The sequence below is a fragment of the Mus musculus genome, chromosome 10 (genome assembly GCF_000001635.26).
Source record: "Mus musculus strain C57BL/6J chromosome 10, GRCm38.p6 C57BL/6J".
Lineage (NCBI taxonomy): Eukaryota > Metazoa > Chordata > Mammalia > Rodentia > Muridae > Mus > Mus musculus.
In genome coordinates, this window is record NC_000076.6 from 98,913,641 (window position 1) to 99,057,819 (window position 144,179).

The 144,179-nt window shown below is 42.3% G+C and overlaps 1 protein-coding gene across 8 annotated transcripts; it reads left to right on the top strand.

Moving 5' to 3' along the window:
• The first annotated feature begins 989 nt into the window (after window positions 1-989).
• On the top strand, window positions 990-112,503 carry Atp2b1 (ATPase, Ca++ transporting, plasma membrane 1). 8 transcript variants are annotated; one of them, NM_001359508.1, is made up of 22 exons: window positions 1,002-1,153; window positions 55,054-55,484; window positions 66,064-66,261; window positions 73,251-73,505; window positions 73,601-73,726; window positions 77,422-77,562; window positions 80,227-80,265; window positions 81,006-81,167; window positions 83,128-83,342; window positions 86,099-86,341; window positions 87,648-87,889; window positions 89,501-89,738; window positions 95,764-95,943; window positions 96,562-96,649; window positions 97,034-97,140; window positions 100,819-101,010; window positions 101,244-101,457; window positions 101,844-102,055; window positions 103,283-103,390; window positions 105,075-105,257; window positions 105,638-105,791; window positions 109,168-112,503. In NM_001359508.1, the coding sequence occupies exons 2-22, from the start codon at window positions 55,277-55,279 to the stop codon at window positions 109,191-109,193; spliced, it is 3,531 nt and encodes a 1,176-aa protein (NP_001346437.1). In that variant the 5' UTR covers window positions 1,002-1,153; window positions 55,054-55,276; the 3' UTR covers window positions 109,194-112,503. The 8 variants fall into 8 exon arrangements, with proteins under 8 accessions (XP_011241851.1, NP_001346437.1, NP_001346438.1 ...); NM_001359509.1 differs by having other exon boundaries at window positions 105,638-105,789; NM_001359506.1 differs by having other exon boundaries at window positions 105,638-105,724.
• The last annotated feature ends 31,676 nt before the right edge of the window (window positions 112,504-144,179 follow it).

Here is a 144,179-nt window from a genome sequence, read left to right on the forward strand (position 1 = left end):
TTTACCGTCTAAATACTGCACGGTACTCTGCATGATTTTTTTTTTTTTTCTTGTTCCTTTCTCCTCGGGAAAGATGAGGGCAGGATTTAAGTATTATGAATTAAAGACCCACTAGCTCGCCACAGGTAGGAAAAAAAAAAAAAAAAAAAAAAAAAAAAGCAGCAGCCGCAGCAGCAAACCCAAAAGAGAAACACGAGGACTTCAAGCGGACCTTGCGAGGCCTGCTTGCACCGGCTAGAGGACACGGTTTGGGCGCTGCAGCGGGGATCCCCGGTGTCGGTGGCCGGGCCAGCGCGCCTACAGGGCGAGTGGGCTCTCTTCCCAAAAGGGAAGGCACTTTGGCTGTCGGGCGAGTGCGTCACCGTCCGGGACAGGAGACAGGTCCGCTAGGGAGTGGGCGCCGAGCCGCTCTCCCGTCCCGTGACCCGGCATCGCCTCCACCCGGGGGCGACTCGAGCGGGACCCCAAGTGAAGGGCGTCCCACTGCGGCGGCACTCGTCGCTCTCCGGCTTCCTCACGTTGCAGGAGCCGCCGGGCCGCGCGCCCAGGCACCGGCGGTGACGGACGGAGTCACCGCCCCCTCCTCCCCCGCCGCCCCCTCCCGCGGCCCTCCCCGGCCCCGACACGTCATGGAAACACAGACGTCAGAGCCCCGACGGCCAATCGGAAGCCGCCGCAGGAGGGGAAGGGAGGGGGCGACAGCGCAGGAGGGGGCGGGGGCAGCCGGGAGCCCGGCGCGCAGGGAAGGAAGAGAGGGAGGGGCGCGCGGAGGCGCGAGTCGCCCGCCCCGCACTACAGGCCACCCTTTCCACACCGCGCGCTGCAAGTTCTGATCCCCGCCGCCTCACCCCACCCCGGGCGCGCGCTCGCCAGGCGGGGCCGCGCTCGCCGGATCCTCCCCTTAAACGCCCTCTCCGGGAAGCGCCAGTCCCGGTCCGAGCGGCGCTACCTCCGCTCGTGCGCGCGCGCGCGCCCGCCCGCCCGCCCTCAGGCTCCCCGCGGGCCGCGTCACGTGACCGCGCCCAGCCAAGGCGGCAGCGGCGGCCGCGCGAGCATCCGCAGCGGTGGCAGAGGCAGCGGGAGCAGCTGCGCTGCCAGCGTGGAGCGGGAGGCGTGGAGGTGTGGAGAAGAAGGGAGCGTCGGACCGGAACGGGTGAGCGCCCTCCTCCCCCCTTGCCTGCTCGGGCGGTCTCGCGGGTCACCCGGTGCACACCGGGCCCCTGCCCCGGAGCTGGCCGTTGCCCCTTGAGCTCCGCGTCTGCGGACCGGTGTCCCCGGACCCCGCCCCGGGTTGCACCCCGCCCGTTGCTGCTGCTGTTGCTGCTGCTGCGGACGCCGGCGCGGGGCCGGTTGAGCTGCTGTGCCGAGCGCGGCGCGCCCTGAGCGCGGCTTTGCGGAGCGGAGGAGGCGGGTCCTGCGGGGACGCGAGCGGCCACTCGGCGGCCGCCGGGCTCTGGGCGGGGGCCGGCCGGGCGCCGCCTCCTCCTCCTCCGCCGCCGCCTCCTCGCGGTGCAGCGTGAGTAGGGAGCCCCGGCTGGTGGACGCCGAGTCTCTGGGCTCCGCCGCCGCCGCCTCCTTCCCGAGGTGCAGCCGCACCTCCGCGTGGCGCCCCGAACCCAGCGAGCCGGCTGCGGGCACGTCCCGCGACCCCTCGCCGCCATCCCCCGGACCCACCCGCCTAGCTTTCCTTGATTCTTCCCCTCGGAAAAAATGGTTCCCGCTGCGGGCGAGGTGAGTGGCGGCCGGTGGCTGCCCGCGGCGGGGGCGGCCACCTGCGGGGGAGGCCGGGTGGGGCGCGCAGGGCGCGGCGGGGGTCCTGACAGCTGGGCGCGGGGTGGAGCGCGGCGGGTCCCCGCGAAGTTGGCGGCGCCGCCGGGGTTCGCTCCTGCTAGGAGACCGTAAAGGTGAGGAGGCTTCCTCTCCGCGCGCCTCGGCGCCGGGTCCAGCTCGGAGTCGCCGTCCCGGTGGCTTCTCGTCTACACCCGAGGGCTCTCGGACTTCGCGGGGCTGCCCCTGCTGCCGCCACAGCCCATCTGAACACCGGTCGCCCCTACCCCGGCATGTGGTGACCTTGAGGGCAGCGGTGCCCCGGCACTCCCTCTTCCTGCGACCCGGGAGGGTCACCCATTTAATCCCTGGCTTGGGCCCCCGGGAGGTACTGCCCGTGCAAGGTGAAGGTTTGTCGTCGGCCCCCCGGAGAGGATGGTGTGATAGATGCCTGTCAGACAGGACGGTGACTCCCGGGGAGTTGAAGAGCCGCCTGGACGCTCTCTTCAGGTCTTGAGTCTGGCCCCCCAGGATGTTCACGGGTGCTTCCGATTCATGTTTATGTACTTAGTTTAAAAGGGGGAAAATCTGCTCTGTCCTCGGAAAGGGTCAGTAAGAAAGGAGGGTGGCATTCCTATTGCGGGGGTGGGGGGGGCGGAGGTGGCGGGGGCTTCTTCTCTATTTCATCTTGCAGGAGAATTTTGTGTCTTAGCTAGTTAGCGACCCCTGGGTCTGCGCCTCGGTCTTTGCCCAGGTTGGTCTCTGCACATTTCAGTCACCAGTTTACTGCGGGACTCTAGCATTGGGAATGCTTTTGCTGTTGCGGTGATCGGACCCGCAAGGGGAAGCTGGGGCTGGTCTGCGTGGGTAAAAGGGTCTGCAGGACCTTGGTAAGGACGCGAACCTCCTCGGTAGGCTGTTTTTTTTACCCTTCCTAGGGGTTAGAGCGCTGCAGACAGCCACCTTTGGCTGCTATGCATGCTACTTTTCTGGGTTTATTAATAATCTAATGACTCCTGTCGGTATCGATTGCTGTTCCTGATAAATTAGTTATATGGATTTTTTTTTTCATACGAGTGGAGGTATATGCATGTCTGGACTGTCTGCCTTTCAACATGGAAGGCTTTGTTGTGCTTCACCTCCCCCACCTGAGGACAGTCTTACTTTAAAATAAGGTTCTTGATCCTCAGCGTAGGTGTATTTTATAATAATAAGTACTTGTAAGGACCTGGTTTGTACAAAGCGCGCATAGGGCATCCCTTTGGATAGTGGCCCATTTGAGTGAATGGAGAGCCTTCACTTGCCCTGCCACCAGCTTTCCCTAGGGAGACTCCCTGTCCTTGTGTGTGGCAGAGCCGGATTGGGGGAATTAAAAGAGGGATTGGAAGGGGGAGAATCTGCTTTTTGTACTTGTATGTTTCATTTAGCACCCATCCCTTTTTTTCCCCTTCCTGGTCAGTTCAAATTTGAAGTAAATAGAAATTTTTTTTTTTTTTTCTTGTTGAGAGCTTTTGAAAGCTGGTGTAGGAAATTGGGCCTTTTAAGCCATGTTTTCAGGGAGATGTTTTACTTTCTACCGTGCTTTGGATAAAACAGTTAAATGGCTGTCATAAAGGGTGGATCTCTGTCCCGATTTTGGCTTGGGTGTAACTGCAAAGATCTTCGAAAAGTAACTGTTATTTCCTACCATATACTCTGCAAAAGTGAGTCACATTCGGGTGAGCTGAGGACAGAGCGCCACCTTTGATCTAAAATTTTGTTATCCCCCCTCCCACCCCCGATCAAATGATGAAAATTAAGAGTACGCCTTCATAATGCTGTCGTCCTCAGCCGTGTGCCCCCTTAGAAGTAAGGGAGAATATGTCTTCATTTTTCTATAATTTCAAGACCTTGAGAGGAATTTCAGCCACTGTATGGGAAACTACGGTGTTTTGTTTTTTTAGTTGAAGCTTGAGACCTTACTTGCCATTCTGAGATGAGGGGAGGAACAAATTTTGACTCGTGTTGTTAATAAAATAAGAGGATATTGATGGTCTGGATCAACGGAGGGGTGGAAGGTAGTGCGGCAGTGTTGTCAACGTTGTTTAGCCATTCTAGCAAATTCCAGTGCCTACCAGCATGGTAGTACTTAGACTTTTTTTTTTTTTAACTGCTGAGCTATGAACAGGTTCCACAATAAACACTGAAAATTTAGTAAAATTATTTTTCTGGCCTGAATATGATATAGTAACTCATTTTTTTTTTCATTAGCTGTCTTCCATTTAACCTGCCTTTCATGGTCTCACTGAGGGCATATCATACCGTGCTTTAAGATCATCTCTAATGAGCACTTTGAGCAGGGATACCTAGACTCAAAGTTGAATGGAAACCATGTTGGAAAATGAGGCTTCTGCACACGGTTCCCCTCAGATGCATCTCATATTAAAAATAAATGGGATTTTTCAGGCTTGGGAGGGAGGGAGAGGGAGATGGAGATGCCGTAGTGGCAGCTAAGCAGGTGAGATTTCCCTGCTCTCTCTGCCTCACCGTCCTCCCTCTTCTCACATCCAAATTTTAGGTACACTATCTCTTTAGGCAGAGGATAATTTCTTATTATCATCTATAAAACACAAAAGAAAAAGATGTAGCTTTTAAGTAATGGGTAAATTAACATGGATGTTACCTAATACAGGTTTTAATTACAGACCACAAGCTGTTATTGCTGTTGTATCTGCATTTAAATTTTAATTCAACATTTGAGTTCTTCTGACTACTGTAAAGCATTAGATGTTGAGCTGTAGATAAGTAGTAAGCTATAATTAAACAAAAAATCCGTTTGAGATGATAGATTATTTATACTCTCACTGCTACAGAGCCTCCTTAAAGCCATGGAAATGGTCCTAGGTTAAAGGACATTTGAAGCCATTAAGTTGATGCATGCAGAATAATTAATATATTGTTAAACATATTTTGGTAAAATCCTCTATTTGGGGTTTCAGTTGACTGATTTCCTTGGGCAAACCTCTTAAGTTAGTTTTAAATGAAACAGTCTTTTATGTGAAACAAGTGTTAAAAGGATTTGTCACTTAGTAAGACTTTTTATAATATTGAAGATCAGAAAACATTTGACAATTTTCCTTGTAGTTTATACATATGTGGTTTCAGCTGATATTTTCATGAATTTTGTAATTAATATGGGAAACAGAATAAGGATCAGGAAGCAGAGGCTTAAAACTTGAGTTTTTGCATCTCATGTAAGAATATTTTCTTGATCAACTGGAATGGAAAATTATGTTCTGATAAATATCTTACAGAAAGATGGTATTAATAACTTATTTGGAGATATACAGACTCTGAGGTAACATTACAAGGAAAACTGTATACAAGGAGCATTTTCAAAAAGAAGTAACAATTTCTTAGCTTTTAGAGATGGTGCTTAGGCACACACACCAAACACACTGTTTTATTAAAATTTTTATTATAAAAATTACCAATGAAAATAGGACAAACTTAACTGATCATTTTAACAACTCACAGCCTATCTCTTGTTCATATCACCGTACTAGAAATAAGTCTTATAAATGGACACATTAGGTAAGTGAATGGAATCTTTTTTTTTTTAATTATTAATTTTTTAATGTTGGATTCTTACTATGTAGCCCTGGCTGGTCTGGAAGTCACTATGTTAGACCAGGCTAGCCCTGAACTCATAAAGACCCACCTGCTCCCTCCTTTTGAGTGTTAAATTGAATTCTTATGTTTAATATTTGTATCATAGGAGATACTCAGCCCTACCCAATATTTAACAGGATCTGAAAAATTTGACCCTGGTTGTGTATGTGGCATGGGATTTTTATTTTCCTCCTAATACTCTGTTGTATAGCAAATACCTAGTAATAGCTTTTCAGGTTGTACTCTTGTTAATACTTTATCACAGTGACTTAGAAATGCTCTCGATTCCTCAGTGTAGTTTTCAACATAACCATGTGGCTTGATTCTCATAACAAGTCGATTTTCAAAGTGAGTTCCGGTGACAGTTGTACCTTTCTCCTTCTGGTAGTCAAGGAGATCTATCTCAGTCCAGTGTCACATAGCTGGCAGATAAATCAGCCAGACCTGGACTCTAGGTTATCCAGAGGTCCCTTGCTTCTGCTCATCGGTGAGCTCACTCACTCTGTGTGTTTAAGTTTATGGACCTCAGTGCCAGGTCAGCTTCTGATCAGTGTAAATTTCATAATATAATAAAAGCAAGTTTGCTTAGGCTTTGCTTTGTAGTTTAATTATTGCTTATGCTCAGAGTAATATCAGCAATTCACAAATTCACACCTGCCCTGATTTGCTTCACAGCAAGGGAGCGACATAAACATTTGCAAAATACTAGTAAAAAACATAGTTAAAATTTATAATTTTTCAAATCTTGTTTTTAGTGAGGGTTTTTTTTTGCAATAATTTATTTAAAAATAAAATTAATGCTAGCGCAAAAAAAGTTCCTTCTTTCAACTCCTGTAATCAAGCGCTTGTTTAGCTGCCACAGGTATGTCATCTAAAATTTTCTCCAATGTTCATTTGTTAAGCAGTGGAATTTAGACATTTAAATAGTTCCCCAGTGAGGAGATTTTTAATTCATAAAATTCAAAACGTTGTTATAAATCTCTCACAAAAAAGGTGGTAATTCTCTACTGTTAGTGCAGTTACCTGGGGCAGTTGCTCTAAGCACAGGTCTCTTGGCCTTACCCCTGCAATTCTGATTCAACACATTTGGGGTGGGGCCGGCGAGTCTGCATTTGAAAAAGAATGCTACTGACTTTATAAACTGGATGAAATTGTAAACATTATTAAAAACCCTTTTTATGATCCAGGAGGAAATCATTGGGTTTATTTTGAACATAGTCGAATTTGTGTTCCTAAATGGTTTTGACTGGTGTAGAAAAGTTTGACTTGTTGGGTTGGATAGTCCTCTTTCTTCTGTGGGTGCTGAGTCGTCTCTCAGAAGCCTGTCTCTGGTAACTTGGTAAGCACTATAGATTCTCAGACATGTTCTTTCTTAGTTCTGTGTCTAAATGTCCACTGTCTTCAAAGGAATTGAACACTGGCTTCTTCTCCTAAGAGTAATTCATGTTATTTTGTTTTCTTTTTCTTTCTTTCTCTTTCTCTTCTCTTTCTCTCTCTCTCCTTTTTTTTTTTTTTTTTTTTTGGTTAGAGGGAAAGGTCTTTCTAATAAATGGCCATAAACTAGTAGGTAAATAGTGACCCTTTTAAATTTCATTTAGCAAACAGCTACTACAAAACAAACAGCATGTTAGTGCTGATGAATCTCAGAAGAATATTAATGATGCCATATTGATAACTTACCAGCTGCACACCAAAACAAGTCAGTGCTGCCTCCCTTGCCTGTTAATAATTTGTGTAGGTAGGTAATGTGCTGTAAGGTCCGTTTGATCTGACTGTTAGTGTAGTCTTAACTGTTGCGTACTACATATGAGCTAACTGCCTTGAATGCATTTCCTGTTTAAAATCAGCCTTATAATGCAGTTGTTTTGTTTCATATATATCAATGTCACAGTTTGTACATACATTAAAATGACAGTAGTTTCAAAGCCCATCTCAGGACTACTGAGCTTTTTTTTTTTTTTTTTACTTTGAAGACTCAGGCTTATTGGCTGAGCCTTAGGGAACAGTTAAGAATTGTGGGGTATAATTTACTAATGATCATGGAAATCTAATTTATTATTTTTGGCAAAGTGGGAAGACTTTTCCCTATATTCTCTTAAAGCTTTTGTCTTTTAATTTTCCAAAACAATGTTAACTAAATAATGTATGATGTTTTAAATTACTTCTTTGGTAAGAAAATTATTTGCTATTTGTAAGGATAGTAACTTGTAGCATTGTGGTTTCTAACAGTCGGGTTTTGTATTAATGTAACTGTCACCTGGGCCTCCAGAGACACAGAGCAGACTTCTGAATAGACCACTGCTTGCTCTGCTTGCTTACACTGTGAAATGTGAGATTATTCTCTTCACTGAAAATTGGTACGACCTGATAGATTGAAGAACGAAATGGATGTTTTCTGAAAAGTAGATCCTAGAAAGGATTTGATTCTTTACCTCAAAAGGAGCTTTTACAATAATTGTATTGTTAGCAGTCCAGATCTGCCCTGCTTATTAACCCAGAGTGTTCTCTTGTGAGAACTTTTAACATAATCACGTTCTTCAAATGCTCAGGCTCTGTGCGTCGATTTACCTTTCCTCTTTGTGCTGAGATTTATCAGGTTTTTGGGGGTTTGTTGTTAATGTTTGTTTTCTTCAACCTTACCTGATGTCATATTTTCCACTAAAACAGTTAGTGCTCCCCCCTTTTTTTTAATCCTATATATCTAGGTTCTGGAGGATTTGTATCAAATGCGTAACCCAGTGTTCTCTAAAGTGTGTTGGAAAACACTGGCTCTTAGGATCACTAAGGGTTTGATGTGAGGAAGAGGGCAGAACAGAAATCTAAGACGTACTGTTGAGGCAGTTTTTCCATTTGGGATTTCTTCACACCTGTAATGTGGGAATATGGATAGAATCTATTCAGATGTGTTCATTGTTTTGCCTTTATTTCAGACCACCTTAGTGGAGCATCTGTCTCATCTGCCAGCCCTAGTATGTTCCCCACCAGGGTCACTGCTTTGTACTTTTAGAGAAGGTGTTGTTCACACATACAGCCTCACACGAATGGTGTTTTCTGGAGCTGAGAGCCATGCTGTATAGAAAGCACTGTTGACCACCCACTGGAGACAGAGTATAGCCTGGCTGTTGCCCTGTTCCCTTTGTTGTGATTTCATACATGTATCCTCTAACCTGAGAAAACTCTAGGTCTCCTGGTCTAAGTATGCCTCTTATTCAAAGCTCAGCAACTGGACAACCTTTCTAGTCATTTTTTTATTTCATTACTTTGCCTGTCTGAATTCCTCTATGTCTCTATTCTTGCCTATACGCTTCTTGTATTTGTTTGCAAGATAGATTTATTTATTTATTCATTTATTTAAATGTGTATGTGTGTTCTTGCATAAGTTTGTGTGCTCAGGTGCCCATGGAGACCAGGGGTGGGGTTTGGGGGGTTGGGGGGACAGTTGGATCCCTTTGAACTGTAGTTTTAACAGGCATTGTGAGCCCCCTAATATGGGTACTGGGAACAGAACACAGGTCCTTTGGGAGAACAGCAAGCTCTCTTGACTACAGAGCCAGTCTCTGCAGCCCAAGTCACACACTTCTTAGGTTCTGTATCCCCTTTCTGTAGCAGACACAACGTGGAGACGTGTTCATGGAAGATGCTACATCAGGGCACTCTGCATATTGGTTTAAGAGTTAGGCATTGTATATCTTTCGTTAAGGTATTAATAACAGAGAAGCTTAGAACCTGGGAGAATTTCTAAAGCTTGTCTTGTCTGACTTCTTAACCCTGCGCCTGTTGCTTCACAGGCTAGTCTGTCTTACTAGTGGACCAGTGATTCCCTTTCATTGACTAAGACAGTCGAATTCAGCTTCTATATGGGGAGTATTTTCCACTTGCAAACAGTGTAGCATATTCATCCTTATTAGACTTTATTCTGATTCTAAAAATAATTGCTGTTTAACTTTATATTTTTAATGAAAATACGTATGAGACTCAACTCCCAAAGAATGAATAAAAAGTTTAAAAAGAGAAAGAACAAGTCATTGGGGGAAAGTATGTCTTTTTTTAAATAACTAATTTCATTTGGGACATATGCCATCTTAGCCTTTCATTTGAATTAATATTGAGATGTGCTTCCTGGGTCTCTATATAATTCATTGATAAATTGCATGGTGTACAAGGTCATAACTTGGAGGGAGTATTATGGGTTATAGTTTAATTGTCGTCTTGCCGTTCCTTGCGTTGGTGGGAATGCTTGTGGAGCTGGAATGGGAATAGGTCACAGGCCCTAATGTTTGGGGGCAGGGCGTTTGAGGGTGAACTCTCAGTCTGTGACCTATTGCTTAGTCACTGCAGGCATCAGGAAGAAGTACAAGGATGCAGTCTGTTAAAGGTGAAAAGTATGGTACTATGGTCATTCTTTTACCCGCCTTCAGGTCAAGAAAGACCACATTTCCCATGTCTACCGAATGCTCATTTCATACACACCATGTTCATTTCAAACTATATAAATTTACCATTGTAAAAATCATCACTCTCAAAATACCTGGCGGGGGGAACTTCTAGAAATGAACCCATTTTCCAGTAATTAGCATACGGTGCTATTGTTTTGTTTAGCTGTTTCAAATTTTATACGTATATTTTTGAACAGTTTTTAAGGGCTCATAATTTAAGTGTTTATTTTTTTAAATTTAAAACCTTTTCTTTTGGGACATTATTTTATGAGGATCCAATTTATCATAATTATATTTATGCCACTCCCCTCTTCCTCTCTGTTCCCCACTTCCTTTCCTTCTGATTCTCTTCTTAGTCTGCCAGTGGCTACACCATTAAAGCAAGCCTTTAGCAACTGTGAACAGCCAGTAGCTTCCCAGGAAGGAATGGTACCTCAGAGATACCTCTTTTGAAGGGCCAACCAAATCTTGTGCCCGTTTTCATGATTGTAGTGCTTTATGGAATTTGTTCCCACTCTGCAGCTCAAGTTGTTTCTTTCTGAAACGTACGTGCGTGCGAGTGGGTGTGCGCGTGCATGCGTGCTTACATCACAGACAGACACTTTTCTAGGGTTCAACACTAACAGCTGTTCATTCTCAGCATTTCACTAGATAGAAACTGCATTAGCCATCATGCTTTGCGACAAAGAGCCCCTCTGCTGCAGGCCGAGCACCACACTGGTTCACAGATAGAACAAACATTAAACATCTAGGGAACCAGCAGTAGCATATTCCCTTCATGGGCCTATCACTCCTCAGCCGGGCTTTGGGGGTTTTATAGTACCAGGTATGCCTTCATATGGGGCAGGTCTCCCTCCAGTTCCATCACACAACAGTTATCCCCAAAGAGTTCTGCCACTAGTGCACCAGCAGGCTTATCCTGCTTGGCTAGTCAGTATTGTAGCACACATTGTCTATAGCTAAGTGAGACTAGACCAATGATGTGTTTCCTGACCAGGGTATATAAATAGAATTTCATAAAGTCCTATAGAAAATACTGGGACTTGGTCCTGCTTTAACTTTGTATCATTGTAATTATAGTGCAACTGTTGGTCAGAGAGATGCACAGGCGTGGTTTTGCCAGTGGAAAATAAAAGGAATTTGAAGAGGAGGATTAGCAAAAGTAAAACGGATTAAAGCAGTAAGTCTTGATCTTCCTGTACCAGAATGCACACAGGTAGTAGGTGCACACATACATGATGCAGCCTGCCAATGCCTATAGATAGAAAATATAGATCTATAGAATTCTACCCTTCTCAGCACATATCCAAAGTCAATTGAGTCATGCTATATTTGCTTTTTTGATGTTGTTTTTCTGTTAAAAAGTGACTCATAGCCGGGCAGTGGTGGCGCATGCCTTTAATCCCAGCACTTGGGAGGCAGAGGCAGGCGGATCTCTTGAGTTCAAGGCCAGCCCGGTCTACAGAGTGAGTTCCAGGACAGCCAGAGCTACACAGAGTAACCCTGTCCGGTGTGTGTGTGTGTGTGTGTGTGTGTGTGTGTGTGTGTGTGTGTGTGTGTGTGTGTGTGTGTGAGAGAGAGAGACTCATGAGCATCGGGTACTTTGTATACTGAAAACAACTAAAGCCATGAGAGGGAAATCCCGAGGGGAAGGGTCCCAGTGTATACAGACAGGGCAGTAAACAAGGATGGTCAGTTAGACCACAAAGATGCTGGACATACTGAGGAGAAGGAGGCTTGCCAGCACCATGTTCAGGAGTTAGAAACAGAGCAGCCAGTCCCCTCTACACACTGGGGATATACACACATACAGCAACCTTTGGGCTGTGCTGCCTTGGAATTTGAACAGCAGTCTTTTATATGCCCGGAACACGTGGCCCTCCCTCCTGACTTCCCTGTCACTGTGGTCCTCTCATGCTGAAGCACTGAATTCTGTCAGTGATACTTAAGCTTAGCTTTCAGAAACCTTTATTAAATTTAGCATAACCCTTATTCTTTTCAACCTTTCATTTTTAAGTTTCACTAACTCTTGTCTTCTAACTTTGGTGTTTTGTTTTGTTTTGTTTAAATTTAATTTTTTCAATCGAGACAAGTGCTGTTTGGTTCCTCAAGATAGATATATTCATTGAAAACCTAAGTTGTCTTAAGTTTTTCATCGGAAGGAGTTTTGTGTAACCAGTGTTAACCCTGCTCCCTGTCAGGTGTACACTAAAATTGTAAATAGCAAATTCCTTACAAATTCAGAGAAAAGAAATCCATACCAAAATGTCGGGAAGAGCGGTGGTAGCCACACGGCAGAACCCAGGATTGTCACTTGTAGCATGATTCTTACTGCACAGTATTATACCGTAATAAAGCAGTAAGGAAACTTTTACATCGTGATTACAAAAATCCTACAAACAAGTTAATCAAAGGTGTGGACATCAGGGTGTGGCTTTCTAACTATGGATTTCACTGGTGCTGACAGATGAATGAGAGGTGGTCCCTCGGGCACTCAAAAAGCTGAATTCTAGCCAGTGATGGAGAAGCCTGGGAGCTGCTCAGTTATTGTTTCAGAGGTCCTCAAGGGCTCTGTGACCATCCTCCTCATCTCTCCAGGTTCCAGAAGCCTGTCTTTTGTCTTCTGGGGAATACATTGAGACCCACAGCAGCAAACCAAGATACCATAGTCCCAGTGCAGATCCCGGCCACCCCTTGTTAATCTGTGCTGGCCAGCAATGGAGAGTTCTCTGACTCAAGGAGAATGACTTGAGAATCCTGATTTGTGTGAAGAAAGAAAAAAAGAGAGAGGGAGGGAGGGAGGGAGGGAGGGAGGGAAGGAGAGAGAGAGAGAGAGAGAGAGACTTTGTCAGATCTTCTACAGTGAACTCTGTAGTTAGAAAACCACACATTGATGTCCATACCGTTGATTTTTCTCTATTTGTCTTACTTTTTTTAATCATAAGATTTTTTTCTTATTACTTTATTAAGGTATCATATGTACAATAAACATCATGTTATCTAAAGTGACAATCCTAGGTTCTGATTTATGGCTATCTCAGTAAAACCACAGTCTGTTATTAAGCATATTAAGCGTAGACACTCCCATTAGAGTGTCTTTTCGTCTCTATCCCACCACCCTTTCCAACAGCCCGCTGCTGCTCTCCTCGGTTAATCACTGACCTGTCCTGATTAACTTGACATGTCTCTAAGCATATGATCTTAAAAACGTACAATAGATGCTCTTTTGTAGTCTGGCGTTGGAGCTAAGTATCTTAAGATTCATCTGTGTCGTATCTATAAATAGTTGTTTTTGTTGCTGATGACAATGTCACTGTATAGCTGTGACACTGTTTGTTAATGGGAAATTGTGGACATTTTGGTTCATGTAAAGCACAGTTTGTTGTTTTTTGAGTTATATTAGCTCTTTATTGCTTAGATCAAAGAACTTTGGGAATCATTTGTGTTTGCACTGGGAGGTGGCGGCAAGTGTTGATGAAAGGAATCCATGAAACCTCAAACTGGCAAAGCAGGGAGGCTCACCCTGTCAGAAGTATCTGTGAAGATGAGTGTGGGTTCTGTGCCAGTCACCCCAGATAAGGCAACTTGAAGGAGGAAAAGCTGATCTGGGCCCATGATTTCAGATTTGAGTCCATTGGTTGCCTTGCCTCATTGTTCTGGGCCTGTGGTAAGGCACTGAGTGGCAGAAGCATGTGGTAGATAGGGGACTTGATAACCTCAGGGCAGCTCAGAAGCAGGGAATGGGCAGCCTCCAGTGTCTCCTTCAAGGGCACCCCTCAGTGACCTATTTCCTTCCAGGATGTTGTCCACTATCACATGCTAGCAGTCCAGGTTGGTAACCAGCCTTTAATACATGCAGTTTGGGGGACAGGGAAAGTGGAGGGCAGGGTACCTCAGATCGGAAAGCAAGTTCCAAAATGAATAGCTAGTAGATTAGAAAGTGTAGTTTTTAGGTCCCTCAGAGTAGGGAACAACAGAGGAAAACTAAGGGGATTATTGATATTCCAGAGGAAAAGTATCGTGGATCTTTGCCCTAAAGAAACTTAGGCATGTAGAATTTCATCAGATGGATATATTTCAATGTATTTACACCTCAGATATGTTACCTGTTTATTCTGTTTGCAATTTCTGGTGGCTTAGATACACACATCCTGCTACTTCTGGCAAAATAGCTTGCTTCTACGGAAGCACCAAGGAGAAAAGCAGATCTAACTAACGTGTCTTCTGTAGAGGTGTTCTGTTAACAGCGCATAGGTCTTTCTTCATCCTGAATTTCTCCTTCAAGCCCATGGTACTTCAAGTTCATAAGTCCTTTATGGCGAGGAACAGTGGTTTGTCATCCCCAACATTTGTAGCAGTGTTTTAGGGCTTTTGTTGTTGTTGTTGTTTTTTTTTTTTTTTATGACACCTGAGTAGTCCCAGTTACTTTGACCTTGTGAAGGAAAATACGGATTGACTAAAATGAATTGTCATATACCAGCTTTCTACCTGTAACATCCTGGTCTCAGACAGTGGCTTCTGTGGAGTTTGTGGGTCAGATAACTCTCTATCGAAAATGATGAGTAGGGTTTGCAGCTGTTCGCCAAGACTACTCTTAGGACTGGGCTGGGGAGATGGGTGAGTACAGTGGTAGGCACATAAGTGTAAGGACAGGAGTTCAGATCTGGAACATCCACTCAATGCCAGGCGAGCATGGAGGCTCACTTCCGGCCCCAACCTTGAGAGCTAGAGACAGGGAGCAAGCTGGCTAGCTAGCGGAGCCGAGTTAGGGAGCTGTGAGAGAGCCTGCCCACAATTAAAGTAGAGAGCACGAGGAGGGCACCTTGATGGCACCCCCTGGTCTCTACCAGCTCACTCATGCACACAGGTTTGTGTATGCCTCTACATATATGAAAATGCACACCCATCACAGGCAATTATCCGCAAATACAGTGACTTTTAAACCTTACATACCCAGAAATGTAAGAGCACTGATTATAAAATGCTTGGAAGACACAGAATGGTGTAACCGTTAAAGAGAATCAGGCTTGGGAGATGACAGCTCAGTGGTTAAGAGCACGGAGAGCCTGGCTTGATTCCCAGTGGCCACAGGGTGGTTCAGAACCCGCTGCAACTCCAGTTCTAGGGGATTTGACGCCCTCTTCTGCCCTCCACAGTCACCAGGCATGCACATGGTCCGCAGACTACATGCAAACAAAGTCATCCAGAAATATAAGACCAAATTTTGAATAAGAAAATCACGCGCTATATGTGATAGTTAGCTTTAACATTTAATTATTCTGATATTTGGATTGTGTATGCTTTAACATCCTTGAAGTAGTAAAGTGTGATTAAGAAACTGTATATGGTTTTCTAAATTTCCTTCTTAATGTGATCTAAATTAGTATGATCTGTTTATGACTAGCCCCACGTACGGAATGTTTTGGTTTTCCTCTTTGTTAAATAATCCCTCATTGTGCATCCTTATTTCTGAATGCTTATCTCTACTTATGACCGTGCACTTTTATAATTATTAAATTTAAAAGTAATGTGCTGGTTTGTGTGACCCGTTACAATTTCTTCCAGCTTCCTGGAGTCAGGTTTTTGGGATGGTCTTTTCTTCTTCTGTATAATAGTGTTTCCTGTCTATTTACATGTCTTTCCACTACTTTCTCAAACTCCCATAGCACCTTTAAAAATTGTATTCTTGTTTGACACTTTCAGGACCTGTTCAGCCTGAGAGTAGAGGATGCTAATTTTTCTGTCACTTGCCCTTGGCATGGTGCCTATTTATACCTGTGTGGTTCTTCATGATGTTAAGTGAGCATCTTGTCTCTAGCAATGAGCTTGTATCCATTGCCTTCTCATTCATGTAAAATCCTTGCTTGGGCCTGGAGAGATGGCTCTGCCCCACTGTGAAAAGCACTGGCTTCTCTTCCAGAGGACCTGGGTTTCAACCCAAGGATCTAGATGGTGTCTCACAAATACCAGTAACTCCAATTCGAGGGGTTTTCTCTTCTGGGCTTTTCAGATACCAGCCATACACGTGCTGCACAGACATACATGCAGGCACTCGTACACATAAAACAAAAATAAAATACTTGTTACATTCTTAGAAGCAAGAGTATGCTTGGAATGAGGATTTATCAGCCCCTCCTGTTTTCTCTTTTAAACTTCAAGAAGACTGATGTGCTAGCCGGACGGCACAGATGAAAAGTGCCTTGTTACAGCTGTTCTGTGCTTTATACATTTTATTCTTTCTGTAAGGAGAATTTACTACCTGTGCAAATAGAAAAATAATGCAGTGGAGACTAGGAAGGGAAGACTTACAGATGCCCAAGTAACCGAATTCGGAATGCCAGCCTTTTGACAAAATGCTCCAAAACAGAATGTGGCTTGCTTTTTGTTCTTTAGGACAGAAAACTACAGATGTTCTAGCATCTAAACTCTTATGGAAAAGTCGATGTGCAAATAATAATACAGACTCCATTGTAGGTCAAAATAAAATCGTGGAGGCTGGTCAAGGTATTTTAGTAAATTTTCATATGGTGTTTTCTGGAATTTTTTTTTAACTTCAGATTTTGAGTGGAAGACAGAATTATTTTAAATTAAATATCTGTATTTTGTTTTTTAATGGGGAGACAGATAGATCAGGAGTTCAAAACCAGACTGGGCTATATAACACAGCCATCTAAAAAAAAAAAAAAAGCAAAAGAAATGAAAGAGGGGGACAGATGGGGCAGAGGGAGAGGTGTGTGTGTGTGTGTTCCCGCGTGTGTGCGTGGGTGTGCTCAAGCCTGTTGTTTTGCTGGGAAGGCGGGGTGGGAAGAGACTGCACGCTTGCTGCTCCCCTCTCTTTCCTTTTCTGTGAGGGTGCTTATCAGATGCTGCCTGCTTGAGTACTGAGTACCGGTACCTGTGTGTGCAGCTGACCCCTTCCTTGATTGTTCTCTATGGGAAAGGGCTGTGGCATTTCTCACTGCTTCTTTTTCCCTACAAAGGAGAGCCCCCGCCCCCGCCCCCGCCCCCTCGTGCTCTCGAACCTCAGGACTTTTGCTGCCCTTGTTTTCGTTCTGCCCTTGTTACTGCTGAGGATTTTCCTGAGTGGCAGCCGTGTTTCCACATAGGACCTAGGGCCGGCGACTTAGGCTGTCCATTCAGCTGTCATCTTGGACTTTCTCCTGCCTTCCTTCTTGGTACATATTAAATCATGTAGCCATAGATTCAAATGTAGTCCCCAGGAGAGATGCTGTCTGGTGACGGTATTTGTCTTGCAATGAGGGAAAATGGTTGGTGAGATTCTTTGGCCGTGCTCCCACAGTATATTTGGTATCAGCTGCTGGCCTCAGGAAGTATATACCCCAGAGTTAAAGAAATTTAGATTGGTTTTAGGGTTCTTAAGAGATGTTTATTTAACTGAAAACTGCAAATAATATACAAGAAGCGGGAGGCCATCACTGAAAGCCACAGGTAATATTGGAATTGTGAGCCTTTGAGTTTAAATGACAGCTATAGAAGTACAATGTGCTGGATGTGTGCGTGTGCTTGGGAGTTCAGAACAAGCAGAGTACTTTCTTACTTGTTTTCTTTTGTTTTGTTTTTTTCTTTTTCTTTTCTTTCTTCTTTTTTTTTCTTTTTTCTTTTTCTTTTTTTTTTTTTTTTTCTGTTTTGATTTTTTTAGGACACGGTTTCTCTGTATAGCCCTGGCTGCCCTAGAACTCACTCTGTAGACCAGGCTGGCCTTGAACTTAGAAATTCGCCTGCCTCTGCCCCCCAAGTGCTGGGACTAAAGGCGTGGGCCCCCAGTCTGTTTGTTTTTTTATTTTTTCTATTGTAATCGAGGTCACTTTAAGAGAAAAATAGAGGTATAAAAGATGTGTAGAAAAGTGTGCTTTGTACGTTAAAGTCAATACATACCAGGCTTCGCTGAGTATGGTGTGACACTCTTTATGAGTTTGAGGCCAGCCTGGTCTACATAGCAAGTTGCAGGCCACCACTACTACACAGAGAACCCTTTCTCAACAGTCACAAGCCATTCTGTTAGTGGACTGGCTGCCTCCTGGAATGGGACAGAAAGGCTGCAAGGGGCTAAAGGAAAGGTTAAGGGCTGTTGGGTATCTTCTGGGCTAGCCTGGGGCTGTTGTTCATCCAACTTCCTGAACTGTGTAAAACAAAGAAGAGAACCAGGAAATTGGCAGAAAAGCATTTTAAGAAGCCAAAAGTTACTGTGTCAAACTCCCTTCAGTTTAGGTGTTTCCTTGGTGTGTTCACTTGTACTTTAGATTCAGTCCTGTACAACTTTTACAACTAGTTTTCTAATACATTGCCAATGACAGAACAGATATGAGAAGCAAAATTGTTTGGAGGCAAGCACAAGGATTGTGTTTTTTCAGAATCAGAAATTTGACATCTTTTTTTTTTTAAGATTTATATATTTATTATATGTAAGTACACTGTAGCTGTCTTCAGACACACCAGAAGAGGGAGTCAGATCTTGTTACGGATGGTTGTGAGCCATGTGGTTGCTGGGATTTGAACTCAGGACCTTCGGAAGAGCAGTCGGGTGCTCTTACCTGCTGAGCCATCTCACCAGCCCCAAAATTTGACATCTTGATGGTGGTGTAAGATGATGTTTTTTGAATTGATCAGATTTAACAGTCGTGGACAGTTGGTTGAAAAACATTGGCTCTTTGCCATTTTCCGTATCTGGAAAACCTTCATGTGGAATTAACGTCATCTAGGGCCCTGAAAGTCCTCCTTCACAAAACCCACACCCCTCAAAGAGTAGGTGCTTCTTGATAATTGGTGGTCATCCAGTTGGACCCTGCTGTGTGGTCCCAGCTCTGGTGGCAGTCACCACCTCGTCATACCTGAAGACCTTGCTGATTCCAGAGGTCCACAGCAGCTGCTCACTGTCCCCTGCCTTTGTATGTCACTCTCCTTGTCACTAAATCGTCATGTTCCAGAGTACTGCTCCTGTTCAAGGCCTGCTCTTAAAGACCAGGCTTTGCTTAGCCACCACTCCAGCCACCCTGCACAGAAACCTTCCTGTGGCTGTGTAGCAGTCATTTTCTATGGTTAGTTTCCTTGTCTCTGAACTATCAGGAAATAAAGGATTAGTTTAGTAGTAGCTGTAGGCGAGTGAGAAGTACGCGCACAGATGATCTCGGCCTGACTGCTACAGACAGTTCTTGTCTCATAAAAATTATAATTACTACTGGAATATCATCCTTTTTTTTTTTCTTTTTTATATAGTGAGAAATCCAAGTTCAAGCCCTTTTTCAGTTTGAAGTCCTGTGAGTCATTGCTGCTGGTCTTGGATTGAGAATGGCATCAGAACAGCATGTTACTTTGTATAACCTGTGCTCTGTGGTCTTAGCTTCCTCCACAGTGGGCATATAACTTTGCAGCTTGGCAGATTTGTTTGTAGTGTGTACTTCAATATTTACTTAATTTTTAATGTATTCAAGTGTATGAGAGAGTTCCTATGCATGCAAGGAGGTCAGAGGACAGCATGTTCTGGAAGTCGGTTCTCAACACCCCATTCCACCCCGTTGTTGAGGCTGTGTCTCTTGGGATACTCCAGGCGAGCTGGCCTGAGAGTCTGTTCTCCCGTCTCTCCCTCTCATCTTGTCTCAGGGAGGCTAGTGTTACTGATGTTGCACAGCATCTGCCTTTTGCTTGGGTCTTGGGGGTTGCCTACAGGTTGTCAGGCTGGCGCACCACACGCCAGTCATTCTCCTCAGCCCCAAACTTCATATTCTAAAACTGTGGTTTTCTTATTCTTATTTCTGTCGTTAATGTAATAACGATCCAGTGTGCTAATGTATAAAATGGAAACACACTGCCCTTCCTTAATTTGAAAATCCTTTTCTGAGAATAAGGCAAACCCCCTTCCCTATAATTGCCTGCCTGACGGGTGACAGGCAATCTGTGTGAACTAGATTTTTGGTTTCAGTGTTGTTTCTTAATTACAGACTTCTGAAAGATGCTTTAAGCAGAAATGAGGGATTCAAATTGCCATGGTCTCAACGATGACAAAAGGATGGAATTTCCTATTTGGGAAGCTAATAGTGCTGAGATCTGAAGGAATGACTCTGTCTCTCTACTTCTGTGTCTCTGTGGGGGGGGGGGATTGATTGATTGATTATGGAGGGGACCAGGTGCCTTCCTATATGACTCTACATTTATTAATGTTTTTCACTGAACCTCTGCCTGGCCAGCAAGCCCCAGGGCTCTGCCTATTCTCAGTGCTGGAAGTTCACCTGCCACACCTGGAGTTTCCAGTGTGCTGAATGTGTGGGGAGGATACAAACTCACACCCTCGTGCTTCCTCACCAAATGCCTCACCAGTCAGCCATCTCTTTAGTCTCGAGCATCTGTAACAGATCATTTCCTCTCTTAGAGTCATTTGCTGGTAAGTCGATTGCTTTTGGATAGAGTGGGAGTTCGCTAGGAGTTAGTTGGTGACAGTGTAACCCCTAGACCTAGCAGAATTCCTGGGGTACCGCAGGTCTGAAGCAGAATAGTAATCATGAGTTTCGCCTGCAGGCTTCCTTCTGCTGATCTTTTTTTTTTTTTTTAATTGTCCAAAGTAATTTGTGATATGTTGGCAAAAAATTTTTATGAAATTTATTTAGTTTCTATCTTTAAATTTTTATTTACGCCATGTCTTAGTTAGGGATTTACTGCTGTGAAGAGAAATAATGACCAAGGCAATTCTTATAAAGGACAACATTTAATTAGGGCTGACTTGCAGTTCAGAGGTTCAGTCCATTATTGTCAGAGTGAGAAACATACTGGCCGGCCAGCAGGCAGGCATGGTAGCTAAGAATTCTACATCTGGATTGGCAGGCAGCAGGAAGAGTGAATGAGACACTGGGCCTGGCTTGAGCATCTGAGACTTCAGAGCCCACTCCCAGTGACATACTTTCTCTAACAAAGCCACACCCACTCTCACAAGGCCACAAGGCCCTGTGGTGCCACTGCATGGGCCTATAAGAGCCATTTTCATTCAAACCATGACATGCCACATATGTCATGGATGTCACCCTTTGGCCTGAGTTTAGGAGAACAGGTTGGCTTGTTGACTTTAGTTTTTATAGTCATGAGGCTAGAGTCTGATTTTCTTACACAGTTAGGTGATTGTGAGAAGCACATTGCACCAACAGCTGGTGTGCCTTCATCTGTTTGGCAGCATTCCTGATAAGGTGATAAGCCCTTCAGTTCCTTCCTCTGTAGACAAGGACCTAAGGACAAGTGCCCAGGGGCCTGAAGGACTGACCAGTGGGACAGTTCTCTAGTCCTGGGCAGTTGCTCTTTCCATTGCCAATAACTGTGCCTTTGGTGTGTCATGAGCTAGATATGTTTGTTGGTTTCTCAGTTTTGTTTTTTTCTTTTCTCGAAATTAAAATGTTCTTGGATCGATCTTGAAATGCTAGCCTGTTCATCCAACTATTTCTGCAAAACTGTTTAGGATATTATGCATTTAATTAATCTTATTTACAAAATGCTGGTTTAAAAGGGACCTGTTTAGATCTAGTTCTCATTAGAGTGTGTCTCTCATTTGAAGTATCAGACAGCAGTGGATATTTGATACTGTCCTAATCCATTATTCTTTGTTTGAGATAGGATCTCATGCAGCTGGGCTTGCTCTGCAGACATCCTGCCTCCACCTCCCAAGTGCTGGGGCCTTCAGGTGTGTGCTGCCACGTTTGGTGGCATTACCCTGGCCTTAAAGGAGGAATTCATACTGTGAGAAACAGATGGGGATGAGGGAGGGCATAGTAATTATCCTGATGATCCTAGGGAGAGGGGAAAACAGAGAAAAGGGCATCTTGGTCAAAACCAACAGTTTGGGCATAGGAGTTTGATGATCTGATTGACCTAGGAAATTTCATGTCACAAAACGCTGATTTGTGTAGGGACTTGCCTCTGACAGTTTTGCCAGTAGCCCAAGAAAAGGGATGAGTCACAACTTTGCCACTATCCTTACAGAATGATGAGCTACCAACCTCATTAATGAGACTTATTTACAAAATTACTTCAAGTATATCTTCTTTAAAATGAAGATTTGCTATCTTTGAGACATTTTCTTTAAAAAAACCACCAAGAGTTGAAGTTATAGATGATTCAGGCAATGCGAGCCCATCCAGAAGGCTGAAGATAATTCTCCCTTGGTATAAAGCACGCATTACCAACCTGTATATATATTCTGGTGTATTAAAATTTTTTGTAGTAGCTTTATGCATGCATAATAGTAATGACATCTATTTAAAAAATCTAGAAATTGTATCCAATGCCTAGTGAAGTCTTACTCTGAAGAATCTACGTTTCCAAAAAGTAAGTAATGGGGTGTCCATACATTCCGTATTTAAACTAAAGAAAATTAAAACAGTCAATGTGGTTTTATTAAAGCAACAGCACCCTAGTCCCAGGGATCAGTACGACTCAGAAGCACAGCGCACCTTCTGTATACAGTGATCGACAGCCATTTGATATTTAGGAAACAGTGATTAGCAGGTCATGGTGATACACATCTGTGGTCCCATCGTTTTCGAGGCCAGTAGTTTCAGGTCAGCCCGGGACACATGAGATCTTGTCTCAAGATAAATAAATGAAGAGCAAATTAGCAGAAGCAAACCACTGTGTCTGTGTGATGTGCCCGCAGTGTGTACACGGGAAAGGTAAGACATAGATGTGAGGATAAGAGCTGTCTCCCAGGCTGACTTGGTGGTGTGTGAAAAACAATAATCAACAAGTGTAAATACTGATAGAGCAAGTGAGTGATAGAGTAAGGGTAAGAAGCCATGCTGAGCCTGGGCAGGATGTGGGTTCGAGCCCCCCACACCCCAACTGCCAACTGGGCATTTGAGGTCTTTCAGCTTTTTCTCTCATAAGCATAATGGTTATTAGGTAGGGCCAGAAACACAGGCCAGATGGACAGTCTATTACAATTCATTCCCAGTGTTTGTAAGTGTGCTGGGCTGTGAGACGAGACCAAGGTGATGCTTAGCTCCTGGGAGACCCAATTTCCTTCAGAATCAAAGAAAAACGAAATTACAGTTGATGTTTAATTTAGTTTTAAAATTGTTTCCTTGGAAACTGGGCTTCGTAATCAGAAAACAGGACCAGTTTGCCAATGAATATTTTTTTTTTTAATGTGTTCCAAATATTACCTGGGACATATGTAGGCTAAATGTTTTTTGTTGATTATCTGAAGTTTAAATTCTATTTAATAGCCGTTTTAGGGCCTGGCGAGACAGACAGGAACAGTGAATCTTTGCTCTGCTTTAGTATGTAGGAGCCTGAAATACAGACTGTATGCAAGTCTTCAAGAATGCACTAGTGTTTAGCCGCGGGGGGGGAGGGGGGGGGAGAGGGTGCTCCTCTTCAATCCTAACACTCAGGAGGCAGAATCAGGCAGATCTCTGAATCCCAGGACAGCCAGGACTACACAGAGAAACCCTACTTTGGTAACAACAGGAATAAAAGAATACCAGTATTCAGAACCAATTTTAAAGGTCGCCTGTTTTTATTAATGAGAACTAACAAGGCATTTTTTACATTTAGGAACTAAATTCAATTCAGTGAACCAGGCTTCTGAGCCATTAACAAACTCAGTAATGAATACATTTTGACCCTTGAGGAGAGCATCTTCCTATACATTCTCTGGTGGAGGAAAATGTATGCAGCAAGTGTAAGTGGGCCTGTGTCTACTACGTGGGCCTTAGATGTTTCAGCACTTGAAGATGTTTCGGATTTATATATATATATGTATATGTATATGTGTATGTATATATGTGTGTGTATATATATATGTATATATATATATATATATATAGAGAGAGAGAGAGAGAGAGAGAGCGCTGCGTTGTGTCTCCACTTAATCATAAATAGGTGGTAGCTACATGGATGCCACTGAATGATTTAAAGTGTGTCCTGCAAAGCTCTAGCTCTTACTCTTGACCCTTGGAGCTTAGTCCCCTATTCTACAATTTTAATAGCTGCACAACAATTTCATGCAAGTCTTCAGATATTTTGTCACTTCAGATGCTCATACACCTTATGGGCGTGACGGCTCCTTTATTTGTAGTTAGCGTCGTCACCCTCGGGAGTGATTAATAATATCAGTGAGACCTTATTGGTTATACAAAAGAAACTGTTATCAGGTTAGAGCATTGCCCGAGACCATGAACAAAGAAAACCCTGGCCTTAACTGAATGAACGCCTCATCTTCTTAAGTTAGGTTCTTGCCTGCAGCCTATAGGGAGCTTCTAAACTGTAAGAAAGCAAGAGGAGGACTTGGGTTAACAGGATAGTCCTGGGTTTCTTTTTACTTATCACAGCGTTCTTAACATGTTCTTGATTTTTTTCCTGCATCTGTTTAAGTAAGCATGGACTAAATCAATAAGAAAGATAATTTCACAATTATTGCACCAATCTGCTTCCCTTATTTTGGTAATCTAATAAATTCTCGGCAGTGGTTCCCAGTCAGGGGAAGTATGCTTGGTTTGCATTAACATTGAAAATGCAGATGTTCCTGTAACTCGTAAGACCTGGTTAATGGAATCGCCGTGTTAGTAACATTTGTTTTCATTCCACGTTGAATCTTATTACTTTCAAAAATATTAATGTTTTTCTTTCTTAGCAAATAAAGTATATGAAACAAAAAAAATGGTGTTCTTATTTGGGTACCATAGTTTTATGATTCTCAATATCAATTCTTCATTCTAACTCTCTCTCAACTAAACTATCAATTCTTTATTCTTTTCATGTTCATTAAGAAAAAGAATAGAGTGCTACAAAGGTGGCTCAGTGGTTAAATGCTTGCTGTGCCAGCAGGAACATTGGAGTCAGGATGCCCAGAAACTTCTGTAAATGCCAAAGTGGACAGGGTAGCCACCTGTAATTATAGTCCCAAAAGGCGGGGCCGGGGTTGGGGGTGGGGGATGAATACCCACAGCAAGCTGACCTGTAGATACCCGCTATTATGTGAGCTCTGGGGTTTTTTTGGTTGGTTGGTTGGTTTTGGGTTTTTTCAAGACAGGGTTTCACTGTGAAGCCCTGGCTGTCCTGGAACTCACTCTGTAGATCAGGCTGGCCTCGAACTCAGAAATCCGCCTGCCTCTGCCTCCCGAGTGCTGGGATTAAAGGCCTGCGCCACCACGCCTGGCGAGCTCTGGTTTTAATTGAAAAATTCAACCTCAATAAATGAAGGTGCACAGAAGATGGAGGATGATTTCAGACCTCCGCTCCAGGCTTCATGTGCACTTGCATGCCTGTGCAGCCGTGCACGCCTGTACACATATGTACACATGTGAATGCACACCACACGCATCCCCAAATAGAAAAAGGATTAAAAAAAAAACCCACTAAGCCAAATTACCACTTCTCTAAGAGTACTTGGAGTGAGGTTTTAAGTAATTTTAAACCATTATGCTGGGAAGGTGGTGGGGTAGACAGATGTGCCTGTTGCTGAGCCCGGTTACCTGAGTCCCATCCCCACCTAGCAGAAGGAGAGAACTAACTCCGACAAGCTGTCTTCTGACCTCCACATGTGCACTGTGGCACGAATGCTCCCCCATGCAAGTCCTTGAAAAGTAAATGTGATAAAATTTAAAATAACTTGTTTATACACTTGACTAACTCTTTACGTTAAGACACATTTTCTAATTAAATATTCCTCCTAAGTCCTAATTAAAGTTTCATATCACTTTAAAAGAGCATTTTGTGTTTTACTGTCTTTATGGGAAAATAATTTTATTGGTATTTGAATTAGAAAAGGACTGGGTGATTGGTGTGTTCATTTCTTTAACCTTACTGAATAATAAATTAAAAGATCCCAATCATTTGTTTTAAATAATTTGCATTTGTGGAAAATAGAAATATTCTCTAAAAGGGTATTGTATTAAATTCATTTAGTAGAATCCATCAGCTGTCTTTGCCTGGTAAATACAGCTCTCAGCCCTCATCAGAGAAGATTCTCTTTGCAATAGAAGGAGACCATTACAGAAACCGCAGCTAGTCAAATCCAGAGAGCAACTCTTCATGGAACGCCCTGATCCAGGAGATAGATTTACAGTATAACTCTTGCACCTAAAGTCAAGGAACATTGCAAAGGAGGGGACAGAAAGACTGAAGAACCAGAGGACCTAAAAGGCTGGTGTGACATTGTGTCTCATCCACAGTACTGCAACAGTATGGCTACCTACACAAGACCTAACAGTGACAACACTAATAGACATCCACACATGGAAGCTGGATGTCTAAGGAGCTTACCCTTACTTAGAACTACAGACAACTCAGGACTGCTGAGAGTGGAAGAGTTAGTATTATAGATCTCAATCTCTCTCTCTCTCTCTCTGGGTGGGTGTGGGTGTATAAAGCAATAATCAAAGAAAAAGAAGCCATGGATTTTAAAGGGAGTAACAGAGGAAATGGGAGGCTTTGGAGGGAGAAACGGGGAAGAGGGAGATGATTATATTTCATTAACATTTAAATTTTTAAAATAAAATTTACTATTTTAATAGAGGTAGGACTATATATTTTTTTTTCTAAATGACAGCGTTGTTTTCTTTTACCATATGTATACACCGCCACTGTAGAAGCACTCACTGGTCTCTTTGTGTAAAGTTAAGTGTATGTTTATATGCATACAACACATACATGAAGTTTGAAGCCCTCTCCAGGTCATACAGTTTCCTGTTGAGAATGTACAAAATGGTGCCATGTGTTGATGAAGCATGGTGGACACACAGAAGCCTCTGTAAGAGTGTTGTTAAGCCTATTCGTTTATATTTGCTTTGTGGTTTATATATTTGACTCGTAGGCTAGCATTCATAGTTTTATCAGTATTTTAATAAAGGGTGAACTCAGTATAGTGTTATTTTGCTATAACTTCCTTGTAGGGAATGATTTGCAAGGTTCAATGGTAGTTTGTTCCATTGTATTACACGAAGGAGGAAATAACATATATAATTTTAAATTTTAACCATGATGTAGAACACAAGTGTAGTCATGAACGTATTTGCTGCCTTGTATGTTTGTTGTAGGAGACAGGTGTTTGAGAAGTGGCATACGGTCTTCAAGAGGAATGAGTCAAAGGATAGATTGTGGATACCTTGGAGGCCACAGGTTTGTTACCGCTTTGCTGAGTTATATGGGTTTGTCTTCTCAAGGGGGTGAGGAACAGAAAACATCCTTTACCATCTGAACACTATGAAACCGATTAGATGAACAGACACTGGAGAGAATGTCAGATACTATTCTGAACAATGGTTGCTGGTGCCTTCAGTCTGTACAGCAAGAGCAGACCATAGAAACAAACTGATTTTCTTGAAGTTAAAGGAGTGTGTTAGTCTCCTGGTGCTGCTATAAGAGACCACCACAGCCTGGGTTATTCCTCACACTGGCAGCTCTGTTGGATGAAGGCCCCACCCTTTTACCTCACCTAAAACTTCATCACCAGAAAAGTCATATTGGAATATAAGGCTTGTGCATAGGAGTTTTAGAGGAGAAATAGCTAAGTCTATAACTGAGAAATTCAGGAAGTCCACACTGTCCTGGAAGGCTCGGCAAGGCCTGCAGAGTTCCTGATTTTTGTCTCATGTCTATCAAGCTCCAAGGTGGTGCTGATGCTGTTGCTCTGGGAACTGTACTTGGAGGATTGCTTTTAGATTGCGGGGGTGGGATGGGGGTGTTACCCTTGAGAGGTGTGAGACAGGGGTATGGCAGAAACAGAAGGCAGTGGGACGTTCTGGAGACTTTCTTGGTTCAGCTTACCAAGTTATGTTTAGTCCCGATTTGAGACATTCAAAGAGATTTGATTGAAGCTCCATCACTGACATTGTCTGGGAAATAAGTGCTAATTTTATTAACAGTCTTACTCCCTGGAATATTCAGAATTTTGGTCAACTTTTGTCCCCCTGCCTTTGCCACTTCCGATCTTAGTCTCCTGTCCCAGTCTGATGCGTGCTTCTGAGGCTCTGGCTCCTCTCAGTGCATACGTACACAGGGGATTCCCGATCCTCTCCTCTTCTGTTCTGTCATGTGCTTCTCTTTACAAGTAGCCTTTCTTCTGCTCGCTCTCTCTCTCTCTCTCTCTCTCTCTCTCTCTCTCCCTCCCTCCCTCCCTCCCTCCCTCCCTCCCTCCCTCCCTCCCCAGAATAAACAGACTTGCATAGCTGTCCTCTTTCTTGTATTCTTCACAAAAGGCTGACACGTTCCCTTGTACTTGGTATATTTTAGAAACTCCACCATATTGGCTGGTAGACAGCAGCTTCCCTGTCACAGGTGTGTTGTGTTCTGATCTGTGGGCCATTCTGTTTGCAACCACTGCCCTCCGTTTGGAGCTTAAAAGGAGGCTCCCAGTATTCTGAAGTTTAAGTGATGCCGCAGAGCATAACCCTGTGCCTATGTATTCCACATTACTAAGGTATATCTTCAGAGTACATTTCTAGTTCTTTTGGGTAGAGTGCTGTTGATGTCTGTCTCCACTCCCCAAATTCCTGCCATGCTCTTGTCTGTGGACTGGGTTCATGATGTAAGGATGCCTTATTAAAATAGTGAAGTTTAGAAACAATAGATAATGGTGGTAGTGAGGAGAACTCCAGGGGAATCTGTGTCCTTGGTTCGTTTCTTTGGTTTTTACAGCAGCCTTAATTTCCTTCCTGGTCGCGTCTGCTGCTTCTCCAGAAGCACTGTTTATGTGAGTGTGCCATTTGCCTTGCTGTTGCCTTGCAACCTTCTGTGTAATTGGGTGTTACCATGACCATCCGTATTTGAATATTCATCCTTTTGGCACTTGGTATTTGATTTTTTTTTTCCCCTCTGTGAGTGACTTCATCTCGTTTGTCTGTGTCATTTGGTCTCCTCCTTTTCACAAGATTTCTTAAGTCTCCTTTTACTCCCGTGATAGGTGCCATAGACTCGGGTGGGCTGTGATTAGTGCCCACAGACTCATGGACGGTGGAGGCCCTGTTGGTTTGTGGTGTTTATTATGCACAGTCATTCGAAGTCTCTCCTTAGAATATTGGAAGCCATGTGTGGCTTTGTTTGTACTTCCTGTGGTTTTAAGCTTTGAGAAAGGAGAGTTTGGGATTTAGGGTTTTGCAGTTATCCTCCTGGCTCAGAAGTTGTAAAGGAACCTTTCATAATCAAGGTTTTCGTATGCTAATCTAGGTCACATACTCTCCTCCTGTAGGGCTCTGTGTCTAAGTCTTTGCATTACATATACATGTACATGTACATATACAAGCATGCAGATGTAGATGTTCTTACAATGACCTAGTGCAGACCTAGTTTGCCAAGCTGTTTACCGTAGGCCACGGATAAGCAGACTCTTCTTTAAAAGGTCATTTTTTAAATTTTTGAAGTTACAGAAACCAAATAATCTTTGTGAAATTCTTGCTCCTCCCTATCCTTTTCCCCTCTTCTTTCCCCTCCCTTAAAAAAAGAAAAAAAAGAAAACTACAAATACGATGTGTGATTTGGACCAACTTCTGCCGTTTGCTATCTATGAAAATTTTGTTTATTTAGTTGGGCTTGATGTTACATTTACTTCTGGCGATTTAAAAATAATGTTTTTAATGTTTCTAATAGCCTTAGACCAACTCTGGCTACAAATCACTAAAAACAAGCCAAAAAACAACTGTAAAACGCAGGTGCGAGTTGCTTATTCAGCCAAGGAACTGTCCAGGATTCCTAGACAACAGCTTAGTTTACAAACGCTCAGTATAAAAGGACGCCTTGTACAGTGACCCACACAGTGCTGAGCATCTGCTGTCCTTGCAACGCAGACGTGACAATTCTTAAGAGAATATGTTGTGAGGATCCTTCCAGAGTTTTTTATTTGAAGTTTAAGACTCTATACGAAATGATTTTTACTTTTGTTTGGCAGAAATGGAACTTTCTGACAGTATGCATGTTCCATTGCTTCTTGCAGCAACTCTTTTTGTTTGTTTGTTTGTTTGTTTGTTTAAGATTTATTGATTTTATGTATATGAGTACACTCTTGCTCTCTTCAGACGCACCAGAAGAGGGCACCTGGTCCCATTCCAGATGGTTGCGAGCCACCGTGTGGCTTTTGGGAATTGAACTCAGGACCTTTTGAAGAGCAGTCAGTGCTCTTAACCTCTGAGCTATCTCTCCACCCCCTTATGGCAAGTCTTATATTGAGTTACCAGACAGACAGACAACACACAGTAGCCTCCTCTTTCCCATAGCCAAAAGGCATGAGTCTAAAAGCTCAACTAATGTGCTGACCAGGGATGGAAAGGGCAGTGTAGCACTTCCTTGGGGTCATTGCATGTAACAGATTGGGAGAGTAAACACCATGAATAACCATAAAGAGACAGGAACAAATAAGGCTCAGTTAACAGATTCACACCCAATCGTCCACCCACAAGTTCTTTCTCTACCCACTAGAAGAAAACAAAGCAGATGCCAACCCGTCACTCTTCAGGGCAGTTTAATCCTTCTGCATTTCACGAGGGGATTGATTTCCACGGTGGCATCACTATGGCTCAGATGTGCTTGGTTTTTCCCCCTTTGTGTTAGTCACCTCTATTTTTGGTCACTAGTCATCCTATTTTTCATGATTCACTGATGTCCACGTTTGAAAGTTTTTACACAGACCGGCTCGCACCGGGAGTGGGAAGGCAGCGGATTAGGCTTAGTAATGCTGGCTAATGCAGTCTCTTGGTAACTCTTTCCATTGTCTTAGATCACCTGCTAAGAGTGCTTACTGCTGAATCATGGTGACCATAGGACTGATCACAAAATTCACACAAGCCAGGTGTCCTGCAAAATACCTGTAACTCCAGCACTAAGGGACCAGACAGCCTGTTCCAGTCTCTACTTTTATATATACCTGCTCATATCAGTCATGCTCACCTGCACATACAAGAATAAATCAATCTTTTTTTTAAAGTTAAACTTCCAATTCTGCAGAATACTTCCACCATCCCTTACTTTAACAGTAGCCATAATAATCGCGCACCTCAATTTGAACTGTACATAGTAGAACAGCAATCAAATTCCTTGTGTTCTGCGAGCTCCTCAATGTCTGGGCCTTTCTAACTCATGAACTAACTGACAGGTGGCTTTTGCTTTTTTGCATTAGCAAATTGACCATTCTGTACTTTTGGACACTGTAGCCTTATTCTTACCTTTGAGGCCTTGTTTTAAGTTTTTCTGCTAAGAATGCATTACACCAGTCTTTTTGTTTGTTTGTTTGTTTTGCTTTTTTTTTTTTTTTCTTTTTTTGGCTTTTTTGAGACAGGGTTTCTCTGTATAGCCCTGGCTGTCCTGGAACTCACTTTGTAGACCAGGCTGGCCTCGAACTCAGAAATCCACCTGCCTCTGCCTCTCAAGTGTTTGATTAAAGGCGTGCGCCACCATGCCCGACCAGTTTTCTTAAGGTGACTTCCTTTTCTGAAGTTAAAAAGATTCACATTCTCATTGAGAGCTCCTGGCATGCTAGTATACTTCTTATACTCTTTGTAAGTATTTGTGTTCTATGAAATTATACAGGGGAGACAGACAAATTAGTAGAGTTTTAAGGCTTCTTATGCTGGGGGCATGACCACCATGTTGACCACTGTTCTGTGCCTCTGTATTTTTTAGCTTTAGTTATTTTATTTCCTATGGAAAAAACTTGAGTACTTATGAAGTTCCCTCCGAGTCATCCCATGGGTCTCCCTGGAAGTTAATGGGTAGTTGGTCTCAGTTTGGAGCCTTACCTGGCGATCTCTCTTAATGTGCTTCATCATTGATCTGTAGACTTAAGGGACAAGACTTTCTTAAGATTTTAGCCTTCTGGTGACCACATGGTTGTGTATTTATAGCAATTTATTATAACCAGGAAGATTGTAGTTAGTTACCATAAGAATAATTGATGTTCAGTTCTGTGACTTAGAGAACTACATAAACTTGAATTTGAATGGCAGGAAATTCAAGTGTTCCTTGTTTTTAAGCAGAATGATTTATCTGGTGTGGCCCCCCTATCCCTGTCCCTACCCCATGCACACAACACACACACACACACCACAGTCCTCTCCCTTTCAGTTTCTGTAGGAATGATTTCCTTTCCCCCTGGTTGTCTTAAGCATTGACCCATGCAGAAAGGGAGGGGTTTTGGTTGTTTGGTTGGTTTTGTCTTGTTGTTGGTTTGTTGTTGGTTTGTTTTGGGGTTTTTTTTTTTTTTGTGCTTTCAAGTATTGTACTGAACCTCCACTGTTGGCCAGATTTTTCGTGGTATCAGAGACATCTTGAAGCAGAGTGCCTTTCCTTAATTAGTCATGCCCCCCACCTCCCGCCCCCAACAGTTTGGTGTTCTTGCTGCCTTGCATACTTAATGTAGATTATTATATAGCCACGCTTAGATTTGACTTGTAGTGATCTACAAGCCCTTCATTTTATTGAGATGTCTCCGTTTCATACTTATATACTCCACCCTTATAAGGAGTCTAAATACAGAGATTAATATTTTACAATTTCCATCCCGGTCCCTTTTTTTTTTGGTCGAAGTCTTTGAACATATAATCTGCCATCTGATGTATAAACTCTCTCCTTGCAGTATTCTTGTTTTTTTTTTTTAAATATTAAAGAGGCTAGATATAGATGTAGGTATAGATATTACCATTGGTGGAATTCTGAAATTCTGAAACCTGAGGGTTTGATACTATAGAGAAGAAATGAGTACTCACTTACAGTTTGGAACCAGGAGAGGGAAGCACTGAAGGAGTTGGCCCATGCACTTAAGGGAGGAAGTGGCTTTACGCCACTACTATATTCTTTTGAAGAGAGTGTCAAGGGGGGTACATTGGTTCTGTGGCATTTTCAGTTTAAAATGAGGGAAGCGTAAGTTCCATTTTAAGCTTGGACTGTGTACTTCCATTTAAAATGTAGTGGATCAGTGATTGCCGTTGGAGAATTAAAAGGAGAATATTTGCTAGACAAATTAATCTCAGTTGGAGACTATTCCTTAAAATATTCATTAATGTACTGGAAAGATTTGGGGAAGGTATAATCACTGCCTCCCACTTGCCCACACACAATTGAAATTAAACTCCTGTGGATAAATCACTCAAAACAGCTGGGCTCTACACAGGAGCGTCTCAGAAGCTAGGCCCAAGATCCGTGTAAAATACTAGGTGTTTAATGTCCTACAGAGTCTGTGTTCAATATCGTTTGGCAGTGGTTAAGGAAGCTTCTCTCGGCCCTCGTTTACTTTCTTGGAACTACTGGATATGTAAGGCCGTTAGTATTTTAAAAACCTGAAATACCTTTTGGAGACTCACTATGATTTGGGAGAGGACTCCTCCTCCTCCTCCTCCTCCTCCTCCTCCTCCTCCTCCTCTTTTGCTAAGAGAATGACTTGGACTTATAAAATCCATATAGATAAGAATTCTACCGAATTCTATGGAGAGACTAGAATAACTTGCCTCTGTGTGGTAGGGGCTGGGGTGGTGCTTTTCTTTGGTTTTGTAATAATAACAGTTTTAAATTTTGCTTTTTAAATCTGGGAATTTGGGAATTAGAATTGTTTCAAAAATGGCAATTTAGGAGGGTAGTTATGTTGTATAAATGTAGGAATGTGGAAGTTTTGTTTTGTGTGAATGTGGCAGCAACTGTCAAATGAATAAGATGTTTCTAGTTGCAACTTTATGCCTTTGGTTAAGGAACCGTCCGTCTCAGGCAGGCAAGACTGAGTTACACAAGCTTTGCTCTGACTTCATCCTGTAACATGTGCATATGTGCCTATAATATGTGCATAGTAACCAAGGTCAGATCACTCTTGTTTAGAGTTTGAAATACAGTCTTCATATTTTAGACCTTATCCAGGAGGCTGTTGTCTTTAGGGAGTGCTGCAGGCATATGCAGCTGTAGCTGACACCACCACAGGACTACCATGGGACTATCACCACAGGAGTATCTATCACCAGGAGCTCTGCAGCCGTCAGTTGTGAAAGCGTGCCTCCATTTCCTGTGTAATAAATACCTTATGTGGTTCTGTACAGCCCAGATAGCTACAGCAATACATTATTGAAAATACACTGGAAACCATCATCTTTAAATGCATACATGGTATGATGCCCCTCCTCCCAGCCCCCACCACCTAGTGATTCTGATGTGTAAAATGTAAAACGAAATCTAAGCTCCTGGGTTTTGCGGCTCAGATAGCAAGTCGCCTCTTCCTTGTGAGGAAATATGTTATATGTAACAACATTAATCTCTGAGATTACTAAAAGACATTTTTCTGCTTAAATAGATTTCTATATTAATTATTCTTTAAAGAGCTATAACACCAAAACAAACAAACAAACAAAAAAAAAAAAACAAACAAACCAGGGTTTCATCTCAGCCAGACAGGCTGGGAGCTTGTTGTCTATACATGAATGTAGAGCAATCCTTCCTGAGCCTTAACGGCCTGCATGCAAATGAGCCAGCATATTCTTCAACGTTGTTTCCGAAACTTTCTGTCCTTTAATTTTTGGAAAATACTGACAGCTAAAATTTAACCCTGCCTTGTCATAACTCTCAGATAAAGCAGTGTTCTTTTCCATACTGAAATGACCGTGGTGACTAGGGCAGTAGAAAGGGCTCTTTTCTAACTAATTTATCTTGGTGTTTGAAGCAGGGGAAATGTTGTGATAGGCTTCAGTTGTAGAGGCCACTTCTCCAGAACGCAGTTACAAGAGAATCATTGCTTCAGCTCTAAATTATGTAATAGCCATACACTAGAGAGGTTGCAAAAGTCTATATTTGTGTATTTTCTCCAGCACTGGGGTTCTGTTGATTCATTTGGCATACGTATGTCCGTCTTGTGCCATCCTCCACTCTCCAGGGGTTGACTGCTAATGAAGCAATAGCAGCAATGTTCTTAGAGTTCAGAATCATAATTTATAAGACTAAGCAGTAGTGCTGCCTTCAGCATAGGCGAGTTAGCGTTGCATAGATGTTTCAACACTGGATGGCATAAATTGCTATTTGTATAATGAGTCCCTGCATACTGTTGCATACATGTTTTATGGAAAGCATGAGCATAGACATATTGCTAGAACAAATTGATGCTTCCTAATCCATTTTTAATGAAGGATTCTGTTCTTGGATTGTAAACTTAATAGGACTTTTACCCTCTGCCTCTTCTTGTTTCTATAATGTAACATGATGCCTTTTACCTAATGAGTTTCAGTGTAAATATTGATGATAATAAAAGTCCCTGATTTTTAAAATGGAGATACTTCAAGATTACAACCGTACAAATTTTAGTGTCTGCGTTTTAAATAAACATTACTCTCCCCCTCCCCCCCCCCCCCCGTGTCCCCGTGTAGCTAGGGTTTCTGTAATACCTGTAAAAGCATTGCAGATTTGGGGTTATTATAGCATTTGACCATTTTTTAAGTGCTCAGATATCTGATTCAAGTAAGTGTGCTTTCTGTAATAGCATTTCCAGTAATACAGGGCAATATTTCACATTAATGGTAGGCTATTTTTATTTTAGTGAATTGCTGTCTTTCCAAAGAGATGATCGTCTCAGAGAGGTCAGGTGTCCTTTTAAATACATGCAGAGAGCATAGAGATGTGGCGGGATATGTCGCAGGCACTGGGTGTGGATCCTAGCTCTGCCCTTAGTACCTGTGTGACCTTGGAGGATTAATTAGCCTTCCTATCTGTACTTTCCCCAAACGGAAGGAACGAGGTGCTGCTGATGGAGTCGCCTTTAGCTGGAATGCCTGGGGCCAAAACTGTTTCAGTTTTTGATGTCTTTTTATATTTTACAGTATTTGTGTGGGTATGCAGTGGACAGAACATCCCTAGCTTGAAAATGATAAATGCTGCAGAGTCCAACATGACCCTCAAAATGTTCAGACTTAAGAGCATTTCAGTTCTTTGCACTATATGTTCTTCCTATGGTACCAGCCGAATAAGGCAAATTAAACACCATGTGAGTGTTAGCGATTGTTAGTGTCAGTATTATAATCATCTGTTATATAATAAACTGAGAGGTTTTCCTTACCTCAGTCAGCCAAAGGAATATTAATACAACGTATCTTTGCTGTGGCAAGAACAGTTCTTAAGAATTCTCTTCTAATTCTGCCTTGTGCTCACAGTTTACCTATCCCTATATTCATTCAAATTCCTTGCATTTTTCTTGCCAGTCCTCAAAAGACTCTAATCTGAAAGCTGGAATTAACCATCACCACCACCCCTTTATTCCCTTTCAATTTTATGGAACTGTAAATAGCCATGAAGAGGAAGGAAGGAAGGGAGGGAGGGAGGGAGGGAGGGAGGGAGGGAGGGAGGGAGGGAGGGAAAAAAATCAACCACCATCAGGATATGTAGCTAGGCTGGGCTGAGACAGGAGGATCATAGGTCCTAGGCCCACCTGCCATGCTTAGTGAAATGCTATCTCAAATCAAACTCTGCAGACAATGACATCCTTACTGTGCCTGTTGTAGAAGTCACATGTTCTGTATAACTTCCTTTTGGGGGGGTTGGGGGGTGTCTTTATCTCTGCCCACAATACCTGGGACTAAAGAGATAATATTTAAAGATTCCTGTTCTTCTCGTGTTGATATGTGTTCATGGATTAAAACTAAACTGACATGACAGACTTGAAATATATACACTAGTTGAAAGATGCCCTATTTGGTAATAAAGTATTCAGCACTAAATATTTGATAAATGAAAAACTACCTGTAAGTTGTCATCTTCTGTGTATTTTCTTACTGCATTTTATCCACATTGCTTATTTACCTATTTAAAAGCCCCCAGTCTTAGCTAATATTTATAATGTCAGTGCTGGCTGCTTCAAGGAGCTAGAAACCCTTATGCTCTCTGAATGACATTTGCCACAACAAGAAGGATTTCCAACTGCATCACAGAGAAATGATATCACATTCAGTTCTAATCCTTATGGCAGCTCTGAAATGTTGGTAGCCACATTTGCATTTAATGGACAGGACCTATAACTCTTACATGGGACATAATATGAAGAGAATTTGATGGGCCAAGGAGATGGCTCAGCAAGTTCAGATTCTGACTACGTACATAAAAGGCTGAGTAGGGTAGCACACATCTGTAGACTCAGCACTGATGGCCAGTCAGGAGGATCTCTGGGGCTTGCTGGCCAGGCAGCCTCCAGCCAGGTGAAGAGTCCTGGGCTCTGCAAGATACTATGCTTCAAAAGTAAGGTGGAGAGTTAGAGGGCAGTGGTCCTCAACCTTCCTAATGCTGAGACCTTTTAATACAGTTCCTCATGTTGTGAACACCAGTCATAAAATTATTTCATTGCTACTTCAACTGTAATTTTGATATTGTTATGAATCATAATGTAAATATCTGATGTGATTGCCCTTCCCACCAAAGGGTTGTGACCCACAAGATGAGAGCCACTGTTATAGAGGGACTGACTTAGGAATATTGGGTAGATAGAGCAGATCAGAGTTGCTTTTACCAGTAAGTGATAGTAGAAACATTGACTGGAGGAGCGTTTCTGAAATAACCTATGAAACACTGGCTCCAGGGTGTATTAGTAGGTATTAATGGAGGGGGGGTGGGGAGGGAGGGAGGGGAAGAAAGTTAAAATTAAGCTCAGGAAATGCAACATATACCATTTCCCTCTTAGAGTCCCATGTGTGCAAGGCTGAGAAAAGGCTGAAGAGACATGTTTTACTGGGCTGGTAGAAACTCTGTTAGAGTTCCGTGAGTTAGTCCCTCTTTAGGACATCCAGACTCAGTTGCTAGAATGAATTTAGGCTTAGAGTTTGAAATTTTAGTGTCAAGCGAGTAAAATCAACAGACAGAACTTGGAGAGGAAAATCAGTGTGCAGGTGCAGTCTGAACTGAACACATACTCTTCTGTGTGGGCCTTCAGGTGTGCACTAGCCTCTAATGCCTTGTATGTGCAGAGATATACACGATTGGATTCCACCGTGCTGTATAGAGTAGGGTAGGAATCTAAAGTCCTAAGTGGGTACTGACCTTGGACTGTACTGAGGTAGGTATAGAGGAAGTGGTAGGGAGAGACAGAAAGTGGCTAGAAAAGCCAGTCACAGAGTACGAATTGCCTGTGGAATGCGGAGGGGCCTGTCCATGAGAAGAGTAGATAAGGAGGGGAAGGTGACTCGTCTTACTTGTGCACACATGAGAAAACTGAGGCCAGCAGATGTGACCTGCTAGGGATTAAGGGCCAGGATAGCCTAGCCGAAAATCTTGTTCCTCTGATGTTCATTCTTACACTCAGATTGGAAGAAGGAAGAGGTAACAGATGATGGTGGCCACGTGTCTCATCTTGGGAGGGAGAGGACGAGCTGTCCCTGAGAGGATCTCTCTCACAGGATGGGAATAATCATATCCTGTTGTAGATTTACCTCGTAATGAGTCACACTTGGAGTCGCCGAAGCTCAGTGTCCTGACAGCGATCATGAGCTGGATATAAAAATCAGAATGCCATTTAACTGATTTATGGTATTTAAAGTACATTTGTCTGTGTGTGTGGTAGATGAGTGTGACTGTACACACTTTTTTGACTGTATGGAGTGGAGGCCAGGTGTCAGCACTGGGTGTCTCCTCTGTCACTTTTCACGCATTGTTTGAGACAGGGTTGCTCACTGAACCAAGAGCTCGCTCCGTCAGCTGGACTGACTGGCCAGCAGACATCTGAGATCCTCCCAGCCCTGTCCTTCAGTGGTGGGCAATTTGAAAGGGAGGTTTACAGATGGGGCCTCCACTCCTCGCTTTCACATGGCGCAGAGAACCCAGGTCCTCTCAATTCCACTTGAGGGATTTTTTTTTTAAAGGTCAATGTCAGAAACTCTCCAATCCTGCCTATGCACAGACAGGTTACACAGACAAGAGTAAAAAGTTACTAAAGAGCATGTTGGATATATGTATATATATCATATCGGGATTTGTAGATCATGTTGTACCTTTGTCTTAGTCAGGGTTTCTATTCCTGCACAAACATCATGACCAAGAAGCAAGTTGGGGAGGAAAGGGTTTATTCAGCTTACAATTCCATTCTGCTGTTTATCACCAAGGAAGTCAGGACTGGAACTCAAGCAGGTCAGAAAGCAGAAGCCGATGCAGAGGCCATGGAGGGATGTTCTTTATTGGCTTGCCTCTCCTGGCTTGCTCAGCCTGCTCTCTTTTAAAACCCAAGACTACCAGCCCAGAGATGGTCCCACCCACAAGGGGCCTTTCACCCTTGATCACTAATTGAGAAAATGCCTTAGAGTTGGATCTCATGGAGGCATTTCCTCAACTGAAGCTCCTTTCTCTGTGATAACCCCAGCTGTGTCAAGTTGACACAAAACTAACCAGTACAATTGACCCCTTGTCAACTTGACACACAAAAACATCACTAGTAAGCCTCAACCCTTACAATCTTATTCATTCCCATTCTAAATAACTTTAAAAGTCCCACAGTCTTTACATATTCTTAAATTTTCAATCTCTTTAAAATATCCATCTCTTTTAAAATCTAAAGTCTTTTTTACAATTAAAAGTCTCTTAACTGTGGGCTCCACTAAAACAGTTTCTTCCTTCAAGAGGGAAAATATCAGGGCACAGTCACAATCAAAAGCAAAAGTCAATCTCCAACCATCCAATGTCTGGGATCCAACTCACGATCTTCTGGGTTCCTCCAAGGGCTTGGGTCACTTCTCCAGCCATGCCCTTTGTAGCACACGCATCATCCTCTAGGCTCCAGATGCCTGTACTCCACTACTGCTGCTGCTCTTGGTGGTCATCTCATGGTACTGGCATCTCCAAAACACTACATGACCCCTTCAGTCCTGGGCCATCAATTGCAACTGAGGCTGCACTTTCACCAATGGCCTTCCATGGCCTCTCACAGTGCCAAGCCTCAGCTGCTCTGCTCAACTCCTTCATGCCTTCAAAACCAGTACCACCTGGGTGACCCTTACACATTACCAAGTCCAGCCACAGCACAATGTACAACTTTGGCTATATCTGGAACACAGCCACTGTGCTCTCAGAAAACACTTCCCAGAAGATGTCACCTCAATGATGCTGGTCTCTTCTTAATCACCGCTAATTTCTTAGCTCCAGCTAACCAGCATCAATAGTCCCAGTAATGCAAAGTTTTTGCTTTAGTAGTTCTGGTATCTTGTTAATCACAGCTGATTCTTCAGCCCCAGCTAACCAGAACTACAGAATCTTCACAATCAAAACAGGAATGGCCCTGAAAAGAGTCTTTAATTTTCCCTCTGAAATTTCACAAACCAGACCTCCATCTTCTGCAGTGTTCTCAACATTATCTTCCAAGCTCCTACACAACATCCGACAGAGCTCTTAACAATGGATGGATCTTCAAGCCCAAAGTTCCAAAGTCCTTCCACAGTCCTCTCCAAAACATGGTCAGGTTGTCACAGGAATACCCCACTCTGCTGGTACCAATTTGTCTTAGTCAGGGTTTCTATTCCTGCACAAACATCATGACCAAGAAGCAAGTTGGGGAGGAAAGGGTTTATTCAGCTTACAATTCCATTCTGCTGTTTATCACCAAGGAAGTCAGGACTGGAACTCAAGCAGGTCAGAAAGCAGAAGCCGATGCAGAGGCCATGGAGGGATGTTCTTTATTGGCTTGCCTCTCCTGGCTTGCTCAGCCTGCTCTCTTTTAAAACCCAAGACTACCAGCCCAGAGATGGTCCCACCCACAAGGGGCCTTTCACCCTTGATCACTAATTGAGAAAATGCCTTAGAGTTGGATCTCATGGAGGCATTTCCTCAACTGAAGCTCCTTTCTCTGTGATAACCCCAGCTGTGTCAAGTTGACACAAAACTAACCAGTACAACCTTGTTCATGGGGATTGGGAGGATTAGCTAGCATGAGCCATACATTGTGTGTAACAGAAAACGACTTAGAACAGTACCTGCCCAGGTGTGCGCTTTAATTCTGGTAACTACTGCTAGTGACTCACTTCCTTCCATCTGTGACACACAGACTACTAAACCTCACAGTGTGCTTCTATCACTTTACGCTGAATGTGGTTTACACGAAGCCTGGGTTTTCCTCCTCAAGCCTACTCAGTCTTTGCTTGCTTTGCTCTGGATGACCAGCCTGTTTCTCCCTGTGGAATGCATCCCCCGTTGAGTTACCCTGATTTATTCAGTGTATCTAGTAATCATAGATCTGGAGACCCGGGCTCTATTTTATTCTTTTGAGGGCTTTTGCTCAAAGTGATCTTCCTGTTCCCCTCCATGTGCTGGGGAACTGTTGCTGTTTGACTGATTTTCGTCTATAGAAATGGCACTGGCATTCGGCTGACCTAATGCAAGGGTTCTGCTTTTTACTTCCTCCTAGATGTTTCCATCAAGACAAGGTCAGTGAAGTCTCAAGTTTTTTCCTCTCTTCCCTAGAAAGACCTGGACTTTGGGTTTTGGATACTTGGTTTTCTGTGTTCAGATTCTAAGACGGTTCTTCTGAAGGCCGGATGTCTCATTGTACTGTGCCGTTTCCCTTTCCTTGTTCAGACTGGCGTGAAGCATACACTCTTGGTTGGTTCGTAAGCGTATTGAAGATGTTACTCAGTGCTTACATTATTAAAGTGGCCAAAGGACATACGATCAGGACATTGATGTCATTGCACTTGGCATCTTTACATAAACTGTTGGTGGATTAAAAAAAAATCAGGGTCCCAAGCAGTTAATAAAAGCAGCATTTTGACTTTGTGTTGTGCACATTACATTTGGAACATTAGGGAAGTGTGCTTACTATTTAATTTTTAATATATTTATCTTTCATTTATTATTTAAAATATAACCTGGAAGCTAACTGCCCATTTCTTCCTAATTGCTGGTTTTTGTCTCTTTACAGTATTTGGTTATAATTGTTGGGTACATATGTTTCTGTGTTTTCCTCCCTAAATATTATGCAGCAAGGAGTTTTCCAGGTTTTGTCTTAGTTTTCTTTAATGTTTTTTTTCAAGAATCTTAAATATTTAATAATTTAAATATCTGATTTTAACCACAGGAAGAAAACTTTTCTCCCCTCTTTAGGTGACCATTTGATATTCTTTCAAATATGAGCCAACCTAGTTTGGGAATTAGCTGTTATAAAATTCTTCAGCTTTTTGAAAATTTTAAATTTCATCTGGAGTCACTGTATGAAAGGACATCAAATACCTTCAAATACCAAAATTAACACATTTGTCTGTTTAATAGATGTATACTATGCACCCTCCACGATACAGTGTTAATATTAAGTGTATAGTAGAATCTAGTTAAAATATTTTGTTGCTAGTCAAAATCATCACCATAGCTTGAGTTGTCTGAGTGCTCGTTCTGTATCAGTGCTGGCTCTAACAGCAAGCTAAGTCCAGAGAGTTAAAATGAACAACTTGCTCACGTTTTAAAAATTAGGATGGTGAGACAGTATTTGTCAAGGTCACTCTGCTAGTTCAAGAAAATGTGACATGGGCTATGTGATTCCTGTTCTGATTAACTGGTGGGTCACGTGGCCTTGGAAGTGATGAAGGAACCCTGGCTTCTGTGAAGCACAGTCTGCCTTGCTAGCCCCCAATGAGCCTTCCTTCCTAAAGGACCATGCTGTCTTTATTGGTGTGGCCACGTGTGCTCCAGTTCAGTTTAATTACCCTGTGTTGAGCAGTTTTTATGGACAAAGGGCTGTTGCTGGAGTAGTCACTAGGAGATGCAGAAATGAATGACTCTCCTGCCTTCAGGCATCCTTGGGGTTTAACAAGGAAGGATGCAGTCTGCATAGAACAGAGGCCTTGAAAGACCATGGGAACACATCAGTGGATTGTTCCCATGCTTTCAGGCCAGAGGAAAGGGGCAATGCAGAGAAGAAGCCCATTAGTGGAAAAGGAATAGGTCAGCTTTCACTAGGGCGCATGCACCAGTGTGGCAGTTGGGGCCCTCTGCTAGCGCGTGGGTCTGTTGGAGATCTCTGGGGGACTCATGAGCTAGATAAAGGCTTCCCAGTTTCCATCACTGTCCTCCAAGAACTCTTCATCTTCCTCATTCATGCATTTCACATTCTGTAATGCTAAGAAGGGAAATTAAACTTGTTTCTGGTCTTCTCAGAAGATGGCACAAATATCTTTAGTTTTATAAAGTGATTTCACTTGTCTTTATTAATAGCAGAAAGAAAGAGTCAACAAATTAGAAGATTACTTGTTTCCTCATTGGCTCTATATTGACCTTCAGTTTCAGTTATTTTCTTTATGTTAATGTAAATGTGTGTGGGGGCTGGGGAGGGGGGAGTGTGCACATGCTTGCAGACCAGAGGCTCTGAGATCCCTGGGACCAGAGTTGCAGGCAGTTTCAGGTGGCCTATGTGCATCCTAGGAACTGAGCGCTGGTCCCCCCTGGAACACCTGCTACAGCTCTTAACTATTGAGCTATCTCCCAGCCCTTCCCTTCTCCTTTATGTGACTGCTGCTGCTATTATTTTAGCATTCTGTCATGGAGGCGGAGGTTGTACTTTAGGAGAGAAGATTAGTTTCTGTAAAATTCTTTGGAGATAGAAATAATGCTTTTATCACGAGACCAGCTGTTTCTTGTGCCACCTCCTTGTTGCCATGCTCCCGATGGCATCAGAGTGTCATGACTTTTCATCTTAACCACCCTGTACTCCTGGTCCTGGTGAGGGCTATTCTAGACAGTGAAGCCGGAAATTGTTCTTAAAGCCCCATACTCGTTGATACTTAGTTGTTTGTTCGCCATTTCCTTTGTGAGTCCTTGGGTCGTGTTTGTTTGTCCTTGCTTGTACACTTGTCTTTTTCCTTTGTAGACTGTGAACAGCCCTTAAGTTGCATTGAGGACAGATGTTTCTAGTAGGTGTGGTAGAAGGAGATGAAACTGGATAAGCTTGTGGGTTAAGAATCCAGGAGATGGATGCTTCCTAAAGGAAGAGAAAGAAAGAAAGAGTCTTTCATAGGGTAGAATGTATGTGACTATTGGACAGAGCCGTGGACAAGTTTTTTTTTTTTTTGGTTTTTGGTTTTTTTTTTCAGATGTCTTTGGGACTGATAGAAACTTTAGGAAGAAATGGTTTAGATGAGACAGGGTTAAGTATAATAATGGTGATTTCACTTGAAGTACTGCAGAATATTTAAATGATAACGTGGGTCCGCAGCTGTAACCTGGAGCAAGAAAGCAAGGTAGCAGATGGAGGCCATGTTGTTCTATGAGTTGCCAAGAGAGTCCGGCAAATACATGCAGTGATGCCCTCATTGAGGATGCTGTAAAGATTTAAAAAGCCAGTGAATTTGGTTAGAGGTGTATGAGAACTAAGTGATACAGTGAATAGAAGAGAGGAATGCTGGGTAACAAGACAGCTGCATAGAGAATGGTGGGGCCTGGAAAGCAACTTGAGATCATTAATCACTGTAGTCTCATCTCAGTAGTGTGTGCTCAGGGATGGATCCAGTTGCCAACCTCAAGGAGAGAATCAGGGATGGGGCTGCATTGAGGACAGATGTTTCTAGTAGGTGTGGTAGAAGGAGATGAAACTGGATAGCTCCTGGGTTAAGAGAATCCAGGAGATGGATGCTTCTCAAGGGAAAAGAAAGATGGTCTTTTATGGGGTAGAATGTATGTGAATATCGGCAAGCCAAGTGAGAGACCTAACTGAAAGGCATTGAGATGCTGTCCTGCAGTGGCAATTAAGGAAACAGGCTTACTCCAGGAGTGCAGATCATGTAAGAAAGTCGTGAAATCAGAAATCAGGAATATTCTGGGAAGATGAGATGTCAGTCGGTTGTATTTTACAGTGACTCATGTAAGTTATTAATGAACTAAAACCTGATTCTTTGGGAGAGGGCAGAGGTTTTTTGTTTTGTTTTGGTTTTTGTTTGTAGTTTTAGTTTTGGTTTGGTTTGGCTTTGTGGTTTGGTTTTCTTTGGTTTGGTTTGATACAAGGTCTCATCCAGCCCTGGCTGGCCTAGAACCTGTTATGTAGACCAGAACTCAGGACAGTTGGCCTACCTCTGTTTCCCCTGCTTCCTGAACACCAGGATTAAAGGCGTGTGTCACTGTGTCTAGCCTTAAGAAGTGTTTTAGTTTGTTTTTCAGTGGGTATGGTTGGTGCAAGCAAGCCCGAGACAGAAACTGTAGAACATCAAGTTCAAGCCCAGCCAGCATATATACCAAGTTCCAGGATACCTAGAGATGCATACTGAGTCCTTCTCTCTCTCTCTCTCTCTCTCTCTCTCTCTCTCTCTCTCTCTCTCTCTCTCTCTCTCTCTCTCTCCACCCAACTCCTCAATTAGTTAAAGATGTCTTTTTTTTTTTTTTTTTTAATCCAGATGGCTTGTGTCTTCCAGGGGTCAGTAATTAACCAGATGGGCTTAGTAGGAAGATCAGAGAAAGTCATACATAAAGACACGGGGAAGTTAGCTTTTGAGGGAAGCTAGTATTGCTAAGGAGTCTGGTGGCCTTAGAAGTCAGAACACGTGACAAGATTTGGTAAACTAATCAGAGAAGTTGTGCCAGAGAGGAAATCTGAAAATAGAGCAATTCCAGGTGATGACCCTATTGGGTGGCACTGGCCTTTAGTTACGGTCAGAACAAAGGAAGGCCAGCAATTGGTGGGGGTGGGGGAGTAAGAGGAGAAAGATTGGGAATGCGGGAAGAGCTTAGAGGACCATTGGTGATGTGATGGAGTGTGCCACAGTTCTGATGCCCAGACTCTCTGCACTTATTGAGTTAACCATAAATCAAATGCTGCCTAATATCTTCTTAAAATATAGTTTATTTTCCAGCCACATTACTTGAACTAGCATGAAAGGGAGTATTGATTTTTTTTTTTCCAAGCTCCTCTTCAGTACCTATAGCTAGAGATTGCAAAAGACCATCTACAACCAGACTCCATAAATGCAGTAGAAAGGAAGACACGGGCAAGGGCCTCATCCTCTCGGCTTGGTGCTCAGTTTTCAAGTGCTGGGCCAAATCCTTGAAATTACAGAGTTTTCAATTAGTGAGACAGAAAGCTCATGTCAGTTTGCAGAAAAGAGTTAGCCTCCCTCAGGACTGCCGGCTTTATTTTTGTGAGGCTGTTGGGTGACATAATGAGCATCCTGTTTCCCTAAGCATGTACGTGTAGGCTCTTGTGAATTGACAGGCTAGAAGCTCTTGAGCACTGAGTAGGCCGGCGGAGCAGCTGGCGTGACATTCAAGTGTTCATGGTGCCTCTTAGCTCCTGAACAGAAGGGAAAAACACTGTTTTAAATTAGAAATCTCTTCCTTGACTGAAGCTGAAAATTTCAGCACCAGAGAGACTAGAAAATGATAGAACATTTGGTTCTCATATTTAACCGGAGGTATAGTATGTTCTTATATTTGGTAAATTGCACAGGATTATATAAAATTAACTTTATTTTGGAGCTTTTCAAAAGCACCCCCCTAAGCAAAAACCTTTGCAACCAAGAATCTTACTGTAAAAATGAAAGATGCCTAAGTAGATCAACAGAATTGGGGGGGAAAAGTATAGTTTATCTTAGAGGTATGAATAGAAGGTAGCTATGTAATTCAAGCATTTTGTTAAATTTGTTAAAATCAATGCCTTAAGGTGCTTAAACTTTTTTAGTTTGAAAGTAGAAAATTATTCACAGTATTTGTGAAATATGAGACTTAAGTAGAAAAATATCAGTGTATTTGGTATTAAAACCAAAACAGTTCAGAGTACCAGCTCACAAAATATTTGTAGAAAATAATCTGCTTTGAGTTATTCATGCAAATTACGAATGAGTAATTTGCCTATTTAGTCCAGGAACTTTTGGATCAAGATGGACATCCAACAGTTAGTTCATGAGTCAAAGTTCAGGTCACAGTCTCATAAAATAGTGACTTACAAAATTGACAGCAGGATCATCATCCCTAGCATCCCAGAATTTAGAAATATGTTTTCCTACTGTGTGCTGCATCAATTGAAGACTTTTCTGAGGTGGAGCCCAGCAGGGCCCATTTTAAGAGCCCTACAAACATTACCAATAAGTAGACAGTGGGGCTGAGAAGTACAGATCTGCAGTACATAGTAGCAATAACGTTAAAATTTATCATGTTTGTTAAATCGAGAGGTTGTGGTTTGTTGATTCTGTAGGTACATCCTTGCGAGATTAGGCCGGTCTCCTCATAGATGTGGGTGTCACACCAGTCCACTGGATAAGATTCTACCAACTTACCTGCTTGTAAAGCAAACGGATCTCTAGTTATCGTTAAGATATCTGTGCTTTAGTTCATTGCCATTGAGATCTTGATTATATACACTAAGTGCTGTGTTGTTATGAGCTTGTAGTCTTAGTATGTGCTGGAAATGGAAGTTATCAAAAGCCCAGAGATGTGGTCGAATGGCCAGTCTATGCCTCTGCTTCAGTTGAGGCTGGCATACACTTTTATAGATGAAAAGTTCGTGGGAATACGGGTTGCGTTGAGGGGAAGATAGAGAAGCTTTTTTTTCATACTTTCTCTGAGCCCGACTGCTGTGTGTGCTTTAATTGTGAAATTCTGAAATAAGAGAAAAACAAAATTCTTACACTTGCACTTGCAAGTAGATTTTTATTATCTAAAAGCCAATCTCATTTTCTGTGACTAAGACCAGATGAAAACAGTTACTATCACCCAACCCTGCCCCACTGGCTTCCCTGACAGTTGTTCAGGGAGCAGAGCAGGCTGTGGAAAGTGAAAACATGCGGCCAGAGAGAGACAACCGTGTGGTGGGAAGGAGAGTCCAGCGGTGGAGGGATTAAAACAGCAGCAACGTCAAGAGTGGGGCAGTGGCAGAGAGTAGCAAAGGTTGCCAGGAAGTCAAACAAGGACTGTGTGATCTTCAGGTTCAGGACCATGGATTCACCGGTCATCGAGAAAGTAGTTTCTCCTGCATAGGAGAAGCTGGAATGGAGGGAGTTGATCAGGGAGAGAGAGGGAAGAAAACCGGAACAGTGCGTTTCAAGGGATTGTGGCTACTTGTGGGGTTGGGGATTGGGAGTTTTATACCATTGTTGCTTAGGAGCCCTTGCTAAGTTAACTCCTGTACTGATCTGATATATTTCTATTTGGCACGGTTAACTTTAACAGTTTATCCCTCCAATAAGCATGCTATATCCTCCAAGCTTTATGAAATACTAAAGCTCAGAATTGTTGCTTGGCCTGCTCTCAGTGATCTAGGAGCATTGTTCAAAATGGTTGTCAGTAGTGTATAATTCATTTGAGACTCTCTGAAAATGTATGTATGGATGGATGGATGTATATACACCCATGCACATATTTTTTTTGAAGCCGGGTCTCACTGTGAAGCCGTAGCTGGCCACTCACTGTGTAGACCAGTCTGGCCTTGAACTCCCAGAGATCCTAATTCCTCTTCCCCATTGCTGGGATTAAAGGCACGGGTCACCAAGCACAGCCTGAAGTACTTTTTACTCTCTACTGTCCAAAAGGATTCAGAGGGAAATAGAAACGACCCATCTTTATACCAAGATGGCTCGAAGACTCCTCAAATGCTAACCTTCTCGGAAATTAGCACATATTTTAAACATGTGGTAAGGTTTTTTGGCTGGTCTGTTATTGAATTGCCATTACTTTATGCAGAGCTGCCTTTTCAAATAGATCACAGCTCAAGGCACAAACTAAAAGCATTTCCACTCAATAAACATTGAGCCCTCACTGGATCCCAAACACAGATGAGGGTTAAAAATCAATAGGACAGATCCTATCCTGGGGTCACAGGTCACTGGGAAAGACAGAGAGAGGTGACTCAAATCGTTACAGATTTGAGAAAACAGCTGTGCTGAGAGAGCAGGTTAGGTCCTCTTCTGTTCTAAGAATCCGCCCCCGCCTACCCTCAGACATTTGCCGAAGCATTCATGCTGGGCTTACTGCTTGGCGCAGCTGCAACTACTTTTACAGTACCCGATCTCTGCCTGGAATAGTCTTCTAGGAGATAAGTAAATTACGGAGGGAGTGAGAATGGTAGGCAGGAATCTTTGGAGATTGATTAATCGGGCATTGTGAACAGTACTTGTTTTCTGTTGTATCAGATCTGTGTAAATGAGATCCTGCTTGGACTCTGTGTGTGTGTGTGTGTGTGTGTGTGTGTGTGTGTGTGTGTGTGTGTAGAGAGAGAGAGACAGAGAAAGAGACACAGAGAGATGGGGAGAGAGAGGGAGAGAACATGCATTTAATAGGAATTAACTTCTAACTAAGCTATGTAGACTTTATGTTCTTTTAGAGTTCTTTGAAAAACATAAAGCAGAAGTTCTGAGTCATATTAAATTTGATTTTTCCCTTGGCTTCCTAATTCCTAACCCAATTTCTAATTGATTTAATGAAATAATTTGGATGCGCTGTAATTTGTAAAGGAAGCTCCACCATTCGTGATTTTAAATTATGTGCTCTCTCTGAAGAGAAACACTGTAGTATCAGACCACATGCTCTTGCCACTGTTAGAATTATATCTAATAGTTGGCAGTAAGGTACTATCACTTCTTAAGAAGAAATATCTCGGTTGTTGAAAGATTTCGGGTTTTTAGGGCAGGAATCTGATGGAAGGTGTTTTGCACTCCTGCAGAAGTAGCTATGGAAGTAGTGGAAGGATTATAGTTTTCTTGCTGAGACACAAGACGGCGTAGAGCATTTCTTTCCTTTTCGTAATTTTTCAGTGGAGCAGGCAGTTGGTCTGGTCTAACGTGTAGTAATTATCTACCGCCCCCTCAAGGGACCTTTAAGGCAGCAGTTCTGAACCTCTAAATCAAGACTCTATTGGGTGTTTGTCTTAGGGTTTTACTGCTGTGAACAGACACCATGACCAAGGCAAGTCTTATAAAAAAACATTTAATTGGGGCTGGCTTACAGGTTCAGAGGTTCAGTCCATTATCATCAAGGTAGGAGCATGGCAGCATCCAGGCAGGCATGGCACAGGCAGAGCTGAGCATTCTATGTCTTCATCCAAAGGCTGCTAGTGGAAGACTGACTTCCTGGCAACTAGGGTGAGGATCTTATGCCCACACCCACAGTGACACACCCATTCCAACCAGGTCACACCTATTCCAACAGGGCCACACCTCCAGATGGTGCCACTCCCTGGTTCAAGGATATACAAACCATCACAGTGTTGAATGACCCTTTCGCCGGAGTCACCGAAGACCATCAGAAAACCCAGATCTTTATATTTTGATGCATAATAGTAGCGAAATTACAGTTATAAAATAGCAACAGAAATCATTTTCTGGCTGGGGATCACCACAACCGGAGAAACTGTATTAAAGAGTCGCAGCATTAGGAACGCTGAGAACCACAGCTCTCAGGGGCTGAGGTTCAGGTTGTCCACACTAACTTGAATGTAATTGAGGAAGACTGACAGAGCAGGCTGGTTCTCTAAGTTACAAAGCAGCTATGGATAAAATGCTGGTCACAGAGAGAAACAGTTCCAGAGGCCAGTGATCCGTCTCTTGACTGCCTATGGGGGGGGGGATGGAATTGATTTTATGCCGATACACATGTGCATGCGTATTCCACACATGCTGAGAGAGAAGGGGAGTTAAGACGGAATTCTCTTCACATGTTTCTTTTGTGAGAATATGTAAAAGCCGTAGTCCCAAACTATTTTTGAGTCCCTTGATCTATCTAATGGCTAAGTGTACAATGTTGTGACAGCTATTTCGCTGGGTGGCAGGTAGACATCAGCACATTGTTAGGACATGTACCCTGACTTCAGGCTTAGCCGTTTCCTTTTGTTTTACTAATTCAGTGTTTACTGTGTGGTGATCAAGAAGTGTTTGGCTTCAGCATCTGTAAAATGGGAAATTAGATTTTATCTCCCATATCCCTTAAATTATATGACTCCTTCATAACTGTTACATAGCAAAGTGAGGGCTTGTGCTTGTTGTTAATATTATGCTTATATTATGTTAAAAATATGTAATATTATTCCAGAAAATTGGTGGTTTTGTGATTAAGGTTGACACCTTACTATTAACTTGATAATGCCAAGTAATATCAAGTTAACACATATTTAGCTTTGATAAATTTGGCCTTTGCCTTTCATATATGCTCACACATTTTTATACATATTTGTAAAGTTATGTTTTGGAATTAAATATAAGATGATCATACATGGGTGCCAATTAAGTTTCGCCTCATTCCCATCTGTCTGTTTGGATCCTGATCCGTTATCTAACATGTTTTCCGATTACCCAGCTTTAAACTTTTATACACTGGATAAGCACACTTCTCACATCTTCAGCTCACCAGCATCTGTTTAGAATCATCAAAGAGTTGGGACGCCCGTTTAGAAGACAGTCTTGTTGCTGACGTTCTTAGTAATAACAGCACATGTTTTTGGCTAGAGGAATCTCATGTTGGTATATGTATTAAAATCATTTCATAGAATGTTTTATATAACTATATTTCATTTCATAAATCACTTAGCTCTTCCCTTTTATTTCTTGTAGTTTGTGTAAATGATTCTTACAATCTGGAGTTACCACTATTGGCCTTTATTGAATCTAGCTAACTTCCATACTGCTTCCTCTGCGGTCTCTTTTAAGTCAGTCTACCTTGTGAAAGAAGGAATTGAGATTGTGTTATTAACAGCGCTGTCTCTTAGCTTACTGAGCAGGTGGACTTCACAGCCACCCCTTCGTGTTCTCCTGTGTCTGCCCATTCCTAGGAATGCTCATGTGTGGGAAGAATTCACCTAGATTTCCCCATTTGAAGATTATAGCTATTCTTGCCCTGTGTCAGGCTACAGCTGTTGTATTTCCATAAAACCTATGAACAGTGGTTTAGTTAGAAGTGTCATTTACTTTGGGATATATTTTATAGGCTAAGTGTCCTAAATAGAGTTGTGTGTCTTCTTTATGACATCACCTTTCTGACGTATCAGCTTCCACTTAAATTTTTTTTTTCTTAAACCTTTAAAATGGAGGATGAAATGTCTTTGAAGAACAAAGAGGATCAAAATAGACGATCTGGTTTCTATTCCGTATTTTATTTGAAACCAAAATTAGTTTGTCTCTTACGTGACTATCACTTTAAGGCTAACAAATACAGCATTTTTTGATGTTGCCCTTGGCATTTTTGTCAGCCACTGGCCTAAGGGAATGAAGGAGTAAAGAAAGAGACAGCAGTGGGAGCCAATGGATGACCTGGAAGGAGAAGGCAGCTGATGGGTAACTCGTAGGTCAGGGCTGAACTAGGGAGTCTACTTCCGAGACTGGCTGCTCTGCGTTTCAGTGCTTCTCAACAGCCTTTTCTCAAGCTGTTTCCTTGGTGTAATAGAACTGACTGTAGTCATGGACTCGAACAAAGCTCTGGACCCATCCAGTAATTGCAAACTCAACTTATAAAATCAATTTCTTGATAAGTGGTTGGAAAAAGCAAGGACAGGACGGACTTTACTTATTGTTTAAGCCAGGGCCTTAAATGAGGCCTAGGGAGGCTCATGTCCATCCTGCATGCACTCACCTGTCCATCATCCATCCTGGTGGGCCTGGCCTTCCCTGTTGGATCGTGTAGTGCGCAGTGATCATAGTAGCGCTCCGTGTTTCTCACAGACTTAAACACAGTAAGAGGCAACAAGCTGGTAGGTCACACAGAGGCAGAGCAGAAGTCTCCTTGACAGTCTGTTCCGGTCTCATTCCCACTTCCGAAGTAGGAAGAACATGGGGCCAATGGTTTTCTGTGGAACTTAGTTCAAATTTCGTAAGCACTAGGGAAAGGCTGTTGAGGGAACAACCAAAATCCACAACAGTTTCTGTTTAATATTGATTTGCTTGTATAGATCATGTGTTTGGGGTTTTTTGACTGCTTTATGACCAACAGAAATGTCCATTGTAAACTAGAAAATGGGAAAACTTGGTGGAGGCCATATTATTAGTGGCAGGAGCCTGGTTTGTCGCTGCTACTCCTAGGTCAATTACTATCCCTTTTCTTAAGGTACTTAAGAACATCCAATGGATAGCATTCTTTTATCTTATTGAAATCTGTTCAGAGAAACAACAAATATTGGTGCCTACAAATAAAACATGTAAGTGATACCATTGCTTCCCTAAACAAACATGCTAGCAATCCGCCTTCCACACAGTAGTGCAGCTCGTAGCCTAGGGCAGAGGTGTTCTCTCTTTGCGGTGACAGTTAATGCAGAGACATACCTCACATGGTCAGAGTGCTGAATATAAGTGAGTCTTACACGGTCAGCTTTAAACGGAACATGCATATCACAAGGAGAGAGAGAGAGAGAGAGAGAGAGAGAGAGAGAGAGAGAGAGAGAGAGAGAGAACATTACAAAAGAGGATGGAATCTAAACGCCACAGATGAGGAAGTGTGTCATAAATCACTGTCGTCTACATAATGACATCATCATTGCAGCCATGAAAACAGCAGCTGTGGGCAGCTGTACAGGATCTGTCCCTCCAACTTTTACCGTGGATAGAGAGGGTGACAGCGAGGCTCTGAACGCTAATGTTCATGGCTCCTGAGGTAGAGAGGGCATTGGATTATAATAGAGGAAGTAGTCACTGGAGACTAGGTGACAGAAAGATTTCAGAGGGTGAGTGTGTGTGTGTGTGTGTGTGTGTGTGTGTGTGTGTAAAACTCAAAAAAGAATAATGACGTTGTTACTGACTAAAGCTAATCAGAAGGTGATTTCGTGCGACTGGAATGACATTGGGCCCAGAATGCCACTTCTCCTTTATTCCAAGCACTTTAAACAACAGGGCACTTTCTTTATAACTTGTAAGTCTCTTCATTAACTCTCAGTCTAGAATATCCAGGACTTACAGCCATGCCATTCCTTTAAAGCCAGGTGAAGAAGCCACTCTGTTGCCTGCTGTAGCAAGTACTTAGACAGATCATCACATTGGTGGCCATTGACAGGGGTAGCAACGGCCGTTCCTTAGCCGGCCATCCTCAGCACAGCAGATGTAAATGCTTGCATACCCTTTACTATCAGCTTCCATTCCGTGCCAGGACTTGTCAGAATGCTCTCTGAGCGTATGGTCTGGGAATTTAATAGACGTGTAAGCTGTGGAGTACATGCTTCGTTCTGCTGAACTTAACACTCCCGGGACGTAGGTCCTACCAGTTGACTTTGATGACTGCTGATGTATGTGGACCACAAACAGCGCTGTACCTACCATCCTTCTAGCAGTTTGATAGGTAAAAAGTTGTACTTGCCAGGGTCTTTTCCGGTTGCCAGACACTTTTAGATTGTTTGAGAGGCAGCAAGGTCAATTCCGCTAACTACAGCTTGACCTTGAGTGCCTTTAAAAACAATGCAGTGGCAAAGTATGCAAGGGACTAAGTGGATGCGGGAGGTGCTGTCATGGGAAGACTTAACCAGACTCGGAGATTGAAACGGTGAAGGGTGGGATCAAAGATGACCTAAGTTCAAAGCCAGGAATCTAGGATAAGGATGATCATGGAAGGCTGCAGTTATCAGGGAATATTATATATCTATTTGTCATGGTCTGCCATGATTCTTGGTTCTAAGAGAGAGTAACATGTAGATAAATTAGGTATTCATGAGAAAATGAAGAAACAGAAAGGATGAAGGCATGGGAAGCAACTCTGGGTAGATAGAAGTCCGGGGGTTACCATGGCGGGAGCTGAACAGAAGGTAGCTTTAGAAAATCAGAGGGCGACAGAGTGATGACAGTGGAGTGAAGACGAAGCCGAGGAGTGATGCCAGGACAGTGCTTCATCGGTTTCTGAGGCTTGTGCCCTTTCTTTCATAGACAGATCCATAGGAAAAGGTTTAGCAAACTAGGTGAGGCCAGTGTATAAGAAGTTCTGGTTTGAGACCAGCTATTTCCTTCCATTGAGTTAGATGAAAACTCAATTTATCTAGACCTTAGTGTTCTGGATAGAGTAAGAGATAGTATTATTTAATTTTAACAGTTAAACAAGAGGATAGGTTTAAGGCAACTAGTAAAGTTGGAACTAAGCACTTTGGCCGTGACTTAGTAATACACCAAACACACACAGAGATACACACACATACACGAAGTTCAGTAACGATATTCACTTTCATTTGATACTGAGTTCTAGTGACTAAATAAACTATGCTTTTTTCATTATTATACTATGATCCAAAACCGTAGTTCATAAATATTTGTAACTAGTGTACTTCGTCTAGCTACCTGGTAGCATTTAAAAGGCACGCTTGCATGCATGGGTAACAGACACTCTTGAGAGTGAACTATTAACACCTAAATCTTTCTTCTTACAGATGTATACATCTCAAGATTGAGAGGAAGAAACAAGTCATGGGCCAGTGGTCAAGATACTTCTCTGGGAATTGTTGCTGCTGATACTGCTCTTCAGAGTCCTACAATGAGTGTGTGGTTTAAGGAAGATTTTCATATTTAAAAGATTTTCAGCTTGGAAATCTACATCAAGTGAAAATTTCATTCTTCTGGGAAACATTTTCCTCCTAATAAATTATCCTTGTGATGGGCGACATGGCCAACAACTCAGTTGCGTATAGCGGTGTGAAGAACTCTTTGAAAGAAGCTAACCATGATGGAGACTTTGGAATTACGCTTACAGAGCTGCGAGCTCTCATGGAGCTCAGATCCACGGATGCATTACGGAAAATACAGGAGAGCTATGGAGATGTCTATGGCATTTGCACCAAGTTGAAAACATCTCCCAATGAAGGTAAGTCTTGTGTTGATTGGCCACTGCAGCTGAGAGGAGTGTTTATCCAGCTCAGGTGGAAACGTGTTGATACTGTCTTGGCTCTTGCTTGATCACGCCTTGATTTTAGTAATGGGTTGTCAGCTTGCAGCGGTTCGAGTCGGTTAACTTAGACTTTGCAGAGTGGGAAGCTGAACTATTTTGTCCTTTTGTCTACATTAGTGTTCCAGTTTACAATAACAAGATTGCCCTTCGCTGGAGGTGTAGAGGATAGAACTGAGAGTGGTGCCCCCCCAGGGGATTCAGTGGAAATAAACTGCTCACTAGCCTTCGTTTTGCCCGTATCTTAAAATAGTTCTCACTTCCAGTAGCCGTCAAAGTTGTTTTTGCTCATGGGACCTAATCTAAACTTTTAATAATCAGTCAACTGAGATCTGAATGCAAGTTTTTAGATAGATGGCACTAAGTCTCTCACTTAGTAAACATTCATGTGGTCAGATTATGTCGAATGTCCCATGCTGGAAAAGGCTTTAGCTTCATGGATCTCTTTTATAGCATGGACTCTCCTGTGCATCTGACCTTTGAAATGGTCTGACAGAGTTAGTCTTACTGTTCATAAGCCTAAGGATACAAAGGTTTCATTATTATTATTATTAAGCTGTTTTCTCTACATTTTCGTAACATTACTGCTGGTGGCAATACTTTATGTAACAGCAAAAGATGATTTCCAGAATTATTCAGGGATTTCCAATCAGACCAGCAGAGTTCTTTGAAAGTATTTGTGTAGTCGTACGTGAGCGTGCTCCCTGCTCGCTCTGACAGGTAGGCCCTTTGGGTTCTCTGACGACCGCAGTGCTGAGGAACCCAGAGTCCCTGCTCACCCGTGTCTTAAATAAAATGACATCATCTCACTGGGTGACAGCTCAAGATTTATTTGCATCTTTTCAAGTCAGAACTACTAACATCGTAGACTTTGTTATACCTGTGTAATGTGATAAAGCTTGGGCTTGTTCATTATGCAAACGTACTTTGAGATTACCCTACTTTTTGACGTGCTAGATGTATAGCTTAATGTGCTCTTTTCGTTTTCTTTACTCATGTGTATTGTATTTCATCTAAAACCCAACTGATGATTGCTTCATGATCACCAAATTAATAAGAAATATTAACATTAATCACGTATATTTATTCATAAAAGGAATGCTGATTGGTTAGGGTTGTAGCCCATTAGCAGAGCACTTACCTAATATACATAATCCATAGGTTGGATGTCCAGTACTGCAGAAGGTGTGTATTGAACTTCAGTTTCAGATATATGACTGACTGCCCTTCACACAGCCATATTTCTGTATTTTGTTGCTGTGAGTGACTAGAGTCTTTGTTTTCTAATTGTTGGATATACTTCTCCTACTGTCTTGTCATCTTTTGTGAGTGTGATTTCTCGTTAATTTGTAGTACATATTCCTTTATTTTGAGTAGTATGTTTCATTGTTTTTTAATTAGTTAATGAATTAATTGGAAATTTTGCTTCTAGAAATTCTGGGAAGAAGAGATTATTTACTCTTGACAACATGGTAGAAGCCATGAATGGTCTCTGGAGAACTGATTTAACAGTTATTTTCCCTTTATTGTGTGTGCTTTGAGGCAGTAAGTGAAATTACGCACTGTTTTTCCCTCTTCATGACACTGAGAATTAATGTCTCCTAAAATGTGTATAAATTGATCGTGATAGTTCATATACAAATAATTTTTCATCTTGAAATACTCTTTTAAAAGATTCCAAAACATTCTATTGTAAGCATATTTGTGTTTATTGTTACACAGTGAAAATGGCAGCAAACTTCATAGAAATATTTCCCAGTGACTCTTCATAGCTTTCACTTATTAGGAATATTTCACTCCAAGATCTTAACATTGTGTCACTGATCAACCAGGTGAATTAGGATCAACTAAGCAGCTGGGTTTGTGTGGCCCCTACATACTACTGTGTCTAGACAGTAAATACATGCCTTTTTGTTAGAGTAATCTTTATTCAGGGGCCGTGAGAACTGAAGTGGTTCTTCACACTACATGGGTTTTATTGCTGAAACTAAAGGTATCCCCTGTCCCTTCAGTGCATTTGTTTATGAGTCACTCCCCGACACGGCCTTTGAGCTGACTTGGTGCTTTGTGTGTTTCATAGATTCCATATATCTCCCTGAGATGGAAGGGTATTGGCAATTGTTGCAGGAAATTCTGAGTATAAAATGGAACACAGGGCCCCTAAAGAAGAAGCTAGAGAAAGTACCCAAGGAGCTAAAGGGGTCTGCAGCCCTATGAGGATCAACAATATGAACTAACCAGTACCCCACAAAACTGTGTTTCTAGTTGCATATGTAGCAGAGGATGGCCTAGTCAGCCATCAATGGAAGGAGAGGCCCTTGGTATTGTGAAATCATATGCCCCAGTACAGGGAAATGCCAGGGCCAGGAAGCGGAGTTGGGGAGGGAGGGTATAGGGGACTTTAGGAATAGCATTTGAAATGTAAATGAAGAAAATATCTTAATAAAAAATTTTTTAAAAATTAAGTTACATCTGGCACTCAGAAATTTTACCATAATATATATGTGCCTTAAAATTGCTCAAGTATAATATTAGAAAGTGTCTGCTCTGTGACAGGTACTTTTTAGGCCCTGGGCATATATCCATGAGTAAAACAAAGATCTGTACTTTATTCTCAGAGGAGCGGGACAGTTCACCATGTTAAATGTATAGTGTCTAAATTAAATACACTGTGGTAGCGTATTAGGCTTAAGAGGACAATGAGTGGAGAAGAGAACTCATGCTGGAGTCGCCTGCCTTAGTCTGGGTCGTCTGAAGGAGCAGCTCAAGGTTTTTCTTAGGAACAGCAACAACAAAAACACTAACACTTACATTACATAACTTTGTTGTGCTAGATTGGTACTTCCTTACAAATGTAAGTCCATTTTATCCTTAAAACTCCTTCGTCCTATTGTATGGGCAAAAAGAAGGTTAAACAGCTTGCCCAAAGCGACACTTCAGCTGTGGTATCTCTGAGACAATGCTTTTAACTGGCACAGGGGCTGCTTTTTGTAAAAGCTCAGCCCGTATACCTTACAGCAGGGTTGAGAGACCGAGAAAGAGCTGCTTTGTTCTTGTCTCTTAATTTTTCCCCTCGGTGGAAAAACAGACTTATTTTTGGAGTTAAATGGTGGATAAATGGTCTTGTGTGTCAACTCTGTCAGTAACAAAATGCCTGAAATAATCAATGCTGGAAGGAAGAAAAGGTTTTAGAGATTTTTATCATGATCACTTGGCCCATTGGCCTGGGGCTGGAAGGAAGCAGTAACTATTAGCAAGAGTACATGGCCAGGAAACTCAGGGAAGGGCCCTTTGGGAGGCATTCAGTAGCCAGGCTGTGGAGTTCCTCTCACACTGAGGCCCTTAGAAGCATGTCCTTCTGTCCAGGAAGCTGGGTTTCTTGCTTCCCCATTTTTCCTACCAGCTTACCACGTGGTCTCTAAAAAGGTACCATTTGAGTCCGTTCTCAGGAATACTACAAGTAGTTATTTGTAGACCAGTAGAACATGTTTGGGCCAGATGAAATTTTCCCATCCTTCTGATTAACTGTCATAATTCCTGAGAGGGGGATTGAAATTAAAAGTTCAGGGTAAAATGAAGGTGAGACTTGGAATGTCATATTTTTGCGGTATGTTTTAGAACAAGCATGTATCTCACGTTCCTCGGAGCTTTGTGCTAAAATAATCTGTTTATAACATCCTAACACCTAAAATTCTTTTAAACTGTTCTTCTCTCGTGTTTTACTTTCCTCTATCGAGTCTATTATTCCTGCTCTAAATCCCATTTCTCGGTCCGCTAACTTTCACGGTGGCTTCGGGTATCTTTTCTACCTTACCCCCGTTATCTTTCTTGTGCTTTGTGCTGGGTGGCAGAGAAGACTCTGCTGCAGGCTTCTGGATGCATGCCTCTAGCTCCCGTATCATATTTGTTATGTCGTAATACTGCACCAAACAAGGTATAAAAGTGAATTAATACAAATTAAAGACAGATGCTGAGTTACCGGGCGTGGCTTCGTGCGCCACAGAGGGAAGAAGTCAGGTGAAGCGGAGCTTTCTAAGTGATGATTATCAAAATGAGGCAAAAGAGGGGCTAAAGTAAAAACCAACAGGGGAAGCTAAAGACGTCATTAGGAACAGTGGCGGTGCATGATGGGAGGCAGGAGAGGCATAGCAGCTGTTGTCATTGGTTGCCTAGTTTCCATGTTTTAAGTGGCAGCTGATATTTGCTCTCCCTAGAAGTAAGTCTCTGGCACCTGTGTACTTTGACCTTGTCTCCATGTGGTGATACAGTTTAAGTCTTAGAGAAAATCGACCTTTCCCTAGGGATAAATCATTAGTGACTTAGGGGCTCTTAAAAAAAAAATGCTCTCATGCCCTGTGGTTTGGGCTCGGTTTTGCAGATTAGCACCAATGTTTGCATGGCTGTGGTGTGTTAGCATGTACGGTCTTGTGCTTCTGAGTTCCATGTCGCTCCCGCACAGCCTGGTCCGAGAAAAGGGTTGCTTGCCCCTGCAGTAGAGCATTGAATGCTTTCTCTGGTCACTTGTTTTCATTGCTTATAGATTTTTTTTTTAAGCTGTGTTAATTAGTTGTCCAACTCCGTAGCAAGCATATAACTTTAAAAGTCATACTTGAACCTGAAGTAACATGTCATTGGCTTTCTATTATGCTTCTAAGTTTCATTGTTAGGTGACAGTAGATCGAATTCCCTTTCTGTCTTCTGAACATATTCCTGGAGTTCTCCTTCTTGCTTCTGCATGTTCCTCCTCCCCCGTACTTTCCTGGTCTGCGGGTTTCTGGTGGTTGGTACAGCCTTCTGGGCAGTGCCATCCAAAAGCCTATTGATGATATCACAGGCCATCACCTGGGTGTTCATAGTTCCCATATGAACAGTTCCTGCCCAGGATTCTCCTTCGCCTTGAGGGTGGAGCCCAGTTCCTCATTCTTTTCCTACAACTCCGTTCCTGAACCTCTCTAAACCTTTCTGCTGAAACTGTCACCTGTGTGGCTGCCAAGTTAGAAACTTGAATGGCTTTGATTTCTATGTGAATTTTTTAAACCCATTCTGGTGTAGTCGTTAAGCCTTAGGAATTCTTCTTTCTTTTTACCCACGGTGTCTTTTTCTTTGTGCCCTGTGGGTAGGATCTACTGTCTTGTCTTTCAAAAATTGAGCTGGGGTAATAATTGGTGTCTCTGCCTGTCCTGTTTCTGGTCTTAAAGCCACCTATTGTTTAGCATTGCTTTTGAAATGAAGCTTAGACTTCTCCAGTAGACCTAGAACTCTCCTTGTGATCTGGTTCTAAGTTGATCCTTTTTCCTATCTTTGGTTCTTAATGTTTGAAGCAGAGAATCTTTCATTTTTCTTAAAAATGGTATGTCACGTTGTTAGCTCTTGTTTCTAGTCTTTTTAGTCTCTAGCATATTTTACCTCCACCTACAACACTATATAAGAAGAGTATCAAGATTGAGATACCAAAAATGAGTATATTGGAATTTCTTCACCCATCCCAGCCCTGTGAGTTTGGAGTCTATTTCTTTGTGTATACTCTCCTAGTGTCCCCTCCACTGCCATCTAATATGTAATACACTGGGTGTGTCTGATTATTAGTCATCCCTACCAAACTCTTGAGTCCTTTAAGGTCAAGAACCAGGGAAAGGCATCCTGCCCGACCCATCCTGTGTGCTTTGTACCTTCCCACAGTGCCTGGCACATGGGATATGGGAACGTGTATTTAAGTCTGACTTTAGATGGAAGGATCGAAAGTTTGAAGGTCACTGAGGGATCACCTTCTCCTTCAAAACTGAAACAGTGAAGAAGGATGCACATGAACACATTGCCATATACTCTTCAGTCTGTGTCCTTCTGTCCTATATAGGGAAGTCACCTTAACTGTTATACCCACCCACCCCCACCGCCACACAGGCATGTACACATATATACATCCATAGTCGCACAGTTCCTAGTTGTATGTGGAATGGATTATCCTTGATTCTCAGCCAAATATACCTGCATCAAACACTCTAGTAAACCACCACCACCACCACCACCTCCTCCTCCTCCTCCTCCTCCCCCTCCTCCTCCTCCTCCTCCTCCTCCCCCTCCTCTCCCTCCTCCTCCTCCTCCTCTCCTAAGTTAGAAGCAACAATTGAGATGCAGTCGTCGATATTCCTTACAAGAGTCACCTTCAGCCAGCACCTCAGCAGGTCTTGGCTCTTTTCCTGGAGGATTGACCCATACCTTCATTCCTGATGGGTCTGCGTCCTTTGTCATCCTGCTTGGATTAGGCTGTTGTAGTTTCCCATTGACTTTAATCACAGGACATGGTAGTACTAAGAGACGCCCTAAGGGATCTCCTACACTCCAGACATAATCTTGCTTACCACCATTGTGAAGAGGTAATCCTCTTCACATTGGACTTGATATAATCGGTTTTGATTCTCTCTGCTCCAGTATAAGATGGTACTGTTACTCTGTCTTACCTGTTCAGCTGATCAGTTTCAGGCTACCTTTTTCTTCCCACCTAGGTGGATGCAGACATAGAAAGGTTATACATTTGGAGCCTTCTATGGATTGTGGTTGTCTGTTCTCTTCATGGAGCTAACTGTGCTTGACCTTGGCTGGTTGCCCTTGTGCCCTAAGCAGCCACGCCCACAGGACTCTGCAGAATTCTCCTGATAGTCCTTGATACATTATCTGAAATAATTTGCTACTTCTCTCATTTAAAACCCAGGAGCAGGTGTTTTCCTTGCTCCCCATGCTCTGCTCAGCAGTGGCAGCATCTTCCCGATGTCCGTCACACTGACACCCTCACGTGGATCCGTCCCCTTGCCTCTTCACAGGCCTTCCTCTAATAATATCCACACGTCCTGTATCGTCCTGTCATCTCTCTGTTCTCTTCATTTCCTTTGGTCGGTAACCTGCTTTGAAGTCTGCCACCCATCTTTGAGAAAACAAACAATACCCTCTCTAGCTCACCTATACTAATTTATTTCTCCCCACTGTATTACACTTCTAGGGGAGGGAGGGGGGAGTTCTACTCACTCCTTGCCATTGTCTCCTCAGTTCTTTCTAGCCAGACTTTCTTCCACATGTGCTGGAGGGGTCTCCTCAAGCTCATCATCTTTTGTTTAGTGAAAGAAAAATGGATCGTTTTCTGCCTGTATCTTGCTCAGCCCTCTCCCACTACCCCAGCATTTCCTGTAGCCAGCAGTATCATCTTTTAAGCCTCTTTCTTATGGAAGCATGTGTAGTGCTGTGTGAGCCTGCTTCCTTCTGTCCTGGGTTCTGTCGTAGCACATCCTTCATGTTAGCCTTCCTGCCTGCTCTCTAAGGATGCTCTCATCTGGCTGGTGTCTCCAGCCCAGAATCCTTGCATGTTGCTAGCCCTCTGCCTCTCTCAGACTTTGCAGAGAATTCTGAATATGACTAGCAGTCATCTTACTAGATACTGCCCCTTGTTTGCTCAGGTCTACAAAACAGAACTGTTAATTCCCCGTTCCCCTTCCACCAGCCCTGTGGGTCCCAAAGCCGGCCCGATCTTGGTAAACAGCTGCCACCCGTCCGCCCACTCGAGTGCACACGTGTTAGCCGTGATTTTCAGTTAAACCCACCAGCTTCAAACATTCCAGTAAACCTCCCCCACTCAAGTCCTTGTACCAAAAAAAAAGTTAAAAGTTGAGTCTAGATACCATTCTTTCTTTTTCCCTCTCCCTTTCATCCTACATCCTTCATTCCTCGCATTTGTCTGATCTCCTTCCAGGGTACCTGGCAGATCCAGTTACTCCCCTCTCTGCCTCTCCATCTAAAATCCAGAATCAAGCACTTCTGTCTCTCTGCACAGCACAACAGTCCCTTGACCGGGTTTTCCCCCTGGAGCACTCCAACAGAGCCATGTGAATGACCTTTCTAAATTACACATTAGTTATCACTTCCCCCCTTTAAAGCTGCCAGGTAGTTTCCATCACAGTTAAAGTGAATAATGATCATCTTTTATGTCCCCCCACAATCTTGCCTATCTTTTTTGACCCATTCTTCTTTCTTTGCTCCTTGATCACTGGACCTGAGCCACATTGCTTTGCTTCTGGTTCCTAAATCTTGTAACCCTTTGTTGATCTCTGGCTTTTGCGTCTGCGATGTTGAAAGGGCCTCCCTCCGGCCTTCTCATGACCGACTCCTCCTCCTCATTGGTCAGACTCATTCAGGTGGTAGTTTGTTAGAAAAGCTGATGTAGTCTACTCTGAATTCTAGGGGCCTCTGAAAAATCATTTTCCCTGAATTCCAGGTATCTTTTAAACATATCTGTTTGTCTCTCTCGGACATAATTTACACTTGCTGAGTGTAGAACTGGCCCCCAGTGTGTAGAACAGTGTCTGCTGTCTGGAAGTTGCTTGATAGTAAGTAACATCTTTGGACAACTCACAAAACTCTTTGCTTCATAATACCAAGATCATTAAATCTCTAATTCAAGTTTGTGTTCCAAATGGGCTTGACACTTCTAGCGTTCAAATTTGTAACTTGTCTCCACCCCCCCCCTTAGTGAACTTTACCCTGTAATTTTTTTACTTGCAGAGTTAATGCCTTCTGCTTTTTTCTTCTAAACAACCTTGTCGGTTATTCCAACAAATGGTACTGCTGCTCCCTCCAAGATGAGAAGTAAAACAAGATTTCAGGATGGGACCTGCGTCTTAGGTCTTCTAATTCTCCAGCAACTTCACGCTTGTGTGGTGTAAGCATGTGCTTAGGTGTGAGTGATGTTTAGAAAATCGCAGGGATCCTTAAAGCTACTTGCTTTTCTTGGTGCTCGCTTTAACTGTGTGGCTTTTCTTTTCAATAGTAACATAAAACATTGTAGCTAATAAAAGATAAAATTGTGATTATCATGGTAATATTGTTAGGTGATCAAGTTGTGTGATCAATGGAAATCTCCATTAGGGAAGACTTTTTAAAAATGTATACCCATTTCTTAGAAAGTGGAGAGCAACATGGAGCAGACAAGCATTTGGCCTTCTTCCTCCTTACTGTGAGGTCACCGAAGCAGGAGACGAAACAAATGACCCAGACTTACCAGACTCTAGTGTTCTCTTTCTTACTGTAGCCTTCTCTCGTCTTCGTTCTGGTGACTCCGTCTCAGAGTTGAGAGTGCTCCGAGGAAAGTTTTGGTTGAGTTGTCTTTAAGGCTTTCTGAAGCCTTGAAGTGTGACCATGTTACAGTTATTAGTGAGAAAATTCTCTGGAATCTTCTTTTGGTACATTCGACAGTGATGACTTCGGATCTACATGTTTGTTTCTTGTCCTAGTGATGCAGTCAGATATCGCTGGCTTTCTTCTTGGCTCAGCATTGAAATGAACGGAAGCACTGAAAACAAGAGCCTTCTCTTCTAGTAATGCCGTCCTTTCCTGATTTCTTTCTTGCCTTTCATAGATGGGATCCTACTAGATTTAAAAAAAAAAAAAAAGAAAAAATTTAAAAATTTAGAAAGTTTTGAATTAAGGTCTAATCTGACAAATTAGAGGGAGTGTTTTGGTACCTCTCCACCATCACTGTTCTTAAATAAACTAAAAGAAGGTGAGCTCTGTGGACAATCTGTTGCATTCCGAGCTCCACCACTGTGTTTGTGCACTTTCCGTTAGAGGATTCTTTCTGTATCTGTGTTTGTCCGGATGGATAAGATCAGACTGGGATGTGGTTGATACAGTGAAGGAAAGGAAAGGTGGTGTTTGTCAACTCTCTCAGGCTCCCCCTCCTGTCTTTCACCTCCCACAGCCTCAACAGTGAGTGTGCCATCCTGTAGTCTGGCGTTTCCCCAACAGCAGTGGTAGCTGCAGCTCCCTTTCTTGACAGGCCGTTGTGAATCTTCTGCTTCGTGACACAAAAATCTCACCATTCTTCTTAAAACCAACATTTTAGTGGAGATGCTTTTAAAGGTTGTGTTAAAATTAACTCTTTGTTCTTCCATAAGTAAGGATAAAAAAACAAAGCATTTTGCTCATTTGCAGATTAGCTAGTCAACATTCGGCACCTAAAGCAAATCTGCTTTGTATCTTCTTACGGAAATGTCCCTATTTTAAAGGGACGCATTCCTAAAACCAGGGAAGCGATTAATTTTAACATTAAAAAATTATCCACTTGGGATAAGCGGTTCCGATGCCTTGGTGTCTATAAAAAGTATCGTCAAAAGATGCAAAGGAAGCAAGGTAAAGGTAAAAGCTTTAAAGCCATTGAAGAAAGGGTTTCTTGCAATGCATGCTGAGCATCAAGCTCAGGGCCTTCCCCTTGCCTACCCATGTGACCCACTCTTAAGTTAGCTACTTAAAAATGTGTCCTTCGAGTAAACCTCCGTGTGTTTCTCACTGACTTAAACTCTTGTGTGTTTAGACTAAAAAGAGCAAAGGCAAACATCCCGATACAGTCCTGGGACTTGCAGTCTGAAGGGGAACAAATGAATGTGCTTTGCATGAAGTGGACGCTTTCACTTACAAGTCCCCACACTTCACCAGAACTTGTTTTCTCTTTTATCAGGTTTAAGTGGAAATCCTGCAGATTTAGAAAGAAGAGAAGCAGTGTTTGGAAAGAACTTTATACCTCCTAAGAAGCCAAAAACCTTTCTTCAGTTAGTCTGGGAAGCATTACAAGATGTCACTTTAATTATACTAGAAATTGCAGCCATAGTATCATTGGGCCTTTCTTTTTATCAACCTCCGGAAGGGGATAATGCACGTAAGTAAATACAAGTGGGGAGGGTTCTGTGTGATGCTAGCTCGGTATGTTTGCTTAATAATAATAATAATAGTAATAATGCCAGAGATCAGTTATTGGCTGCCGTGTGATGATAAGCTCTGTCCTAAGCACTTCAAGGATATCATCCCAGATGATTTTCACGGTAACTCACAGTTTCAGTGTTGCCTGCATCTTATCAGTTTAATTGTTCTTCCATGCATGTGTACTGAGTGGATCTAGATATGAATCTGGCCACTGCACATGTATGATACGTGTATGATACTGTAGCCTGCTAGCAGGAGTTTCTCAAGTCTTCAAGTTACTTTACTTTATATAGAAATGCTCACACGTAGGTTTAATGCCCTTCGTCCTGCAATGCTTGAGACGTAGGCGTTGGATTTCGTGTCTTTGGATTCAGGAGTATGCAGAATGCATATATAATGAGATTCCTGGGGAGAGGGCCTGTCCAACTGCCACATGTATTTATGGCTCAGACATACATCCCCTGAAGGTAATTTTGTACAATATTTTAAAGAATTATCTGCATAATTTCCTGGCTAGAGTTTTCCAATGTGGCATCGTGTCTGTGCTCAAAAAGTTTCACATATTTGAGTATTTTGGATTGGGGGGGGGGATTCAACCTGGGGGGAACATTGTGACCCAAGACGAAGTGTAGCCTAGAGAGAGCAGATCAGCTTCAGGGTCTATCCACAGACAGTTTCCATGTGCTCTTAACATCCTGTGGTTTTCATTCATCCTTTCAGTGTCATCTTTGCCCTTCACAAGGCTCTGTTACAGTGAGTGTTATGATCCCCAGTCTATACACTATAGTATAGTCTATATAGTAGCGAATCCAGCCTGGATATGTGGATACTATATTCAAATCAGCCTATAGTGTGTTGTATCAAGACTGACTCTTCCAAGTTGTTTTGTTCATGGAAGTTTCATTCTTAGGCATTTTACACCATGAAGAGTTTCACTTAAAAAGTATTGGTAGCTCTAAAAGCTGTTAATGTAACGATACAAAGAAATTTTACAAAGGTGTGCCTAGGACTTGAGTGAGCGTCTTCCTGATTTTTAAGCAGATCAGTCAGAGAATGTGTATGTGTATCTTACATAACACAGAGCAGAGCTTCCGAGCAATGATGCTATTAAAGTTTGATCAAAACCAGTCCTCATTGTTCACTGGACAGTCCCTCCAACTGAGACACCAAAAAAAAGTATCCAGATTTTGTATCATGTTTTATAGGGATGTAAAATTGTCCCTAGATCAGAATCACTGGTGCAGATAACAAATTATTTGATAATATACTTGTCAGTATTTGGATATCATCATCATACTAATAAACAATTTTTATTTAAGTAAATAGTGTACACTTTTCTGTGGGAAATAGAGAAGAAGAAAAGCTAATAAGAAAATAATATTTACTGAAAAATACCACTTTTTACAGTTTTTCTACTTCTAGTGTATACATCCTTCCAGATTCTAAAAAGTCCACGTGTATCTCTGTGTCGTCATGTGTGTGAGTATGTGTGGACTCTCTGCAGGTCTTAAAACTTACAACTGAGCCGGGCGGTGGTGGCGCACACCTTTAATCCCAGCACTTGGGAGGCAGAGACAGGCGGATTTCCGAGTTTGAGGCCAGCCTGGTCTACAGAGTGAGTTCCAGGACAGCCAAGACTACACAGAGAAACCCTGTCTCGGAAAAAAAAAAACAAAAAACTTACAACTGAACTCTCTAGTTTCCATTTACTCAACCTTCACTATAGAATATTGAAAAATGATATTCTAAATTGTTTTGATATTCTAAACTTTAGTTAAAAAACAATTTTTTAAATTTTATTTTTAACAGTTTTTCCCAAGATTGTAAGGAAAATATTTTCAGTGGTGTGAAATTTATCATGTGCAAAGTCTTAGGGCCAGCCTCCCTGGCATCTCAGCTACTTCATTTATCGGATGTACTGACTAGACATGCCCTCAGATGTGATAGAAGTTCTGCTCATGGAGTGCGTCCGAGGTGATTAGATCATCCTAAAGGCTTCAAGATTCAGAGTCCACTAGAACTTACTGATGAAGCCTAGATTGCTGTCCCATGGAAGTTATGTGGCTTGTTTTCTTTTTTAAGACTGCACGACGAGACAGGCTGGTGCCTGGAGCTCATAGGTCAGCCAGCCCAGCTTCAAGATCAATGAAAGATACTGCCTAAAAAGATGAAGGTGATGAGGGATTCAGGACACACACACACACACACACACACACACACACACACACACACACATAAAAATATTGCATTGCCTTAGATATGGCCATGATTTTTGACTCTTGGTATTTTAATGAAATTTAGAATATAAGCCTATTGCAGTTGGGACACTTCATGTAAAGTCAGTAACTCCCCCATCTGTACATAAATAATGTTGAATGAAGCACTGAGAAGCACAGTGGGACTTTTTGTTTTTATACACTCCTGCCATGTAGCTCAGACTGGTCCCAATCTTGCCCTCGTCCTGCTTTCACCTCTCAGTGCTGGGATTGCAGACACACGCTGACACACTCGCATGGCTCTTCTCATTTTAGTGTGGCTTTTGTTTCTGGCTTAAAGAGAGCTTGAGATCTCATGTCTGTGTCTGTGTCTGTGTCCAGAATGTTACAGCCCGTGTGATGTGATCTTTGATAAAATAAGTCTTTAAAGATTATTAAATAGGGGCTGGAGAGATGGCTCAGCAGTTAAGAGCACTGAGGTCCTGAGTTCAATTCTCAGCAACCACATGGTGGCTCACAACCATCTGTAATGGGATCTAATGCCCTCTTCTAGTGTGTCTGAAGACAACTACAGTGTATTCATATATACATAAAATAAATAAATCTTTTTTAAAAAGATTATTAAATAAAGAGTTTTTGAATGAAATAGTTGCCTTGAGGAAGATACGGGTGGAATGTAGACTGCATATGAATGTATTTCCAGGGGAACACTTTTGGTAAAATGTATTTACAGTGGGACTGAAAGCATGAAACTCTTTGCACCTTTGAGCTTGGATTTTCTCTCTTTGACCATATAGCTTCCAAAAAGTACAGTGGTCACCAGCTGGCAAAGGTCTTCTAGGGATACTGAACTACTTCCTCTCTGTCAAGATCATTATGATCATGGCTGGTGTGGAGTGGAGCCGTGTATGAAGTGAAATATGTCATTGTTTCATGTTTTCTTTGAAACACTCAGTAGTTTAGCGATAAAGATGTGTTTCAGTTAAAACTGATAATTACATAATTGTTTCACAGTTCCTTCCCCTTAACCTCTATTATATTGTCTGTAATTTTTTGTGGTTACCCTTTCAGGAAAAGTTTGAACACATACCTCTAAGTGGTAAATTTAATTATATGTATTTGCCACAGTATCTTTATAATGTACAATTTCAAAAGTAGAAATTTGGAGAATAAAATGATTAAGAAAGATTAAAATTTTATTGTTTTTTATTATATAGTAGTAACCGTAAGACTTCATTGACTTAATTTTGTCATTTATTTATTTATTTCCATTTTTTTACTTGGTGGAGTTATATTGGAAAAACATACTTACCAAGTCCATATTGAGTCTCAGTCCTTTCTGTCAATTGCACAGAGGCTTGGCTGAAATGATAAGTCCATCTTCTGCCTTTTTGCTTTTGAAATATATAAATGAACTCTAACTGAAGTGCTTCATTTGGATAATATCCTAACTTGTCTCTGGGTTGCTGGACGTGTTCAGCGTGGTCTTTTGACCTTCATGTGTTCTTGAATCCATACTTGAACTAATTCAGTGAGTTTGTCTCTTATTATTGGTGCATAGGGGCTATCTTACAAGTGTAAATCATAAATTCACTGAATTAGTTAGTATATACGATAGCATGATCATTGCTTCAGCTTGAAAATAATTAAAATGCAAGTTCTGAGAACTGAATCAGGGCAGGCTCGACACAACACTAAATAAGTCCTCCTGCTTCCACATCACCTTACAAAAATGCTTTGTGCCACCGAGAATTGAGCTCTCAGAACACTTTCTGCGCTTACTGACCCCATTCAGGTGGATCTGACTCTTGCTTTTCTTCTTGAGCATCTCACATGTTCCTCTCCAAGACTGGTCGCCGCCCAGAAACCTCACACTCCAGATTCTTTGCTTTCTGCACGTGTCTGGAATATGCTTAGTCATTTCTAGAATTACTCATTTATTCAATTTTATTTCCAGTATCGTTCTCAGCTTTATCTACCCAGTAGCTTCCGACATTTCAGTTCAACTCAGAAGATGTAATTTTATGTAGTATTCCAAAGAATATATCCCTTCTGGTGAATTTGTAAATGCCCAAAGCAAAGCTCCAAAGGATGCCGACAGTGACTTCATGGGGCTACATACCTGTAACCCCAACACTTGGGGAGAACAAGCAGGAAGATAGAGAGCTAGAAGCCTACCAGGGCTCTATCTCAACACAGTAACAAGAAAAGCAAAAACTAAGACTTAAAAGGCCGGGCGTGGTGGCGCATGCCTTTAATCCCAGCACTCGGGAGGCAGAGGCAGGCGGATTTCTGAGTTCGAGGCCAGCCTGGTCTACAGAGTGAGTTCCAGGACAGCCAGGACTATATAGAGAAACCCTGTCTCGAAAAACTAAAACAAGACAAAACAACCTAAGACTTAAGCCTCCCTGCATGTATGTTTTTCCTTTTTTAGATGCTGGTCATGGGCCACTGCATCAATTTTAGGGGCTTGAGGAATCACACCCCAACCTGTTCAGACTGCTCTTTTCTGCCTTGGAACATTACGACTGACTTCATTTTCTCCCTGGAATTCTCTTCCCTTCATTCGGTCTTTATGCCAGTGGCCTCCGTGACCATATGATGTGCTGTGGAGACCTTAGAGCAGCCTCCTAGCTCACTCAACCTCATTTTATTTTGTTATATACAGCTATGTTTGATCTTCTTCATGAACTTACAGATACATAATTGTTGATGTCTTACCTGAAATTCTGTATTGCATCCCCAATACCTTGGTTTCCTAACGCAGTGTCTGCCAGCCAGTAGGTGTAGATATGGTTGAGCAGACAAGTAGCACTTAGCTTAAATGTGTATGCTACAGAAGCTAAACTGTGACCACACTGTAATAGAACTGATTATGAATAATGGAGTGTATTCTGTCCTTAAGTTTTTACTTACATCTTGTCTGTCATCTGTAATAATAGCAGGCAGCCTCTTAACACTAAACAGCCACATTGTAAGTGCAAAAAGATTCTTAAGGGGAAACTGCCAAATGTTACTGTAGTGAGCACGGATAATCACCAAGTGGAACTTTAGTGCTGATAGAAAGTTTTAGTGGTCTGGAGAGAAGATCAAGCCACCCACAGCATTCCTGTCAGCCAGAGTGTAATCCTGAGCAGGGCCCTAAGGATTCCTAATCCTGTGAGGGCTGAGAGAAGTGAGGAAGCTGCAGAAGAAAACCGTAAAACTCGCCGAGGTTAGTTCATGAGGCTTAAATAAAGGGCCCGTCTCCATTTGTCACAGCCTGGGCCTCAGGGCTGGTACAGAAACTGAGGCACAGTGTCCAAAAGACAGAGCTGATGTCATTGGTGAGAGCGGTTGCACAAAACCGTTTCTAGTACAGATGAAACAGCTTGTGTTAGAAGAGCAGCTAGAGAAGTTTCAGTGCTAGCTCCAATGAGGATGGATGCTTACATACCATCTATTCTACAGCCTGTGGACTCAGGAAGTAATATTGTCTTTTGGGTATCTTCAAGAAATACATTTCCTAAGGCTGTGGATACTGTCAGTGATTCGACAGAGGAAAAGTAAGCTGAAAACCTAAGGGAAGAATTCACCAGTCGAGGTCACTGAAGGATCTACCGGGGTTCATGGAGAAAGGCATCCCCACTAATGGGTGTCTGGAAGCCATCTGTTCTACTGCATGGATGACTGCGTGGTCCTTGACCTCAGTGAAGGAAATGACTAGGTAGAACGTGACTGACTTAGGACTACCGGCCTGAACATGTGACTCAGTTGCTGCTTTTGGATGAGCAAGGAAAACAGCGTCGTGAGGTGGAATTGGCTTGCGGGTTTAGAATATTATGGGTATCGAGTAATAAAGAATGAGAGGATTGATTTCAACCTCAGAAGTGACTCTTCTCCTGTTGATAAAATGGTCCGAAGCAGCCTTACATGCTCCAGCACACTCATCTGATGGGACAAGCCTCATTTTTGGCTGCTGCTGCTTCTTCTTTTTTTTTAACTTACCATTTTTAATTATTTATTTTATTTAAGGGGATGATAAATAATTACATCCTTTCTCCATTCCTTTTCCTCCCTCCAGACCTTTCCATACACCTGTTCTCTCTCAGATTCATGGCCTCTTCTGTTATTGTGGCATGTATGCATGTATATGCATATATATCCTGAATAATACAACCTTTAGTCACAGCCCCAGGAAGGCAGAGACAGAGGCAGGTGGATCTCTATGAGTTGGGGCCAGCCTCATCTGGCTGTTAGCAGCAAACTCCACCACCTCCAAAACTTAGGAGTTGCTGAAGGCTCAGATGATCATTGGCAGCCTCAGCCACAAAGCTGTTTATAGTTACAGTGTGTGCACTTGAGACTTCACACTGCTGCATACTTTGTAATCTATATAGTGTGGCTATCGCTGGCAGGCGCTTGCAGGCTGGAAATCTGTATAAGTTGAGATGCTGATTTAACTGGATTTGCCTGGAATAAAGCACTAGATACTGTAGAGGTATGTGTGTAACTTCTTAGGCTGAATCCTGAGTTTCTCCGTGTGCTCACTCGTCACTGGCAACCTGGACCGCCTTATATATCCTGAGTTTGTAAATCTTAAAGGCAGGGAACTTGAAATGGCAGAGCGCAGAGCGTACCTTGGTAGAGGGATCAAAATGCTGAGTAAAATTGATCGGGTACAAAAAAGAAACCTGAAAACATCCACTTGGTATTTTAAAATTGCCACTTTTTGTTTCTTTCCGAAAAGTTTGTGGAGAAGTTTCTGTTGGGGAAGAAGAAGGTGAAGGAGAAACGGGGTGGATTGAAGGAGCTGCGATCCTCTTGTCGGTGGTGTGTGTGGTGTTGGTGACGGCTTTCAACGACTGGAGCAAGGAGAAGCAGTTCCGAGGCCTGCAGAGTCGAATTGAGCAGGAACAGAAGTTCACCGTCATCAGGGGTGGGCAGGTCATCCAGATACCTGTAGCTGACATTACTGTTGGAGACATTGCCCAAGTGAAGTACGGTAAGCCCAGCAGAGCCCCGCATCCTCCTGCAAGATGCAGAGCTGGACCGAAAAAACGTGTGGACGGCTCAGCATGTCGCTGCCTTCTCTTTCAGGTGACCTTCTTCCAGCTGATGGCATACTGATTCAAGGCAATGACCTGAAGATTGATGAGAGCTCATTGACTGGTGAATCTGATCATGTTAAGAAGTCTCTAGATAAGGATCCCTTACTTCTTTCAGGTATGGATTTATAAACTTGGAACATTTTACTAAAAGCCAAGAAGGTATCAACCTTAGAGGCCATAGAGATTTTTATAAAAAGGACGGGCATATTGCAGAGCTGTATTTCATAAATGAGGATAGAATCCAAAAAGTGAAGAAATTTGAAAGATGGTGTTAGTGTCAAAACTTAAATATAAGTCTTTTAGACTTTTTAATTTAACATTTAACATTTTTATGGCCTGTTAAAGTAAATCATGAAGTGACTGTAGGTTTCAGACAAAAAAATGAGCTCTGTGATGACTGGCAAAGGACTGGTTAGTTTTGTTTTAAATACAACTTTATACGATCAACTACCTCATGGAATGGGTAAAAAAATTAGTCGGAAATGTGAACTCTGTCAGGTTATGCAAGTGATGGAACAGCAGGAATACTGGAATAACATTCATATCACCTAGTTGGGAAGAAATCTGAATGGACATGTTCGAGGAAGGGTTTGCAAAGGTGAGAGTGCTGTGGGGAAGAGAGTGTAGCTAGATGTCTGCTAGGACACTGCTGGTCAGACCAGGAGTAATCATGTCAGCTAAGGTGATGTGGGAATGAAGTTGGAAGGACGATACAGAACGGCAAACTGCCTTCTGAAACACTAGATGACGAGAAGCAGGCATGCCGCAGGTTGCCTCCAGAAGCACTCTGTACATTTAAATTGCTGAGACTCCCTACTCTTTGTTTCATAGTACTCTTTAAAGCATTTTTGAAATTATTTGTCAAAAGTTATATTGTTAGATTAAATTTCACACTGGTGCTCGGGAAGCCAAATGTTAACCTATTTTTTTGTCCTCCATTATCATTATCAAATATTCATGGAATGCTGATGTTTTATCAATGGAGGATTCCTGCTGTCTTAATATTTAATGACTATTTAATAGCTTAGCAGCTATAGTTTTTTTCAGGCCTTGGTGAGCTTTGTATTTGACCAGATTGAACGTGACATTACTGAACCAAAGTCAGACTTGTAATACCTACAGAAATTAAGTTATAGTCACAGCTTTAGACCAGAACCTAAAATTAACCATTATCGCTTTAAGATTTGTAACTACAATGAAGAAACGTACTGTTAAAAAAAAAAAAAAACCCAAACAACCGAATCAATAACCAAGAATACCTATGTATTCATTTATGAAAAGGGTAATTGTCAATCATAACATATGAATTTCTTATTTTAAAAAAGTCGAGATTTGTATGTATGTTTGTCAATACCCTGGGCCACCTAGAGTGCTCATCCTTTGAGTATTTGTGTTGACGTACGAACAGTGCACAGTGAGGATGTCACAGTGAGTGTCTTGCGAATGTAAGGACAGTGCCTGTAAGTAACATGTACTTATTTACAGCTTCTCTGCCACGTTTCTAAGAAGCTAAAATCGGTGTTAACCAGTTAAGACCCATAGTGGGGGGAGAAGGTACCCCACTCATAATCTTCTCACCATAGACTCATTGGCCGTCATATTGGGTAACTAGAGATAGCCTTGTGGAGACTTTTGATATATATGCTTTGTGGACGTTTATGTACATGTAGTTTGTTTACATAGTGCTTAGCTGTTTCAGGATGGGCCCTTTAACTAAGCTTCAGTCCTCCGACAAAAATGACTGGCAAGCTTTGCATACGCTCACTATCCTAACATGCCAGAGTACCAAGAGAACTCTATAAATTTTCCATGTTCAAAGAAAGATGGAAATAAACTTTGCACAGTCCCTTATCACAGTGCGGGTGGGAAAGTTTCTCTGCATTTATTTCCCTGTTCCAAAAATGTACTAAAAACCATGACATGCATTTATTTTTAAATTTACTCTCATGATGCCATCTCTCACTGCTGTTCTTGGCTTCTTAAATTTAGATTTTTAAAAGCAGGGTTTGGTTAGTGGTAGGATAGGACCTGAACAGAGCTGTTTACTTTTCCTGGGCACATTGGCTGCAAACGTTTGAGCAGACTTGGACTAAGGAAAAACAGACCCTAAAAACTGAAGAAAGCCAGAACTGTTCCAAGAAATTGTCTTTTATACATACCTAATAAATATTATTCTCCTGAATTTCATGTGTTTACCTTGTGTCTTCACTGACAAAGGACACGGTGATTAGTAAAACACTAAGAATGTAGAGGGTTTTTTAACTATGCTAGAAAAATCAAAGACCTCAAAGTGTGCATTAAATAAGTTTACCCAGTAATTTGTAGCCAAATGTGAGTCCTAGTGGCATGAACTTTATAGTCTTATTTAGCAAATTCCCCTTGGCATAGAAGATGGTGGTGAATGCTGTAGACCATGGCCTACAGTCATTTGTGAACTGAGAAACAAAATACAAACAAATGATAGCTGTAAAGAACAACTAATACGGAATCAAAAAGAGAAAACTCAGTCTATACAACTGCTTAAAATGCACACAGTAGCAGTGTAGAAAGCCTTGCAGAAATACTCAGGCAGAAACTGGAGAACAGTAGTAAGCAAGTTGTATCCGCTATCTCGACAGAACTGAATTCAATCCTTAGCCTTGTTTGTAATAATTGTATAACTTTAGCCACATTTCTAGAATACAATAATAATATTTGTCAACTTGTAAGATTATTTGTAAAGGACATGGCCTGAATTCAGTGTTCCTTGTCTGTGTTTGCTAGCTGACTGGCTTGGAATTTTATGTTGGAATTGTGGACAAGAAATTCAAGAAGATTGGTTGGTCTCAAGACCAGCTTGCTTCAGTAGGCAGTGTGTAGGGTCAGAAATGACTGAGCCCAAAGAGGGATGTTCAATCACATGGTAGGAAGAGTCGAACACACCAGGACCCACTAGGGAGGCGGGAAGACTAGTAGGGAGCCTGGCAGGAATCTTGGCAGACTGAGTTGGAACCCTTGCTACAGGTTGTGAGGATAAGCATGGGACTATGTGTGCCGTGAACTTCTCCTGGTTATACGCATATTTCTGTATGAACAGTGTGTTTAGTTCATGCTATCCCTCGTGCCCTATGGTTACACCTGGGTTACTTAACTGAATATACACACATTCCAAGCACGGTGCTTTTTTTTTTTTTTCATTTATAGACTTTCTTGGGAAATGTGACTTATACATTTATGAAGTTTGGGCACTCTGATATGTGTTTTACATGGGGAGTTGATACATCTCATTTTCCTATTTATTGTTACTTGGTGATAAAAGTTTTTAGCTCACATATGACAGACTGCAGATTGCTTAAGCTTTAAGACTCCGTGTTGGTCTGCTTGACTAAATATTGATTTTTTTGTTTGTTTGTTTAATGTTATTTTTTTATTACATATTTTCCTCAATTACATTTCCAATGCTATCCCAAAAGTCCCCCATACCCTCCCCCCCACTTCCCTACCCACTCATTCCCATTTTTTTTGGCCCTGGCGTTCCCCTGTACTGGGGCATATACAGTTTGTGTGTCCAATGGGCCTCTCTTTCCAGTGATGGCCGACTAGGCCATCTTTTGATACATATGCAGCTAGAGTCAAGAGCTCTGGGGTACTGGTTAGTTCATAATGTTGTTCCACCTATAGGGTTGCAGATCCCTTTAGCTCCTTGGGTACTTTCTCTAGCTCCTCCATTGGGAGCCCTGTGATTAAAAAAAAAAAGTATTACTGAAATTTGAAATTGGGTAGTTGGAAGGAAACCTCCTATAATTTTTACAAAGTTCTCTGTTGCTATAGGTACTCATGTGATGGAAGGTTCTGGAAGAATGGTGGTCACTGCTGTAGGTGTGAATTCTCAAACAGGAATCATCTTCACCTTACTTGGAGCTGGGGGTGAAGAAGAGGAAAAGAAAGATGAGAAGAAGAAGGAAAAGAAAAGTAGGTGTGGCGGTTTGCTGTAAGCATTGGTATTTGGGAAGAACAACAAGTGAGGGTCTTGAAAACTGGTACCGAAATAGGATTCTTTCATGAGACCGTGATATGAAGGTGTAAGGTGTTAATTACCTAATTCACTTTTAAGTAACAGAAAAGTAGTCCTTGAGGGGTTTTGTCAGTATGTCAGTCCCCTCCACCACAGGAAGAGACGGTCAGTATATACGTAATACTTCAGCCTGGGCTTTTTCCTTGGCCGTTGGATCAGCAACATGAATTGAGCTCTGGCTTCCTGGTTGTCTTTTTCTCCCTCTCTACTAGTTTTCCATTTCAGCCAGAGCTGCATCGCACTCTCACTGGGTTTTCAGTCTTCACGCTTTGTCCTTTCACATACTCCATTGTGTACTGTGTATGGACACGCTGAAGTGTGTGCACACACGGTCAGCGGCTGTGCATTGACTTGCGTGCTTGTGTGTCTATGTAGACCCGTTGTTACATGCCCACATCTTTCATTTCACTGTTCCTGCTAATCCCTCCAAGTGATCTTTCAGCACTTTGCTAGCATAGAGTTTATCCAAAAAGATCTTAGAACAAACTGACCTACACAGAGAGACATCTCAGAATGTAAGCTCAGGGTATGCCACCGTAGAAGGCCCTGCTGCATCCTCTTTGCTGGTATCTTCTGCATCATCCATCTCACTCAGGCACCTGTCAGAACCCTTTCTTCTTTGCCTTGATAGCAGTTTGCTGTCCTGTAACCATTTGGACTTGTTTAATTTGCTTCAGGGTGTAAGCCTATATTTTCTTTTCTCACAAGAGTATTTTAAGATCTTCTAAAATAATCCCTGGCTGAATGGCTTTTATTTTGCTGAGTTTTTTCTTTGGGGGGGTGGGGGCGAGGTTGCTGTTGTGGCTTATGATGCTGGGCATTGTTAGCCCGTGAGTCAACCAGCACTACAACAGAGGTGCATGTTTACTGAGACTGTGTTTAAGGCAGGGTCTCAGGTTCCACCTCAGGCTAGTCTTGAATTCAGTGGGTAGCCCCGGCTGACTTGAGCTTGAGACAGTTGTCCCACTTCAAAGTATTGGTATACAGGCATGACACCTGGCTTGCAGCAGAGCTAGTGACCACCCCTTTAATCCTAGCACTAGGGAGGCAGAGGCAAGCAGAATCTCTGTGAGTTCAAGGCCAGCCTGGTCTGCAGAGTGAATTACAGGACAGCCAGGGCCACACAGAAACCCTGTGTCGAAAACAAAAATCAACAAACAAAAAGGATTGGGTAGATTGTTTGTCCTTTGTGCATTACTATCTTTCCATATGAAGTTCTTATTTCAAACAAAATGCACTTGAGATTATCTTTGTGTAGAGAGTGTAGCTCTGTGGTAAAGAGCTTACTGGCATCCACAGTCTCTGGGTCCATTTCCTAACACTAGGGGTTGGCAGATAGAAACTTGTGGCTGGGGATGAAGGTGGCTCGCCCAGTGTTCTAGATTCCTCCATTCAGTACTCCAGGCAGCCCTTGATAAGCCACCATAGTCTTTTTGAAACATGGCAGTCGTGGTTGCCAAATGCTTTGCACACTCCATCTTCATCTACCTTCATTCTTACTGTCAGGAAAGCGAACCTTGAGAAGGTTGTGTAACTTGATCGGGTAGCAAGTATCTGGTCAAAGCGTCTCTGCTCTTGTCCTAAGATACAGGACTCTTACATCCGTGAATCCTATGAACACAAGAAGTACACTGATGACTGCTCCTACTGACCTGCAGTCACTATTCTAACGCGCACTGTTCCCTAAGTCTTACCCAACTGTCTTGTCTAGCTTTTTTTTTATTTTTCACTTTTCTCCTCCCTCTCTCCAACCCTTCTCACATCTTGCCAACTTTGGCATCTAATCAGACACAGGCAAACCTGTCTCCATGTCCTGTCCACTTGCTTGCCAGCCTGGAATGTGCTTTTCTGGTCTCCAAACCTGAGCTCCCTGAAAGGAGCCAGGTATCCTTTTACTATCGCCTGCCTCATCTTTCCCAAGCTTCTGTTCTTTCCTGCCCATGTTTGTTCCAGGTTTCCCTGCTTGAAGATGCTCTTCTCGATAGAGAAGCTGGAAGAAAACAGGCTGTTTCGCTTGTTCCAAACAGTGGAGCCGGCCCCTCCTTGATTATCACTTCAGACTTGTACTCCTTCTGTGCTCCGTGGATCTGATTTGGCTTGGTGCTTTGTCTGCTCATCATCCCCCTCGCCAAAGCCTCCGGCTTTCCTCCTTGTCTTGTACACTCTTCTTTCCCACTCCCACCAGAGCGCTCCTGGATGCCTATTTTCTTTTTATAGCATCCCCTCCCTCCCTCCATCCTCTCTTTTTCTGCTTTCTCAGGGTTATGTCTGTATTTAGCTTGAAGATCTTTTGCACCATATTCGGGCTTATAACTTATCAAAGAAAGAATAAAGCCTTACGTAGAAATACAGTATGCATACCCTAAACTATTTTGGAGTAGTCTCCCCTTGTAGGACCTAGGAAGTGGTGGACGGGGTCAGCAAGCTGCTGTTTTCTGTTTGTACACCTATACACCGCTGTGTAACAATTCTCTTATAGAAATGTGAACTACCTCTGCATAATTTAGTGTGGCCGTATTCATTTCTTTTGGAAAGCTTTAATTCCCATTTTGTTCTTACAGATAAGAAACAAGATGGAGCTATTGAGAATCGCAACAAAGGTAAATTCAAGATGATTGAAAAGTACAGTTAGCTTGTTTTCTTTTACCTCCAAAAATAGATCTGCTGTGTACTATATTTATCCAAAATTAGGGAGCATGACAGGGGACGTCAACAGCGTTAACTTGGATTAACCTCTCTGGCCACTGCTGGAGTCATGCAGAAGAGAGTGTTAATTACGATCTGTGCTGCCGTGCTCAGGTAGCTTTCCTAAGGGTTGCAGAGTGCTTTACATGCCTGAAATGAAATAGTTGGTAGAAAAAAATCTGTGTAGTGTAAAGTACATTTAAACATAGGCATGTTTTTCTAATGTGTAATCATATACAATATTCTACATTGGATCATAAATTACATGAGTAGGATCTGTAGTCTTCATCTAACCTCGTACCTAACATCACACGAAAAGAAAGAAATTTAGTATTCTTTATTCTTAGTTTAAGGACTGTATATGCTTTATTCCTGTCACTGAAGGTGACATCCTTACATCTGGAACAGTACCACAGGCTAATCTCACTGTTGTCTTATTCACTCTGTGTAGCCATCCCAATACACACACATACACACACACACACACTCTCTCTCTCACACTTACACTTGAATGTTTATAGTTCAGTCTTTTTCTATCAGAAACTGATTTTATAAAAAGAAGAAGAAGAAAAGAAAGAAAAAGAAAAAAGAAAGAGTTTCGAAATGTTTATCATGCCTTTACAATACAACCAAATTGTGTTTTCTCTGAACTTAGCAAAAGCCCAGGACGGCGCGGCCATGGAGATGCAACCTCTGAAGAGTGAAGAAGGAGGGGACGGTGATGAGAAAGACAAGAAGAAAGCAAATCTGCCAAAAAAGGAAAAATCCGTGTTACAGGGGAAACTCACAAAGCTGGCTGTTCAGATTGGCAAAGCAGGTACGTACGGCAGGCATGGGAGAATGACAGAAGGAAGGGTGTTTGTTCTCAGATACCTGTATCTGCTTTAAAAGTGGCTTTTTTTTTTTTGGTAGATATTTTTAGATATTTTCTTTATTTAGATTTCAAATGTTATCCCCTTTCCTAGTTTCCCCTCTGAAAATCCCCTATCCTCTCCCACCCTCCCCCTGCTCCCCAACCTACCCACTCCCACTTCCTGGCCCAGGCATTCCCCCATATTGGGGCATAGAACCTTCACAGGACCAAGGGCCTCTCCTCCCATTGATGACCGACTAGGTCATTCTCTGCTACATATGCAGCTAGAGCCACAAGTCCCTCTGTGTGTACTTTTTGGTTTAGTCCCATGGAGCTCTGGGGTTACTGCTTAGTTCATATGGGAGCCTGATGTATCTGTCTCCTGAGAGGCTCTGCCAGTGCCTGGCAAATACAGAAGTGGTTGCTCACAGCCATCCATTGGACAGAGCACAGGGTCCCCAATGAAGGAGCTAGCGAAAGTACCCAAGGAGCTGAAGGGGTTTGCAGCCCCCTAGGAGGAACAACAATAAAAGTGTCTTCTGCCACAGCGAGGGCATTTTGGAGGCATAAAGGATATTAGAAGAATATTTTTAACTTTTGAATTATCATAGACTCATAATATGATTGCAGTAGACAGACCCTTACTCCGCCTGCTGGTGAGGTAATTGGTGGCCAAGTTGAAATTAGTCCCCAAGTTTGTTTAACCTACAAGTCCGTGCAGTCATGTCTAAATTTCTAGGGTTAGAAATGAAGCCAGGCAGTGGTGGCAGAGGCAGGTGGATTTCTGAGTTCAAGGCCAGCCTGGTCTACAGAGTGGACTCCAGGACAGCCAGTGCTGCACAGAGAAACCCTGTCTCAGAAAAAAAAGAAAAAAGAAGAAGAAGAAGAAACGAAAAGGGTCTGTCAGGGAGACTGTTTAGCAGATTATCGAACCCTAAACGTTTCTTGCACGCACTCTGCTCAGCCTTTTATTGGCTGTCTGTGAAAAAAAAAAATGTACTTTTCTGAACACAGACATTGTGTTCATCTGAGGATACTTAGAATTGTGAAGCTGATTGGCTGAAATGCTGCCTTCGCTAGACAGCAGCACCTATGGAACCAACGCTGCTTTTCAGAGGAGAGCCCGTGGTAAGACAGCGACGCCAGCATTGTCGCCTTTTGACAGATGCTGTATGCAATATGCATGCATTCTGAGAGTCATGCAGACAGCATCACTGGACAGCTAGGCATATAATGGGCGAAGCAGCCTGCGCTCTATACTCAGTAGGCGTATTCCCTAGTAGCAGATACAGTGCATATCAACTGACTCATACTGTAGGAAAGGGTGTTCTTGTGTAGTGATAGCTACTTGAGTAGCTACTAGGTAGGATATTAGACCCAGATGTCTAGACTTGCTTGATGTTTTAATACTCATTTGTAACACATCTCATAGGGGCTCGATGTTTTGTAATACGTAGTTAACATTCCTTTTTCGGAGTTAATGAATCAGTGATGATAGACCAGTGATCCAAGTAGTGTAATTTTATGTGTATATTTTAAAACATGGAGTTAATTTAATTTCAAGACTGTTAAGTTGACCTGTCTTCCTAACGTCTCTCAGAACGTTGAACATAGCGAGCAGCAGCTTGCACACTGACCTGTGGGAGGTCACTTGTATTTGCTTCTTAAATTTGTCTCCACCTTAGACAAGGCGCACACAAAAAAATCCCAAAAAGCTTGTCTCTCAGTTCTCTGGGGTCAGGGTTTAAGTCTGGAGAGTGTCTGATGTGATATGTCAGTACACCCTGGAGAGAACAGCTGCTCAGGAAAATGGAAAAAGAAATATCTTAGCTGGTTATAAGAATAGCCTTATAGTGCTATTACAGAGTTGCAGTGGGTAGCGGCTGCTACATTTAAACAATTGTCCTGTTTCCTGCCTGTATAGGTCTGCTGATGTCTGCCATCACAGTTATCATCCTAGTGTTGTATTTTGTGATCGATACCTTCTGGGTTCAGAAAAGACCATGGCTTGCAGAGTGCACACCGATCTACATCCAGTACTTCGTGAAGTTCTTCATTATTGGAGTCACAGTTCTAGTGGTCGCCGTGCCGGAAGGTCTTCCGCTGGCAGTCACCATCTCACTGGCTTACTCAGTCAAGGTTAGTGATGGATAGTTAAGTAGCCCTATTGTTTAAAGCCTCCGCTGGTTAGAAAATACACGCCCAGGGCATCCTTTTCTGGCCTGGAAAGTGGAGGGTTTCCATTTCCTTAAAAATGCAGGCAGTGATTCCAGGACTTCTGTGCACAGAGCCGCTCACTTCACGAGGAGCAGCAGCCTTGTGAGGTCTCACCGCACCCTCTCTCCCACTCATAAAGTTGAGGTCAGGGTGTGTGCAAATCAGGATTTGGCACACGAGGCAGGATGCTGAGCTTGGGCCCAGTTCCTCAGCCTTGTTGTTTCTGCTTTGCTGTTCCTACAAGGAAGTCTTCCATATGTGGGCAGATTTATATTTCCAGAAACAATTCAGATAATATTTGCATGTGTAAAATCTTTTGCCTCCCTTCCTATGGCTCGCAGAGTCCTGCTCATTCTGGCCCTTGCCCATTGTGCCTATCTGCCCTACCCACTCTCCCTCTGGTCCAACCTTCCCTGCTGATGTTGAGACATGCCATCTGGGATTTGCCTTTCATAATGGGTTTGCAGGTTACTCTCAACAGAAGGATGCTGCTCTTGTAACTTGGGAAGGTAGTTACCATTTCTCCTTAAAGAACATTTCTGACAATGAGAAATCTAACCGTCTTCTTCCGTGCTGACATTCTCCCTTCAGTGTTCTAAATGTTTTACAAACGGCCAGTTATAAGAATTTGTTTGGCTTACTGTTTTAAGTTTGTTTGTTTTGTAAATGTATTGTGTCTGCATGTTTGTGTGTCACACGGTGTGCATGTGCAAGTCAGAGGACAGATTGCAGAAATGAATTCTTTCCTTCCTCTATGTAGAACCCATAAATCCATGTCAGGTCATCAGACTTGGTGGCAAGCAGCTTTACCCACTGAGCGACCCTGCCAATCCCCACACTGTTTATTTTCTTTCAGACATTTAACACAGATTTTATAATTTAAATTTTTTAACATATTAAGGTGTTACAGAGCACAGTTTAACTACCTATTTATACTTTTCCCATTTTTTTATTAGATATTTTCTTCATTTATATTTAAAATGCTATCTTGAATGTCCCCTATACCATCCCCCTGCCCTCCTCCCCTACCCACCCACTCCCACTTCTTGGCCTGGTGTTCCCCTATACTGGGGCATATAGAGTTTGCAATACCAAGGGGCCTCCCTTCCCAATGATGGCCGACTAGGCCATCTTCTGCTACATGTGCAGCTAGAGTACCCATGGAAGGAGTTACAGAGACAAAGTTTGGAGCTGAGATGAAAGGATGGACCATCCAGAGACTGCCCCATCCGGGGATCCATCCCATAATCAGCCACCAAACACAGACACTATTGCATATGTCAGCAAGATTTTGCTGAAAGGACCCAGATATAACTGTCTCTTGTGAGGCTATGCAGTGACTGGTAAACACAGAAGTGGATGCTCACAGTCAGCTATTGGATGGATCACAGGGCCCCCAATGGAGGAGCTAGAGAAAGTACCCAAGGAGCTAAAGGGGTCGGCAACCCGATAGGTGGAACAACATTATGAACTATTTATACTTTTTTAATGCTTTAAAATGATTAGAAATAATTAGAATATAGATTTTTTTTTATTTTAGACAAACCAATCACTCATTTTATCAAAATTGTCATTAGTTCATGTTGCGTAGTCTTTAGCGATGCTAGTTTTTCAGTCGATCAGGAAGATTCATGTTCCCTGAGTAGAGAAGTGAGATGATTGTGCTTCGAGTCCTTTAAGCTTGCATTCGGTGTCTGCTCGGCCCTGATGTCATCAGCATCCGTTCCGTTCACTGTGGTGTGGTCCTTACACATCCTGGCAGTGTTTTGTAAAATTGAACGTGCTTCCTTATCTGCAGATGTCATTCTTTTATGTTCTCACATTCTGATCGTAATTTGGGACGTACACATTTATATGCATGAAGACGCTCTTGTTTATAGTATGCTTACTGTAAGATCTGTCTACTTGTTTATTATTATCATGTTTGTGTGGGGGCACGAATGCCAGGGAGCACCCATGAAGGTCAGGCATTACTCAAAAACCGAACTTTTATATTCTCTTGTGAATTGGTTACGGGTAGGGGGACTTTGGAAATGAGTTCATGTGATTTCTTTCTACCCTGTCTATAATTTAAATGCCTTTTGTCATTGTTGTGAAGACTCTTGGCATCTTTGCTGCCATCCTCTTTAGTTATTAAGGAAGCAGTGACCTACACTTTGGATTAGTGGAAATGACTCAGTCAAGTCTTCGAGTGTTGACTCGGCCTGGGAAGTTAGAGGGAGACCCCCACCCAAATGGCTTCATACTCACCGAGTCTCCATTTTCATCCGGCTAAAGCTCTGTCTTTGCTAGAAATCGATAAGGGGTCTTCTTATTTGCTACTTAGTGAAACTTAGTCCTTTATCTTGCGTTATCATAATTATCACAAAGATTGCCATGGAGGTAAGACATTTTACTAAGCATATCAGAGGCGTGTGGTACCTAACTATATAGATACTGAGATCTCTGTTAGATTACGTAATACATCAGTAACATGCTTGAAACCATTGCTAGTGGGATGATCTTTGGTGGCCTCTTTGGGTAGGTCAAATATTCTAAAATCCTTCTGGTGTTTAGCTGATACTTTTAAAGCTGTGTTTATATCAATTGATCTCATTGCAGTATCATGAGGTAATTATCTTTCTGTGTAGTTTAACTGTCTTGGGTTGTGGTTTCGTTTTATTTTCTTGCTGCTGTAGAAAATGATGAAGGATAATAACTTAGTGAGACATCTGGATGCTTGTGAGACCATGGGGAATGCTACAGCTATCTGTTCAGATAAAACAGGAACCCTGACGATGAACAGGATGACGGTTGTTCAAGCTTACATAAATGAAAAGCATTATAAAAAGGTTCCGGAACCAGAAGCCATCCCACCAAATATCCTGTCCTACCTGGTAACGGGGATTTCTGTGAATTGTGCTTATACGTCAAAAATATTGGTAAGGTTCCTTTAATTTATATGCATGAAAATACTAGTGTTTATAGTCAGCTTACTATAGGATCTGTTTACTTGTTTATTACCATTGTGTTTCAGTGGGGGCCCGAATGCCATGGAGCACCTGTGGAGGTCAGAGGTCAACTTCATGGAAGTGATTCTCTCCTTCTAGGTTCACTTGTATTCCAGGAGTCAAACTTGGGGTTCTAGGCACGTGCAAGTGCCATAACCCCGAAGCCATCGTCTAGCCCACGCTTTAGGGGTTTTCTTTATCTTTAATTTCTGGTATTCAGAAACTTTGAGGTTTTACAGTCAGAATGCCTGGCCGTGTTCTTAATTTTATTATTATTTGTGGTGGTGGGTATACAGCCGAGGGCCCTGTACCTGTTAGGTCAGGGTTCTACCCCCACTCAACATTACTCATAGACTTCCCATAAACTCATCATACTAAATTATCGTCGCTATGTTCATGCTGTAAAAGGCCTGGCTGTCTCGTGGAGAACATCAGTGTCCATTGCTAGAAGCCCTTGAGAACTTCTGTCAGTGCGTACGTTATATATGCTGTCCTGCTTGGGGGGGCGGGGAGGTCTTACCCATAAAGTTGTCTTTAGACATTTTAGAAGCTCATAAAGTAATCATAGATTCTGTGAGAACTTTATTAGGTTATTTTCGACTTTGCAAGCTTTCAATTTTTTATTTAAGCAGAAAGCGTAACATGTATGTTCGACTTTTTATTTCTCTAGTGACTTATTAAACTTGTGGGCAAGAATTATATTGCAAGCTGGCTAATGAAAGCGTGGGTGGGTGGGTGGGTTAGAAATCTAGACGGTTGTGGTCCTAGGCTTGATCTACTGTCAAAAGCCTGAGCTTTCGCTTTCTATAAGTACAGACTTATTGTGAGTTACTTTATATAGAAATATACAGTAAAAGTGAGACGAGAAAATGGAATTCAGGCTAAGTCCTACTGTGTAATCAACTGTAAGATACATGCTTCTTATGTCATTTAATTAGAAGGTTTTAAGTACGCCTGTTTATAGCTCCTGAAGCCACCACCACAGCAGTTGGAATGCTTGACAGAAGGCCACTTGACTAGCAACTAACTGGGCTTAGGCAGAAGTCACATCACCCTCCCACAAAAATCTTTCTACCTTACCTGTGCTCTTTTTGGAAATTCTCATAGAAGACATTTTCTGCATCATTTTGTTTTAGAATGCTATGCTCTGTTTTGCATTTTTAAGTTAAATTTCTAAATCGGGAGGTAAGATAAATGTAGCTTTTAATGATTGTTTATTTATTTATTGCTTTTGCAGCCACCGGAGAAAGAGGGTGGATTACCCCGCCATGTGGGTAACAAAACAGAGTGTGCCTTGTTGGGGTTTCTCTTGGATTTAAAACGGGATTATCAAGATGTTAGAAATGAAATACCAGAGGAAGCACTGTACAAAGTCTATACCTTCAATTCTGTTAGGAAGTCCATGAGCACAGTCCTGAAAAACTCAGATGGAAGTTTCCGCATCTTTAGCAAGGGTGCCTCCGAGATCATTCTGAAAAAGTGAGTATGAAGGGCTCCGTCCCATGAGTGAGACTGTCGCGTGCGGGACACCTCTGTGCGGTGGTTCTGAGCCTCGTGCATCTAGACGGCATCACAAAGCTTTATAGCATCCTTTCTGGCATCCAGATAGGCCTGCTATGTTCTGCCTTGTGCACTCTGGCTTCTTATGTCTCGGCAGTCTGCTCTAGGGAAAATAAGCCCATTGTATTTAGTGTAGTAATTTAAATAAGCTAAGCTTTCATGGTTTTGTGAAACCTAGGCTTTCTTTTATCTGCATCACAGCTATGTGGCTTCAGTGGGACAGGTTAGCAACCTGTTGTATCTCTGGCTTTCTTGGTTAGCAGATAAATGGCAAAGGAAGGTTATTTTTGTTTTGTTTTTTGTCTAAGTCAATCAAGCATTGACTTCTTACCTTGCAGCTAAGTACCTTTGGAGACCGAGGCAGAATTTTTTTTTCTCCTTACTTTGCATTTTCCTTCATTAGAAAAGGGGATGGCATATAGTAACTCTGAGAGTGAAGCAAATCAATGTGTGTATGTTTTATAGAGGCTGACTAGAGACTGGAGGTGGGTATATTGTAAGTATATTTGCATTCTGCTTTGAGACTGAGCAGGTAAGGATGAATAAAGCAGGTATTACCATTACAGCATTTCTTCATCAAAGCTCTGGGACAGAAAGCTAGGTATGGTGGTACTTGCATATGACCCCAGCATTTGAACATCACAGGGATTACAGGTTAAACACCAGGTAGCCCTAGCTGAGAGATGAGAGCCACAGCGGAACATAGCATAGAATGCAAAGGAATGAGCTTATCATGTATGCTTGAGAGGAAGGGATGTGGACTTGGGAGACGATGGCACCTTGTGAGTGAAGAAGCCAGTGGTCAGGTCAAACTGTTAGAGCTACCAAATGCACTCGGAGTAACATTGATGGCAAGTTCATGGCATGCAGGTGATATTCAATGTTGGGCACTGAGGTAAAGTGTCTGATAGAAAACTCAAGCACTAATGGGAAGCTTCAGCAAACAGGACAGAAGGTGTGGGTTTAGCAGACACCCCCATGGAACCACGCAGAGGTGCATCACCAAGAGAGGAGGATAGTACAGTGTGACTCCATTACTTACTGGGGGAGAAGCTGGGTTTAGCATCACTAAAAAACTAAACTACTTTGACGTAATATTTCTCACAGAATGCCCGTTTTGTTATTTTTTAACGAAAAGATTCTTTTTTTCTTTTATGGCTAAAACAGTATAGGTGATGAAATGACTTCACAGGTAAGGGGTTGATGGAATTTAAAATGTTTATTTAAAAGGAGAAAATATTTTTTGACCACTCAGGAATCTTTGTGAAAATGTTTTAAGAATAATGTTTCCTAAAGAGAAACTTTAGAGGTGACCCGAGGTGGCTGGTTAAGAACCGGAACTAAGAGCGAGACAGAGGAAGAGTGTTTGTAAAGGAAGAGTTACGAGGTCTATAGAGAGCAACATATAATGTTCCCTGCTTTCCTGACACCAGATCCTGTGACTTCTCTCCTACCCTTGCACTTGACAGAAATGCCATTAACTCTTACTTTTGTTAATTATTGACGTTTGGATTCGATGTTACCTTTTAGGTGTTTCAAAATCCTGAGTGCTAATGGCGAGGCAAAAGTATTCCGACCCAGAGACCGCGATGACATTGTGAAAACTGTGATCGAGCCCATGGCATCAGAAGGCCTGAGGACCATATGCCTAGCGTTCAGAGACTTCCCAGCGGGGGAGCCAGAACCAGAGTGGGATAATGAGAATGATGTCGTCACCGGCCTTACGTGTATCGCGGTTGTGGGGATTGAAGATCCTGTGAGGCCTGAGGTAGTGAAAGCTCCCATTCTGACTGTGCAGAGCCCTGTGCTTCACGGAGCTAGGCGGTAGCCACGTTAATCAGCCTTCCAGTAAAATGTCTGGGGTTGGTGATCTTTTTTCTCTGAACCAAAGACGAATGAAATAGCAGCAAGGTGACAATAATAATGTAGTTAACATGCGTTACTTTTTATGCTATTCAGTGAGGCAGCTCCCCTGGCTTCCCGTGAGTGTGACCCAGCATGACCTAGCACAGTACCATGACTGGCACAGTTTTCTGTTGATGATGATGGCCTTAGTAAGGAACACCTTTACATGATTGGTTTCATTGTCCAGACCAGGACCATCCAGTAGAGCAGTGAGTGAAGACAGAAATGTCTGATTTTTCTCAAGACAAAAGCCACTGGCTATTTGTATCTGTTATGTTCTTGGGGTATGACTAGTACAATTAGAAACCTTTAATTTTTTTAAAAAAGATCTATTCAATTTTATTCTCTGTACATTGGCGGTCCACCCGCGTGTGTGTCTCTGAGGGTGTCAGATCCCCTGGAACTAGAATTACAGATAGTTCTGAGCCACCATGTGAGTGCTAGAAATTAAACCTGGGTCCTCTGGAAGAACAGCCACTGAGTGCTTTTGGCCTCTGAGCCAACTCTCCAGCCCTGGAAAACTGAATTTTTAACTTAAAATTCAAACATTTATCATAACTGGTAGCCGAACGTGCTAGACTTTGTCCTTTTCAGTTGATTGAAATTTGTGTTCATTTGATGGCTTTTTGGTTTTGAAGTATATCCCAGGTACTGTTCGATGGACTAGAGTCAGAAAGAGTTTAGAAATCTGGTCCCTGGCTTCAAAGAAGTCAGTGTCTTGGGTGACAATGAGCACAGTATTTGGTGTTAGTCCATTGCCAGTTATGCAGAGACCATGGGGTATCAACCTAATCTTTGCTCTGATTTTACAGAGGGCAAAATTGAGATGTGCGGTGGGACTGTAGGCAGGAGACAGTATGTCCAAACCCCAGTTCTGTAAAACAAGAGTTAGGAAGACCACCAAGCTATATTCCCTCTCTGCAAGGCTCAAATAGGACTGCTTAAACATTGATTGCCTGTCTGAGTCTTAGAGCTAAGGAAGGGGCGCAAGAACGTAGAGAGCACAGTAAGTTCTTCGAAGCAAAGAGGGAACAACACAAGAACTGCTTTTGTTTAATGATTGCATCGCCTAATTGATTCATCCTGTCATGCAGGGCAGCCATCTAAGAACTGGAAATACTGATTTCAGGGAGCAAAACTGTGAGAGAATTTGTATTCCGGAAGAAAACACCCAACTTGTACAAGGATAGATGCTTAGATAGAGTGCCAGTGGGAAGGAAACACCCAAATAGGTACAAGGATAGATGCCAGGACAGTGTATTGTGGGAAGGAACGGATTTAGAAGGAATACTACTAGTCCCTGGGCGCATAACCCTGATGTTTTAAATGGGTGAGGGCACAGCTATGAGCATGGAAAGGTGATGTTAAATGGGACTTGCTAGAGCATAAGAGTTGTAAAGGATATGCACAGGGTCGTAAAATAAGATAGTCAAGGAAGACCATATTAAGAATTTGAGCTGAAATGAAATATGGTGACACACTATGAGCCAGGCATATAAATAGCTGCAAGAAGAACATTCCAGGCTATATTAGTCACGGTTCTCTAAAGGAACAGAACTTACAGAATGAATCTATATCTATATAGGAAGGAGATTTATTAGACTGGCTTACAGGCTCTGCTCTGTCTAGTCCAACAGTGACTGTCTACCAGCCATTCCAGGAATCCGTTAGTTGTTCAGTCAATGAGGCTGGTGCTCTCAGCTAGTCTTCAGCATATGCTAGACTACTGAAGAAGTGGGCTCTAATGCCAATGAAGGAGTGGATTTGCCTGTAGGATGGGGAGAGCAAGCAGGCAAAGCAAGCTTCCTTCTTCTATGTCCTTTAGATAGGCTGCCAGCAGAAGATGTGACCCACATTAAAAGTGGGTTTTCCCAGGCCAGGCATGGTGGCGCACACCTTTAATCCCAGCACTTGGGAGGCAGAGGCAGGCGAATTTCTGAGTTCGAGACCAGCCTGGTCTACAGAGTGAGTTCCAAGACAGCGAGGGCTATACAGAGAAACCTTGTCTCGAAAAACTAAAACAAAAAAACAACAACAACAACAAAAAAAAAATGTGGGTCTTCCCACTATGAATGATACAGTTAAGAAAAATATCCCTCACAGGTGTACCCAGCTGTGTAGGTTTTAGTTAATCCCATATGTAGTCAACTTAACAACCAAGAATAGCCATTATACAGGCAAACAGCAAAATGTGCAGAGGACTGCAGGTGAGGAAATAGTACTGAACTATTTTAAAGACAGGAAGGAAGCCAACGTGGTGCTACGTGTAAAGAATCAAGAGATAAGATTATCCCTGCTCTAACTAGACTGCAAGCCCTCTGAAGTTTTTCTTTTAAAATTTAGGCACATAACATTATTTATTTATTTTATTATTTATGTGCTAAAATACTTTGAAGCCGAGAAAGAGAGATACAGAAGCAGAAAAACGGTGAGACTTGTAACACTCAACTCCAGTGATATTGGAGATGATGGCAGAAGATGAGATGAAGGATGACTTCAGGGGTGGAATACTAGGGATGTTGGCTTTGGGTATGCTGGGTTTGGCCATGTTGAGTTATATGAGACATCCTGTGTGTATCACGTGAGCATTTGGACCTAGAAGCCACAGAATAGTTGAAGCTGGAGAAATTACTCATGAGACAAAAAGAGACCTGGGGAAAGTGTACAGCCGCAGAAACAGGTAGAGGCTGAGAGCCAATTAGAAGCCTTACAGAGGAAGAGGAGCCAGTCTCTACCTTCCATCATTTGATGAGTGGCAGAGGGTATTGCCATGTCAGAAGAGTGAAACAAAACTGCAGCTTGAGAGATCGAGATAAATTTAGCTTGGTTTTTGCCATTTTATGGGCTCTTCTAGATCTTTGCCCTAGGAAGAGCAGGCAGAGTTCTGTGTGTTGGCTTGCAGCTTAAATTTTATCTAATAGATACTAAGTCAGGGTGTCTGTACCCGAGTCTCCTTAACCCCACCATAGTCTTGATGTTTTCGCTGATGAAGAGGGTTTGGGGTTTTGGTTTTCTGCTTTTTCGTTTTTTTGGTTTTTAACCAGTGGTTGTCAACCTCCCTAAAACTGTGACCCTTTAATACAGATCCTGAAGTTGTGATGACCCCCAGCGATAAAATTACTTTCATTGCTACTATATAACTATAATTTTGCTGCTGTTATGAATTGTAATGTAAATATCTGTTTTTTCTGATGGTCTGGTTTGCTTTGCTTTGCTTTGCTTTTTTGAGACAGGGTTTCTCTGTGTTGCCCTGGCAGTCCTGGAACTCACTCTGTAGACCAGGCTGGCCTCGAACTCAGAAATCCGCCTGCCTCTGCCTCCAAAGTGTTGGGATTAAAGACGTGCACCACCACTGCCTGGCTTCCGATGGTCTTAGGGGACCCCTGAGAAAGGGTTATTCTATATCCCCCAAAGGAGTTGCGACCTACAGGCTGAGAACCACTGTTTATAATACATTAATTGATCGTTCTTCACAAGATTGATGGGTGCAGAAGGGGTGGAATGCGAGACTATGAGCCAGCTGCTCTGATGTCTGGCCTGTGCAGTTCTGAATCGGGAATCAAAACAAATGTAGTTTTCCTGCAGCTGGCTGGGAGCTTAAACAAGACATGTCACCTCCCTTAAGTGCCTTACTTTTAAAAAAATGGAGGCAGTGTGTGAGTTGGAAGTTAGAAACGTTTTCTGTTTGGTGGGCAGAAAATAAATGTAGTTTATCATTATGAATCAGCTTGATATAATTCCTGTATCATACAACTGTAGCTCTAATGGTCCTCCTCTTGCTGACTGATAGTTGTGCAGATATCACTACAGTCAGAATAATCTCATCACCTGACACAGAAACTTCATAACCACCAATACCCATATTCATTTTAGCTCATTAAAACTAAATATTGAGTGGCCTACATCTTGCCATGTCCTCTACCCCTTAAACTCTCAGCTAAATCAAGTTTTGGTTTAAAAATAGATAACCCAAACAGTGTCGCTCCTCGAATTCATCACCGCATCAATCAAATGGTACCTAGCACTTAGTAAATATTAGGTACAGTGGGTGTGGAGAACGTCTCCTTTCAATGATACACCTAAGGCCAGCGTGGGGAAGATAACAGTGTAAACCTTTACATTTAGATACAAGCTGAAGTTGTGTGTAGTTATTTAACTATCATAAGACTATCAGGTACCCTGCTGTTTGTGCCACCCTTGATCTAACTTAATAGTGCAGTAAATACTAAGCTCTAGTTACTTACCAGGTCTTTAAATATGTAAATAGATGAAAGAAATTGCATTGGTGATTCAAACATAAGGGTCCTGCCTTGAGAAAAGGATCAATTTGCAGAAGGCATGAATAAACGAGTATCTGTAATATGGTGGGGTAGTCAATAATAGAGATATTTAATAATAAATAAATGAAGGCCAAATGTCTAGCTAGGGACTCAGTTCAATGGAGCTCCAGAGAAGTTCCATTTAACCTGAACTTAACAGAACTTACAGGCACACAGCTTGCATGTCTGTGAAGTGTTACACTCCTTTCTCTTAAAATCGTAATCGTGTTGGCATTGGGCTCTCCTCATTCTGCCATGAAAACCAAACCAGACAAGAGCTGAGTATCCCTTGCATTAAGCGTTTCCCTTGGGTGTCATTACCAGCATGTTTTCCTCAGAGTTGCTCTCTGCATGGCCCTGAAGCCATTTGAATTTGCAGCTTCTGCTCATGTAGGATCTGTATGGATTCCCCCCCCCCCCACCAGAGGAGCAAGAAAGATTTCCTGAGCAAACTACAGTAGCAGAAGCACGCCCTGCCATGTCAGTCTATATGTGGTAAAGTTTAGTAAATCTAGAAAACTATTCCGAGGCCATCTGCTACTCTGTAGTACCGAGAGCTCTGCGCTTTGTGTGTAACAGCTGAATGAAGCGTCATTTCGTAAAAGAATTTTATCAGAAACTGCATCAGATGTTCTAAAGAATAAATGGCATAGAGACAGGGAGAGCAGTTAGAGGATGTTGCAATAAGTTCTGAAAATAGAACTGACTCAGGAGAAGTTTGGGATAAAATATGTTAAGACCTGTTGGTCCTTACAGAAGCATGGGGGAGGAATGGATAAGGAATTAGAGTTGGCTCCTAGGCTTTGATAGATGCTGAGGTTTAGAAAGCGTGGTATTCGGAACTGTGATGCCCACCTTATAGACAGAACCTTGAGTACAGTTCTCCCTGTGAGAAGGAAGGGTGACTGGGTTTAAAGATGGATGAGGACGGCTCTCCTCAGCCTTCCTGATGCTGTGACCCTTCAGTACAGTTCCTCCTGGTGCAGTGACTCACGACTCACAACAAAATTATTCCATTGCTACTTCATAACTAATATTGCTACTGTTATGAATGGTAATGTAAATAACTGATGTGCAGGATGCCTGATATACGACCCTCCCGCCCAAGGGGTCATCCAGAAGCTGAGAACCACTGGTTAGGGGAAAGGAAGTAAAAGTGGGCCATCTATAACTATATGTGTGTGTGTGTGTGTGTATGTATATATATATATATATATATTATATATGTGTGTGTGTGTCTGTATGTATATATGTGTGGGTGTGTGGGTGTGTATATATATTATATATGTGTGTGTGTGTGTATTTAATTGCCTTAAGAATTGCCTGATGGTTTCCAGAGGGAGAGAGACCTTAAATAGTATTGAGAAGGTAGTATACAAAGCAAGGGTAGCAGCTAAAAATGACTGGTAGTAATAGAAACAAAGACACTATTGGCAGTGGTTGAAGAAATATTGGACATCTTGAGATCAATGTGTCAGTTGTGGTCTATGAAGTCATGTTTGTTCAATGTTTTTCTTTGGAAAAAAAAAATTTCCATCCTAATGATTTTATTTTTCCTCTGTGAACCAGGTACCAGAGGCAATAAAGAAATGTCAGAGGGCTGGAATTACTGTGCGCATGGTCACTGGTGATAATATTAACACTGCTCGGGCCATTGCTACCAAATGTGGTATTTTACACCCAGGGGAAGATTTCCTATGCTTAGAAGGTAAAGATTTTAACCGAAGAATACGAAATGAAAAAGGAGAGGTAAGATTTTTTTTCCCTTAAGTTTTAAATTGATATTCCTAGTGCATTAGTAATTTCCTCAACCAATACATATAGAATATACATTTGTTGTTAGGGTCCATGCCTCAGTAATGCTGTTCAGAAGCAACACAGTCCTGCGTTCTAGGGGACAAGAGTGGTGGTTCTGGAAAGGCTTGTGTCTTACAAGATGTTTTATGAAAGGAGTTACTATATGTCTATAAGTCCAGAACTATAAGACTACCAAGGTGGGCTGAAAGAGCAAAGAGGATGTAGACTTTAGGAGACTCTGTATTCTCAGAGTTCTCATGCTAAGGAAGTTGATTTTCATAGGCAGTATGCCGCAGGGAGGTTCACAAGTTAACCTTATGGTATAGATTGCAGTGTATTTTCAAACTTGTACAGAAATCAGAGCCACCAAGACAGTGTGTTAATGCATAGATTGATACATCCCAGTCAGGAATATTTACTGTTGACCTGAGGCCACGCCCAAGAACTGGTAAACGTGACAAGTCCCAGGTCTTTGGACCATGAGTAAGGAACCACGGGTGAATATGGCAGCTAGCTGATTTGGAACTGAGACTAGTTTTGGCACATTTTAACCTTGATAAAAATTTATAGATTGAACAAGAAAGGATAGACAAGATTTGGCCAAAGCTTCGAGTACTTGCAAGATCATCTCCCACTGACAAACATACACTGGTGAAAGGTGAGTACATTGTACAACCATCTCACAGTTTCCTAACACAGGGTCATGTTCTGCCTCCTGAAGTTCAAACAATCCTGACTATTAAATTGAGTCACAAATAGCATTTTTCTAGTAAAATATAAAAATATTTCTTTCTGATATATTAGACAAATTGCATTTATCTTCAGTAATTACCATAAAATACTACTCCCAAGCCGCCTTAGTTGCTAGAATTGATTTTTTTTTTTTTTTTGCTCCATAGCAAAACAGTTTATATTTTTACATTTGTTTAAATATATTTTTCTAATTTTCGAGTCTCTAAACCAGGCTAATAAGGATATTGTACGGAACCACTTCATCCATTCTGAAGGATTTTGATAGCACTACTATTTCCTTCTATTTAAGGTATAATTGACAGCACAGTCTCAGAGCAACGACAGGTTGTAGCTGTAACGGGTGATGGTACAAATGACGGGCCTGCACTGAAGAAAGCAGACGTTGGCTTTGCAATGGTAGGAACCCATGCTAATGTTTACATACAGCTTGCTGTCTAGGAGACTGTCTGCTTTGTTTGTTTGTTTGTTTGTTGCCAAAATTGCTATCGATTTGAAACAATGTTCCTCAAAATTAGTTTTAAAAGATGTAAGTGAATTTATAGCTCTAACTATTTTATATGCTACCTTTATTAGATACTATCAAGTCTGGCCAGAAGATGATTTCTTTGAACAGCTGTAACTGTGTACATTTGCTTTGTACTCTGAGACATGTTTAAACATTATTCCCCTCGCCGGCATCTTACAGCCACCTTCTTAAACAGACTCATAAGAATGGTGACCTAACTAATGGCTTTTAAAGAGTACCTGAATGTCATCATTTTATGTAGCGATTCAGTCACCTTCATGAATAGATACTGCGTTTCATTATGGCAGCCTTACTCATGCATATGACATACTCTGCTCATATCCACACAAATCAGCCCTCTCTCACTCCCCCTCCCCCTCCACTAGGCCTTCACCATCCACCCTCTTCTACTCGGATGCCTTACATAGTTTTTCTATCTAGATTCCACATACAAGAGATTTGCTTTAAGTGGGGGAGGTGCCTGCTTTTCCACAAAATCCTCAACTAAGTGTTTTCTTTACTCTTTGTATTAGAAAATAATGCTAATTACCAAAACTAAAACATAACCAAAAAAAAAAAAACCTTGAAATTTTGAATATTTTTGTTTAATATGCAACTCGTTCTTTTTATTTCTGCACTGGACTGGAGAGTTTCACAAATTAAATTAAACTTATTTCAAAAGTAAAGCGAAGGAGTCAGTCTGGGTGGCTGGGACTTGAAACCATTTTCTGCCAAAACTTGACTTCTGAGACGACACAGATCAGATCAGAGACATGTGCGCAGGTAGTCAGTCACACTAAGGAACTCCAGGTTCCTATTCCAGCTAACCTACCTTTTATAACTATTTCTTAAATTTATAAGGAGTTGAACAGAGCTATGAAGGTTTGCAACCTTCATATGAAGGGACTGCAAAAATCTGTTCTAAATAAGTTACGTGTTCCATTCCTGTGACTACTCATGGCCGTTGTAGAAATATCAGTGTGCTTTAGAGGTGCTTTTCCCACAGTATGGGAGACACTGAGTTCCAAAACCCAGTGTGACACTCAGGGCTTTGTGCGGGAGGGTGTTTCTGTATCCCAGGCTGTGCTTGTGTGATTACCCACCCAGGTTTTCTCGCTAAAATAGAGATATAGAAGATGACTCTGGGTGATAAGACTTAATTAAGAGAGGTGGTAAGAGGAAATTCCCCTCAAGCAAAAATAACTATTTCAAGGACTCACCCGACCCTACCCTACCCTACCCTACCTTACCTCTAGACAACTGTATTGACATGTAATGCTGAAACTTGTGAAGAGTTCCTGACGTGGACTGAGGAGTTCTTGGGGGTTCTGCCTTGTGCTTTAAGCAAGTGATATCATCCTCTTTGGGAACACTGCAATCAGTAACTGTCGCTCCTCCGCATGTAGCAGATTCTTGCTCCTTCTGTGACCCTGACACTTAGCCAGGATGCCAAAACTAGTACCATGGAACAAGTTGTTCTTTTCCGAAAAACTTGGGCATAAGACAGATACTGAAGGTTTTAAGTAAATGTTAGCAAAACTCACCAATCCAGACCCCCCCCCCCAAAAATACAGTACAGAAGCTGTGTTGGTAGTGGGTTTTGTTTTTAGGGTTTTGCATGATTTAATATTAAATTAGATTCAAAAAATTAAACTTAAACTTATTTCAAAAGTAAAGCGAAGGAGTCAGTCTGGGTGGCTGGGACTTGAAACCATTTTCTGCTAAAACTTGACTTCTGAGACAACACAGATCAGATCAGAGACACGTGCGCAGGTAGTCAGTCACACTAAGGAACTCCAGGTTCCCATTCCAGCTAACCTACCTTTTATAACTATTTCTTAAATTTATAAGGATTTGAACAGAGCTATGAAGGTTTGCATTCGTAACCTATGTCATAAAACTGAGGTGATTCCGTAGAGGCTGAGAGAGAAGACCATGGCTTGTAATTGCTGATTTTGAGTTAAAGTGCTATCTCAGCCTTTCAGTGCCGATCCGTACACTGCACGCAGCAGTTCTAACGGGGCTCATCAGATGTGCCTACCATGCGCCATTTATTTTTTGATTCCCAAAAGAAGATTTGACCATGTTAGCTGTTGGGTTTTTCCCCCATCTATATAAACTGTAAAGACCCCACTGCTTTGTCAGCATAGGGAGCATTGACGACTAGCTTTTCCTAAGGAAGAGGCCTCGGCTCTTACACAGATATCAGGGGCCTTTGCACGCTCATGCGTGTGTTCCTGGTCTGCCAGTGGGGTTGTGTCGTCATTTTGGTTAGACCAGCATTTCTATACTGTGTCTATATTATGACTGTCAGCTCCATTCCACCCTGAGCCACATGGTCTCCTACAAGTATTTTTACTTTTCTGGAGAACTTCTTTTTTTTTTTTTTTTTAATTTCCTGCAACTTATGTTTTTCTTATATAATTAACTTTTTTCCTAATTTGTAACATACTTGGCTAACCCTCATTCCCAGACTCTCTTTGCAATGACTCAGAGACCAGTCAGTGCTCTTACCAAATTCATCTTACAGACCTCCCTCCCCACCTCCCGACCTTCTGGGACCTGGAGTAGGAGTGACAGGTTACCTGACTGGATGCATTTGAGAAGGAGCTCTGAGGATCTGGTTGCCTCGTGTTTTCATTTTATTAAACCTGGAGGACACCTAACAGAGAAGCATCTAAGTCATAAATGCACAGCCGAACTCAAGTGCACACCATTCTGTGTAGGACAGAAAGTGCACACTGCCAGAGACTCCTGGAGCTTGCTGCTTCTGCCTGGTTTCAACTATACCAAATCATATGTACTGTGTTAGCATCCGTATGTGAACATTATCTATGATGTTTATAGTTACAGTTAACTTGTTTTGATTAACCCACAGTCTCTAAACCTACCATCCTGCTGTTGACAGTCTCACTAGCCTGAGGCTCCCCAGTGCTTCCTCAGGTCTTCAAGAGCGCCTCTCCCCTGTCTCTAAGTGTTCCCTGAAACTTCAGGGCCTGAGAGCCAGCTAGGAATTCTGTAATGGGGGAAAGGCCGTCTCCGCTTCCCTCCTGACTGCTTAAGCTTTAGATTGCTCTGGTCTCCTGAGTTAGTATCAGTCATCATCTGCTTCATCCTTACGGTTTCCGTGCAAGCTCTCCCGTCCCTCACCTTTCTCGCTTCTAATCTCTTCTCATTTTTCAATACTGTTTTAAACTTGAGAGTACACACACTTGTACATGTGTAGTGATCATCTCCACCTCCTCCTTCTCATCCCTCCTACCTCCCAGTCCTTCCAACATGTCCCCTGCCACCTTCACCACGGCCAGCCTTTCTAAAACCATTGGTGTTTTTAAGCATACTTTCTGCATGGCCTTGGAGGAGACATCCCTTGATTTGCACTGCATGCTTCATTCCTTACATAGGAAGTCAGCTAAGCCTGAGAGTCCTTCCCAGGCGCATCTTAGCATTGACAGTATTACCTTCTTTTAGCATAAATGTAATTCTTTTTGTTAAGTGTAATGGTGCACATTTGCATATGTAAAGTGATATTTTAAGCCCATAGTCTAATTCACAGGCTTTTTTAACAGGGCATTGCTGGAACTGATGTGGCTAAAGAAGCGTCTGATATTATTCTCACAGATGACAACTTTACAAGCATTGTCAAAGCAGTTATGTGGGGACGAAATGTCTATGACAGCATCTCAAAATTCCTTCAGTTCCAGCTTACTGTTAATGTAGTAGCAGTGATTGTTGCTTTCACGGGCGCTTGTATTACTCAAGTAGGTGACTGTTAATATTTATTTTAAAGCAAAAAATTATATGCTCTACCTTTTTAAAGTCCTTAAGTATTGAAGTAAGATGAAGCTTTATATTATAGGCTAATTAACATGAACCGTAATCTGTTCTGTTCCTTAAGTCTTTGTAGAAGTCTTTCCTACTAAAGGCTTTCCGAAAGTTGCTGCCCTCCCCCTGAGCCGTTGTGAATGTCTATTAGGAAGCCTGTCTTTTCTAGGACTCGCCACTTAAGGCGGTGCAGATGCTCTGGGTAAACCTCATCATGGACACGCTGGCTTCCCTGGCTCTGGCTACGGAACCACCCACCGAGTCACTCCTGCTTCGGAAGCCTTATGGTAGAAATAAGCCTCTCATCTCACGCACGATGATGAAGAACATCTTGGGCCATGCATTCTATCAGCTCGTAGTGGTCTTTACACTCTTATTTGCTGGTAAGAGTTCACTGTAATCACGTTCCAGTTAAACTGAGTCTGTTGCACATTGATGCTGTTCAATGTGCTGTAGTGTGACAGAATTTCAGAAACATAAGGTCTGTTCCTGACTCCACGGTGTGTCTTCAAGTTTCACTTACTTGGGGGAACGGTAGGGGAAGTGAAGAGGCTTAGCTTTTATCTGGGATTCAGTGCACTTAGATCTGTGGTCCTGACATGTCTCCATCGTGTCAGGGCTGCACCAAATAACCCCAGGTTCCCTTCCAGCTCTTTCTGTGTGGTCATTGCACATCACAGATTGGCCAGGCTTTGCGATTATGCACTCTGTTAAGTTGCATGTCGGGTGATTTCAGTGATAATTACAAAATGGTGGCATCTCGTTTCAGGAGAAAAGTTTTTTGATATCGACAGCGGGAGGAATGCGCCTCTGCACGCTCCCCCGTCAGAACATTACACCATCGTGTTCAATACCTTTGTGCTGATGCAGCTCTTCAATGAAATAAACGCCCGGAAAATTCACGGGGAAAGAAATGTGTTTGAAGGAATCTTCAATAACGCCATCTTCTGCACCATTGTCCTGGGCACCTTTGTGGTGCAGGTCAGTAGATGGGAAGGGAGTTTAGGTGGGTTATTCTGTGAGACATAGTAAACTGGTCCGTTGTTCACATGGTGCTCCAGTGGGGAGAGATGCTTCTGTATGGTGACTTCTGACGACTCCCTAACTTCACGTTGCCTAAAGTATATTCTGAAAGCCATTGCAGCTTGTCTCTAGCTTTCTCAGAAGTTAGTTCCACCTCTGCCTAAGCAATTAGCTTTCTTTTAACTATAAAGAATTATTGTTAATGAGACCAAATCAGCCAATCACATGATTATTGGTTTTCCCCCAGTATCTTAATGCCTTTCTGTTACACCTTAATTCTACCAAAACACAAAAGTTTTTTACTTTAAAAAAAAACAATCTAGAGACACTGAGCATTTTCTCATTCCCTGTTTCTTGATGTACAAAAGGATGGTTTTTAGTTTCATGCTTTTTTGAAAATCCAGACCTGATGGTCACATCACCTATGAGGAAACTGAATGCTAGACTCCTGGCCAGTCGGTGGCAGCTCACCCTGGAAAAGCACACAAATATTCTCGACATTAAAAGACGAAAAGAAATGAAATGAAATGAAATGAACAAGTAAATGCAAAGAGTTAGACTTATAATTCTTTTTAAAGAAAAAATGATAACCACTTTCATACCAAATTACTTTGTTTTTTCATTTCAATTATTTCATAGCTACTTGTATCAGAAAGAATGGTCAGACTCAGACAAAGGTGAATATTTGGTTGCTTAATACCTATTATTGCCAGGTATGCTATTATAGGACACTAAAAGTCAAGGAGTCCCAGCGTGAATTTTATGTACGTATGTCGTTGGACTTCAGGCTCACTGTTGGACAGACTTGGCAGAGCTAGCCCACATTTCACAGTGTTGCCAGGTTGCGTTTCTTTCATTGCAGAGCGTTCATAGTTGGCTTAACATTTAAATGTAAAGTAGGAGTGAGTTCCACGTAGGAGAGAAAGCAAGGAGGCATTCTCTCTATCCACGTCTCCATAACGTGTGCTTCCCACAAAGCCGTTCATGAAAGGCATGAAGGATTCAAAGCATAGCCAGGAATGTAGCTGCATGACATACATAGCGAGAACATACAGGTATTCCTTTGGTCATGAGATTTTTATTTTTATTAAACATAACTTCCTATATATATTTAAAACTTGGGGTCGAGATTTTACTTTATTTTAGTTGTCATTTAAATAAACTTACTCTTGATTATCCCTCCAGATAATAATTGTGCAGTTTGGCGGGAAGCCTTTCAGCTGCTCAGAACTTTCAATAGAGCAATGGCTGTGGTCGATATTCCTGGGAATGGGGACCTTACTCTGGGGCCAGGTAAAAATCTCACTGCTTTTGTGGTTCTTTTTAAAAACATGCAGCCGTTTCTGTTACTATTCTGGTTACCATTGAGTCACAAAAGGGGATCCTGAGTGACACGGGATTTGTCTCCCTTCCCTAGGCGGCTTGTCCAAGATGGCGCTTGCTTATTGTGCTCTGTTCTTTTGCCCTTTACTAAAGATTGTAAATCAGGTTGCTGCAGTTACAAAGGGCACATACATGACTAGTTAAGATGTCAACGCCTGTGTCTTTATCATCTACTTATGTATTTTCAGAATAAACATACTTCCATTATTCTTCTATATAAGTTAATATTTTTTAAAGCCTAGAAGAAGTTTTGAGTCTTACCTAGCAAACAGTTCTTTAAAATCATGGTATCCGGAAAACACAGCCACAAAAAAAAAGGATTTTCAGGCATTGGAATGGTTTTAACAGTGCATCTGTCAATGAGAAAGACGGAAAAGTAAGCTCTCCGCAGCGGTTCCTGAGAGCCGGCTCGGCTCGCTTGCAGCCGCATGCCCTTCTGTTAAGGACAGGCGGGTGGAAATGCCACTGTGCTCACCTCCAGGCTTTCGTTACCGGTATGAAACCGCTGCTGGAAAATCAGTGCTAACACATCCGTGAGCCAAGGGTAGTGAGTGACTGTGGAACTGTGTGCGCTCTGCCGTTCTGCAGAGCAAACCAAACTCAGCTTATATTTAGTTCACCCTTCCTTATCTTTTTCTTAGTCGTGTTTCTGGGTTCTACGTGTCTTTTTATTATCTTAAAAATCTCTTTCTCTATGATCCGTAATTGGTCCACATTTCTTTTGTAGATTTCCAATCTAATTATTTTGCAATGTTCTCTGATAGGCAGAGCGCAAGCCTACAATCTAGAAATCTGCCTAATGTCAAGAAGAAGCAACTGGGTGCTGTGCAGCAGTGGGCTCACGTTCATTTTGCCTGTTGATTTTAATTGTGTGATGCTTAAAAAAAAAGTCTTGGCTTTGGTGCCCAGGAGACCTGGAATCTTAGCCATTCCATGAGCAAGTCACTTCACATATCTGAGCCTGTTTTACTTCTGAAGTCAGGCGGCAGGAGTCCAAGGGCTCCAGGCTGGTCTGTGTCTGGATGCATCTTGCTTTCCCCTTGGTAAACTCTGCCTGCTAACACTCAACTGCTAAAATGGGCTGATGATGTTTCTGGTATTCTTCTTGTCTCTGGGGGTATCCCTTGCTAAGTATCGCTATTATCAATCAGTGTTGATCCAAATTTTAAATAGCTAAGTTTTCTAAAAATAATTAACTAAAATATTTCAGTGTAACCTTAATGATTTTCTGGGTTCTGATGTTTTCGTTTGTTGAACTTTTATAGCACTAATGGATTACAAGCTTGTTTTGCATCCAGTTAGACCACTTTTTATTTGAAGCAAATGTAATCAATAAGCGTTCAAGTGGAAATTCTATATACGTACACATGGTCGTGCAGTTCACTGTCATGAATGTCTAAAATATAAGAAATACAAGCAAGTTAATTCATATTCAGAAAACATTTTGTCCTTGCAAACTTATGTAATTTGTATAACTGAATAACTTTTATTTTGGGAAAAATCTGACCTCCAAGATCTCACTGCTTCTCTGGTAAAGATAAATGAACACTCTTGCCGTTTTTTAATACCTTAAGTTCTTTCCCCTGTGTTATAGCTTATTTCAACCATTCCAACCAGCCGCTTAAAGTTTCTAAAAGAAGCTGGTCATGGAACCCAGAAGGAGGAGATACCTGAGGAGGAATTAGCAGAGGATGTTGAAGAGATTGACCATGCCGAAAGGGAGTTGCGGCGTGGCCAGATCTTGTGGTTTAGAGGCCTGAACAGAATCCAAACACAGGTATGGGTCTGGTAGAGAGGTAGGAGAGCTGACGGGAGTAAGGACGTTGTTTACCTGGGGAGAGGCCCACCTGTGTTTTTAACTGCCTTTCCAGCCTTCCCAGCCCACAAAATGTATTCTTTTGAAAACTACTACTGATGGCTGAACTGAGTGAAACTCTTCACTGATTATGAAAGAATGTCTCTTATAGGCCCTCAGCTTTTTTTTCCCCCCTAGCTTTTATTTTCCCCTCTCATCTCAAAATGCTACATCTTGCCTATTTATCTGCTCTGTAAAAGTGCCTTTTCCTTTACGTTGTAAATGTTGGTTGATGGAACGGTCCTTTCTCTTGTTCTCTCTCTCTTGCTGAGCAAGCTGTCACGATCTCTGATTCCTTGCAGATGGATGTAGTGAATGCTTTCCAGAGTGGAAGTTCCATTCAGGGGGCTCTAAGGCGACAACCCTCCATCGCCAGCCAGCATCATGATGTAACAAATATTTCTACCCCTACACATGTAGTGTTTTCCTCTTCTACTGCTTCTACTACTGTGGGGTGTGAGTGTGTGTTCCTAAGTGCATGAAATTAACATTTCCTACTCCACACACCTAACGTTTCTCATTCTCTCCTGACTGTTTAAACTCATTGTTTGGGCTTTTCATAAAGCTTTCTTTTTGTAAAGTGGACTGAGACCTCAAGTGTTGCCATTGTTACTGTTTCAGTTCATAGAGGGGTAGAGGAAAGCTGGGTCAGATGCAACTAAAGATTACACTCGAAACCTGGGAGCTTGTCTCTGGGCTAACTCTTAGAGTTCATACGGGGACTAAAACTACAGCTTAGCATTTATGGAAACGACTATAAATTTTTGAGTATATGCCTTTCAACGTATCCATACTGCATGGCTCCCGGAAGCATGTGACTTGAAACTGAGCTAACAAAACAAGAAAATTGACGTTTGCAAAGCTAAAGAGTGAATTTGGCGTCTCAGCTTTCACGTTGTCCGTTTAGAAAGTAAGTTAGCAGCATGAAGTGAGGCTCTTGCATAGCTAGCCACTTGCCTGCCTTCCTAACTGGAACTCTGTCTGCCTTTATCCTGTGAGCCACTGAATAAGCTTTCATTATTTTTACGCTCTCTCTATTGATCGGTTTCTTGGGCTCTTCCCTTTTTTGTACAATCAGTTCAGCTTGAAAGTGCACTGTAGATAATATTCTGATGTCACAAACAAATTTGGCAGTGTATTCACTGCTGTTAGTCTGTCGAGTTAAAATAGAAATGCATGGTGAAGTAGAATTATGGAATGATAATAAAGTCAAAAGAAATATGTACTGGCTGCATTTGGTTGTGTGTGTGTGTGTGTGTGTGTGTGTGTGTGTGTGTGTGTGTGTGTGCGCGCGCGCATGCAGAAATGCAGACTGTGTAGGAGCTCTCCTGGATTAGAGTCTGCCTTTCCCCAGGATTCCCAGTCAGGTGAATGACACGTTAGAGTCTGAGAGGTCTTGGGGTTGCTTATGTGTGCTAACACTGTACCATAGTCCATAAAAACCCCATGGGGTGTAGGGACATTGCATCTGGCTTAAGGTGGAGAAACTCCATTTGGCTACACCTCCTCATCCTCTGGTAGGTGGGAGGAGAACTCATTTTCTGTCTCCCTTTGTCACTCAGCCGTATTGATACTCTGTATCACCATATTGATACTCTGTATCGCTGTATTGATACTCTGTGTGAAGGGCGGTTAATTTAGATTGGTGGTTCTCAGTCTCCCAAACACTGCAGCCCTGGTGAAACCCGAAATAAAATGACTTGGGTTGCTTCTTCACAACTATAATTTTACCGCTGTTATGAACTGGAATGTAAACGGGTGATTCGGAGGATATCTAATAGGGAATCCCCTCCCTATCCACACCCGAAAGAACTGTGGCCGTCAGGTTGAGAAACACTGATTTAGACTTAACACTGCACTCATGCAGAAAGACAAGCGTGAAGAATGACAGTAATTTGAAGGGGCATGTAACCATATTTTTTTTTCCATTTTTTATTAGGTATTTAGCTCATTTACATTTCCAATGCTATACCAAAAGTCCCCCATACCCACCCACCCCCACTCCCCTACCCACCCACTCCCCCTTTTTGGCCCTGGCGTTCCCCTGTACTGGGGCATATAAATTTTGCGTGTCCAATGGGCCTCTCTTTCCAGTGATGGCCGACTAGGCCATCTTTTGATACATATGCAGCTAGAGTCAAGAGCTCCGGGGTACTGGTTAGTTCATAATGTTGTTCCACCTATCGGGTTGCAGATCCCTTTAGCTCCTTGGGTACTTTCTCTAGCTCCTCCATTGGGAGCCCTGTGATCCATCCATTAGGTGACTGTGAGCATCCACTTCTGTGTTTGCTAGGCCCCGGCATAGTCTCACAAGAGACAGCTACATCTGGGTCCTTTCGATAAAATCTTGCTAGTGTATGCAATGGTGTCAGCGTTTGGATGCTGATTATGGGGCGGATCCCTGGATATGGCAGTCTCTACATGGTCCATCCTTTCATCTCAGCTCCAAACTTTGTCTCTGTAACTCCTTCCAAGGGTGTTTTGTTCCCACTTCTAAGGAGGGGCATAGTGTCCACATTTCAGTCTTCATTTTTCTTGAGTTTCATGTGTTTAGGAAATTGTATCTTATATCTTGGGTATCCTAGGTTTTGGGCTAATATCCACTTATCAGTGAGTACATATTGTGTGAGTTCCTTTGTGAATGTGTTACCTCACTCAGGATGATGCCCTCCAGGTCCATCCATATATTTTTTAAATGTACATTCAATTGTCTATTGGAATCAATGCCTTAGCTATCATTTCCCTGTTAAGATCATTTTACTGATTACTGTTTCCTTCCAGAATGTTGGTATCAGGTCTCAACTTTATGAGTAAATAAACGGTGCCTTCATTCTTAAAATTACTGAAACAAAGGTGAACATTTCTATGTTATAAAATATTTATATTTTAACTAATGTAAGTGCTCGGCAGAATTGATTTTATCCTCTGAAAAAATTTTGAATGACACCGGTTTATTGGGCCTGACTATTGGCACTACAGTGACATTTTTATACTTTAACCTAGTTTCCTGTATACAGCATACACCCCAAAAGAGAGGTAAATTTGTAGGCCATATAAGTCTAAATAGTTGCTAGAAAGGAAACTTTGAAACTTGTTGTCTTTTCCTTGAATTTTTTTTTCAAAGAGTCCCAGAAGGTATGTGTTTGGAATCTGTTCTTTCCAGAGAACTATAGTGATTAAGTTATAATCTTTAATTCAGAAAAACAAAACACTAACACTTTTATAGAAAAATGGCATATACTCAAATATTTATAGCTGTTTAGTAGCATTTTATAGATATGTATTCGGGTTCGTCTTCAATTTTAATTAAGGAAGGAGTGGGGCAGATGTGACTTCATTGTGGCACTCAGCTTATATTTGCTTGGCTTGTTCATAGTTGGTGACACCCTAATTCCTAGCATGATAAATAGTCCCCTTTGTGCTTGACATTGTTAACCTTGAGTTGTTTTGAGAAATATGTGCTTTTTTATTTAAATATAATTCAAGTAAGCTTGTGTATGGCTAAGTTCTCATTTTGTTTTGTTTTTGTTTTTGTCTTCTTAGGGAAAAAAAATCCTACAAAATGGCTATTAAATTTGTAGCCAGTAACATTGAGATTTTGTTAGTTTTTCTTTGAACGTGTACCTCTCGATTAGAGTACGTGGTTTCGTTGTTCTGTAGTGTCCTACTAAAATATTCATTTTTTTACAGTGTATTGCAAGTTCCACTGCATTACATGCAAATTCGATTCACTCATACCTAGCTGTTTGTGGATTCAAACTCATAAGTGAACCATTACTGTGGCGAAGTTCCTGGCGTCCTGACATCTCTCTGTGTTTTGTGCTGTTTACAGATCCGAGTGGTGAATGCATTTCGTAGTTCTTTATACGAAGGGTTAGAGAAGCCAGAATCAAGAAGTTCAATCCACAACTTTATGACACACCCTGAGTTTAGGATAGAAGATTCAGAGCCGCACATCCCCCTTATTGATGACACTGATGCTGAAGACGACGCCCCAACAAAACGCAACTCCAGCCCTCCGCCCTCTCCTAACAAAAATAACAATGCTGTTGACAGCGGAATTCACCTTACAATAGAAATGAACAAGTCTGCTACCTCTTCATCCCCAGGAAGCCCACTACATAGTTTGGAAACATCACTCTGATTGTAAGATGAATGGTAACACACTAGCTGCATTGTAAAGAAACAAATCGAAACTGAGTCTTTTCACATATTGTGACGGACAAGATAGTATTCTTGTCTCTGGACTTCAACAGAAGACACACTTGTACGAATGTAGATTTATTTTTTTAAAAAAAACAAAAGCAAAGCTTTCTGCCAGACTGAGGGTGCTTTTTTGGGGTGTGGGAGAAACGAACTGACAGATGAACAGCGGTGACTCGGCAGGAGTGGCCTGTGGGTCGTCAGTGGTACCTAACGTTGTCCTGACTAGCAGAGCTGTGGTTTATCTCAGTTCTTGATGGGAGGGAGGGAGGAGTGACGCTGGGTGAGACAGAGAGCCCTGGATCATTGAGTGAATACTTTAATTTCTGCTGTTGGCTGTTAATAATTTGGATTATTTATGTTTATAAATGATACAGATCTGTTTACAAGGTTTGTAGATACTTTTTTTGTTCTTCATAGACGGGAAGCTTCCTTATAGTAATGCAGAGAAAAATTAGTCCTTCAAATACTGCTGTATTTTCAGGAAAAAAAAGGGGGGGGTGTTTCTATTGAAACTGTACTAAATTTTTGCCTACAATTTATCTTGTTACATATGTAGATAAATTGCTAATACTAATAGCCAAATAGATAACACTAATGCTTTGTTTAAAAAACAAAAAAGAAAAAAGAAAACAAGACAAAAAAAAAAACAACAAAAACCATGAGCAGTGGTGTTCTAATGAAGTTATGGCATCTGTCCTAATTAGTTTCTTAAATACATTTACTACTTAATGGTTTTGAAAGAACTGTTTAATTTTTAAATTTTTTGAAAACTTGCTAATAACCTTTTGTTCAGAATTTAGTAGATTGTTTATTGCGGGACATCAAATACACAATGAAAGATGCTTGAAATGCCTTTGTTATTTCAGGCCAATCAAATTAAACTATCAAAGTACAAGAGAAACCTTTAGTCTTTTTTTTTTTTTGTTTTTGTCTAAATATGTTAGTTCAGTGATGTCTTAGTGAACTGTGAGTGACTGCATTGATTTTTCTAATAACTGCGTAGAGACCTTCACACAGCATAGAGGGGGCTGTTGGCATTTTGAGAAAGGTTAATAGAGAGAGGCATACATCGTTTCCTTTTGTTTTTGAAACTTGTTTGTAAACATAAATAAATATGCCCTTTTATTAAATAAATACACAGCAATGGTTCTTCAGACAGCTCAGCTCCTTGGTTCTCTACGTGTGCCGCATTGGCCTGTCTCCTCTAACCACAACTAGAATAAATTTCAAGCTGGTGGCAGCCTCAGGAAGGGCTGTTTGAATCCTTTCTTGGTCACCCCATGGAGTCGAGCTGAGACAGCAGTTTTGCCACCTAGCACACCCTTCATAGAATCTACTTTTATCTAAAGTAAAGTAGTCTCGCCATTTTATACGAAGTAATGACCACAGTTGTCTGATGTATTTGTTTTTTATTAAGTGTCCCAGTCACAGATTAGATTAAAGGGATGGCGCATGAAGATTTGAGGAAGCGGCTAAACACGATCTCTGTAATAACCAACTCTATGCCGAACTCTATGCTCATCTCTGAGACAATTGAATTTCCAGGCTCTCTGCTTCTTTTCTGTCTACCTTCTTCCTTTGTCTGCCTCTCGTCTTGACCTTTTAGAAAGTGGTATTGTTTCAGGGCGCAGATCTCGCCAGTTAAACAATCCTCAGGCTGACCTAAAGTTTACGAGGACTACTACATCCAAGAATGCTGACCTAGCAAAGAAACATCTAGTTGATGGTGCTTGATATATATATATATTTTTTTTTTGGGCGGGTGGGAGGAATCTTTTTCTCCCCATCAGTTGCCTGCAGTAACTCTCTGCAAGTCTTAGAAACACATCGGCTCTGTCCCATCGATCACTGTACATTTTTACTCATCAGGTGTTTGTAGTTATTCATACTGTAAAAAGAGGTAGCATGATATGCTGGGACGCATATTTAGACCAGGAGCCCAAGGTGGACTCCTCGTCTTGAATTTGCCATTAACGTGCTGCATGATCTTGGGGCAGTGACTCACCCTGACGGAGGGTGGGGGACTCCTCTTGAAGAACCCTTTCAACTCTAAGAATTGACCCTATCCACTGAAGAAGCCTGTGAGGCATAGGGAATAGAGAAAGGGAAATGTTCTCAGCTTTCTTTTTTATTTTGGTTATGCTTAAATATGAATGTAATTACCAAGAGAATGAGACCTGCATGTGCTCTGGAGGGTTTGTGTCTAGCTTTTCCGGTTTTTTTTTTTTTTTTCCAAAACTCAAGGCAATGGCTTTTTACCCCACCTCTAAATCCATAAGTGGGTCTTAGGACATCCGTGAAGTCATAATAGCAAAACACGCTCGGTGTGCGTTTCTCTCTTTGAGACACTGTAATTTCTACCAGAAATGTCCACAGCATTATGTAAGTAGGAAAAAAAAAAAAAAATACAAGCAAGCTGTTAAAGATCTTGGATCCCATTCTATAGTGTGTATACCTAAATCAACATCTGTAATTCACATTTTTCTCTTTTATTCTCTAACCAAAATCAGAAAGAAAAAAAAAACTTGTTTAATTTTGCATCCCAAATGTTTTTAATCTTTGTATATTTTTTAGACTCCCTTTTCTCCCCATCATTGCCTTTCCGTGGTTGTAAATAGTTGTCACACTCTGAGGATGAGTTACGTCTTGTCATCTTACAAATATGTGATATGGTAATTTTCATAACAGATTATCAGTTTTGAACCAAGAAAATGGTGATTTGTTTATAAGAGAAAAAAAAACAAAACAACAAAAAAAACCACCTGGCTTCATTTCTGTGAAATTGCTCTTTGAAACTTTCATTTCCACGTGTAAGCCAACTGGGATACTACCGTGATGGTGTTGATTTCTTTTAATGATGCTTACCATCTCTTTTAGCCACTGAGCCTTTTATTATTTGTCTATTTGTAAAGTTTATTTGTCTTAACTCATTTAATAAATATACTGTTTATCTGTTTCTGAATGGGGACTGAACTTTTTGACCCTTGGGATGATCTGAACACCATATTTTGGCATTCCTTTTTTCCTACCTGAGATTTTTGCTTTTAACCTACGTAATGCAGAGTCTATAAAATACTTGGAATGTTAGGATGGGTACGGGGACTCCGTGTTCTCATGCAGTTGCCTGGTTTCCCCTCTCTAAGGGAAGGGGGTGTAGTACCCCAGCTGCTAGAGTGTCAGCCCTCAGCCACAGCGTCCATTCTGCAGGCCAGGGAGGGCAGCGGTTTAGTTTAGTGTAGAACTTGTTAAGAACACTTTATTAAACAATCTGAACTTTTTAATAGCAATTGTCTTAACTCTGATGGAAAAATAATAGCAGTGAAACTTACACTTCAGTGGTTTCCATAGTCAATGATTGTCATAAATTCACAGACCAATGCCGAACCAGCAAGGTAATTCTGGATACCGTATTTTGATAGAATAAACTATTAAATGGTTGAATCATACAACAGGAAGGGTACTTTTCATCTTGTCAGATTGGGAACTTCTATATGTATTAACTGTCAAAATTGAGTTTTTAATATGTCCTATTTGTAAAGTTAAACTAAATAAGAAGCGGCACTTTCTTTAGCCTTTGTTTCTTGGCATTTTCCCTGCTTACCTTTAGAAACCTTGGTTTCTTGAACCTTTCAGTCACTAACCTGGGCTGCTCTCGAGCCCTGCCTGAAGTGCAGAGCACCATCCTTTTTCAATTATTCTTACACATATATGAGTATCTGTATTGCTAGACTCTTCTCTTGGTTAGGTGTCAATAAGAAAATTACTTTCATCCAAATAATTTATCAACAAAGTGGTAGCTTTTTCTTATAAACCCTTAATCCTATATACTTTTGCCATGAGAATGATTTCTTTTCCACTTTTCATATTTGTTCTTTAAAAAAAATTTTTTTTTAAATCTTATAGTCAGATACAGTACAAGCAGGCTGAGTCACTCTGTTTTCTCTGAGTTTGAATTGTCATTATTGAACAGTACATTCATGGCTCCAAAATAGGGGCTTATAGTTAATGTGTGTGTTTATACGGTGTTGGTGCCCGGCACAGTTTCCTTAAGCAACACTGCCCTATGAAAAAGCACTGTGCATTTCTGGATTTGGGTTCAGCTCAAAACTAAGCTTCTCTTAATTTAAATCAAAGGTTAAAGGTCATATAGTTTCCGGGGGTTCCCCCCCCACAATGTTAGCAATGGGGTTTTGGCCCATAAACTAGGAATTACGAAGTAATTTTCGGTATGCCAAACATTTTATATGGATTATGTCAATAATAACCCTGTGAACTTCCATTGTACTTATGGGAAAACTGAGGCTTAAAAAGCTTGGGAACACATGGTAGAAGTCAGCTTCACACTGAGACGGCATTGAAGAACCCCAGCTGCTAGCACTTAAGTCAAACAAGTATCCAAAAAAAAAAAAAAACAAAAAACCTCCAATGCATAAGCCTGGTGCTGCCATCCTTGCTGCTGCTCTTTTCTGATAACGGAGGCTTCCGAGATAACTTCTAAACAACAGCTCAAAGACTGAGGCAGAGTGGCACTGCCTAAGATGTAAGTAGCCCAAGCTCTCCTCACAGGTCAGAGGAAGCTAGGACAGAGACGTTCGTCACATACTTCAGTTAGAAGTTCTGAGCTGGGTGGTTTTGAAGTTCCATAGGTAGCATTAAAGGTCAGCACTTTTATTAATCATGTGGGATGAGAGTTTATCACTTTAATACGACGAGTACTCTTGTCTCTGTAAAGAAGAAAAACTGTAACTACAGAATGAATACACTACTTAGACACGCCTCACGCTTCTTTTGCTCTTCCTTATGTACCCTTTGAAATTTTCCTAGCTATATTTGAGATCCCATCTACCCCTCAACCCCCTTGAGTTTATTTTAGTGAGATATTTTGTGTAGCAACAGTATCTTCCTTGATAAAAACTCTTAATGCGTTAATATTCAGCTCACGCGACAGACACTTGCACATCAGATTTCAGTGAGTCAAGTCTAAGTGGGTCACAACCCTTTCTGATGGCCTCAGTCTTAGTATCATCTGCAGCCATGCAGTTTGTGAATGCTCCGTCCCTTTGGTTTGTAAAAACGAGACGCCGCTAGCTGACGTCCGTGGTCATTACGGTATCTTCATTGAGGTAAACTATACTAAAAGTCTTTCTCTCAATAAGACGCTTTGGAAATCACTAGTCTTTAGTCTGAGGCAGCATGTCTTAATGAATAGCTGGAGGGGGAGAAGAGGGAGAAGAAGTGGCCACTAAGACCTGAAGTGTGTGACATTCAAAATTCAGGTTCGGATCCTTTTCATAAGTCTGCTCCGAGGTGAACCCCCTGTGAGGCCAAGGGTCGCTGATGGTTTGTTTTCCTGCTGTAGAATTGAGGGAAGTAATTCTTCTCCATTTCTGAAGTGCAGTAGGGGCAAGGGCCGTCAAACAGTAGAGCCGATCTGATTCTAAGGTGTCGGATCCTGCCATGTCATCTTAGATCATTGTCTGGGCATTGGTCCCTGCCTTCCTTCCTGCTAAATGAGCTGCTAACTGCTTTGATGGGTTTGTTGTTCAAATCTCCTGCTCCGCTGGCATTCGCATTCAACAAATACTCGGTACCTATGAGGAGGAATTCCTGCCTCTCTGACCCTAAGAAACAGGATCAGATTGGGAGGTGCAGGGCAAGGGGGCTGGGTGGGTGAATCTGTATTCCATAGTGTGTTCACAGACACCCTCACAGGTGAGTAACTGGACCCGGGGAACCACCTGCTATGTTATCAGGAAGTACCTTTCATACAGGCTCTAGTAGGTTGGTGCTTGCCAAGTTAGAGGGCCAAAAGGGAATGCTCAGTGTAGCTGGAATGGGCTAGGCCAGTGGGAGAGTTTTCTACAAGCTTGAATAGAGCCAGGCAATGGTGGTGTGACCCTGTAATCCCAGCACTTGAAAGGCTGAAGCAGGCAGGTCTCTGTGAGTTCCGGGCCTGCCTAGATTACAGAGTGAGTTCCAGGCCAGCTAAAGGCTACACAGTGAAATCCTGTCTCAAAGGAGCGAACAAACGCTTGGATAGATAGATAGTGGGCAACCACTGAAGTTCAACCCTGGTGAGAACTAGGCTAATGAATAACATCCACTCTATTCAGTTTGGCCTTCTCTGTCTCTTTATCGTCCCCTTGGAAAGATCTGCATAGGCCCATTTTTCTTATTTTTGTTCATTCACACTTGCCCTCCCCATCCAGTTGGCACCAGGCTGGTTTATAAGCATCTCACGTCTTTTCCCATTTGCTTCATCCTGTGTGGATGTTTTCTCTTTGGATGACAGTGACTATTCTATTTGCTATTTTTCATTATGGAAACAAAAGATGGCCACTCTTAACTCTGAAGTCATAGGGTATCCTCCTAACTGCCTTTTTGGCTTCTTAAAAACACCCTTTGCACCTCTGGTCGTATTTATCTATGGCATGACCGCCATCTCTCATCTTTGCCTACTAACCTTTGTTGACTTCATCTTTGCCATGTAGTGGAGATGGCTCCCTCAGCCTATTCTGTCATTGACCTAGAGGCCTGGGAGGCTTTGCCACCTTGCTGAGCCTGAACTGCCTTCAACTTCATACCTCTTCCTAACTTTACGGTACACTCATAGTCTTGATAGAGATGGGAGTGCACTGGTCTCCTTGTTTCCTGACTGACACTCAAGCCAACCTTTTATTATCCTCAGGTCCATTCCCCATTGCATGTATTGCAAGTCTTTATATGTCCCGTCACGCCAGAATCCAAGCCCTCGTTTGCCTGACCAGGATCCATTCTGCGTTATTCTGTCTTAGCATTTTGCTGTCGGCCTCTGGTCTTCAAGTTTCAACAGACATCTGCTGCTCATTCTCACTGTGTTAGGCTTTAGTCCAAAGCAACATCTTTTAAATCTGTCTATATTAAACCATATTAAGGTTTGCAGCTCTGCTGAAACTACTGCTTTCCTGGGGCGGGGAGTGGGGGAGGCACAAGCGAGCAGGATCTACAAACAAGCCTGTGCCTGATTTAAAGATCTACCAAGCTGATGTTTAACCCAACCATTGATTAAAGACCACCTGGTTAAATACTCCATTATGTTACATGTCAGTAGCCATTGAGTCCAATAGTAGATAATGATTTATTGAAATGCTTTCTCTCGGCTGCTTTTCCTTTCACCTTTAGTTTCAAGTCTTTTGTCAATAGCCTCATTTTTGGTTATTATTACCCTAAATTCCTCCTATCTCGAGTCCATACAAGGTAGTTTCTTGGCTTTGTGGCCCCTATCCTACTAAATCCATGCCATACCAAAAATTCTCCATTATCATGAGATTTCTAGCATTCCCTCTTCTGAGAAATTGTTTTCTTTAAGTAGATGGCCCCAGGAAGCTTTGGATAGTCCTTACCTCTGAACTCTAGGCTCGACCTGGTCCCCCTTTCTCTGCTGTGGGCAATGTGGTGTTCATGTGTTCTCCCAGCACCCCCAAGCTCCATGCTTGCCCGTTTGCACTTTGTAGCTCTTTGCGGTACATGTCCTTCACACAGGACAACCACAAGAGACAAATGGTCTCAAGTGAGGTTTTTTGAGTGTGGAGAGTCAGAAGCAGGAAAAAGGCAAGGACTTAACTAGTCCGCCGATACACATAACAAGGACTGGGAAGTGTCCCAGCAGTAGAGCACTTCCGATAACACCATGGGTTTGGTCCCCAGCATCACCCAGGATAGAAGCATCTATTGGGGGAGAATCATTCGGAAGAGGATGCTGAGGCTCTGCCTGCGAGAGGTAGGGCAAGGTCACCAACTGCAATGGAGAAGAGCGATTACAGTCTACAGACCTGGCTCTGACCTCAACTCTGCCTTGCTCTAACAACAACACTGAGCGCCATTTCCTCAGCAGGAACAAGGTCCAGGCCCTACCCTTTGATGCTCACGTGAAGTCAGAGACTTGAAAGCTCTTGAATACTAAGGAGTGTGCACAGTGTCAGTGTGAGCTCCATGGCAATCGAACCCTGCAAGGGGCTGCTTCTGCCTCCCTTGATTTTTTTTTTTTTTTAAATGAAAAAGTTGGAGCTGCAAGGAGTTTGCAGAGTCTTGACTGGGTCATAAACTACCAAGGAGATGGATCAGAGAACTCGGTACTTGCTTCCATTCCTACTCTGGTGTGTAGTCAACAACAGAAACTTTTCTTGAAAATGGTGTAGTGTATGTCTTGCACATCTGGGAAGTGAAGATCCGATGAGCATCCCAGTGACCCAGTCAGGATTTACCATTTATCCTGTGACTGAATAGCACTAGAAGCTCTGAAGGGTTGACTCTGTTACCCAGGTATATGATGAGACGTGCCTCTACTCCCCAAGTTTTAAAATGCTGTTGCTAGTTCCACCTCCAGTAGTCAAGGGTGTGGCCAGGGCACTGGCAACTTTTTAAAAATTCCCATGTGGCTCAGATATGCAGCAAACAGTTTGAGAACTCAGAAACGCTGAGAATGGTCGTGCCCAGATGCAGAAAGGAGCACGAAAGGCAAATGGCAAAGTCATCCCAGCCATGGATACTTAGTGCTAGAAATACAGCTTGCTCACTTCAGATGTTGTTTTTAAAAAATGAAAATGTTTCTAGTGCACTTTAAAAAGTGTACAGGTTACAGGTTATGAAACTTAGCTGTTGACAGTTTTAACCGGCGCTTACAAACTAACCTGATATGTGTATTGGGTGGAGATATGCTAATAGCAAGTTTAAAATCTCTCAAATACAAATAACGTTAAATTTACTTCGTTCCATGAAAACAAAAGCACTTTTAGAATTCACGTCCTTACTTAAGCTGGAGAGATGGCACAGCAGCAGTTGAGAGCACATGCGACTCTTCAGGGGGCTCAGGTTTCAATTTCCAGCACTAAAGTCAGGCAACTCCCAACCACCTGTAACTCCAGCCCCAAGGATACATTTTGGATACATTTGAGCACACACAGGCACACATGCACACACACACACACACAGACACGCGTGTGCTTGCACACACAAACATACACATTTAAAAATAGTAAATTCTAAAATAAAAATGCAGTCTGAAGCAATCTAACCTTCTAAAATTGACTTCTACCATGTTTCCTACAACTGAAAGTAATTGGCATTTATTCCTTGATAAGTAAGTAGTACATTTTAAAGTTCATGGTTGTTAGTAAAACACTAAGTATGGTCAAAATACTTTATATTATATACTTCATTGAGACAAGAGTTTGAATAAAAACTTTTTTCCTTTCCAAGAAAAAAAAAATCTAATTGAATTTTTCTTTCTGCCTCGAAGGGCAATTTCTAAGTCACTTTAATCTAAAAAGTTTGGCTACACTGTCCGTTCAGTTATCAGCTGAACTATCCCACAGCATCCTGCATGGAGGGTGTGACCCTTCCTTGTTCCCAAAGTGCTCTACAGGTTCCTACCTTGCTGTGTGAGTTGAGTCTTAGCAGGCTACTCTTTTGTAATAACTGAGAAACATCTACTGTTTGAACATTCATTGCAGCCTGTGAGGCCTCTTCAGTTTGGTCAGCATCATTGCACTGAGAATCCCATCAACCAGCTCACATTGTCCACTTTTCAGATTCATAAAGGCGGCTTCATGTCCCCCACTCCTGATCGCTAGCCCCACGTTCTCATCCTGCATTCATGGATCTAGTACCAAGACCTGTTCCTTACAATGGAGTACCATCTGTCCCAGTTTGCCAACGTAGTTCTGGTCCATAAACCAGCCATCTCTATGTGGTTATTAATACACCCACCCTCCCCACCAAATCATTCTTGTTTGAATGATACAAGTTACATTCCCAGGTTTTTTTTCATTGTCTTGCTCTGGCTGCCCAGTGAGTGACTTTGTGTGTGCGTGCGTGTGCGTGTGCGTGTGTGTGTGTGTGGTCTGTGTCTGCAGCCTCTGTGTGTGTGCATGTGCATGTGTGTGCAACCTGTGGGGGTGGGGGTGTATATATATAAGTGCAGCCTGTAGAGTGTGTGTGTGTGAGAGTGTGTGTGTGTGTGTGTGTGTGTGTGTGTGTGTGTGTGTGTGTGTGTTTTGTAGGAGAGAAGGGGAAGAAAAGAGGCCTATACAACATTCATGTAGAGCCTGTAACCTAAACCATAGGGCCATAGGGAGGAGCTAGCTCTTTGGGTCAGATAGCCATGCTTTTCTCGTGGATAAAGGAGTTAGTCTTGGAATGACTGTACCTTTTTGCCCCGGGCTCTAGTTAGAAACAAAGTAGAAAGTAATTATTTAAGGTACAGTAGTGTTTCTATTTATGTTGCTTGCCCTTTAAAAGGATTTTCCTTTTTAAGCTTGACATAGTGGTACACACTTGTAATCCTAGTACCAGGAGGCTGAGATGGGAGGATTACAAATTCAGGCCTAGCCTGGGCTTAATAGTGAGCCTTTGCCTAAAACAAAAATCTTGCAAATGTTTGTCTTCATTTTTAAGTTACAGAATTGGGGTGGGCTAATTCTCAATAGCACAAACTAACCCTCTAATGCCTTAGTTCCCAATCTTCCTAATGTTGCGACTAGTTAATACAGTTCTTTATTTTGTGCTAACCCCCAACCATATTTTCATTGCTGCTTCATAACTATAAGTTTGCTACTGTAATGTAAATAGCTGTTTTCCCCCAGTGGTCTTAGGTGACCCGTATGAAGGAGTCTTTCGATATCTTCCCCCAGAAGGGTCGCGACCCACAAGTTGAGAAACCATACTCTAATGCTTTCTCCCCCCCCACACACACACACATACACACACACATACACACACTGTGAAATACTATGTAACTTGGGGCATTCCAAAAGGTTGTCTTGGGACAGCTTCAAGGAGCTGCCTAGCTTATTATTAAGCTTTCATTCTGTTCCAATGTTTCTGACCAATATGAAGAGCTCATCTGAAAGGTGTGCCCTTGAGTCCTGTTGTGCCTGGTTTCCCTGTCTCAGCAGTGACTGGCTGGAGACATGCTTGCCTAACAAAGGCACAGAGCCCTGAAGCTAGCACATGACAGTAGTTCTAACTGCGGGGTGATTAACAGTGTGGAGGTCGTTATAGGGGTGGGGTGGTTGTAGGTGTGGGGTAGTTGTAGGTGTGAGGTGATTGTAGGTCTCCACAGTAGTTATAGGTTTGAGGTGGTTATAGGTGTGGAGAGTTGAAAGTGTTGGGTGGTTGTAGGTATGGGGTAGTTGTAGACGTGAGGTGATTGTAGTTATAGGGTGGTCGTAGGTGTGGTTATAGGTTTGGAGTGGTTGTAGGTATGAGGTGATTGTCGATATTAAATTAAAATTGTCGATATTAAATTTCCTGATGTATTTAGTACATCAGGAAGACATGGTGGCTAATGACTCTCTGTGGATTGAGAGACCCATAAATAGCAGATCCACCTCCGCCTGTAATTTCAACTTTCTTCTCGAAAAGCTTGATGGATGCAAATAACACTGACTGAATTACTCGCTTTATTTTTGCATACCATGACGTGTTTTCAGCCCAAAGAGGTTGGGAAGCTGGCGACAGGAGCAGTTCACAGTTGGATCTCTAGCAAAGACAGGAGCTGTTATTCTCATGTCTAAAATACAAAGCTCTGGGCCGTGAAATGGTTCAGTATAATAATATATTATCACATGTTATATATAATACAAAAATATAACATAATAATATATAATTACATATATTAAATATTAGTAGTATTAAATGATTAAAACTGAAAGATCTTTTGAGATCTATCATGGAACTAATTGAATGTATTTGAAGATGTAACTTAAAAAGATGCTAATAGTTTCATTGAGGAACGAGCTTTTCACACTTTCCCTTTGGGGACATTTCTTTTATCATAAGATGGAAACGTGACCTAAACCTCCCCACCCCCACACATATGTAGCAGATGTGCAGCTTGGTCTTCCTTTGGGTCCTGAACAACTGGAACAAGAACTATCCCAAAAGCCGATATGTGGGATATATTCTTCTAGCTGGGCTGCCTTGTCTAGCCTCTGTGGGTGAGGAAACACCTAGCATCGCAAACTTGAAGTTCCAGGGTAAGAGGGATACCCAGGGGGGGCCACCTGCTGAGAGAGAAGGGAAGAAAGAATGGGGAAGCATTGTGGGAGGGGGTGACCAGAACGAAGGCAATGAGCGGGATGTAAAGCAAAAAAAAAAAAAAAAAAAAAAAAAAGTACAACAAAGGAAGAACGGGGAAAAGGAGTAAATAAAATAAATTTAGAAAGTATAGAGCATATTGAAAACAATAACAAAAGTTAAAGCATGCAAGGATTTGACCACACAAATATTTAATAAATAAGTCAAAACTAAAGAAAAAAAAAAAGACCAGAAACATTTTTGAAGATTTTACATTCTGTTTATTCCAAAATGCTTCTAAGTAAGGAGCGTCAGGTTTTGTTTTGTTTTTCTGATCCATGCTCTTTATTAAAATAGAGATGTATGTAATGAAAGGGAATCTCTTACCCACTCTTTTCAGGTTAAATTCTAGTGTCTATGTTTAAAAGCCTTTGCTCTATGCAAGTAGGACCCCTTACATCTAGCCAAGCCTTTGGCACTGTACACATTTGAGGCTTTAGACCTTGTAAATTATAGGAACTGTGATGGAATTAGGAATGAAACACTGTGGCCCTAATTGTAAAGAGGAACAAGAAAAAAAAATCCATATATGTGAAGGCTTAAAGGTGTGGCTCGTCAAACTCCTTGATTCAGGCCATCTGAGGGGAAGAGCGCAAACTCTGTGAGAAAGAATGAACGAATGTGTTGTGCGGTGAAAATGTCATCGGTCAGTCTGAAAAGGCTGTTTCAGTCCTCTGGGGACTGTCAGAGAAAGCAACGACATCACCTGTGGCCCACACCACTCTTCTGCAGGGTCCTTCTACGGAGAGGAACATAACCAGGGAAGTATTTCTCCCTCAGAGAGGAGATGAAGGAGGCACCGGAAGCAGCCTGAACCAAAGGGCTTCAAGTTCAACAGTCCTAACGTGCAAGTTGGGAGGCACAGCTGAGCAAGCGTGCAAAAGCCCCCGGATTCCACAGCACGAGAGCAACAAGCCGTCTTCTTACACTGAACCCTCAAAGTGGAACCTTTAACTCTGTTTAGGAGATGAGCACAGTGCTCTATCCCTTGCAGGAACTCTATCCTAGGTAGAAGGGGGACCAGGCACAACTCCTGTGTCTTAGACAGGAAGAAGTAAAATACCATTCTAAGTCCCAAGCCAGAGCATTAGCAGGATGAAGTCCAATAAGCAGGAAGAGTCAAGCTTAAAGAGTTCAGGAGAGAGGGGGCGCACAGGGGCACGGGGTGCGGGGCACGGGGTGGGGGTGGGGGCGCGTCCAGACAGGAAATAGCTGATGCAAAGGATCAGAAAGCAAGCTTCATGGTGGATGGCAGTACCAGGCTTACTTACCACCTCTTAGGACTTACTGAACAATGAGACATGCTTAAAATATAACAAAGACACGAAAAGCCTTATTGATTAACTAGACTCTCAGAGACACAGCACTGAGCCCTTTACAGACAGAAAACGGCATTCCGATGCAAATGCTGGGCTAGATGATAAAACCTTTGGAATCTGACAATAAAATGTCACCAGCTTGTAGGTGTGAGCTTCTGGCATTTAGCATTTGTATGTGTTGTTTTGTAGAGTTCTGAGTTTCCCTCTTACAGTCTTAACAATGCTATGAATCCCCTCCTGTCACCTTCCTTCTGCTTCCATCCTAATGAAACGCTGATTCCGAAGAATCTGTACTGTACCATTTTGCACAAAAAATAATAAAAGGAGATAGTTTGACCACCAAGAGAGCCTCCTCCTTCAAAGAGAATACTACATGTTGTAAATATTTTCTCGTGCATTGCTTTGGCTACAGAGATGACAAGAAGGCTTGCAGATAACTATCTCTGAAGTTATGCCTTTAATGTCAGCCAAGCAACATCATGTCAAGACCTAAAATAACTAGAAAAAAGAATTCTCTGTCTTATTCGAACACAACTAATTCCCTGTAGTTTGGCTAAGCACAACTTGGTTGGCGATCTCTTTCAACTACGTTTTGCTGTGTGTTCAGCTTTATGGAATGTGGAGGCGGCATCTGATTTAATATTTTTTTTCGGGCTGTTTACTTTGTAGTCAAACAGTCTTCAAAAACATTTTAGCCTGCCCATATTTTCCATCCAAGGCTGTCAGTTCTTATTTGGAAAGGTTAATTGAGGCCCAGAGTCTCAAAGTCCCCGATACAGAAGCAACTGCTTCCGGCTTTAATAGGCATCTTTGAATTTGCTGCCAGGGCTGATTCTGCATGTAAATATTTAACTGACTTTTTAATTTTTTCTTTTTAAACCGGACTCAGAGAGCGCAGTTACGATCGTGCAATGTGTAAGGTCGGGAAGGCGTCTGTGTTTCTCCATCTTTGTTTCTGCTAATTTCCTGGTTGGTGTCACATTTATAGATGATGTCTTCTTCACTATTCTTTGTGACACCTCTGACGTTCTTTCGAAAGGCTGAGTGGAGCTGGAGACGATGCAGCCTACTTGCACGGAGCCCCTCCATGTGCCACTGACCGAGCTGGGTTGAGCAGACCCTGTGCCCTGAGCCCTAGCTCTGGAAGACCCAGCATCTCTTTGGGAAAGCTGCCTTTGAACCGTGTGTCAAGGCTGCTGACCCGAGTCTTTTTTGAACCTTTCCAAAAAAGTACAGCCTGCCTGGGGTGTAACAGAAACAACCCATCTGCCGAGGAAAAACCAGTCATGAGCTGAAGACCTCTCTGTGAGTGCTGTGTTTGCCACAGCCTCCTGTTGCAGAGGAAGAAAGTTTGTCCCTTCCCACTAACTCTTCCTCTTTCCAGCCAGGGGCCACTGAATATAGACGGGAAGGCAGCTAGCCTATAAGCCAAGCCCAAGATGGCTGCTCTGTGGCCAAGTTATCTATTAATCATGACACAAGCCAAGCACACAACTTAAGTATTTGAGTAGTCATGCTTCTAAAACTAAAAAGAAGGGACTCATTTGAATAGTATATCTTGACCCAGAATATTGAAAATATTTAATATGCAATCCAAGCTCGGGTGGGATGGCATACCTGTAACTTCAGCTCTCAGGAAGTGGGTATAGGAGGATCAGGAATCCGAGGTTATCTTCAACTACATAGGGTGTTCAAGACCAATTTGGGCTACAGGGTACTGTCTCACCACCACCCCCAGAAAGGAAACCCCCAAGAAATTTTATCAGTGAGATATTTTAAGTATATTTATTTACAAACTAAGTGTTCAAAATATGGTGTTTACTTTACACTTCAAATATATCTCAATTCAGATATTAAATTTTCATTGGAAATATGTATTTGGTTATTTGGAACTCATAAAATTAACAGTTGAAACAATAGATACAAAACAAACTTTGTTCTAAATATGTTGAAATCTGGTTACTGGTAACAAATCCAAATATCAGATTGTTTGTTTGTTTGTTTGTTTGTTTAGATTAATCAAAATTTGATGAAAGTAGAAGTTTTATTTTTCTGGTTTTTTACACAATGACAGAATTCCATTTCAATGAGGGTTTTTAATACAGAAGACAGAAGCTGTAAAGAGAAGAGGCGGGTTCCGGCCGGACACTGTTGTGACCCCCCTGTAACCTGCAGGTCCGTCTCACAGAATGGAGACTAGGTAATTCCCATAGGGGCAAATAGCTAATAAGGACCACAAGGTTAAGGACACAGGATTTAAATTCCAGCCTGACTCCAAAGCTTAAGACTTTAATTACCCTGTTGCCCAATAGATTTGTAGAAAATGCATTATTTGTGTAATAAAGTCTGGTTTCATTTTATTTGTGTTTGGGGTTGGGGGCAAAGTACGTGCCTGCTACAGTGTACATATGTGGGTCAGAGGACAAGCTGGGGGGAGACAGCTCTGTCCTGCCACCACATCGGTCTTGGGATCAAACACAGGTCATCAGACTTGGCAGCCAGTGCCATTAGCCACTGAGCCATTTCACCTGGGACGATTCAACTTCTTTATACCTGACCACTAATGGCTTTATGTTCCAGCTCTCCTCTTCTTCCTCCTCCTCTTCCTCCTCCTCCTCCTCTTCCTCTTCCTCCTCCTCCCCTTCCTCCTCCTCCTCCCACCTTGTCCAGTGCATGCCAACATCAAGCTATATCCACAGCCCAAATCATTGAATCTTATTCTCACATTAGCAAAGTATTTTGGTGACAGCCTTGTCTAGTTCTTGTGAATAGTATTGATAGAAGTATATTTATCTCTCTCTTCACTGCAAATGTACCTCAGCTTTTCTCTAGGCTATTTCCCAGCACCAGGGAACTGGGACTGCTAATGTAACGGGTATGTTCCTAGAGCTCACAGGGTGATTCTCGTTCATATAAGAGTTAATCTGTGCACAGGGCACTCACCAGGACATTCAATCCTATACTGTCACAAACTTTCCATGGTCCCCGCCATCTTTGTGGTGTACCCTCAACATGCCCCCTCCCACCAACCCCCACTTAGCCTTTTCCTCTTTTGATTCCAATTCACTGAATGCTTTTAATCTACCTTTTAGCTTTGTGTGTGTGTGTGTACATGTCGGGAGGTGCACATGCACATGTGTGTGCACATCTGAGAAGGAAAGAGGTCAACACTGAGAGTCTTCCTCAACCACTCTCCACTTTAGTTTTTGAGACATGGAGTCAATAAACTCATTAAGCCGAGGACAGAGCATTTGATTCAACAACATGGAAGTCCCAGTTAAGTGGAGAGGATGGAGAGACGCCTCAGTAGTTAAAGCGCATGCTGCATACGCACAAAAGATTTTAGTTTGGCTTCCTCACCAGCCATCTAAAAGGTCCCAGGCCTGGTGCTGTGGGCCTGTAATCCAAATGCTGAGACAGGATCCTTGGGGCTCACGGGACAGCTAGTCTTATTGGGGAGCTCTGGGTTCACTGAGGAACTTAAGTGCAGGCTACGGCCAGCAGCCTCGTGCGTGTCCTTGCTCAGCCTGCATATTAGAGGCCAAGAGACGGTCATCTCATACCTTTCTGGAATCATCAGGAAGCCCTTATAACTCTCCTGGGTAGCCATGACCCCAGAGTCATACAGCTTTTCATCAACATGGACGTGGCTCTGACAGCTTGCTACAGAGCGGATACATCAGACTCTGGGCTTATTGCCCTGGTTGGCTACAGGCAGGGGCACCCTCCCTGCCACTGGCTAAGGCACACAGCTCCCTCTTGACACTGCCACTCAAGCTCAGTAGCCTGCCCTGCACCAGAGACAGCAACAGGAACCTTGCAGGCAAGACTGGTGGTTAGGCAAACTGGATACAGGGTCAAGGCAGTGGCGGTGGCAGAGCGGGCTCTAGGGCACGAAGAAGAGCCCTGCAGAGCAGCCCAGTCTGTATCTTGCCATTTAAATCCTCAGTGTCTTCTAGGCCTTGTATAACCTACACATCCTTTACCTCTCCTTAGCCACCTCTCTGTGCCACTCCTTCCATTGGCTACACTGGCCCCTTAGCTATTCCCGAGAACATTCCGTGTAGTATCACACACATGCTTTTTGTACTGTTACTTTGCCTGGAACACTTCTTACACAGACAACCACATAGATGATCCTCACCGCCTGAGTCTTATTCAAACTTCATTCCCTCATCAAGACATCCTTTCTTGGTGCCTATAGTGGTTGTATTTCCCATATATTCATAATACTATCTCTCAACCTGAGGTCTTTTTAAGAATGGCATCTGTCATGGTTTGAAGTTGAAACAGGCCCATAGGCTCATTGTGTATTTGAACACTTGGTCCCCATCTATTGGTGTTGTTTGAGAAGGCTGGAACCTTTAAGAGGGTGAAATAGGATCTCTGGGGTGGGCTTTTTATCCCAGCCTCACTTCCTCTACATGCTCTGCATCTGGGGTGTGGAGGCAATGTAACCAGCCAGCCCCCTAATCCTACCCCTGGGCTCACTCTGGCTGCTGCAAGCCTTCCATGACAGGGTACATTTACCCCGCTAGAACTAGAGGCCAAACCTTTTCTCCCTTAAGTTTCCTTTGTCAGGGCACTTTATTGCAGCAACTGTGGAGGTGATCTTTTTGTGCACTGGTAAAGATTGCCGTTGTAAGCAGATGGGACTTTGGTATTGCTCCTCATATGGCTACATCATGTTTTGTAAATACTCCCTCTCTCACCTCCTGATAGGTTTAATTTAAAAAAACAAACAAACAAACAAACAAACAAACAAAACTGATGGTCTATAGCATAGGAGGGATTTCTGGAAGAGATAGGAACTTGGTGGGTAGAGTAAAGCATGAGCGAATTCTCCAGCCAGATGCATAGGAAGAAGCAGGCCACTAGGGCTGAAGGAGAGAGACCTAACAAGCCATGTGACAGAACTTAGGTTCGAAAAAATGGGTTAATTAGATTATAAGAGCTAGTTAGGAACAAAATAAACAAAGGCCTTAAGCATTCATAATAAATATAAGTCTCTGTATTGTTATTCAGAGCTGAGGCAGGCATAGAAGGGCCTTATGAAAGAAGAAGGAAGAGGAGGAGGAGGAAGAGAAGAGGAGAAGAAGGAGAAGGAGGAGAAGGAGGAGGAAGAAGGAAGAGGAGGAGGAGGAGGAGGAGGAGGAGAAGAAGGAGAAGAAGGAGAAGGAGAAGGAGAAGGAGAAGGAAGAGAAGGAGAAGGAGAAGGAGAAGGAGAAGGAGAAAAGAAGAAGAAGAAGAAGAAGAAGAAGAAGAAGAAGAAGAAGAAGAAGAAGAAGAAGAAGAAGAAGAAGAAGAAGAAGAAGAAGAAGAAGAAGAAGCTACTAATATACCATCTTTACATTAAGACCCAAAATGTCTTCCCCTTACCAGGAGAGTTTCTATAACATCTGGCACTAGGTGTTATTATTCCATTTAAAGGGAAAAAAGAGAGGCTGTGGGCTTAAGGTGGCTCAGTGGGTGAAAGTACTGAATAATACTTGCAATGTGAGTTCAATGTGTGTTCCAGAACACACGGTGGAAGGAGAGAATTGATTTCCAAGGGTTGCCCTCTGATCCCTGGATGCATGCTGGGATATGCACACCTGCATGCACGTGAGTCACACATAAACACAACAGATGATGCTAATGATGGTGATGGTGATAAAGATGAAGAAGTAAAAATAAAACTTCAAAAAGGCTCTGTGAAAAATGACTGACTTTGGAGGCAGTCTAGGGAAAATTCAAGAGAAGTTAGAACATCCTCAAGTGCACAAATGTAAGGAAATGATGAAAAAAATGGAAAGATGAGATTACGTGAAAGGAGCACAGTTTAGTTCCAAACCAAAAGAAACTTTAGGGCTCAAAACTGGAAATTTTTGAACTATAAAATAAATCACACAGTGTTGGATTATCACTTAAATGATAAGATAAATATGCATGAATCCATGGTGATATAAATAAATGGGAGACAGTACAGGGGAACACCAGGGTCAAAAAGGGGGAGTGGGTGGGCAGGGGAGTGGGGGTGGGTGGATATGGGGGACTTTTGGTATAGCATTGTAAATGTAAATGAGTTAAATACCTAATAAAAAATGGAAAAAAAACATAAAAAAAAAATAAAAAAAAATAAATGGGAGAAAAGACAAACCTTCCACATAGAAGAATTTCAGACAAGTTATGTAGATGGACCTCCAGCAGGAAGTAGAGCAGCCTTCCCTTCCTTTCCCTTTCAATCCTGCTTAGACTTAGCAACTTGTTTCCAGGACACAGAGCACGGAGAGGGAGAACTACAGCAATTTTACTGATTTACAATGGTTTACAACACCATTGTAACCATCCACACAGTTACTGTGACCAGCAATGCCACCATAATGTTATGCATCCCAGGTGAGATGGGCTAAGAAGGGCATGGAATAGAAAAGAACAGTAAGTTATTGCTGACGTCTGGAGTACAGGAACCACTGCCGCAGGAAGGAAAAGGTGAGGTGGAGGAAAGACGGGGAGGATATAGAAACATGCGATGGAAAAGTACACCAGAATAAATGCAGGTGTACTTAAAAATAAAAGAGCTATTTGGGCTCTACTTATTGCCTTGTGCACTCATGCTCTCTCTCTCTCTCTCTCTCTCTCTGTGTGTGTGTGTGTGTGTGTGTGTGTGTGTGTGTGTCTCACACACACACCACACACACACACCCCACACACACACACACACACAGAGCACACACACACACACACACACACACACCACACACCACACACACACACCACACCACACACACACACACCCCCACACCACACACACGCACGCATATACGCTATACACACACCACACACACCACACATAAACACACACACACACACACACACACACCCCGCTCTCATGCAGGGTGAACATCTTGAAGCACTTGCTCTCAGAACAGGATGCTGTTTAGACAGTGTGATGTACGTGAAAAGCTGCCAAAGAATGTCAGCCTCTGATCCTGCGAATGGCCATGTGATGGCCAGCATCAGCCACCATGCTCGAACGAAAATGCCTTTGAAATAACCCCAGGCTCTGAGTGTGACCCTCCTAAATGAGGCCAGTCAGTGCTCAGAATTACTAGATAGCATCGATGGTAAGACACTGTTTTATGCTTCTGTTGGGTTGCTTCACAGATAACATCCCCAGAATTCTCAGGTGAGTTACACCTTGTTCTTTTCCATCTTCACTGTAACAGCCAAGCACTCAGAAAATCTGGGTAGATGACAGGCACATTTTTTTGTGCATTTCCACGAGTAGAAGAGAATTCACTTCTACTTTGAGCTATAGCTTCACACCAACGTGGGCTTATACCAGATGGGCTTGAATTGGAGAAATATTAAGCATCTATTATATGGCAATCCATGTGGATAGCCCGAGGGAAAACTAGTTCAAAGACAACTCGGGCATGTTAAGCATGTCTAGGTTGTAGCATAGCACATAACCACCATAACTCATGAAATTCCTCACCCTTCACAAACCTCCCTTATGTCTGAATACTAGGAGTTGCTCAGGTGGTGGGAAATTCGCCTATCTTTTGTATACTGTGTACTATATAAAGGCATCATTTATAGACCTGCATGAATTTCCTTCCTTGGCCTGCAGCTCACTGCTAAGCAAGTGACCTGGGACCCATGCACTCTACAGACCACCTTCCAACTTCATGCTTCTGGCCTGCTCCTTTGTGCCCCGCTTGTCCTGAATGATCTCCTGGAAGCAGATGTATGCTCCTTCTGGAGAGAGGTATGGGACAGTGAGTTTTAACTGACAACTCGTCAGGCCGTAGAATCACCCACGAAGGGAGTGTTAGTGAGTAGTGTCTAGATCAAGCTCCCTGGTGAAGACGCCGCCCAGGACTACACAGTGAGACCCTGTCTCAATGATAAATAAACAAATAAATGAATAGCTGCAACTTTGATTTTTTTTTCCTCAAATAAGTTTACCATCAGCTCTACCAGACCAAAAAAATGAAGATTGTACAGAGTGTAATTTGGTTGTTTCATGAGAAAAATAAGAAACCTTTCTCGGGCTAAGATACTATCAAACAGGCTGAGATGGTTGGTTGGTTGGTTTGTTTTGGTCTTGTTTGTGTTAGTTTTTGCTGGGTACGTCTGTAAGATGCACATGGCTATGCAGAATTCCCTGTTCTTTACAAATTGGTAACAAAGAGAATCCCATTTATACTCTTCTCAAAAGTCAGTGCCCTGGGAGAGAGGATCGGATGGGGCAGCAACACTTAGGATGCAAATAAGTAAAATAATCAATTTTTTTAATTGGATATTTTTTAATTAGGTATTTTCCTCATTTACATTTCCAATGCTATCCCAAAGGTCCCCCATACCCACCCCCCCCCAATCCCCTACCCACCCACTCCCCCTTTTTGGCCCTGGCGTTCCCCTGTACTGGGGCATATAAAGTTTGCAAGTCCAATGGGCCTCTCTTTGCAGTGATGGCCAACTAGGCCATCTTTTGATACATATGCAGCTAAAGACAAGAGCTCCCGGGTACTGGTTAGTTCATATTGTTGTTCCACCTATAGGGTTGCAGTTCCCTTTAGCTCCTTGGGTAATTTCTCTAGCTCCTCCATTAGGGGCCGTGTGACCCATCCAATAGCTGACTGTGATCATCCACTTCTGTGTTTGCTAGGCCCCGGCATAGTCTCACAAGAGAGAGCTATAACTGGGTCCTTTCAGCGAAATCTTGCTAGTGTATGCAATGGTGTCAGCATTTGGAAGCTGATTATGGGATGGATCCCTGCATATGGCAGTCACTAGATGGTCCATCCTTTCGTCACAGCTCCAAATTTTGTCTCTGTAACTCTTTCTATGGGTGTTTTGTTCCCATTTCTTTTTTTTTTTCCATTTTTTATTAGGTATTTCGCTCATTTACATTTGCAATGCTATACCAAAAGTCCCCCATAGCCACCCACCCCCTCTCCCCTACCCACCCACTCCCCTTTTATGGCCCTGGCGTTCCCCTGTACTGGGGCATATAAAGTTTGCGTGTCCAATGGGCCTCTCTTTCCAGTGATGGCCGACTAGGCCATCTTTTGATACATATGCAGCTAGAGTCAAGAGCTCCGGGGTACTGGTTAGTTCATAATGTTGTTCCACCTATAGGGTTGCAGATCCCTTTAGCTTCTTTGGTACTTTCTCTAGCTCCTTCATTGGGGGCCATGTGATCCATCCAATAGCCGACTGTGAGCATCCACTTCTATGTTTGCTAGGCCCAGGCATACTCTGACAAGAGACAGCTATATCAGGGTCCTTTCAGCATAATCTTGCTAGTGTATGCAATGGTGTCAGCATTTGGAAGCTGATTATGGGATGGATCCCCAGATATGCTAGTGTCTACATGGTCCATCCTTTTATCTCAGCTCCAAACTTTGTCTCTGTAACTCCTTCCAAGGGTGTTTTGTTCCCACTTCTAAGGAGGGGCATAGTGTTCACACTTCAGTCTTCATTTTTCTTGAGTTTCATGTGTTTAGGAAATTGTATCTTATATCTTGGGTATCTTAGGTTTTGGGCTAATATCCACTTATCAGTGAGTACATAGTGTGCGAGTTCCTTTGTGATTGGGTTACTTCACTCAGGATGATACCCTCCAGGTCCATCCATTTGCCTAGGAATTTCATAAATTCATTTTTTTAATAGCTGAGTAGTATTCCATTGTGTAAATGTACCACATTTTCTGTATCCATTCCTCTGTTGAGGGGCATCTGGGTTCTTTCCAGCTTCTGGCTATTATAAGCAAGGCTGCTATGAACATAGTGGAGCATGTGTTCTTCTTACCGGTTGGGACATCTTCTGGATATATGCCCAGGAGAGGTATTGCGGGATCCTCCGGTAGTACTATGTCCAATTTTCTGAGGAACCGCCAGACTGATTTCCAGAGTGGTTGTACAAGCTTGCAATCCCACCAACAATGGAGGAGTGCTCCCCTTTCTCCACATCCTCGCCAATTTAAAAGTCCAATACCAAAAATTTACATCAAAGTGTACCAATATAAAATCTTAATCTTTTGAGTCACATTATGCTCTTATATTCATTTCCTAACGCTTGAAGAAAACCGAAGTTAGAATTTTATATAAACCAGAAACAATGAAATGATTTCTACCATTCATCCAACGTGGATTTGTCTGTACATTTTGAAAGGGGTTTCCTTGTAGCAGTGTGGCTCAGTCTGTGTGTATATTCAGGTATTTGGGGGGACTAACAAACAATACACAGAAGACATATTTTCTATTTCTAACACACACACACACACACACACACACACACCCTCCATTCATTTGCATTCAGGTTTTGTTTTTTACTGAAGAAAGGAGAACAGGAACCAGGGAAGGACAGCTGTGTGAGTAATGTCACAGTCTCTACTGTGATTTGTGTTCTTTTGGCACTGAAGGGAGAATAGTGTGTATGGCAAGATCACTGAACTCCCTCCCTCCTTACAGAAAATGACAGTATGCGTAGGCCACACTAGAATTAATGAAATAAGATGGTTTGTAAGCAAATGACAGGACTCCATGCATCCAGAACCCACCACACTGTCCCAGAAGCCAAGGTGCCCTGTAACGTTAGTGGCACATTAACGTACCGTGGAGCACAGTTGAGAAACTCTGGTTGTAAGTCATCAATCTCACTGGGAGGCATTATATAAACATTAGCCACCTGGAAAATTGCTAAATAGCTCTGTGGAACAGGATGAGAAATAAAACACACTCCTTATCTCTTTGTCAACATCAGGGGTGTTTGAGCACCCCAAGAACCAAAACACTTTGAAGTGTTTCCAGGCAGTAGATATTGGAATGTAGATTTTTATCGGTTTTTGTGGTTTGCAGTGCCATTTACAGGTAAAGTCATTAGCAAGCTAAAAGGAATAGGTTGAGCCTGACAGTAGTTTTTCAGAGAGTATGAACACCCATTTGGGAACACGAGAGAAAGAGAGAGAGAGAGAGAGAGAGAGAGAGAGAGAGAGAGAGAGAGAGAGAGAGAGAGAGAGAGAGAGTTGAAGAGATTTATTGGAAGGAAGTTTTATGCCAAAAAGATATGAGTCATAGGAAAATGTCTTAGAATAGTTGAGAGGATTGTGCAGGGTAAGTCACGGAAAGTCTGGACCACAGCAAGAACTTCAAGAGTGGCCCCTGAGGTTATGTGGATCAGGTCTCGTACTCATAAAAACTCCAGCTACAAGTAACAGAATAACTCAAATGTGGTTAGAAGTACAGAAAAACTCTGTGAGGTGTAGATACATGTCTTAGGGTTCTACTGCTGTGAACAGACCAAGGCATGACCAAGGCAACTCTTATACGGACAATATTTCATTGAGGGTGGCTTACAGGTTCAGAGGTTCAACCCATTATCATCAAGGAAGGAGCATGGCAGCATCCAGGCAGGCCTGGTGCAGGAGGAGCTGAGAGTTCTACATCTTCATCCAAAGGCTGCTAGCAGAATACTGGCTTCCAGGCAGCTAGGATGAGGGTCTTAATGCCCACACCTGCAGTGACACACTTACTCAAACAAGGCCATCCCTACTCCAACAGGGCCACACCTTCTAATAGTGCCACTCCCTGGGCAAGCATATGCAAACCATCACAATTTATATTGTTCATTGTGAGAAAAACAGTTACTGAATCCAAGAATTTACTGGGTGCTCAGAAGGAGCTAGATCAAAGGATGGAAAATATCCTACATTTAGACAACTTCAATAAGGATATTTCTCAAGATTAACTCCCTTTACTGCTCAGCCCACTGAGAAAGGAAACATGAATCTAGTTCCTGAGTTCTTCTCTCCAACCCATATGGGAGATTTCTTTCTTTTCCTGTTTCCTTGGCTTCTGTTGTTTTGTTGTTTGAGACAGAGTCTCTTTGTCTCAAGCAGTTTGACCTGGGACTCTTGACAGCTTTCTTCCTTCACCCTCCTGAGCGCAGGGATTGCAGGTATGAGCCATGGAGAATCTCTTTTTAAATATTTTTATTATTGTGCATTAATAAATCCTCCCTCTCCCTCTCCCTCTCTATAAAGTAATGGGTTTCGTTATATCATTTCATACATGGACTTAATGTGTTTTGAACATATTCATCCCCATGCCTACTTCCCAACTAGTCCATCTCCCTTCTACTTGCTTCTGTGTGCAAGTGCACATGTGCTTATATGCATGTATGTGTGTATGTGAGTATGTGCATGTGTGCATACATGTGCATGTGTGTGTAAAGTTGTGCATGTATGAGCACGTGTATGTGTTTGTTATAGGGGTGTGAATGTGTCTGTGGGGGGGTTGTGTGTATGTGTGTACATAAGTATGTCTCAGTGAGTTTCACTGGAGTTGTTCCTAGGAGCAGGAGAGACACTGATGAAGAAAATGTTTCTCCAGTGACTCCAGGAATGACGCATGACATATTCAGCAACATGCCAGACTGCCTTCCAGGTCTTACATCCCTTCTGCCCTTCTTTTCACAATGACATGGAAAGCTTTTGAAGGCAGAATCTCAAAAGTGAGTATCTGAACTTCCTAACTCAGCTTGGGTATCCAAGCATCCTCCCGTGTCCTTTCCCCTGGAGTATGGGGTCCCAAAGGTGCTGCTTCCATGACTGATGTAGTGTGATACCCGGCGCTTCTCTGAACCAGGCCCGATAGACTGCCCACGCCAGTGTAACTTGAGGAAGGCTTGATAAAGGAGGGAGGATCTATAAGGACTTTGTACACACGTATGCCAAAATGTGGGGAAAGCTAAGCTGTGGCTGTCCTGGGACCCGCCAGAAAGGGAGCAAGACAAGTTACCAAAACACACAGCCAGAGAGAAGCTCTGAAATTCTTACATGGGCTGCAACCATCCAAAGTGACCCTAAGAAGTCACCTATGAAAATGACTTCCATCTCCTAGAGTTTACACCACTGGCTAAATCAAATCAGGAAGACCCTTGGTAATGCAGTCAGTATAGACCTGCCTCCCAAGGAGAGGGGGTGGGAAGCATATTTGAGCAGCAAGTGATGTATCTGGTAATATTACAATTATAATATTATAATTTAATATTATGCAAAGGGAATTGCTCCTTTGTCTAGTTTTTGATGGCTTCGGTTAGAACGCATTCCAGCCTGTTTAAAGCATCACACTGCCTTATGAGTGTCATGAAACACCCCCAATGCCTTCATTTCCCATCAGCCAATACAGGCTGGTAGTAAACCATTCTACTCTTCGGATGGCCCATCCCTTGCCCCCAGCCTTACTGCCCTACTTAACCATCTAAGACCAAGTTTAATCCTGCACACTGCCTGCAGCTGTCTGTGTGCCAGGCTCCTGCTCCTCTTGTGTGAATATTGTCTGCACCTTGCATCTTAAGCAAATTGCCAACCTAAGAGTAGTAACATTTGCCCAGGTTTGTGTTCATTCACTTCTGTGTCCCCGTGGAGACCCTAACCACACCATTACCCTTTATGAATGCTGAGGAATGGTCATGAAGCTCTTTGTGGCAGAAAGAATATTGCAGATCTCATATTTTCTAGGGTGGCGTTCACTTTTTCTCAAAGATTGCTTAACAGGCCCTGTAAGGTTCTAACTTAGAAATACATACTGTTCAGTAAGTCGAAACATTTACGAGAGGAATAATGCTTGCGCCACACACTGGAATGGCTCAGCGCTCGCCTCAGGGTTACTTTTGAAGAACTTTGATTTGTATTTTGACTATTTCTGAGAAAGGATTGGTTCGTGTTAAATAACACAGAAATGACTCACTCTTGTATCTTGAGATAAGATTTTTTTTTCATACATTTATTAGAACCCAGTGGATTGTACTGAGTGGAAGGAGATGTTTTGAATCTAAAAATAAAGTCTCTCTCACACACACACAGACACACACACACACACACACACACAAATATTGGAAACAAGTGTAAAAAATATGAACAACATTCCATTGTATAACTTTCTAATGTTAGTCTAAGAATTCTTTTGGGAGGGGGGAATCTAAAAACTGTTCAAATTCTCAAAAGAAAGACCAGAATAAGACAAAAATCCAACGTTTTTAGCCTTGTACTCTCCAAAGCTTCTCCAGGACTCTGTGCTTGTGTGAAGAGACCCACCCCTCGATACATAGTTTCTATTTAAGTCCCCGTATTAAAAATCAAAGCTGTCGGCCATTCTCTTTGTTCAACCTGCTTCTTCTTATCCTTGTAATCACAACTTTGAACTTGTTTTCCTGGGTTGGTGGTACACTTCTCTGTTCACCTATTCAGACAAACTCCACATCACTTCTCTCATATCTGTATATAAATCACTCTTTTTAAAAAAGATTCCCTGCCCCCTGCCAAAGTTATACTTAATAATAAAATACAAGGGAATCATAAAAGAGCTCAGTAAGTCCTAGGAGATGCCTGTGATGTATTCTGGAAGCACGTGGTGACACAGAGTAGACCTCAGTTTGAGGGCAGAGAAATCATGAGAAGAGTGTCTACCCCGCTGCCTCCAACAGTGTCCACCTTCAGAGATCAGGCATCAAACCAGTGTAGCATGCAAAAAATGCTGGACTCTGCACTGTGCCCCTACTGGCTTCGGTACAGGACTCGCTTGCAGGTGGGATGAGCACATTTGGAAGGGAATGACCTTGGGCTGGGTGAGATCATTTCTCCTACATCACCCATGATAGCATCTAGAGAACAAGAGTGCAGCCTCCTACACATCCCACACCAACGCTAAGCGTCTCACTGACAGATCTCATCTCTCTCAGGCTTCCAGAGTCTCAGCCTTCTAAGGTCAAACTTCTGCAGCAGGTCCCCGCCCCTGCCCAGGCCGGATTCCCAAACACTGTGTTAAAAGGCGCTTTAAACTCCAAGAAGAGAATGTATTCAGAGAATGACCTCAATGCCAAGGTAACTAGGATTAAGGAGTGAGGTGTCAGGTGTAGCGGGGTGGGGCGGGAGTGGATAACAAACGAATGCAGCAAATCCAATGTTAAATTCTTTTCCATATGCACAATTTTTGTCTTTTAATCTCCACTTGTCATCAAGTATACAAATGATTGCATCTGTCTATCCAAGCCCAAAAACTTTACGGAAAATTATGATAATGACAATACCACCAATTACCCTCTGGCAAGCCTTGCACCCACTGTCCTACTTGGTCCTCAGATTAACTCTGTGTAACATCAGTACTAATATTATGTCCAGTGTACAAAGAACCGTAAGGAAGCTAGTTTCCCAAATTCAAGTCACCAATAAAGATGAAGGCAGTATGCAAATCCATTTGTGAACCAAATCCAATACTTCAGTAACACTTTGGGACCTTCTCCACCTATTCACCATCCTCACCTAACCAAGACTGGATGACGCTTTGGACAATATTCACTTAAGTATCTTTCTTCTGTCCTTAGTTTAGCTACATTGTTGAATTCAGTTCAACACTATGGTGAGCCGTCTAACAGATACAAAGATTACTGCTTTCATGTTCCTGAACTTTAACTTTCTCTAGCCAAAGGTTGATCCATGGCCCTCTAGATTAACTGTCCCAACCTTACTTCATCATCTAAACAAAATCAGAAAACTCATAGCAAATTACCAGGCACAAGGCATCCATCTTTTGGTTCTTTTGCCTGATCACTCTATGAAAAGACCACTAACGTAACCTGCTAGTCATTAGAAACCGAATGTTTAGTTCATGTAGCCAGCAAGAGTGGCTCCTTGGCAGACTCTTAATTGTATCCTCAAAGAACTTCAGAGGTAGGTACCTGCTGGACTTAGAAAGCTTGTTCATTGGAGATCTGAGTTGGACTGCCCCAGGTCAGTGTCGCAATGATTGAGGGCTGGCAAATTCAGCAAGGCCTGAATTTTGAAGTGACTCTTGATGAGTGTTCCTTCGAGAAGCAATTTGGTACCCAGTTGAATATGTTGTGAAGATTTGTGATTTTTTTTTGATATGAACATTTGACAGCTTTATCTTCTTAACCCAAAACTACCCAGAAGAGAAAAAGGTATGCCGGGGTACCCCTCTTAGATCATGTAGGCACAAGCAGTTTTCATTCAGTCTTCATGTTCCTTATCTGCAAATGGAGATGATTAAAGAGACACCAGGAGGTTTAATGAGTTAATTGAGCTCTTAGAAGGTGATTAGCACACAGAAGGCTCTCTGGGTGCATTCAGTATCGCAGTCTACAACTCAATGCCTGTAGTCTTACCCCAGACAGACCAAGGCCAAATTTTCTCTGATAAATCAATGGATTACAGATGGAATTGTATCATCTCAAATGTGTGTGTGTTGAAGTTCTAACTTGCAATGTGACTTACTTAAGACTAGAGCTTCTACGGAGGTAATTAGGGTTAAATGAGATCATCAGATTGGGGCTCTGAAGCAAAGGAACTGGTGTCCTTATAAGAAGAGTAGGAAATCCTGGTCAGACCTTTCTCTACATAGACAAGCAAGAATGACCGGACAGAAGTAAGCTTACCTATGAACTGATGAGAGTCCTCCACATTGCTTTGAGTGTTAAAAGCCATTTTGTACAAATAAAACCTGGAAAGTTTACATCTTTGTCTCCACTGCATTCTACTGAGGCTCAGTTACTCTGCAGTGGGACACCCTTATTTTCTCTGAAGCTCACTTTGCAGGTCCCTAAACTGCTCCTAATCAAAACAGAAGCCAAAAGGAGCTCTGAATCCTCCCCTTACCTACCCACTCCCCACTCACAGCCTGACAACTAAGACCACTGCCAAAAGGCTCAATCAGACAGCAATCATCAACTGGGTACCTGTTATCTACCAGGTATCTCTTCAAGTTATATGGTGACAAACAGACAGGGAGCTTTTCCTCCAGAGCCCATGGAGTTCAGGGACAGATGGGTGACCCATCTAAAGCTGCAGTTGTCACATGTGCTGGGGAAGGGGTGACACAAATGCAGGTGTAAAAAAGAATTGAGACTGCCTACAGCCATATTTCTCAATTCAGGGTCAGGACCCATGCTGCCTACATTAGCATGACCTCATAACTATTTGTTCCAGTCAGTCTTGCTCAGGGAGGTAAGGCTACACACCATCAACACCTTTATTATTTGATTTAAGAACTTCCTCCATATCAATCTATCTAATTTTAGCTTCTCAAACAGCCAATTCCTCTGGACAGAGGCCCATGTAAGTGACTTACCCAACAGCATTTCTCCTATCAAGATTTGCTTCAGAATTCTCATCTCAGTCTGTTAGACGTTTCTAAGTTTTATCAGCTCCCCTTTAAGCTGGTACCTGAATCTAGCCTTCAAAAGCATAGGAATACTGATTCCTGCCTACCCCCCACCTTGAGACACTTCAATTTACCTTGATCTACAGATTGAGGTGGTTTGTTGAGAAACTAGATGTCAATCACCAGACACCCTGATGGGTGCTAAAAAAAAAAAAAAAAAAAAAAATCAAAGCACAGGACAAGAGTGGATTTCAAAGACCAGATTTAAAATCTAAAAGGAGAGTAGGTAAAGGCAAGGTTCCAGAGGAAATAGATTTAAAAAAAAAAAAAAGTAGATCTAAAAGCAGAATGGTAGGATACAGCTCGTATGCTTGAGACATTTAGAAGAATTCTCCATACGTCTTTATATCTACATAATAAGATCAGTGATCAAGGGATGGAATGAGGAACCATGCCTTCATCCACAGAATAAACAAGGTGGCTAACAGAAATCCAAGAAAAATCCCCTCACAGGAAGTGTACAGATCCCTGGGAGCACACAGAAGGTAATACAGGACAGGATTTTGACTGGCTCATGTGTGTGATCTACCTGTTTTTTGTTTCATCCATTCTTGATGTAGGATTCTTCCCTGTCCTAGATCTAGTGTCAACTCCTGGGGGGCTAGGGGGGTGGAGTTGAGCTGTCAGTCATCCTGGGGGGTGGAGTTGAGCTGTCAGTCATCCTGAACCATGCGCACTAAGCCATGTGTCCACGGGATAACGAATGGGATGATGAGATCCACAAAGCATCAAACCTGACATTTCTACCAGGCAGAACCAACCACAGCATGCCTGGGATAATTACACCATACACAAATTAGGCTTTATAATAGAGTTGGGATGAAATATCTGTTATCTCTGTGGTAACCTTTCCAGCTCTTATCATAAATACTAGATGGGAAGAATGAAAGGAGGAAGTCTAAAAATGAGATAGAGAGCTGGGGGGCGGTAGCACGCGCCTTTAATTTCGGGAGGCAGAGGAAGGTGGAGAGCTGAGTTCAAGGCCAGTCTGTTCCACTAAGTGAGTTCCAGGACAGCCAGGGCTGCACAGAGAAATCCTGACTTGATAGAAAGAAAGAAAGAAAGAAAGAAAGAAAGAAAGAAAGAAAGAAAGAAAGAAAGAAAGAAAGGAGGGAGGGAGGGAGGGAGGGAGGGAGGGAAGAAAGAAAGAAAGAAAGAAAGAAAGAAAGAAAGAAAGAAAGAAAGAAAGAAAGAAAGAAAGAAAGAAAGAGAGAAAAGAAAGAAAGGAAAAAAGAAAGGAAGAAAGAAAGGAAGACAGAAAGAAAGAAAGAAAGAAAGAAAGAAAGAAAGAAAGAAAGAAAGAAAGAAAGAAAGAAAGAAAGAAAGGAAGGAAGAAAGGAAGAAAGAAAGAGGAAGAAAGATAGGGAAAGATTTTTCAGGATGAATGAGAAAAAAACTAAAAAAAATGGTTTTTAAATTTTTATTTTATTTTTCATATTTTTAACTAACTTTTTTCTTATTTACTTTATATCCCTCTCACTGCCTCCCCTCTCCATCTCTCTCACTGCTTCCTCTCATACTGGGGCCAGCCTAGGCAGTCTAGCCAGAAGAACTGATCCACTTCTATTGTTCTAGACCTACATAACGACCAAGTTGCACATTTGCTACATATATATGCAGGGAGGCCTAGGTCCAGCCTTGTATGTTCTTTAGTTGGTGGTTGAGTCTCTGAGAGCCCCCAAGGTCCAGATTAGTTGACTCTGTTGGTCTTCCTGTGGAGTTCCTATCTCCTTCTGGGCTGCACTCCTTCCCCTATTCTCCCATAAGAGTCCCCAAGTTTCATCTACTATTTGACTGTGGGTGTCCATATCTGCCTGAGTCAATTGGTGGGTAAAGCCTCTCAGGAGACAGCCATGCTAGACTCCTGTCTGTAAGCAAAACAGAGTATTATTAACAGTGCCAGAGATTGGTTATTTTCTATGGAATGGGTCTCAAGTCAGGCCAGTTATTGGTTGGTCATTCCCTCAGTCTCTGCTCCATCCCCATCCCTACATTTCTTGTAGACAGGATAAGTTTTCGGTTGAAAGTTTTGTGGGTGGGTTGGTGTCACTGTTGTTGCACTGGGGTGTCTGCCTGGCCACAGGAGGCAGAGTCCCCAGGTTCCATATCCCCAGTGAGTCACAGCCAAGGAAGCCACAGTTGATTCTGGGTGCCTCCCCTAACCCAGTTCTCCATCTCTTCTGGGAGATGCCCCCTACCCTGCTCCCCTGTCAGTTGCAGACTTCCATTTATTCTCATGGCCATTCAGCCATCCCGCCTGCCACTCCCCACATCCAACCCCTGCCCCTGCCCCACTCCCCTTCTGATCCCCTGTCCCATCCAGTTCCCTCCCTCTATCCGTTTTCCTCAACCATTCCGTTCCACCTTCCAAGTGAGACTCAAGCATCCCTGCTTGTGCCCTCCTTCCTATCCAGCCTCCTTGGGTCTGTGTAGTGTAGCATGGGCACCCTGTATTTTTCAGCTAATATCTACTAGTGAGTGAATGCACACCATGCATGGATGTCATTTTGGGACTGGGTTACCTCACTCAGGATGATATTTTTCAAAATCCATCCATTTGCCTGCAAAATTCATATCTTTGTTTTTAACAGCTGAATAGTATCCCATCGTGTAGCTATATAACATTTTCTGTATCCATTCTTCAGCTGAGGGACATCTGAGTTGTTTCCAGTTTCTGGCTATTACTAAGCTACTATGAACATAGTTGAGCAAGTATCTTTGTGGGGCAGTGGAACATCTTTTGAGTATATGCCCAAGAATGGTATATATAGCTGGGTCTGGAGGTAGAACTATCCCCAGTTTTCTGAGAAACCACCAAATTGATTTCCAAAGTAGTTATAGCAGTTTGCAATCCCACCAGCAGTGGAGGAGTGTTCCATTTTCATCTGATGAAGGTGTAATGGAAAATAGTGATGAGAAATTAGACGGTTTGCAGTGAATAAAAGAAAACAGGAGGAGACCATGAGAATATGAAGGTAGGAATTTAGCTGTTAATGGGGATGTAAATTAGCATAATCATTATGGAAAACAATATGGAAGTTGAAAATATTTCTGTCATAGGATCCTGCTATTCCACTTCTGCATGTATCCAAAATAAGTATAGTAAAGATATGGCTGGACTGGAGAGATGGCTCTGACTGCTCTTTCAGAGGTCCTGAGTTCAATTCCCTGCAACCACATGGTGACTTCCAACTACCCATAATGGGATCTGATGCCCTCTTCTGATTTGTCTGAAGACAGCTACAGTGTACTCATATAAAACAAATAAATAAATTATTCTAAAGAGATATGGCATACTCAAGTGTATTATGACCCAACAGCTAAGGCATGGAATCACACTGGGTAATACCCAATGAGTAAGTGGACGCAGAAATATATATACAATTAAATACTGTTCAGTAATAAAGAATAAAATCCCATCTACATAAAAGTACACAAAACTGCAAACACTATGCTAAGTAAAATAAAATAAGCCAGACACAGAAAGGTGAGTATTACATGTTTTTTTCTCTCATTTGCAGAAGTTAAGAAAAATCATAATAATGGGAAGTTAGTAAGGGAACTGAGTTTGAGCAGTGTATGATGATGACTGCACGTGCTGAGGTGCCACACTGCATTAAGTTGTACCTGTGATGGGAATCTCTCAAAAATGCAAAGTAAGCACTACTGAAAAGAAAGAAAATCAACTAGGAAAAAATAAATGAGGAGGAAGAATAAAAACTAGAAAGGGGCCTGCTGTGGTAGTGCTTGCCTTTAGTCCTAGCACTGGGGCGGGGGAAGGGGGGCGCAGCAGAGAGAGGAGCATGGATCTCTGAGTTCGAGGCCACTCTCATCTACAGAGTGAGTCCCAGGCCATACAGGGTTGCACAGAGAAACCTGTCTTGACAAATAAAGCAAAAGAGAACAAAAAACCTAGAAAGGGCTTTAGTCTCAAGGTAGGATGCTAGGATGCTTCATCTTTTGGTATGAGA

Excerpts from the sequence above, each read along its gene's own strand:
- Atp2b1 (NM_001359506.1), top strand. The coding sequence starts at position 55,277 with ATGGGCGACATGGCCAACAACTCAGTTGCGTATAGCGGTGTGAAGAAC. Across the intron at positions 80,266-81,005 it reads TATTGAGAATCGCAACAAAG|CAAAAGCCCAGGACGGCGCG; the intron begins GTAAATTCAAGA and ends CTCTGAACTTAG. Across the intron at positions 105,725-109,167 it reads TCGCCAGCCAGCATCATGAT|ATCCGAGTGGTGAATGCATT; the intron begins GTAACAAATATT and ends TGCTGTTTACAG.